Raw genomic sequence first — 144,179 nt, 5'->3', positions numbered from 1 at the left:
TTGGCTCTCCTAGTAAGAATATCATTTATCTAAAAGTGCTAAACTCTTATCCCCTCTTTTCTTTAATTTTGGATATTCAGTGCAATAGTTACCCATTTCTTGGCATTCATAACATGTTGCACTACTTGCATCCCTAGATTTCCTCAACCCATGAGATCCTAGGTAGCCTTGCATTTACTAAGTGTAACTTTTAAATCAATAAATTTTACCTTAAGTTATGCAATGTTATGATCTAATGATGTAGATGATGGTACTAGAGATGTTGAATGTACTTTTACACGAGGTGATGAAGTTGAGTGATCACAAGCCCCTGCATTACGCCCTCTGTGCTCGCCAAAACTACCCTTAGCTCATGAAGCTCTTTGGAATCACTGAGCACCTAAATGAATGCCGCCGCATAGAAGTTAAATGTACTTTTACTCAAGGTGATGATACCAAAGATGTTGAATGTACTTTTACTCAAGGTGATGAAGTTGGCACACTTTAAGAAACTTGAAAAGTGGACTCAATAAGGCAATCTTCATCAAAGTAATGTGAAAGCCTCCTTATAATTCACGTGATCTTTACTAGGAAGCAAGTGAGCCTCCAAGGCCATGATAAACTTGCTAATTTTAAGATGCTCCATTGTCAAACAATTCCTCGCAAAAGATGAAAAAAAACATGTTAAGTAGGATGCTAATAATTAATAAATAAAGTCATGCCATCCAACCATTAATCGAATCTAGATCGCGTCTAGAATAGCTTGGTGTAGCTTAGCCATCTAGCCATCGCTCATGTCCAGAACAGCTTAAAGCAGCCCGGCCACCATAGCCATCACTAGTTTTCAGTGGGACCGTCGTCATCGTACAACCTATGGAGCTAACCCCCTGGTAGGAGAAGGGGACCATCAAGGATATTGAGCATGACACCAAAGACACCAGATGCTTGATGGGTTTTTATACCTTATTGATGAAAAGCTTACTGAAAAGTAAGAAACTAACTCCCCTTCATGTGAGAAAAACTAATCTAGATGTAATAGTAAAGCATTTGGTAACTCTATCGTCCCAAATCTTTCCTTCAGTGTCTTGGTGAACTTCTCCACCTTATACACGCTTCATCCTCTAGGTTGATTACCATGCTTGATTGAACTACTAAAGATAAGTCCTTGAGTCCTTTTCTTTAGATCCATGAAACAGTTGGATGTTAAACAGTGTACTTGACATAACTTGCACCAACAAATAAGTAGAAACAAGAAGGCAACATCAATTTCAAAAACGATCTTCCTTGCTTTAAAATCACAATAGGACTTTGAGGGAAAGACACAATGATCCTAGCTATACTTGCTATCTCCACCTAAAGTTGAGGATGCAAAGTTGGGGGTTTTATTTTGGTCACTTCTTGATTTCAAAACATCATATGATGATAAAAGCACATCTCCTATACCTCTCTCTCTAATATTACACTCCATTGAAGGGAAAATGAAAGGATCTAGAGAAGCTAAGATCTCAACTAGTCTATGGGCTCCAAACAAAATTGGAAGAAAATCTTGTGGCTCAAGTCTATGTAAACCAACACATAAGGTGAGTATTGATAGGGATAATATATGGAACGAAACCTTTTTGAAGAATATTTAGCTCAAAAGACATTCAAGAATAGCCACGCATAGAAATTTGGATATAAACAAAGGATTACAACATTTTACTAAAACCTCATAATGAAAACTGCTATATACAGGTACAGAGAGCTTAAAGAAATATTTTCATACCTATAGTTTTTCTTCTAACATCAATCATGTTTGGCTTGGTCCCTACTAAATATGGTCTATATTTTCCTCAAATCATGTTTTCACCCAATGTCTTATCCAATTCCATAATCTAGTTCGCATTTTGCAATAATCTAGTTCGCATTTTGCATGTCCACCTTCAAATTATAAGTAACAATGTTGCTGCTAAAGAATTGCACCCTTCTTCTGCAAGTAATTCATGTGTCTGAAAGGCCTAGTATTTTTTCCATATTCTTTTGATTTTCCTCTTGAAACTTGTTCACGTCAATTTTTAGTTAACCTTCAATATACACATCAAAACACTTAGTACAAAGAGGCAATCTCATACCTACACTTTCTAGTATTCCCAATCTTTTTTAAACCTTTCTCAAGTTTATAAGCATAGCTCCCACTCTTGGTGAACATGAACTAAGGAGCAAGAGGCTCGTACACCTAGAGTTAATCCTTTGTTAGCCCATAGGCCTAACTCGAGTCGTGCGATCGTACACCTAGAGTTAATCCTTTGTTAGCCCATAGGCCTAACTCGACTCGCGCGGTGATGATAACTAACTCTAATTCTATGACCCTTCTCTCTCTCTTGTAACTTCTAATCCAGTACCTAATCTGAAATCTAACCCTTATTTTATGTAGAAAACATAAAACTCTCTCTTGTAGTTAGGGTCAGGCTACAAGATTATGGCTACATGTTATAGCATTAAGGTTGTGGTGGGTTACAAGCTAAGGTTCAACCCTAACCCTAGCTTTAGTTATAACCCAAGTTTTGACTCTAACCATAACCATAATAACCCAAGGTTATATAAATCGTGGTCCTCGTTTTCAAAGAAAACTCTAATAGAATGTAGGATTAGCGTTAAGGCAAGAGATTAGGATTAGGATTTTAATTTTTTTTCCCCAAAAAAAATGCCCACTTTATAAAGAGATTCTAATTTTAACACTTGCCTTCAAAATCTTTCAAAGATATACACCTGTTCACGCCACTGTTGAAAAACTTATAGCAGCTGGCACAGCAATACCCTCCAGAAAATTTATTTACAATCAATCAAACATTGCAGCTTCAAAACTTGGTTCTGCAACAGCTGCATGTATGATTGAGGCATTACATATCCAAACTAATGTTTTGTCAAATTTGCTGGGATTTAAGAGGCGCTCAGACCATTGCAACACAAAACAAAGCTGAAAAGTATGGTTCACACTGCCTCTCCCAAAAGAGCTTCCAGTTCATCAATTTCTTCATCTTCGATCGGTACATAGATGCTTGTCAAATTTGACCGTATTTGAGAGATGCTGAGAAGCTGGAAAGCATGTATGGTTCACACTGCCTCTCCCAAAAGGGCTTCCATTTCATCAATTTCTTCATCTTGGACTGGTTCTTGGACTATTTCTCCAGGACCATCTCTGTTTAAAAATACCGAGGCCTCTTCTTCAGACACATCACTGAAAAGCACAAGCACAGATAAGAACTTGCTCTCTCTCTCTCTCTCTCTCTCTCTCTCTCTCTCTCTCTCTATATATATATATATATATATGTGTGTGTGTGTGTGTGTGTGTGTGTGTGTGTGTGTGTGTGTATATACCTAGATGAATCCAGGAACATGCCCAAATTCACCTTTTAGGAACGTGCATGTTATATACTCATGGTAGTCAACCCACAAGACTATATAACTATCAACTCCATTATGCATAATATAGACTAGATACTACGACATCCCCACTAACGTCATCAGTGCCCAATAGTGGGTGTAGAACTCTGTATCAAGATATGCTCTCACACACGCACTCCCATAATAGCATATATTCACACAAAGCTACATACATACATACATACAACATAGTACATACATACATACATAGTATATATACATATATATATATATACATACATATGTATGAATTATATATATATATGTATGTATATATATATATATATATATACATACATATGTATGTATTATATATATATATATATACATACATATGTATGTATTATATATATATGTATTATATATATATGTATATATATATATATATGTATGTATGTATGTATGTAGCTTTGTGTGAATATATGCTATTATGGGAGTGCGTATGTGAGAGCATATCTTGATACAAATACATACATATATATATATGTATATACATACATATATGTATTATATATATATACATATATATGTATATACATACATATATGTATTATATATATATACATATATATATGTATTATATATATATACATATATATATATATATATATATATATATATAATACATATATAATACATATATATACATACATATGTATGTATTTTATATATATATATATATATATATATATATATATATATATATATATATATATATATATGTATGTATGTATGTATGTATGTATGTATGTATGTACACACACACACACACACACATATATATATATGTATATACATACATATGTATGTATATACATATATATGTGTGTGTGTGTGTGTGTGTGTGTGTGTGTACATACATACATACATAAATATATAGATATATATATATGTGTATGTATGTATGTATGTAAATCATCAGTGCCCAATAGTGGGTGTAGAACTCTCTATCAAGATATGCTCTCTCTCTCACACACACACACACACACATAGGAGCATATATTCACACACATAAGAGCATATATATACTGAGTTTCTATCAAACCTCCGGAGATGCAGGGCAGACTCAGCCATAATGAAGCCTAGCACTAAGGGAAGTAGCAAATAGAAAGAATTAGTACAGCAAATAAGTAGTTGATAGGGCAAATGCACCGCTAAAGATAGAAAGAATTAGCACAATCCGAAAACCATTCAAACAGGTTTTATATCAGTTTTCTTTCCAAAAAGAGCTTTTCTAGGGTTTTCATCATCAACAAGGATATAGGAGTTGTGGAGATTATTCATGGGATGAGCGAGTGGATTTAGAGCTTGAACATGGAGCTTGGGCATGGAACTTGGACATAGAGCTTGGACATAAACATGAAGCTTGGACATCAACATGGAACCTGGACATATAGCTTGGGCATGAAGCTTGGACATAAACATGGAGCTTGGACATAGAACTGTCAAAATATGCAGCGGAAATGATAACCAAATCTAAGACCACAAGAGCAAGTAGAGTGCAGAAAATCGACAGCACAAGAGAAGGAGAGAGATAGGCATATAACTCTTCTCTATACACAAGATCTCGAGGAAAAACTGAATGAGTACAATGTGGGACAATGGGGCCTATTTATATGGCCCCATCATGCAGTCGGCCAGCACTAGTGGCCCTCACGACTGGGCACATCCAGTCGGCCAGCAAAGAAAAATACCACGACCCCTCCTGATGAAGTCGGCCAGCTCCTGGTACACACGAGTGCAGTCGGCCAGCATTAGAGGCTCTTGCCAGCCTGTGGCAGCCACCCATATCATGGAAAAAATGGAAAAAAATGGGAAAAAAATACGGGGAGTGAGGAAAAATGATAAAACACCTATACAGGGCGGGCACACCCACAACAGAGGCCCTGGTGTCTCTGATAAAGATAGGAGATGACTTCTAACACCCCCTCTTAGCTCCTGGCTGTGAAACCAACCACAGGGAGCTGGGGTGCCGCCTGAGCAAATCGTGAGATAGTCCTCCGTCGAACAGAAAGTTCACGAACAAAGTGCCTCTGGATGACCATGGGTTCCACCAGTGGAAGCCCAATCCTACAATGCAACCTCTGCAACCTCACCACCTCACAAGCAGCATCACAAGCAGCCCGGTACTCTGCCTCTGTCGTCGACAAGGCAAAAGATGATTGCCTCTTACTGCTCCATAAAACTGCTCCTGGGCCTGAAGTAGATCTCCTCGTGTCCGGATCTCCTCCCCAAACTGAGTCACTCCCACCGTGGAGTCGGACTCCATCAATCAATCCCCCTCCTGTGTACAAGAGTCCATGATCCTTCGTATGCCGCAGAAACCACAGCATACGCAATCCTGCCTCCCAAAGAGTCATCTGCAACCACGAGCTCAACAGCCTCATTAGGAAGCTCACGTCCAATCTGGTGTCTATCAACAAGATCAATGAACCATTCTGCTTCTGAGTCAAAGAGGCATCACACTGCTCACAAGGATCAACACCTGTTACGGTGAAAAACCAAGTCCTGGAAACCTGCTGAAGACCATGCAAGGCCTTCTGAAACCTGTCAACCACCCCCTCTGAATCCGGAACCACAAAGCCTGGGATATGCACCTCCTTCTGCAAGTAATCAACTGCCACCTGCCTGGCTTTCCGAAAGGTCCCCATGGAAAGAACATCCTCATCTACAGGAGGTTCTTTGTCCCGAATACTACGGACATCAGAGCATAAGTGACCTGTTCAGTTTCCTCTGACTGACGAACACAAGAACTACCAACTTCAGTACTGGAGAGTTCCTGCCAACTGTTGCCATCTACTGGCAAGCTATCCACCATCTGGTCTCAGAAAGCCTGTACCTGTAGCGTATCCACACTTAAGTGGCCATTACCAGACTGCCACTCATCACAAACTTGAGGACCTGGGAGAGAGAGTGCTGAAAGCTTGTAAACTCCATTCTCCACTCCGCCTTCCCAAACCACCTGGCCTGTTGCTTTGTCCCGGAGAGCAACAAAATGCTCATCAAACTCCACCCGTACGCCAGTCTTGCAAACCTGATGCACTGACAACAGATGAAAACCAAGTGACGGAACATACAACACTTGGAAGGAATGCTTCCCCCCTCTGCCATCGGGAACTATCTCCAACCTGCCCTCACTGTGAACTGGGATAGTGGATGTATCCCCACTAAGAATGTGACCAGAATACCTGGAGAGATCCTGTAAATCTGAACGCGAAGGAGTCATGTGCCTGAAAGCACCACTGTCTAGAATCCACTCCCGAGTATCCGTTGCGGAGAATCCTCCAATCTCCTCCCTGCCTGAAGAAAATGAAACATCGATGTCCATCACCTCCAGGTGCACAAAAGTCGGAGTTTTCATGATTGCTACTGAGGAATCTTCACCCTTCTCGGTCTTCCGCTTGGGACACTGCCTCCAATAGTGGCCTTTCTCGCCACAATCATTACAGGTCCTCTCTGCCTTTAGTTTCTCGCGGTCAGCGTCGGACTTCTTCTCAGAAGACTTCTCCGAGGAAGCCTTTCCTTTGCCCGTGTTACGGCCTTTCGACCATTGGCCAGTTAAGGCCTCCGAACCTCCACCCTGAGGAGGGTTCGTCAATCGTTCCTCCTGGTCCAAGACCATGGGCACAAGCTCCTCCCACGTGATGGTGCTGAGCCTGCCACCACTGGTAATCAAAGACGAGTAAAATGATGAGTACTGAGAGGGCAAGTGCGACAGCAACGTTATGGCCATGTCCTTTAACGATATCTTCTTCCCAGCCTGAAGAACTTCCTGCTGAAGAGCTTGCAACTTGTTAATATGCTCCCGCATCGTCAACGACTTTGCAGGGCTCATAACCCGCATCTGTACTTCCAAGGAAATCCTCTTCATGGGCGATACCCTGTTGTAAAGAGAGGCCAAATGCTGCCATATACCTCTGGCCAGCGTCATATGCTTTACATGATTGATTACCTGCGGTGTGCAGTTGAGAAAGATAAACGAACGGACCCTCGCGTTGACACGATCCCACATCTGTGTCTGAGCCTCCCGGTCCTTTCGGATCGACGGTAACTCCCCTTCCTCTACTTCCGGCCGTGGAACCCCAACAATGACGAAATCAACGAGGTCGTAAGACTCCAGAACAGATTCCATCATAACCTTCCATATGCCGTAGTTGTTCCCGTCCAACTGACGGTCCACTGGGAACGTGGGGAGTGTCGGGATCTTCACATGCTTCTCAGCCATCTCTAACAAATCTGCCATCGCGGGGATGTAACTGAAAAAGGGTGGGTGGGTGGGAAAAAAAACTCTAAACCTGCAAGTGGCTGTCCAGCACTTTAGCCCGCCTTCCTCTTGCAACTTCTCTTCCCGAACAGTCCAAACAGTCCACCAATCAGCAACGTAGCTATCCCCCTCTTGCTCAGAAAACTCCCAAGATCTATCAAGAGCCTAGGGCTCTGATACCATGTCAAAATATGCAACGGAAATGATAACCAAATCTGAGACCACAAGAGCAAGTAGAGTGCAGAAAATAGACAGCACAAGAGAAGGAGAGAGATAGGCGTATAACTCTTCTCTATACACAAGATCCCAAGAAATAACTGAATGAGTACAATGTGGGGCAATGGGGGCTATTTATATGGGCCCATCATGGGGTCGGCCAGCACTAGTGGCCCTCACGACTGGGCACATCCAGTCGGCCAGCAGAGAAAAATACCACGACCCCTCCTGATGAAGTCGGCCAGCACTAGTGGCCCTCACGACTGGGCACATCCAATCGGCCAGCAGAGAAAAATACCATGACCCCTCCTGATGAAGTCGGCCAGCTCCTGGTACACATGAGTGCAGTCGGCCAGCATCAGAGGCTCCTGCCAGCCTGTGGTGGTGGCAGCCACCCACATCATGGAAAAAATGGAAAAAAATGGGGAAAAAATACGGGGAGTGAGGAAAAATGATAAAACACCTATACAGGGCGGGCACACCCACAACAAAGGCCCTGGTGTCTGATAAAGACAAGAGATGACTTCTAATAGGAACATGAAGCTTGGACATGAACATGGAGCTTGGACATGAAGCTTGAACATGGAACATAGAGCTTAGACATGGAGCTTGGATTTTGGACTTGGATCTAGATTTGGATCTGGAACTAGAATTTGGATACGAACTTGGACTTGGATATGAACTTGGATTTGGATTCATTGGATTTGGATATTGGATCTGGTACTAGCCCGGTGAGAGATACTTGTGGGTCATCCCCATGGTGTGCTCAGCATTAGAGATCTTGTGCCTCGACATCGACATCGAGATCGGCATCGACTTGGATATCCTACATCAGCATATCTGTTTGTTTTATATTCATTGATTGTATTGATCCTGGCCAGTGTGCCCGTGGATTGTTCCTGAATAAATTCCTGAAAGGGGGCACGACCTGTTCCCCGCTCAATGTGGTGTACTGTGCAAGATCCCTATTCCCTTCTCTCTCCCCTCTCCCTCTATATCTCTATCTCTTGGACACGTGGTTGAGTCTGTCACGGCACGCCCCACTGGGCTTACAATTTAGCTAAAGCTACGCCCACAAGTGTTTGAAGCTTTGACTATGCCAACCAATATAAGAGTAAGATGGAGGTACCCCACGATAAGAAACAAGGTTTGCTTGCCTTACAGATTCTTGAGTTTCCTTTCCTTTTGGGCAATATGGACTTTGTCACTAACTTACCACCCAGTCAGGAAAGCACAATGCCATGGACATACTATGCAAGTTCTTTATGTTGACTCCTTCCGAAGTAGCTGACAAGATACCCAAGCTGTTTCTTCTATATTAATACCCCATTGCAAAGATGGTACCAGCAAGACCCCATAAAAAGCAGCTTTTGGTACATAAATGATGCCAGAAATCTGTAAGGAAGGGACTGGAGATGCCGTAGGCCTGCCAGTATGAAGCTGCAGCGGGCGTGCTGTCGATCTCCTGTATCTGAATACAGGCGGCCCAATTGATTTGGATACTGAAAGAAGGATCGCCCAGGGTGCTCTAGCTGTGCAGAAGAATTCCTCCACAGCTCGCTTTGGTCCTACTGTAGCTGGAACGGGGGGTGTCCATGGCCATTCTGACCTCAAAACATGTGGATGCAGCTGATAGAGACTCTTACAGGGAGACCAATGCACGTATCACTTAACAGCAGTGAGCACCAAGCAGATCAACATAGCCAAAATGTGAAATAAAAAGTAGGAGTTTGGCTGAACAGATGCTCAAGCATGTCCAATGTGAATATGGAGCGCGAGTACCAGAATATGGAAAGAACAGTAGAAGATATTTGCAGAAAACTTGCCAAACCAGCAGAAGATCAAAGAACAACCTTAGGTTTCAAGGCCTCCAAGGAGGTGTCAAGAACAGCATCAGATTTTGTGAAGTGGTTGTTTCCATTTCCAACAGAAGATTTGGTTCCACTACCACATCCAAGACTTGAGATGTATTAGATCTAGGTTGAGAATCAGAGCTGTCTCTCCTATCCATTCACAGGAGGGGATGCCACACGCATCAGCCCCACATAGAAACAGATTGATGTGGCATGAGTACCAGGGCACACTTAAGATTAAAAATTAGCAAATAAGAGGCAAAGGCCATGAGTGGCATGAGACACAGAACATACAAGGGTCAGACTACTGCCTGTGACGGGATTATCCAAGACTTAACTGCTCTATAAGTGTTACATAGGGAAAAGATTGAGCAGTACTGGTAGCCCAACTGCATCCATGAAATGCGTGAAAAAACGTGTTCTCAGTAACATTCTGGATAAATCAGGCCCCCACAGCACTCAGCTTTGGAGTAGGATATTTGCTGAGCTGATGGGACACATCGGGGCAGGCAAAACAACCTGCATCGAGGATGCCCAGCTCATGGAGTGGCTGGGCAGGTTTGGCCACTCGAACAAGAGCCAAATGGCTCCAAGTGGTCCAGGAATTCAGTATGTGTGTGCATCAACCCCAAGTACAGGAAGAATTAATCACAAGAGCTTGTGAGCAAGCGCAACCCACCTACACAAACCTAGCTAGACACGCAATCACCTTAGCTCAAAAGATCCTACAATCTAGATCTCTCTCTCTCTCTCTCTCTCTCTCTCTCTCTCTCTCTCTCTCATGACCTTACTATCGGGCAGGTATTTTAAGTACCTGTCAGGAGCTTCTCCTTTGTTGATGAGTGTCAATCTTCTGTCTACAATCAGATCCCAGAAATCATTTAGCCTCTTTCCACAACATTTGCTTGCCAGGTCACGAAGAAAATTGTTAAACTCCAAAGGCTCCTGCTTTCATATAGAAGAACAGAAAAGAAGTAAAAAGCCTAGACCAACAGTCAAAACAGCCTTCTGAATTTTACCAAGAGTAAGGGAAAATAGAATCAAAAAAACCGGCTGAGGCACTAACCTCATGTTCAACGCAGCCTTTCCTTAGAGCTACTAGGCATGCCATTGCTTTTTCATAAGTGTTCCCTTTATAAGCTGAGTCTAGGAAGTCACTGATGAGCTTTTTCATCTCACGGATAGCTTTGGGAACCCATTCGTCACTGTCCCTGCGAGCCAGCATGGCCTCAAAATCTTGTACAGGCTGTAAGCTTCCTACTTCGGAGACCTTTCTGGCAGTCAAGCTGTCAAATGAGATCTGTCCATCATCAAGTACAGAGTCTTCTTCCCCTCTGGCATCTTCTTCCCGCTCCTTATCTTTCCAGAATTGGTGAGACCTTTTGTCCTTCTATCACATGGATAAAAAGAAGTCAAAACACTGATAGGCCAAACCTTATACAATATGGGCTTTGTTTACTAAATGAGAGTGCCAGCACAGTCAGAACTCCAGAAATCTGTTCAAAAATGTTCACCTGCTCATTCACTTTAAGTGAGAACTGATTGTTAAAACGCTTGATCACAAACTCATTCTCGGAAAGAAGCTCCTGCTTGGGCTCCACAATGGGCTTAAGTGCATCATCAAGAGGAGGCACTTCTGCATCAGGATTCCAATGCTTTGCATGCAGAAAACTGTACCATCTCTGAAAACAACGCCACAGATTTAAACATGCATGATGAGTATGATTCATGTAGCAGTTTGCAAGTAGACAGCATAATTGATGCATATTCAATTTATGCATTCTTTTGTTACTTCAAAAGCTTTCCACTACCTGCAAGACTGGGTTCAATGTTCTTTCAGGTAGTAGCATCTCCTCTTGATCACCTGGAGCAAGATCGAACATCTTTACAAGATTGTCAGCTGCTTCTTGCTGTGAATTTGAAGGCTGCACGTTTGGAGGCCGACTGTCTAAGGGAGTAAACGGAAACTCCCGGGCATCCTCCATAAAGGGTAGAATGTTGAAGTAAAAGCAGTCAGGCTGAGGAGTAAAATGTCAACCAATCAAAATCCTTCCTAGAGACATACATTACCGTTTAAGTTGTGACTCATTCCACTTCTAAGTAAACTTACAAGATTTTCTTCCTTTGATATGTATGGAGTCAAAACTCCAATCAGAACACCTGCTTGGCCTTGCCTCCATACACACCTCACAATGGCAACTTTGTTCAGCTCCTTCATGGCCCTGGCCAATGCAGACATAGCTAAAATGGATTTCATATTTCCTGGCTCTGGAATGAAAATATTGCTCTCCTTCATATAATAATGCCTGAAACACCACATCCACATCAAGATGGTGACACAAGCAGAGAGTTCGGCAAACAAAAACGATACTGAACTTAGGGGGCTTACAGACTACCCCCCATTCCGCCCATCGAATGCAAAAAAAATTAATGTGCCCTTAAAGTCTGGGCAAGCAATCATCCCAGCCATCTGAAGGGCAAAGGTTTATCTAAAAAGACTTTTGCATGTCAACTCTGCAGTCTGTCTAAACTTGAATTTTAATATATGCTCTCTAAAGTCAAAACAAAAGCATGATAGCTTACCTTAAAACATTCGAAGCATCAGTAAAACCTATCAGCTTGACCCCCTTTTCTGTCTTCAGTTTCAGGGCTTCTTCCACCTCTTTGGAAACGGGAACCAATTGGGGACCATATCGATAGGCTTTAGATCGCTGTTCAGGAGGAACAGTTTTATCTGGGTCCTCGGTGCTTTTATACTCAATGTCCATCTTGACTTCATGAGAAACGTGAGGGGCGCCTCGAGGGGCCTTGTCTGAGTACTTTTTGAGAGTCGGAAGCCGCTCTTCTGCAACTTTCTTGTAGACCCACACCTGCATTGATATAAAATAAGATGGCAACCAGTTCATACATTCGATTATATACCTAGATGAATCCAAGAACATGCCCAAATTCACCTTTTAGGAACGTGCATGTTATATACTCATGGTAGTCAACCCACAAGACTATATAACTATCAACTCCATTATGCATAGTATGGACTAGATACTACGACATCCCCACTAATGTCATCAGTGCCCAATAGTGGGTGTATATCCCCAATCACTACAAATAACCCTTTGTCAACCTCAATCAACCCTTCAATGCAGCACCTCATTTACCATTGAACAATTCTTAAGTACCCAGAAAAAATCACCTGCAATTTGAAGCACCGAAACCCATCCTTACCTTTACTTTCATGCTAGGGGTCAGCTCTAGATCACCTCTATACAATGTGACGGGGGTTACATTTCGAGGCTTGATTGCCCCCAATAATGAAGTTGGGCTATAAACCAGAGCAACCTCTGCTTGAGGACGCCCTGCAAATCTTCTCATAAGTGCTTCATTTTCTACACATGCCTTGGACTTATAAGATCCACAATTGAACTTTATAACCACTGCATCCAGCTTCATTCCGTGTTCAGTTAACTGCAAAGCAAGTTTGTCCACTTGCTCTTCTTTAGTCTCGTCCTCAGCAGACTCCTTCACAAAGGACTCCCCATCTGTGATAAGGAAAATATGCTTGTTGCCTTTCTTTCCAGGTCCAGCCTTCTTAATCAGCATGTCCATGCCTACAACAACAGCATCCAGGTCTGGCAGCGTGATAAGGAAAGATGCCCCAGAGCAATCATCACCATAAGGGACTGGCCAACTCAAAGTGCTTGAAGAAAGATAAGGATACAATCTCCAGGTTCAGAACCCTCTGGTAGGTTTTCCAGAATCTTCAGAAGGTCATCATCTACCACCTGAATGGACCGTAACACAGACACGTTCTCATATCCTCCAAGCTCTTCATAAAGTTCATTGGAAGGCTCTGCAGATGCAGAATGTGTTGTGTATCAGAAACGGATTCCAACCAACCCCCAACCCCCCCCCCCCCCAAAAAAAAAAAAACAAAAAAAAAAAAAAAACTTGAGGTGCCAAGAAAAACATCATCACTCCAAGCGTAGAGATTTATCCAATGAAAAAACACATGAATGGGCGCACACAAGGAATACACAAAGTAAAAAGAAAATGGGCACATGGAGCTTACCACTTACGCCAAAGATAACAAGTCCTACTTCATCAAATTTGCTGAAAATTAGCTGGCCATACCAAAACCAAGCAAGGGTTTCATTAACTTGGTTTATCAAATTTTTATTCTACTGAGCATGAAAGATTTCTGCTCAGAGGTAAAATGGGGTTTACCTTTCTTTGGACAAGTGTAGAAGCAGCTTTTGCAACATGCTTTAGATGTGGATGCATTGATGGACTCACATCAAGCAAGATCACTGCAGTCTCCTGAAAAATTAAAGCTCATATTTTTAATATGACTTATAAACAAAGGTATGAGTTATGAACACACTATCTAAGTCCATGCGTGGCACCATGTGTGACCAAATTTTCACCCCCATCCTCAGCACACAGGATTTTTCATCTTTTTTATGGCTTCTGTGTAGTGTGTTTGTCTTGTTTCGTGAATACCACTGTGCATGATGGCTGATGTGCTTTGATGGTCTACCATTGCCACTTGGATGCTTGCAGTCTTTTGCTATAAATTAACGAATCTCTTTCTCTCTCTCTCTCTCTCTCAAGACAGACATCAAGCCCCCAATTGAGCAAATCCTTGCACTTCAGTGCCAGCATGTGTCCCGCTGGCGCTTCGCTATGATGTTGAAATACTCATGACATTTAATCTCATCCAAACAGATTGTATAAAATGAACAACCCTCGTCTCCTCCAAACAGAATTGCAAAGACGATCAACCCTAAACTCTCTATCCATTCAAACAGGCAGCATACACGATCAGCTCTCCATCATCCATCCAAACAGATTCCACAATCCTGATACTCCTGCCCGTCTCTCTCTCTCTCTCTCATACACACACGCACACATCCAAAAGAGATTGCACAGGAATCAACCCTAATTCTCTCTCTCTCTCTCTCTCTCTCTCTCTCTCTCTCTCTCTCTACACACTTCTTTCTTGATTCAACACTGATTGATCATACCTTGTTGCGAGCCATGATCGCTTGCGACTCCAACCCTTGGCCAGTTTGAGGCCTTTTAATTTTTATTTTTGAAAGCTTATGAGAGAAGTCTTCTCCCTCCAAATAAAGCCCTTCTCCAAACATTGGCCCACTCATTACACGTGTTCCACATAAAGCCCCCCTATAACATTTTTTGATTAATTAATACGAAGGGGCCAAGGAAAAAAAAATTTTGAAAGGTTTATAAGGTTTTAAAAAAATTATAAGGTTTAAGGCTAAATGGGTGTTAGGTAGGATTTAGCATGTGTGAAATTTTTGGGACTCTGTGCATGTAGGGGGTGATTTAGCTTGTGTAAAATTTTTGGGACAGTGTGCATGCATGGGGGTTGGGTGGCAATTAAGGGGGTGCATAGGGCGGCTCAGTCGTGGGTCGCTCCTTTCTTCCTACGTGTTGCATGGTTAGCGGTTAGTGCTGCTCCTTTGTATGCGGCTCACTCCTGCGTGTTGCATGGGACGGCTCGGTCTAGGCGTCTCCTATGCACCTCCTCTGCTGCTTTGCTGAGGTGAGATGCGGCTCGCTTCTTTCTTCCTACGTGTTGCATGGTTAGTGGTTAGTGCTGCTCCTTCGTACGCGGCTCGTTCCTACATGTAGTATGGGGCGGCTCGGTCGTGTGTGTTCCTGTGCACCTCATCTGCTCTGCTGAGGTGAGAAGCGGGTCGTTCCTTTCTTCCTGCGTGTTACTCAGAGCGTCCGCGTCGTGTTTGTGGTGGTCTGTGTTGTGATGGTATGTGGTTGGTTGTTAGAGTCTCTGTGGTGGTCTGTGATGGTCTCTGATTAGTTGTTGCTGGTTCGATTTTATTGTTTAGTTGCTAATCAATGCTTGTTTGGTTTGATTTAATGAGAGCCCTGCTAATCTTGATTAATGCTTGTTTTTTTGTAGATTAATCTTAATTGTTCTTTATGTAATTTCTGTACGTCAGCCTCAAGAGGGTGCATACAGCCTTGGTACGGGATTAAGGTAAATGGGTGTTAGGTAGGATTTAGCATGTGTGAAAATTTTGGGACAGTGTGCATGCGTGGGGGCTGGGTGGTAATTAAGGGGGTGCGTGGGGCAACTCGGTCGTGGGTTACATGGTTAGTGGTTAGTGCTGCTCCGGCTTGCTCCTGCGTGTTGCATGGGGTGGGTCGGTTGTGGGCGTCTCCGCGATGCACCTCCTATGCTGGTTGATGAGGTGAGATGCAGGTCGCTCCTTTCTTCCTACATGTTGCTCGGAGCATCCGCGTGTTTGTGGTGGTTTGTGGTGTGATGGTATGTGTTTGGTGAGATGCGGGTCGCTCCTTTCTTCCTACATGTTGCTCAGAGCATCCGCGTGTTTGTGGTGGTTTGTGCTGTGATGGTATGTGTTTGGTTACTGTGATGGTCTCTAATTAGTTGTTGCTTAGTTACTATCCACGAGATAAAGGGAAAGTCTTTGAGGCTACTGCATCCACGGATGCTCGTGACAAAGGCAAGGGTGTGGCAGATTCATCAAATCCTCGTATTCTCACACCTCTTGAAGGAAATAAAGTGGTTAGAAATCTACATATGATGAAGAGTAGGGCAAGGTCTATAGATTCTGACCCTAGCATTAACAATACCACCAAATGCAAAAAAGGGCCACTCGTTAGGTTGACCAGGTTGCTTGAGGTTTCTGTGATTGTAGGTGTTGGGAGTGGTGACATAGATATTGCATTCTAGGAACCACTGGAAGACTTTGTCCAGTTTGAATGTATTAGTGGTTTGTTTGCTCTTAAGAAGGGTGGAACATTGAATCATATCCACTTCCAAATGTTGCTCAGAGCATCCGCGTGTTTGTGGTGGTTTGTGCTGTGATGGTATGTGTTTGGTTACTGTGATGGTCTCTAATTAGTTGTTGCTTAGTTACTATCCACGAGATAAAGGGAAAGTCTTTGAGGCTACTGCATCCACGGATGCTCGTGACAAAGGCAAGGGTGTGGCAGATTCATCAAATCCTCGTATTCTCACACCTCTTGAAGGAAATAAAGTGGTTAGAAATCTACATATGATGAAGAGTAGGGCAAGGTCTATAGATTCTGACCCTAGCATTAACAATACCACCAAATGCAAAAAAGGGCCACTCGTTAGGTTGACCAGGTTGCTTGAGGTTTCTGTGTTTGTAGGTGTTGGGAGTGGTGACATAGATATTGCATTCTAGGAACCACTGGAAGACTTTGTCCAGTTTGAATGTATTAGTGGTTTGTTTGCTCTTAAGAAGGGTGGAACATTGAATCATATCCACTTCCAAATGGTCATTAAAATAATGGCAGTTTCCTTATCAAAAAATATCTTGCATGGGATGTATCAAAACCAGCTGGGGGTGTTGTCATGTGCAAGGGTTTGAAACAAGTTCGCTTGCACACATTCGAAGGCATGTTGGGTTATTGCATGAAAGATATGTTTAAGCCTCATTTTAAGTTTTTTTGTCACAATGTAATGGCAGAAGAAATTACTAGGGGGTGGGAGCAATATGCATTGTATGGGGCTGGAGATTTAAAGAACAAAGTCTCTCTGTCTCGCCAATGAATGTATTTGACTGTGCATGGGCAAGTACTACCCATCTGCCCAATGGCTAATCCCTAAAACTAGAAACGGGATGGACAAAAAAAGAGTGGTCACAGCATGGAAAGTGATGAAGATACCGCATCTCACTCAACCGATTGATGTTGATCAAATTTTCTTTTTGGATTCTCCTCGTTGTACAGGTATTATCCGGATGTGGATGCTAAAAATGAAGCAAATGAAGAAGATGATGGGAAGCTCGGTTCAAGCAGCAACCCCATCAATCTTGAAAGTGACGAAGATGTGTTCTTTTTGTGCAGAGGGTGGTTCCCTGTTTGAAGAAGGGAATCATGGATATTTTCTAGATGGCTCCAACTATGTGCCTTTGTTCCATGCTTGCAAGATAACCAAACATGTTGTTTTCATGTCTTTCAAGAAAGAAACTGTTTGATGTGAATATCAGTTTTTAGAATGCAATGTAAATAGTATAGTTTAGCCTTGTACATACACGAAGCAATAACCTTGTACATACACAAAGCAATAAAGCCCCCTAAAACATATTTTTGATGAATATATGCAATAACTTTCTGAAAAATGTCTACCTTTTCAAATTTTGTGCAAGAGATAATTTTTTTTGCAAACCATTGAATTCAAAATATTTATTGCAAACCAAGGTCTAAACCTACTGAAAAGAATACTAAGGTAAGAACCTTAGTAAAACAAAGTGAATTTTTTTTTCCAGCCCTTAATTAATTCTTTTTTCTTAGTGAATAAGCAGGTGAAATGTTCCAATTCACATTGAAAGCACATTGAGGCCGAGCGCATCTCTATAGAATGATGCTGCCCAAGGGAGAAAATATGGGGCTCAAAATATTTATTGCAAACCAAGGTCTAAACCTACTGAAAAGAAGACTAAGGTAAGAACCTTAGTAAAACAAAGTGAAATTTTTTTTTCCAGCCCTTAATTAATTCTTTTTTTTTAGTGAATAAGCATGTGAAATGTTCCAATTCACATTGAAAGCACATTGAGGCCGAGCGCATCCCCATAGAATGATGCTGCCCAAAGGAGAAAATATGGGGCCCTTGTGAGGTGCCCCTACATTCACTTCAGGACGCTCTGCCTACGTGTCAAGTGGTATATTCAACCAACATGAGCACATTAAGACATTGGCTATGGGGATGGTACGCCCGATTGAGGAGCCGGTTCCTTGGCCACCCGTTCCCTTGTAGTAGCAAAGTCATTCCAACGGGGACACACTCTAAGGCCTTTACACACAAAAGGCTAGTGGTTAAAGTATATCAAGCTCCAACGGGGACACACTCTAAGGCCTTTACACAGAGAAGGCTAGTGGTTAACTAAGTATATCATGCTAGTAAGTCTAGTGGTTGAGTGGTTGATCATGCTAGTAGGGTTTTGAAGAGGTCTCTTCATTTTCTTTTCGAGAGATCTCTTCATTTTTTTCTGAGAGATTTCTTCATTTTTTTTTGGAGAGGCCTCTTCATCTTCTTCCTCTTTATCATGTTTTTGTGCATGCATGTTGATTTACATTTGGTATCAGAGCTTCCGGTTCTTTCTTTGTAAGGGACGAAGAGCTTTGGCCATACCTTCTAAGATCCTTTGTTTGGGAGTTGCTTGTGATATTCTACCACTTCTAGGTAGGCCATATGTGTGACTCCCTTGTAATTGCATTTTCTTTTTCTTTTTTTTACTACCACCTTGCAAGTAACAGGTTCTTGTGGCTACTCTCCTTTTTAAGAGAACATGTTCTTATGTATGCCGTGTAGTGTCTACACTTACGCTTCCAGAGGGGTGAAAAGAGCATTGTGAGTTTGTTTTTGATGCGCTCATAAGTCTCCGTGTAAACGTGGGAATTGATTCTTGAAGTTTTGGCCCAAATGTCTTCAAGGCAGTAGGTAAAACTTTCAGTTGGTTACCATTGGGGTTGCTTGAACACACAAGCTCTTGTGTAGGTGATGAATGTATGAGAGTGGTTGAGTGACTTACTCGGTGTTGCTTGGGTTGCCATTCTTGTTGAACTTTAGGTGAAGCTGTTGGTGGGGTTGGAGTCAGTGGTGAGGTTTTATTCACGTTGTTCAATTTTGGCAACCATATGATGGTATTACCTTCATAATATCCTTGTTGTTGAAGCATGTGCACAAGCACCCATCTTTGATGAACATTATAAATTGGTGGGGCTGATTATTTTTTTGCTGACGTTTCCTTCTTTGTGCAATCTTAGGGGACTTTGTGATGCGCTTGGAAATCCAAGCGTTGGTATTTCCTTGGTAGTATCCTTGTGCTTGCAGTAATCTTTTGGGTACCCACACTTGCTGAGATGTTGTTGTTGAAGCATGTGCACAGGCACCCATCTTTGATGAACATTATAAATTGGTGGGGCTGATTATTTTGGTGCTGAAGTTTCCTTCTTTGTGCAATCTTAGGGGACTTTGTGATGCGCTTGGAAATCCAAGCGTTGGTATTTCCTTGGTAGTATCCTTGTGCTTGCAATAATCTTTTGGGTACCCACACTTGCTGAGATGTTAGAGTTCGTTGAGGAACTCGAACATGCTTTTGTGGACGGTGTTGTGGAATACTTTTCTTTTTCCTTGGCCTCTAAGCGATGTATTGAGGAAGAGGCTTTGACTATCGAGGTACCCAAATTTGAATGGCACATTTGTAGTAGCCTTGAGCAACAAGTAGCTGCTTCTGCACCCACATTTTGATACCATTAAGATATCTTGATTTTTGTTGTCTTGGTGGATTTTTCTTTTTGGTTGAACTGGAAGCCTCCTTCACATTAGTTGGCACTGAGGCTGCAGGTTTTTTCAATGATTAAGCTACTCCTAATGCTTGCTGATACTAATGCATACAATTCCAACAAAACACACACAAATTAAGCTAAAATTAATTATTCTTGTTCTATGTTTAACTCTAAAGAGAGCTAACATTCACTAAAAATTGCATTCTAATGCATTGTTTGATGCAATGGATGCAAACTAAGCTGTGCAAGCCCTACAAACATTAAAATCGACATTATCAATAACAAAAACAACAAATTAAGCTAGAAATTAAACAAAAAGTATTGTTTATAAACTAAAAAAGAGAGCTATTTCTCACACAATCACACACAAATCTCCATCTCAAAACCATATCTTTTTCATGGGAAACCATTAATCAAGATAAAGGGCAATGGGTAATGCGTAGATTAGAGGAAAAACGATGGAGAAAGCCAAGGGATGGCTCCCCGGCAGCAGCGGCGCCAAAAATGTTATGGCTGACCCTAACTCCCCTTGAAACACATCCAACAAGAGATTACTTGGTGAACCACAATTGTCGTGAGGATCTTTCCAATGGTCGAGCTCGTAACCCTTGAGGTCTCCAAGCTCTACAACTCCTTGAGAAGCAATTCCACTGCACCTTAGCAACGTTGTCACACCGCCGTGTTACACTACGGGTACTCGTCCCTCCTCTCATCTCACATAACTCATGCACGCTCACTAGCATGCATTAGAGAGAGAGATTAGCAAGAGGATTAGCAAGAGCAAGACTCAATTGCACAATGGGAGGGTGTGTTGTATTATGAGAGAAATTCACTTATATACATGACCATAAGCGTTCACACTCACTTAAATTGTGGCCAACAGGGCACTTTAGGCTCATAAGAGGCCTAATAAGACAAATTTAGGAATTCTGGGAATTATTCGAGTCCCATTTCTTATAGGATTGGTTGGAAACTCAGTATTTTTGTGTAGTTTGAGCTAACATCTATTTGTTGGTGCACTATTTGTGCCATTAGTTTATATCTTGACACAACTATTTGGCATATTTGTTTGTAGTTGTATAGATACATACGTCAATGTGAAGAGGTCCGCCACATTGTCCTCTGTCATGAACAAAAGATAAGCAAGATGTCACCAACCAAAATCTTCTCACGAAAATTAGCGTGTTATTTCCATCCAGGTCATGAAAAACTCTCCATGCTACATCCATGTTTTTGTGGTATACAAATCGATATCCAATTAGAAGATCCGTCTTTTGACATGCTGCCTGCCCTACGACCTTAAACTTTTGATGGTGCCAAGGAAAGCACAACGCAAGAATGCGTCGAGTCCTTTTGTAGTCTATTAGTACTCCAGATCCATACCTCAAACCATTGCATACAAAAATCAAGGAAAGTGAATGCATCTTTGCGAATCAAATGCCAAACACTTGTATTCTCTTCCACAAGATGCATATGTTTGGGACATACATCACCATGTTGCATCTCAATGGTCTTAAGTAAAACACCATTGAGTTCAAGTATCAATACTCTTCTTTGTTTCCTTATTGTATTTGGGGGTGGTGGAACTCTTTTGCTTCTAGGTACATGAGTCACCAATGATTGGTACCACCTCAATAGTAAGTTTTCTGTACACTTGAAATCAAAGCTATATGCTTCAACGTATCCTGTTGAAAACAAAATGTATGGGTAATGGACATTCAAAATTTTAAATAAATATATTATGTGCCTCAACAACATAAATTCATCCATGATATGGCATAGACAAATGCTCCAATACCTCAGAAGTTCAACCAAAAAAATAAAAGAGCGAGTATATTGTCAATGCTAAATTTCATCAAATTTATTGAATATGATGTATAAAAGATTTTCACTATTTGAGATAATTGAGTCTATCCAAATTAAATTATAATATTCATAGCCTTACACCTTGACAAGGTAATATCTTCAATAAAAAACAAACACATCTTCATTATTGCAAATATTGACAAAAGAGATAATCAAATGGCAGTAAGTTTGGAGGCATTTGATTGCTTGATACAATAGTGTAAAGATTTGGCTCGTACAATCTAAAAAATTAAACCCATCTAAGCACATTGTTTTGGCCAAAGCCTAAGTCTATCTTATGGGCTTTTAGTACAAAATGGCTCCAAACATTCTGCACCCAACAAGTCTTGATATTTGTGCAGATCCCATACTTCAAACTACACGTTTAGACCTCAAAAATGGTTTCCTTTGACCTGCAGCAACAACTAGTATGGGTTAGGTTGGAATTTGATTATACTGTCACTCAATGTTTAATGAAACCAGACATTATCCTACCCCATAAGCTCAAGTAAGCCTTTTGTAGCCTTGATATGTATGCTTTTGCTCTGCAACTCCACTTATGAGATGACCACGATCATATCCCAAGCGAGTAGCATAAGCAATAGCATGTTGATCACTCAAAATCCTTTTTTAACAAGCTTCACACTTTTAACAAGCTTAGCTAGTCTTTGGACAGTAATGGTACTCTAGCTTTGGATGCCAACATTGCTAGATCCTTGCTTATGGATTCTACTTCTCTCTTGATTGGACATACTTTAGCTTATCACCATACAATGGTAAGTGTGAAGATGCACAAGATGAGTTTTCCACTTCATCTGAATATTCGTTGAGCTCTTCTCGCAAAAAATTGGGAGGTGAATTGAAGCCATTCTTCCAGTACATCTTGAAAATCGATAAATAAATTATGACCATGTGTGATAGGAGATTGACCTAGCCGATTCAGCAAAATAATAGACCTAATGTCATTTGTATTATTTAGATTTAAAAGGTAAGGTAGAAGGTCATTGCACAGTACGTAGTCGTACCCTCCTTGAAAACTTTTAGGGAAGAGACAGTTGTCTTTTGGATTAACACATCCCCTGAAAGGGCTATCATCAATAAGCAATGTATTCTTCTTATTGCAAATATCTTGGCACTGATTCCAAACCTTCAGTAAAGGTTTAAACATAGCCTCAACAATAGGCTTATCTGGCCTATACACTTTTCGAAGATTATGGATATAACATTCTTCTTGTCCCCACACCATAAAGAAATGATATTTCTTATGTGCATACTGTTCAAGAGTGTTTACATAGGCACAAACATTCTTGTGTAGCATGGTGGACTAAATACCAACATGAAAGTACTGGCAAATCTCATCCAAAAATTCAAAACACCCAGGGCGAATAACAACTGTGGTGCGACCAATATCAATTCAAATACAATTTGTTTGTGGATGCCTCTTCTCTTCCTTGTTGAGTAAAACTCCATTAAGATCAAGTATAAGTGCATGTTTCTTTATGGTGGTGATTGCACAAGGAATATTTTCTGCATACGATACAGAAGAATGATAACACTTTAATGTGTTTACATAACAATGTTAAAACAAGTGATCCTATATTATCAATGAGAGCTAATTACAACAAAACATCCACAAGTTTACTTTCGTTTCATGCTCCCATACTCATCTATGACGATGGCTCCTAGACTTGATTGCATTTCCCTATTGATTGGTGAAGATTGAAATACTAATCTATCTCCATCTCTCTCAAAAGAATATAAACTTTCTAGAGTCATACTCTTGTGTATCGGAACATAGCTCCTCAACACGTTGCTCTATTTCTTGTGCACTTAACTTGTGATTGTTTAGAAGCAGCTGTACACCTGCAAAAACAACTCTCGCTGAGAAACATACTTTTTAAAAAACAACTCTCGGTGAGAAACATACTTTTTAACACACAAAATTGCTGAATAAATCATCCTAAATAACATCCTATTGAAAAAGATCTACCTTTAGTTTTCTTGGCACCCTATTCTCTCTTTATTCGTAGCATATGTAGCCTCGTCAATTTCTTCAACACCCTCTGCCAACAAAGTCCTTGATTTCAACTATTTTTCCTTTATTCGTAGCATATGTAGCCTCATCAATTTGTTCGACAATCTCTTCTCGTCTCTCCTTGGTTGCAAAAGTCTCTTAAAGCTCTTCATTAACTTTATCTTTTTTCTCACTAACCTCAATATTAACTTGCAAATCAGGAATGTCCTTAGTCTCTTTAGTCCTATCACTTGAAGGCCTTGAAGATGTTTGCAAAGCTGAATCATCGATGTGATCTACCTCCACCATGTTGTCTTCATTATTTCTAGCATTTGAATCATGAGAGTTGATCTCTCTAGTAGGGCTTTCATGATGATGTTCTAGTTGAGCAATGTTATCTTTGTCTTTCCCTTCTTTGTATATATCTATAAGATTAAAATAAAATGCTATTACTTTTAGGATTTAAATAATACACCAAGGCTAATACAATACTAGTCATTTTTATATCTACACATATACTTTGTATCCAAACTTAGATTACTCACATTGAGTGATGTACCATAATGAATTAGGAACCATATTACATGCCAAGACTTTCACATAAGGGTCAAACTTGAGTTTGAGCCTCACTTACAAGGGCAAAGTAAAGATCGCTCAACTTGAGATTGTGCCTTGTGTTAGAAGACATCCCCAAGGTTGGACATAAGTGGAGGTACGGCTCAAACTTAAGTTTGAGCCTCACCGCTACACTAGGGTATGGAGTAAGTGTAATTTATAGTAAGTGTGCGTCATCATTTGTATTAGGCTCAAACTTAATTTTGAGCCTCACTGCTACACTAGGATATGGAGTAATTTCTTAATAGTAAGTGTGCATCATCATTTGTACCAGACGTTGGCATGAAATAAAGGATAATTAGAATAGAAATATTCACTTTAATAGAAAAATGTTAAAAGTGAATCCAAAAAAGCCAATGTATTAATCAAAAGACTAATAATTATTTCAACAAATCCACACTTTGAACAAGACCTATGTTAATAATAGTTGTTGATAAGCTCCTTTCAATGATCACCATTCGTTGTACATTCATAAGCACTATCAATGCACTTTTCTACCTTTCTTTGATTGAGAGCTTGATAGGCTATGAGCATGGAAAGCCTTGTTGACATCTGTATCCCCAATCTTCTCAACGGCCATAGCAACCCCAACATTTGAAGCTTCCATGGCTTTTGCAGTATCCAATATATCATCACCATTCCCACCTTCATCATCATTTTCATGCCTTCCAATATCTTCAAAATTGTCTTCGGCATCCTCATTGAATAGAGCATCATTCCCTTGGTCCTCTTCATTCCTTTGCCCCTGCATCTTCAATGTCTATAGCATCCCCAACTTTATCATCATCTGTGTCATTTTTGTTGTCAATATCATCACCTTCGTCTTCCTCCTCTGTACTTGGCGGGTCATCAATGTGAAGATTTTGAAGGTTCTCTTTTTCTGCATCATCTAGTGTTTGCTTTTTTGTGCCGCCACTTGCACCACACCACTCTTGCAAGGACGGGTGACCGTCTAAAAGAGCAGAGCACTTTGATTCTAATGCCATCGCTTCCAAATCATCTTTGCATAAAGTAATACATTGTCTCTTCTTTAGCAAGCTCTCCTCTAGCACAACTCCACCACAATATATCTCTACAACATAGCTGTGTTCACGACAAAACCTTGTGATGAGACCGTCAATAAAGCCTTTGTCGATGAATTCTCTATTTTGGCCACTAGAGCCTGAGATCAATACATTTTTTGTGAGAACCTTATTAATGGCCTCAAACTTATCAACCTTGCTGATGAAAAGAATAACAGTTGCAATCTCAACTATTCCAGATGTCCAGGCATCATCTTTTTGTGTGTGGATCACGCCAAATTCATAGTGCACCTTTGTTGAGTGGCTAGAAATCCCTTCGATGAACAATTGAGAGCGTCCCTAACAAAGGACTGGCTATAGCTTCTCAATTGATTATACTCATACTCCCCTAGCTTATATGTCTCACACACATGTTCCCAAGTCATCTTTTCCCTTGTCAGATCAAAATAGAAGGCGGTTATTGCATCTTTGAGCACTCGATCTGTTTTTAGCTTCCAAGCCATCTCCTCCATATCCATTCTTTGATGGGTTTGCTTTCCCTTCTTAAGCAATATTCTCTTGTGCTGTTTGAATGTCCAAAACTTCACTCTTTTGAAGGCCTAAAATGCACCTAAACAACGTTGGGCCTAGCGTGACTGTTCCTGGTGCCTGCTGAATTTGCCCACTCTTCAAAGCTGGAAGTTTGGGATTTTGAGCAAGACCTTTAGTTTGAGTTTTGCCCTTTGTATTTGGTAGCAAGCCTTTTGAATATAGCCTCATGATCTTAACCCAATTCTGCCATACATCATCATCACATAGAAGCAAGTGTATGTAGTGTGTGCTCCATGGTCTCCACAAAGGCCTGCAAAGTTGCAAAGTAAGAAGTTAGCCCCCTTACTATAGATATCACAAAATATTAGGAGGAATCATGCATCTATGGGTTTTCAATCATTTGGAGCTTATGCTCAAACTTGAGTTTGAGCCTCACTTGCCAGTGCTAAACTAGTATATAATGGTGATGCTCGATCTTAGGTTTGAGCGTCACCTCCGTATGCAAATCTAGCCCTTACAAGTGAGGCTCCAACTTGAGTTCGAGCCACAATTAGATATGCAAGTGCTACACCATCACAGAGCGGTGAGACTTAAAGTTCAATTTCAAACCAAACTATTAAGTTTATGCAGTTTGAGAAGAAGCCTCACATGCATCTTTCTTATGCTACTGCTACACTTGAAACTATAGATCCGTAAAAGATATTATGAAAAGTAAAGAAGAAGTAATGTATGTCTATGATTTACCAAGATATAGCAAAGAATCAAAAGAGTACCTTCCAAGACTCGTCCATCTTGGGTTGATTGACACCAGGCAAAGGTTTACTAGGATGACCGTTTTGCATGCCATTGTGCTCGAGCTTGTAGAAGTTGATCGAGGAATGGCTCCTTTTGCATTGACTTTGCAAAAACAGATAAATTTGCATCCTTGGAAATGTCACGAGAAATCTTGGGTGGGCAATTTACAATTATCTTTGATCTCCTGAACCTAAATTGCTGACGCAGTTAAGGGGTCACTTTAGCCATATTTAGAGCCTGCAAGCTTTTTGCAGCACTAATGGAGTGTTGACTAGAGATAATCCAATATTTAACTTGATGAATATCTTCTTTTGCGAGTTTATCAAGGGGTTGTTTCGTAGCACGATTACAGGGCATCAAAATTGCAAGTATCTCCTCTTGCTTTGGGTCCTCAATAAAGTCTTGGGTCAAAATACGAACCCAATCCTTATTTAACCTTCTATACACATAGTTTGAAGGAGCAGGATAACATTTCATCACATCAATGCTGAAGAACTCATTTAGACCAAAGGGATAATATCCCTTCTTTATTTCTAATGAGATCATTGCTTTGCTGCCCTTGTTTGGAGTCTCAACCTCCATTAGCTCATCATCGGACGCATCTATGTAGAGTGCTTTGCCTTTCTTTGAAGAGATTTCTTGAACCTTTGTAGAGTGCTTTGCCTTTCTCTTCTTTGCAAGTGCTTGCTCCTCTTCTTGCACCTGAGAGCCTGCCATGTCTTCAGATGCTATTGTGCTTACATCAAGGACTTTTGTTTTGTCACTCTCCTTTTTATGTTTTGAGGAAGTTGTACCAGCATTTCTAGATGCTTCAAGTGCACTCTTCACTATGGCCCTGCCTTTTTTCTCCACAATTTTCCTAACTTGAGTGGTTGTTGTCTCCTTTTCAGGTATGGACCTTTTTCGTGAATCCAAAGCCTTCTTTGCATGCCTCACCGCTTTCACCAGGTCCTCCACATTATTCACCCCTGAGTCTTCTTGATTGGAAAAGTCAATGATCTTCAATCCTAGCTTTACAATAGAATTGTCCTTTCCTAGTTTATTGCCAGTCATGTCTACTGGGTGAAAAGTGTCCAATGATAAGCAAAACTTATTTGCTTTTGTAATTTCTCCTTCTAGCAATACATTGCATGTGAAGCATGGGTTTGCTCTTGCATCCACATCATCCTTAGCGCCTACTACAATCCCCATATCTCCATATGATGTATCACCTTGAGACAGAAACAAATGGAGGACTCCTTTGAAGTTTGCACTAGCATCGTAGCTATCGACAAACCATTTTACTCCTTCTTTGTTACTCAATTCGAAGGTTTTATCTACCTTAATTCTAGGAGTGATACTTTTAGCTTGAGTTGTTGTTTCGGTAAAGATTGGTGCACCATGTGGTTGCGAGGTAGCGGGCGCTCTGCTAGCCTCCATTCTTGTGAAGCACAAAAAAAGTTTCAAAACCTTAGAAAAAAATGGATTTAAATGCTACATATCAAATCAAAACCTATCAAACTTAAGAAACTTAAAGCAAAGATCTTTTGAAACTACTTCACTATCGACAATAACCTCTTTTCCTTTGAACACCTAGGCAGGTGCAAGAGTACCTCACTCACACACTGACCACATAGGATAGAGGCCTCGTCGTCGTCGATAACCCATGGACCCTCACTGAGTTTCTTGCACATCATGCCATATGAATGCATTATGCATAAGTAAGGCGCTACATTACAAGGTGCACCACATGAATTGTTGTGACCCATGCACAAAAGAAAAAAAGAAAAACAAAAGGTGACTTGTTGATCCATCTCTCAATTTTTGATCACTAATGAAGGCACATTTTTAACTCCTCAATTGCATGATCGTTCTTAACAACTACTAATCACTACTCCTTGTTAGTGACAATATATTATGGGATTCAACTTCCTTAAGAATTATGTAAACAACTTCTACAAGTCACATCATACAATCCCACTTCTTAACTTTGATTGTGTGATGCATGAAACATATTGTAATGTCAAGAAAGGAAGGGAAAGGTATAGCATACATACAAGACAAGAAAGAAGAAGCAAAGGATAAAGCTCTTGAAGATGGAAAACATAGATTGATCAAGCTCAAGAAACACTTCGGTTTGCAACAAAAATAAAAGGCGAGGCTAGAGATCCTCCTTAAAAGTTGACTGCACAAAAATTTTACCAAACAGCAAAGCTCACAAAAGAATCTCAACCTATTGTAGCAAAGAAACCAACAATTGGTGCTCAAGCCAAAAGGATACAAGGTTGATCCATGAAACATATTATAATCTCAAGAAAGGAAGGGAAAGGTATAACATACATACAAGGAAGAAGAAGCAAAGGATAAAGCACTTGAAGGTGGAAAACATAGATTGATCAAGCTCAAGAAACATTGGTTTGCAACAAAAATAGAAGGCGAGGCTAGAGATCCTCCTTAAAAGTTGACTGCACAAAAATTTTACCAAACAACAAAGCTCACAAAAGAAGCTCAACCTATTGCAGCAAAGAAACCAACAATTGGTGCTCAAGCCAAAAGGATACAAGGTTGATCCATGAAACATATTATAATCTCAAGAAAGTAAGGGAAAGGTATAACATACATACAAGACAAGAAAGAAGAAGCAAAGGATAAAGCAAGTGAAGGTGGAAAACATAGATTGATCAAGCTCAAGAAACATTGGTTTGCAACAAAAATAGAAGGCGAGGCCAGAGATCCTCCTTAAAAGTTCACTACACAAAAATTTTACCAAGCAGCAAAGCTCACAAAAGAAGCTCAACCTATTGCAGCAAAGAAGCCAACAATTGGTGCTCAAGCCAAAAGGATATAAGGTACCCTGATAAGCCAGCCTTAGCAAAGTTAACATGAAAAATAATCATTATTAACTCAAAGAAAATGAGGTAAACTCAAGAACAAGATCCAGTAGAACACAAAGCTATGGTCCAACAAAAAGAAAGCATGACACCATGAAAATAATTTGGTGGAACTAATGACTCACAAATACGTCAAAGCCAAAATGTGGCAAAGAGGTTAACAAATTGTGGCAGAGAGGTTAACAAATTATCTTGTTATGTCCCTCATCAAAAAATCCAAAACATGGTAGAGATATTTCATTTATCTTTTTCTCTTGTATTCTTTCATATATACATCATTGTCCCAGTCATGTGTGATGGAGATACACACATGAGTCTAAGTCAAGTCGCTTGTGCCAAATGGGTAAGCATAAGAGTTAAGACATTACTTTTCTGGAGGAGGGTGGAGAATTTCATGTAAAGGTCTCTCAAGAAAACAATTGAGAGTTACCAACAAATAACGTACATACACAATAGGCATCGCCTACCTAAGGTAACGAGGACCACCTATGTATATCAATAATGTTAACCCAAGGTTAATGAGGACCACCTATATATATCAATAATGTTAACCCAAGGTTAATGAGGACCACCTATATATATCAATAATGTTAACCCAAGGCTAATGAGGACCACCTATATATATCAATAATGTTAACCCAAGGCTATATAAGGACCACCTACATACATCGAGCAATAGTTCTATACCATCACAATGGATGTGCGCATTGGCCATGAGTAAAGATGAGTCGTCTGCAATGAGCTAAGAACATGCAAAAACACTTGAGATTCACTAAAGAACATGCATACACGATAGGCATCACCTAAAAAAGCATTATCTGCCTCAAGAATGTGCTATTTGCCAAAGAAGGAATTGATAACTCTTTCCAACCATTGTAATTTCCATGTGATTGTACTTAATGTTTTACTAAAGGGATAATTGAGCCAAGTAAAAGATCTAGCATATCCACCCAATGTAGTTTTGGGTAGCATCAAATGCCATAGGTGACAAGAATGATTAGTTTTGGGTAGCATCAAATTACCAAATGATTAGTTTTGGGTAGCATCAAATGCCATAGGTGACAAGAATGATGGCCAGAAGGGTTTTGACAAGCCAACAAAACAGGATGCACAGTTTTGGTAATTTCAGCTTTCTTGGCAGATGTTACGATGATAGATGCACAAAAGTAATTCAGATGTTATGATGACAAAAATTGCTCGAGCGAGTTTTGCTTTGGTAGATATTTTGTGGGTGGTCTATTGTGATAAATTTTTGGTGGTGTTTTTGGCTAATTTAATGGTTTTGCCTACCACATGGATGGACAAATTGATGATCATCAATATCACAAGGAAGGAGTTAATAACCCCTTGAAAAATGGTTAACTCTATGCCACGTGTCCATCATACATGTTATACTATTTGTTATACTTTTTAACTAGGTTTTAACTTTAGTACAAGGTACCACCACCCCCTTGCCCATCACAATGTCATATTGGAAGATCAGCATTAGAGGCATTAGAGGCATGGATTTCTATGGGATTTCTTGGGTTCACTAAACGTACAGGGCTACAAGTAATCATCAAAGAAGAAGGCACCACGCTCCTCGCCAATGCAGTAGAGCAATCAAGGTGAACATTGGATATTGATTATTTGTGTGACTTGTAGCATTAAGTTCTATGTTTTCTCTGCTTTTGGCATTTTGTATGTTCTTATTGTCTAGGTGCTCAGATAATGATGTTTGCAGATTCATCTTTGGTTCTCACCCTCGCCTTCACCTTCCCTGTTCATTCACCCTGTTACCTACCATGGTGGAATTCGATAACCTCACCAATTTGTCTAACATATGGGTGGATTTCCACACCAGCAGTTGTCTAAGGCATGCCCAGATGGAGAGTTTTGTCTCCTTAACTTGGACTGTATGGGAGGATAATATGGAGTCCTAGCATCAACTTCAATCTCTTCAGAATGAACTCATTGTTGTCAAAGCCTTTTGCATGTGTTCCACCACAACTTTCTCTCACAAAAGCTAGACTTATGAGGATCCAAACCCAAACATAGAAATGGGTAGTTCACTTGGCTTCCCCCAATGTTCCTACGAAACTAGGCCTTACCACATTTGATTCCAAAGCCTTTGAATCATATGTGTATATCCCCTCATTATGCCCCTCCTCTACATCCTCAAGATGATGACCCTCGAGTATATCTTCTTCATCAACAACTCCTAACCCCTTTTTGAGGATCCTCAAAACGATGATCCTCAAGCATATCTTGTTCATCAACAACCCCTAACACCCTTTTTGAGGTAAACAATGTCTCCCCTTGCTTCTACAGATATGATGCCTAACACTGCGGGCTTGATTCTCAGCTCAAATCCCACCTCCTAGAGTCCTTGAAGTTTTAAACCTTCTTTATATCTTCCCTCTACTTATGCCCCCTTTATCTTCCTTCTACTTATCCCCCCTTTGTCTTTCTTCTACTTGTCCCCCCTTTGTCTTCCTTCTTTATCTTCTCTCTACTTATCCCCCTTTTGGCTTCCCTCTACTTATCCCCCCTTTTGTCTCCCTTGTCGTGCAGAAGCCAAGGAGCCTAGGTCAGTCACCTCATCTCTTTGTGCATCCATCACCACTTTCCTTCTTGTTATTATCTTCATCTAGATAAGCTCTTGCAAAGTTGTTAATCCCATTTTCGGTTTACTATATGATGTATTCCATACATGAGAGTGAGGAATAAGTGTCATGAAAAGACACTATAAAAGTTGTAACCTCTACGAGAAAGATGGCCACACCCAAGCTCAAATAGTCTACTTTGCTCTTGTTTGTGTGTATGAGAGAGAGAGAGAGAGAGAGAGAGAGAGAGAGAGAGAGAGAGAGAGAGAGAGAGAATTGAAAAAGTAAAGGTTAGTTTGATTCATAGTGCATGTTCCTATCTACACTTAGTGTGAGAGAGAGTAGATATAGTGAGAGCAAAATGAGTCTTGAACCAACTTCCTTGGTGATAGTAGAAAGGAAGCGAGAGCTTGTAGAAGAGAAGCTGGCAACCATTAGTTAAGCTTTGATGGCCTTAAGAAGAGACTTGAGCTTGGAGGCAACGTAAGTTCCCCATGATGGTGGTTGCTTGTTTTTTTCTCTTTGCATGGGTGAATCCATTTGTGGCTTTACTCTCAGAGAAATTATCTTGCTTCCTCCACTCTTTCTAGAGCCTTTGCTTCCTAATGCAAGAATCTTTTCTCTTAACCGCTATTTTTTAGAACATTGTTGTGTAGGTTAAGAAGAGGATGAGGTTGTTTTCGAGATAAAAAGAAGTAAAGCATGCATGTTTTTTGTTAATTTTGTTTGTTTTGTTGTTTAGGTTTGTTTTCGAGAGAGAAAGAAGTCTATCCATCACTCGATGATTAAAGCTCAGATTTTGGACTGAATTTGCATGTGATTAGGTCTAATTGGCAACTTGAGATTAAGCCAAGTTATGTCAAATTTCAATCTGATGTTTTAATAAAGAACCTCAACAAATGCAATGCTAATCCTAGGAGTTTGGGCAAGAAATGAAATGCTTTAATAGTTGTTTTTTATTGTTTCTTTGTGCTCTTTTGCTACCAAATGCAATGTACAAACAAGAAAAAGAAACACAACTTTCCACACTCAAACTCGTGAGTTTGGAGCTTCTGGCTAGGTTTTTTGAAGTGTCTCTCGCACTCTTATTCACAATAGGCTAAGTAATCCCTTGCCTCAATGCAATGAAATCCAAGCCTTTTGACCCCAAAAATCATGCAAATGATCAAGAAAAACAAGGTTTTCCCTTTCCAAAACCTACAATTTTGAATGTCCTAAAACCTAATGCAAACAAGATTGAAAACAACAAAACAACACATCTGAGGCTCCAATACGATATGCATTTCCAAGTGTGACATCCTGATCGACATCAAGAAATATTGGGTGATCCTAATAGCTTGGAATAGATCAAATTCAAGGCTAAGCCCTAAGAGTAGCCCCTGGTAGTGACGCCATAAGTGACGCCATACATGTTTGTTCAAGTGCTTACCTAAACTTTACCAAAACATGTGTCGTTGGGAACTTTGATAAAGAGCCGCAAATGCAACTTTTCAACGTGGTTTTGCTAGCTTGTTCATCTGGAAGAGCTTGATCCACCTTGATGGAGACCAGAAGAAGAATTCTTACACTTTGGATCTCACTCCATAGTGGGTAATTATGGCCAGTGAATTTGTGTATTTTCCTGCTGTTTTCTCGCTGACTCCCTGTTGTGGCTGCCATTTCTAGTGATCGTTCTTGCCATTTCTAGTGATCGGACCCATGACCTATGTCGGCATAGCTTAATTAATCATGTTGGTTTAGTGCCTTACCTGCTTTGTAATCAAGATTAGCAAAGAATAGGCAGGTTATGCAAAACTCAGACGCTTGTCAATTGGCTTGCAACAACAATAGAGAGTATGCTTCATTATGCTCTTTTGCCTTCAATAAACAATTTGTACCTCATCAAGAAAAGCACTCTAAACACTCTAAACTGAAAGCCAAATTTTCCCAGTAGTTCTTTTTTGGGTACAAAATAGAAGTCTATTTTTTCACTTCTACTTTAAACCCTAGTTACATATTTGGTTAATTGTGCATCACAATAACATTTGATGGCTATGTATATCTACAATTAGTTGATTTTATCTCAAGGGCACCAAATTTGTGTCAACTAAATCTCTTGATAGTAGATTGGTGTAATGTGCTTGATTGGTTGATTTATAACCGCATTTACACTTGCTCAAACCCCTTTTCAAGCTACATAAATGTGTATATTCAACTTGTAGGAAGATAAAATTCATCCCTACAGAATTGTGACTAGCTCAGCCTCACTTCATATCTATAAATCCCAACACACACCCACCTGCAAGTTCATCTATCCCAATTATATATATATTCTAGCTCTGAAAGCTCTTCTTGGTCTCACCTTCTCCAAAGCAACGAAACGATACATTTTTCACAAGGTCCTCTTGGAATATGCAATGCTAGTGGGGCCTAATGAAATAGAAAGAATAGATAAGCAGCAGCATCGATGCAATAAAGACCAAATTCAGCGTATTAAAGTTAACATGTACAAGATGAAGGGGGGAACTTAGTATCAAGCAAAACTCAAAGGCCAGTGGTGCGATGAAGTGTAACATATTTTTCAACCAATCACAAAAAGGACAACTCTTGAAACTATCAGGTTTTTGAATTCCAAAATCTCTACTATACGTCGGTTTCATAACTAAAATAAATGAAAAATCATTCCTTAAAATAAGGGCTACTTAATATCTCAGCAAGTTTTTCTTAATTCTGGCCGGTACAAATACACTAGAATACCGTTTTTTTCGAGCATTGGTGTGATGATGTCCCAAGAGGTAATGCTCGTATCACGTATGATGTCTTCAGTTGAGGACACTAACCCTGCTGAAAGGATAGTGACGCAAGATGCAAAACCCAAGTTTACTCTACAAGGGAAGTATGTAAATACAGGTCAATATTTATGGGTTCAAAAATAGTTTACCACTTGTCAACAAAGTCCATTCATGTGAGCAAAAGCAAAGTTAGTTCACATGTCCAATGCTCAGACGTTTCTGGATGCAAGCCAATAAAATTTCAAAGAAAATCTTGTGAGGGTAATTAGGGCATTGACACTTGCAACAAAACAACATGACACAAGTTTGACTTTAGTTCAACCTGGTTTCATCACTTTTAACTCGTTTTTGCTCCAACATAGTGTTATCGAAGATGATGCCACAGAAAATAATCAGCTCCAAAAAAAGCCGTTTACAGAACCTTCTTACACAGTTACCAATAACAGCTCTGCTTGGCACTTGCAGGCTTTATGATAAGGTCTCATAGACTTGTGTGTGCTACAAATATGCAAATACCTTGGCCTGGTAAAAGCCTGAGCAGCATTTAATTGATGAGACGAACTCACATAGACATATTCTGTTCTTGCACCATACACTGCACACAACGATTCACTGAAAATGCGCTTTCCTTAATGTGCCATTAGATGCATAACAATGCTATTCCACTTCCTGTGTGGAAAAGCTAAGAAATTGTATTTCAAGCTAATCAAAAAGACTGGTCTGGCATCTCCACATCCTTTTATTCTTGAAAGATTGTGAAATGTATACATAGCTATCAACTTATAACATCAACGGAAATTCAGTTGAGCCTCGCTGCCTAGGGGCATTGATCCGAGGTAAAAACTATAGGAACCCCTATTCCTCTAAGCAATCAAGCCCTCTAGACATGCCAAAAGCCTCCATGCTAGTTCAATCAGACCCTAAGTTGGTACTCCCATGCCTTATCCTGTCAAGCTTTCATTCCTCGAACCATGCCGAGAGTCTCCGTGCTTGTTTCCCACTTGATTTACATGGCCATTAAGCATGCATGTTGCAAGACACATTCAAAAGAATGGAGAAATTCCATACCTCTTTGCAACCGCATGCACCATCAGGTCGATGGCACATCCCAGAATGATGTGCTGATGGTGTCTGCTCAGAGTCTTCTGAAGAGATCCACTACTGCACTTTGGAGGTGATGATACTCAGCTATGATTCGCAGGTCCGTTCCTGCTCGAATTACAGGAGGCATGAAAAGCCAGGCTGCAGTAATGTATAAAAACCCCAAGGTAAAGGCAATGGAGACAAGCCGTGGCAATCTCAGATGTGGCAGAAGATTTCTTCTTATAATGACCTCCAGAACTGTGGCAAATCCATGGAGCACAAAGAATGTCGTGACCTCCCATGTGGCATGTGACTGGTTGATGCAGCAGAAAATCACTTCATGGATCAATCCAGAGATAAGGAATGATGCCAACACGGCTAGAGCTCTGGCAGCTAGAGGGGGCATATTGGACTCCGATTGCACTTCATCTATGCTGCTTAGGTTTAGGGTTTCTTGCTGTGTTATTCCATGGGTTAGAGTTGAATTTTCCTGTGTTGCTCCTGGGTCTAGGGTTTTCCTTGGTGATATGGCATGCGTTAGGGTTTTCCCAGATGACAGGGCTAGGTTTTCTCTCGGTGATTGGGCATGGGTTATGGTTTTCCTGGATGTCAGGGTTAAGTTTTTCTTGGGCATTTCTGTTTCGGATGCAAGGCTAAGGGTTTCACATGATGTTTCTAGGGTTTTCCTTAGTGTTTCTGTATGTGCTGTAGGAACTGGGATTTCCTGCCGTTTTGACCTTGACAAAAAACACAAGATGGGATCATACACTGTTGATCGGAGCATGGTGGTGGCTACCAGGTTCCATCTCTTCCCCCAAAACTCAGAGAGGGAAGAAGCCAAGAAAGGGTGGTCAAAATGTGGGTAGGTTTCCACACCCAGCACTACATTCGCAAGCTTGGCAAGACTGCCCAGGAGCACCTCCAATCCAAGGTAGATCTGCATACAGTAGAGGATATAGATGACCCAGATAGAGAGCTTTTCTCTGTAAGTGTACACATTCAACAGAGCAACAAAAGCCAAGAGCTGCAGAACGGGGGTAAAAATGGAACCTTGTTTTCTGTCTCTTGATAAAGGCTTTTTTCCTTTGACTCTGATGGGCAGCATCATGGTGGTGATAAAGTAGAGAAATCCAGAGTGGGGGTAGTCGATGGAAGCATCCCAGCACAGGAGGAGGAGCTTGGAGGGGCATATCCATAGAAAAATGAAGGAGAGTACTGCTCTGAGATGGTGAGGGCGGGTGGTGAATGGCACCAAGGCGAAGATGGGGATCAAGAGCAAGAGAAAGAGCAGGCGAGGAAGCCCCCTTCGTAGCCTTGGCTTGACGATATATGCCAAGACAAGGCATGCAAGGCCCGCCAAGAAGCTCGCCAAGACATGATACCTCTCAAGCTCTTCCATCGCTGTTCAGTGCCCTCTCCAACTCCTGAAAATCTAGAAGAGAGATTGGCCACGGCTACAGAGGGTGACGTAGATGCTAGACTAAGGTTGATACTGATTATGTCCACCAACCCTTTTCACACAGTACAACGGCCAGTATCTGAGTTATCAATCCCAGAGCGCCCAAAACTTCCAAGTCCTTTTTCACACGCATTTGGGTGGTAATGTTTCACTTCTCCCCACTTTCATGCCCCTGAAGTTTTGGCTTTCACTAGCACTCCCTTCTCCCAACTTGCAAGGCTTCCAACATAAAGACCCACCATGCACTCGTAGGTGATGGGCATGTTATGTGTAGATGATCATTTAGCATGCAACCATAAATTAGGGAACTGGTTTTTCTTCCCTGCCCATTGTTTGAGCATGACCAATTTTTTGGTGTGTAAACCACCATAGAGCGTTTCAGCTAGGGCTTTTTTTTTGGGGGGATATATATATATATATATATATATATAACAGAGTACAGCACAAACTCCCAGCAGTTCAACCCCTCAAATATACAAGCTATGATCAGCAGGAAACTCTTTGATGACAGAAAACAAGGCTTTTTTAGGATCAATTATGTAGTATGGAAGGACATCCCTCCAGGATCTTCTCCCTTTCTTTGCTATTAGAAATGTCCCTTGACCTTTAAGATTGGATTCCACCAGCATCCTATACCCATGCCAGGAGTAACTCTTATGTTTGTCTCCTTCTTGTCACAGCTCTTTGAGTTGTACCTCTATATCGAATAGTAATAACGGTTAGACCCTTTAGAAGTATGCACCAACAACCCCAACAACTCAGATCATTATCAAAAGCCCACATTAAGGGTAGATAATTAAACTCAATATGCAAAAGCTGCACGTTGTCTCCCAAAGTTAATGCATGGGGTATCTAATCTTAACCTTGAATCTTGGTTTTGAGGCAAGAAACATTATACACAAACTCTCGTCCATCATATTTTCAATGTTTGTGATGAGTTTCATGGAGAGGATGTCTTCCATTTTTTCCCTACCCATCAAGAATCTATGTGTAAAGTGCCAAGGTTTAAACATCTATCATTACAATAACAACATTGTGTGATGCAGTGTTAATAATATTGCCTTAGTCAAAGGCTTTGCTCAAATGCACAAGTAAGGCATGAGGCTCTACAATATGAAGGCATGCATAAAGATCTATCCTCTCATCTACACTTTAAAAGAAGAGAGTGCACCTTTTTGGCTTTGATATCGACCATTTGTGAAATAGATGGTGAACCTTTTTGCCTTTAATCTCATCCATCCTTTAAAAATTGAATTGAGTATAATCTCATCTATCCTTCGAAAATTGAATTGAGTATAATTTCTTTTGAAAAGTGAATTGAGTATAATTCATCTACACTTTAAAAGGAGAGATACTACATGTGTGAGACATGCGTCGACAAAAAAAGGCATGCATAAAGATCTATAATCCTGTCTAGACCTCAAAAGAGAGAGCATCTTTTTGGCTTTTATGTGGCCCTCTTTGAAAAGCATGGTGCTTTTATCTCACCTATCATTTGAAAAGTGAATATAGTCTGATCTCATGTACACTTAAAAAAGAGTGCACTTTCTAGCAAGTGTGTATACCTCTTATTCACTCCAATTTCGATAAGAATTCATTGATAGGGGCTAATGCCCCATTATAAAAACCTACTCCAACATACACAAGAGTTTTCTACTTCAGTGGCCATATGAATTTAAGTACCTTGTGATATTACTATCGGCAATGGAATGGGAACCGTGATGGTCGGTGTTTGTGAATGGCTTGGGCAGCAACAAGGAAGTTTAGGGAATGTGGTGATTGGAGAGAGCCAAATGATAAGGTCAATAATCTCAACAAGGGTAAGACAGAAACAGATGAGGAAGCGAAGAAGCTACCAAACCTTTTTTTTTTCAAAACAGAGTTGGTGAAAAATGTCAATCTACCAAAAAGGAGCATATCAGATGATTTTACTGGAGACTCTTCGTGTAAGCTTATGAAGGCCAATGTATGAGCACTAGCCTCTAGTACGGTAGTGAAGGTCAAATTTGATCATCACATCCTCAAAAGGCATGTAAAGTTGGGAGTTTGTTGTATTCCATGGGGAAACCCATGTGTCTAAGGTTTCACGAAAGCTTGGGTGATAGGAGCCCTTAGTAAGTGACCATGGAGAGCTTTGTAGCTATGGGGATTGGTTTTACTTGGGCAATAGGAGCCCTTGGTAAGTGCTTGACCATGGAGAGCTTTGTAGCTATGGGGATTGGTTTTACTTGGTTAAATTTGCCTCTAGAGAGAGAGGTTGTTTATGACCTGGTATGCTGTGGAGGTTGCTAGAGGAACACATTTTTCACCTTTGCTATGCCATAGATGCCTCACTTTCATCCTCCTGAGGAGGTCCTCTCATTTTGTCCAGTTTGGGTAACCTTTAAGGTTTTGCTTGTGTATCTTAGGGGGAACTTACATGGCATTACAACCACTATGGGGAGGGTATTGTTTATTCCCAAGCAACAATTTTTATGCAAGGGTATGTACCTGAAGATTTGTGTTCTTTGGGTAATGGACCATCCTTTTCTAGCCTATGTGGATGTTGACATGGATCATGAAGGTTGCTTTTGTTAAAACGAATGGTGTTCTCATCCTTCCCCAATGCTTAAGCGAAGGGGCATTTTATCGTGGCATGTTCTAGCTCTCTCTCTGGAACTCCCTCATGTACTATGAATCAAACTAACCTCTACTCTCAACTCTCTCTCTCTCTCTCTCACACATAGACAAGTGCAAAGAGCAAGTAGAAAGCTTAGATAACTCATTTATCACAGAGGGTGTCCATTCATTATGAGAACACAGTATATACAACTAGCCCTTTTTCACACTTTGGCACCCAAAATTCCTAAGTTAACTATTTAAGCTTGCATCTAGCTATAGCTTTCTCATGAAGGTTATAATCTTTATAGTTCTTTTTCATGACACTTATTCCTCACTCTCATGTATGGTGGAGAGCATCTAGTTAACCAAAAATAGGGTTAATGCCCCCCTTGCCTCATGCTAGTCACTCACAAAAACTTGGGAATTGACTTCAAGCATAAAAAACTATATCACGCCATGAAACACCAAACCCTCATTTTTCATGCCAATTCAAGCTATATGAAAATACATCCATGGATGTTTCCTTATGTAATAGTGAGCTAAAAATCATGAAAAAACTTATACTTATTCACCTTGGAAAACCATCATGCCATAAAAAACTTAATGGTTTTCATGAACAGTCACCCAAAAAGATGAACAGTCTCTATTGATAACCATTATCCAACATCAGAATTGTAAAAAAGATGAAAATATAACAGTTACATCATCGTGAAAGGCCTCTAGTTTTTCATGTGCTATGAAAATAGAGAGCATGTATACAAATAAATAGTCATATAAAGCCCACTTTATGAATCTAGGAAACATGATAATCTTTGTTACTAATAATTATTAAGAGTAATCCTATGTTTCTCAACTCTTAATTATAACAGAACAAGCCTCACCATTGCAAAAAGACAAAGAAATGGAAAGCATGGTTGCCTACTATTTTAAGGTTGATTTGTTCCTTTCCTTTTTTAGCAGGATGGGTCCCAAGGCACACATGGTGGGGAAAAGGATCATCCATTTGAAAATATGCTCAAAGAGAAAAAGTATAACAATAGAGTACAAGAATATTAAAGATCATGTTGCAAGTAGAAAAGGCTTGCCGAGCCTTTCCCATAATAATGTAGGCTAAAACATTAAAAAATATTCAATTGGGTAGACCTTTATAAGCTACAACAAGTACACATGGGTACACGATAATTGGTCTATAAGGAGGAGATGAACACCTACCTCTAAGACCAAAAAGCAAGGTATTAGGCTTACTTGCTCACAAAGTTAATAAGTTATGTTAGTTACATTCCTCTACCTATAGCACCAATAGAAGAGAAACTCTAGCACTTTGAGAGGATCAGGAGGTAGAGGAAGAGACAATGTAAGAGCCCACACTAGCACACACAGTCACCTTGTGCTCCTAGGTACACAGGATGCTTGGGCATACTACACCTACAGGAAGTAATATAAGAGCATGCACTAGCACACACACAATCACCTTGTGCACCTGGGTACACAAGATGCCTGGGCATACTACAAGGGGATGAACATCTACCTCTAGGTCCATCAATGCAAGGTAGTGATGCTCGCAAAGTTAATAAGTCATGTCAATTACATTCCTCTACCTACAAGAACCCAAGTGAGCACACACAGTCACCTTGTGCACCTGGGTACACAGGACACCTGGGCATACTACACCTACAAGAAGGAGATGAACATCTACCTCCTAGACCATCAAAGAAAGGTAGTGATTGTCACAAAGTTAATAAGTCCTGTCAGTTACGTTCCTTTACCTACAACACCGTGGAAGATGGAACTCCAACACCTTGGGATCAAGAGGCAAAGGAAGAAGCAATGTGGCCCAAGACAAGAGATTCTATAAAAAATTTGGCAAAGAGTAGGTACAAAGGAGGAGGGTAAAGAAGATGTCGGTGAAGCCAAAGCTACCAATGCCACAAGGTGGACCAACCCCAAAAGGAGAGGAGGAAGAGTGTATTTTTTATAGAAGCGAACCACTCTCTCCCCCTTCTACTTCAATGTAGGACTATGAAATGGAGGTGACTAGTAAACCAGCTTGGAGAATATTACCTTATCACAAGAGGCACATGACGTGATTAGTGCACAACAATAGGAATGAATAGAGCAAAGATATAGGTCTAGTAAACCAGCTTGGAGAATATTACCTTATCATAGGCACGTGATTAGTGCACAGCAATAAGGATGAATAGAGCAAAGATATAGATCTAGTGCTGCCTAGTGTAGGTTAGCAAATGACGACGATGCTTATAGCCACACAAGTTGGCATGCTTATTCTTGTAAGTGTGCTCACGCCATTTCCTCATGATGTTGTCTTGACTCTTCTTGTAAATCATCCCACTATCAATTGATAGGGGGTGCCTTCCTGATGATGGGGCATCTGGCTTTTTCCTTTTTGATGGGCCGATCAATGGGAAATCCATTAGCCAAGAAGTGGGCAATGTCTTCACACTACATTTTGGTACGTGGTCAATGTGGAATAGTGGAGCATCGAGAATATCATCTTCCACCCCTAGAGGGGGTTCTCCATTCGAAATTCTAGAAAGGTGGTCAGCATAAACATGCACAAACCCCTTTTGCACCATAATGGTGAAATCATACTCCAAAAGAATAACGACCATCTGGTGCAAGGCTTGTTCACCAAATACGTCAATGTTTGATGGGGCCGACAAAGAACATAAATTTGGTAGCCATCGAGGTAATTCCTATACTTCTTCATGACATATACCATTCATAACCCCCCTCTTTCAGTGGTGTAGTTGCACTGAGCTTCATTAAGTTGATGAGACTAGCAAAGGTCATAGTATATTCCATGTGTTGTGCTAGTCATCATTAAGTTTGTGACTAGAAAAGGTCACAATAAAGTCTATGTTGTACTCCCCCAGCTATGCTAGTAATAGCAAAGGCTAAAGCATCTATATACACATGGAAGATTAGATCATAATTGGGAGATCTTAAGATGGGTGCGCTTGTTGCTAATGCCTTCTTCAATTTCTCATATGCTCATTAGAATTTGTCTATCCATTCCAAGACAATCAACAACCTGTATGCCCATTGGCATTGTTTTTTCCATTCGAAGATAGTCAACAACAAGCTTATATAAAGGTATGGATGGCATATAAGAAGATAAATCTTTTGTAATACCCTATGGGAAGCTTCTATAAACCTGTAATTCAAGAGGCTGAATTATTACTCAATGTTTGTAACAAGATGGTTGACTTTGAAAATGCATCTATCGAGGATAGAACCCCAAAAAAGTAAAAGGTCAAACAGAAGCCCATCAAGCAAAAGATCACTTACTTGGGAAATTACATCGACATGGTGCAAGGGAGCATATTGTTGGATAAGGAGAAAGTGTAGAGAACAAAAAGGTGTACTTCCAATACCACTTGCAGCAATGCATGCAGATGCATTGCAGCAATGCTGCAGATGCATTGTTGGATAAGGAGAAAGTGTAGAGAACAAAAAGGTGTACTTCTAATACCACTTGCAGCAATGCATGCAGATGCTTAAGGATGAGGATATCCAAGGAAGGCTACAGTAGGTGGGGCTGAAAGGATATGGCAAAGCGATTAATTTCTAAGCATTAGCTCCCACAAAAACTCAACCTGCCCACCATTAGCATAAAAGCACACACTTGTCACGCCCACCACAACTTTTGACATAATAACAATGCAAGTATCAAATCCCATAAAAACTCTACCTACCACAATAGCACCAGAAGCCTCATTACCACCATTAGCATACTTGGTAGAGTTGAAAATTTTAGAAAGTCTAGTTACCTGAATCGGTGTCAGTTCGAGTGTACACTATTTATGTCATACATGCATCTACCACGTGTGGTAGAGATATATGAACTTAGGGAGCATTACAAAAATGACCCAAATGCCTAGCGCAGTAGCTAAAAGAAACTCACCACCAAGGAGCATTACAGAAATGACCAAAACGCCTAGAGAGAAATAGCTAGAAGAAATTGATATGTTAAGGGAAATGCCTAGCCCTTTGGAAAGGGAGAATGATTTGTTAGTGATGTCTACGGTTTCCAACAACGGAATGTAGTGTGACAATGGAGTTGGATAAGGTAATGCAACATCACGTAGAAGAGCAGTTGACCATCCCCTTGCCCATATCCTACAGTAGGTGGGGCTGAAAGGATATGGCAAAGCGATTAATTTCTAAGCATTAGCTCCCACAAAAACTTAACGTGCCCACCATTGGCATAAAAGCACACATTTATCAAGCCCACCACAACTTTTGACATAATAACAATGCAAGTATCAAATCCCATAAAAACTCTACCTACCACAATAGCATCAGAAGCCTCATTACCACCATTAGCATCCTTGGTAGAGTTGAAAAAATTAGAAAGTCCAGTTACCTGAATCGGTGTTTATTCGAGTGTACAATGTTTCTGTCATACATGTATCTACCACGTGTCGTAGATATATGAGCTTAGGGAGAATTACAAAAATGACCAAAGAGAATTACAAACATGACCCAAATGCCTAGCGCAGTAGCCAAAAGAAATTCGCCACCAAGGAGCATTACAGAAATGACCAAAACGCCTAGCAAGGAATAGCTAGAAGAAATTGATATGTTAAGGGAAATGCCTAGCCCTTTAAGAAGGGAGAATGAATTGTTAGTGATGCAAGTGACTACAAAAATGTCTACGGTTTCCAACAACGGAATGCAATGTGACAATGGAGTCGGATGACGTAATGCAACATCATGTGTAGAAGAGCAGCTGACCATCCCCTTGCCCATGCCACATAGCATAGCCAAAGGAAGAGCAACCACCTCTTGAAAGCATGAGAGGGTGGAGCTGACCATGGGTGAGGGAGATGAACTCTTACCCAAGTGGCCACGCACTTAGAGAACACACCAAAGAGTATACCAAGGAATTGTGATACATGTGAGGAACTAAACAAAGCATTACAAAACAAAAAATGAAGGGCATAAGATTTGATGCAGGAAGAGGAGTCCATGTATTGCCACCAAGTGGTAGTAGTACATTTAAACAGGCTAATCATAAATGCCAAGACCAACATCACAAGGTTGGAAGAAATAGTCAAGGCTCTCTTGAAGGGAGAGAATTAGGTTTTCATGTGGGAGACATACACAGAGAAGAAGGGAGAGAGAGAGAGAGAGACATGTGGGGATAAGTCAACTCATGAAGTATGAGTGTGTGACTCCCCTATCACACATGTATATTTGCTCTAGTACACATAGTGCACTTAGTACATTAAAAGTACTAAGTGTACTATGTACTATAAAACACATGGGCTTGTACACACTATAAGGGTGGGCATAATGCCTTTACCCCAACAACCTCCCACTTAAAGGCAAAGTGCCCTTAAATGAAGGAAAAGAAAAAACAGCATGTACATGATAATATACAAGGCCATATCAAGGCTGAAACTGGCCTCATCCAATGCCCATCAAAAGTGTCTGCAATGAGCAAACCGCTCTGGAGGCAAACTCTTTGTCAACAGATTAGCCGGGTTGTCATCCGTATGAATCTTAACAAGCTGAATTTGCTTGTTCTCTATCACCTCTCTGATGAAGTGATACTTCACATCCACATGCTTTGTCTTTGCATGAAAGACAGGGTTCTTTGCCAACTGGATGGCACTCTGACTGTCACAATGCAACAATGGAATATCCCCTGTATAACCCAAATCAACCACTAACTGAGATAGCCATAATGCCTCCTTGCAAGCCTCTGTGGCTGCAATATACTCGGCCTCTGTAGTAGATAAGGCAGTGCACTTTTGCATCCTGGATATCTATGACACAGCACCTCCTGTGAATGTAAACACATAACCGGTAGTAGATTTCCGGTTATCTGGATGACCGGCATAATCCGAATCCGTGTAACCATGCACTAATGCATCCTGTTTGCCAAAGCATATGCACATATTCTGTGTGCCCTTCAGGTATCTCATGACACCTTTCACTGCTTCCCAATGCTTCTTGCCAGGTTTGGCCATGTATCTAGAAACCACTCCCACTGCAAATGCAATGTCCGGCCTGGTAGCAACCATGGCATACATGAGACTGCCACAAGCTGAAGCATACAGAATCTTGGCCATATCAGCCCTGTCACTATCCGACTGTGGGCTGTCCATAGCACTGAGTTTCACATATGGAGGCAAAGGAGTACTAGTCTTCTTCCCCCCATCCATATTGAACCTCTGCAAAACTTTGCCAATGTATTCCTTCTGAGACAAATACAACACATGCTGATTTCTGTCCCAAAGTATCCGCATACCCAAAATATGATTTGCATCACCCAAATCCTTCATATCAAAGGTCTGATGCAGCCTCTTCTTCAAGGCATCCATCTCCTTACGAGATTTCCCGGCAACCAATCAACATATCATCAACATACAAGATGAGGATCAATAGACTGCCATCCAAAGCTTTCTTGGTGTATAAGCAGTGATCTATGTCACTTCTCCTGAAATCCTGGGATTTCATGAATGTATCAAATTTATGATACCATTCCCTTGGTGCCTGTTTGAGCCCATAAAGACTCTTTTTCAGCTTGCATACAAGCTTCTCCTTTCCATTCACTGCATAACCCTCTGGCTATTGCATATATATCTCCTCATGGAGATCACCGTGAAGAAAAGCAGTCTTCACATCCATCTGAATCAAATCCAGATCATCATGAGCAACCAAAGCTAATACAGCTCTAAGTGTGGTCATTTTGACCACTGGAGAGAAGATCTCATCAAAGTCCACACCATATTCCTGCTTGAAGCCCTTAGCCACTAACCTGGCTTTGTATCTTGGGGGCTTTGCATCAGGTGCAACTTTGAGCCTGTAAACCAACTTGCATGGCAAAACCTTTTTGCCTGTAGGCAAATGCACCAATTTCCATGTTCCATTTTTGTGCAGAGAATCCATCTCTGACTTCATAGCACACTCCCAAAGAGCCTTGTCTGCCCTCTGTAAAGCCTCCTTATAACATGAGGGCTCCCCACAGTCAGTGAGCATCAAGTAGTCAACCCCTGGAACAAACCTGTCAGGGGCTCTGGAGGGTCTTGTGGACCTCCGTACCCAATGACCATCATTTGCAGGTTGCTGTCTAGCCTGCATATCACCTATTGGTGGCTCCTATTCCATGCCATAAGGCTGAAAGATCAGGCCCGATAACTCCTCTAACTGTGGGATATCCATAGGGATATCTTCTGCCATCTCTGGCTGTCCATTTGGACCATTTTCAGCACCATTTAAGGGCTGGTTTTGATACTGTAATGGCTTATTTACAGCCCTTGGTTGTTGTCCATGATGTCCATCATCATCAAAGATGACTCTGCCAGGCTCCTGTTGCCTTGCAGGCTCCTTATACATGCATGTTTTATCAAAAATGACATCATTGCTGCGTATAATCTTTCTATTCACTGGATCCCAAAGTCTATACCCCATTTCACCTCTATCACCATATCTTAGGAATATGCATTGGTGAGACTTAGGATCAAGTTTGGTGCGTGTTTCCTTGTGTATTTCCCTGCGTATGTGCACGTATGCAACGCAACCAAACACTCTCAAGTGCTTGTAGGACGGAGGCTTCCCTGTCCATACTTCCTCTAGCACTTTCCCACCAAGCCTCGTGTTAGGTGACCTGTTTATAAGATGAACGGCTGTCATAACAGCTTCAGCCCAAAAACCATGAGGTAACGCAGCATGTGACAACATAGAACGGACCTTCTCCTGAATGGTCCTGTTCATCCTCTCTGCTGTCCCGTTTTGTGGAGGATCATAAGGAGTAGAGAGCTCCCTTTTGATGCCTTTAGCATCACAAAAGTCCTGAAACTGTTTGGACATATACTCTCCACCATTGTCGGAACGCAAAGCCTTCAGTGTTTTGCCAGTTTGATTCTCAACATGAGCAACAAACTTCTGAAACACTGAGAATGTATCACTCTTCAAACGAAGAGGATAAACCCACACCTTGCGTGTGGCATCGTCAATAAAAGACACAAAATATTTTGCCCCTCCCAAAGAAAGCTGAGGCATCTCACATACATCTGTATGCACAAGCTCTAACTGAGCATCTTTCTGTCCAAGAGCTTTCTTGTGGGGGCACTGGAGTTGCCTGCCATATATGCAATGCTCACAAAACTGAAAACTTGAGAACTTTAGAGAAGGCAAGTAACCAAAACGAGACAATTGCTCCATTCCTTTGACACTCATGTGTCCCAACCGGCTATGCCACATAGAGATTTTCGGCAGCTCGGTTGCATTTACATTAGCATGGTGACAAACACCAGCATGCATGAAGTAAAGAGTGTCCACCTTAGAGCCTCTGGCAACAACCAGTGAGCCCTTACTAATCTTCCACTTTCCACGACCAAATGTGGTAACATAATCAGCATCATCAAGCTGTCCAGTAGAAAGCAGGTTCTTCTTGATCTCAGGCACATGCCTGACATCATGGAGCATAAGCTGTGAGCCATCTGAAAACACAAGCCTCACATCACCTCTGCCAAGAATCTTGCATGCATGGTTGTCACCCAAATAAACTACTCCATTGCCACAGCAGTATACCTGACAAACAAGTCTCTGCAACCTGTGACATGAAAGGAGGCACCTGAATCAATGATCCATGAGTGCATACCATGACCATCTCCTGCAAGAAGTGAATGGGCATCAAGTGAAGACGTGAATAGGACTTCATCCTCACTGTCACCTGCATGTGACACATTGACTTCTTCAATCTTGACTGCACTTTTGCCCTTTGGCTTTGCATCTTTGGCTTCATCTTTGTCTTTGTCTTTTCCTTTGCCCTTTTCCTTTTGATCATTCTTCCATTTGTAGCATTGCTTTTTGATATGTCCCTTCTTGCCACAATAATGGCATTCCAAGTCCTTTTTGGAGCGGGACTTGCTCCTTCCCCATTCTTGGCTTTTACCCCTTTGCTGGGATCTCCCACGTGCATTCATTGCATTGGACTTTCCAACAGAGTTGTTCTTCCTGTTCATCTCCTCTTGAAGAAGAGCACCCTCCACATCTGCATATGACAGCATAGCATTTGAATTGCTAGTGGCTATCCTGAATGTGTCCCAACTCTCTAGCAAAGTGCATAAGAGAAAGGTGGCTTTGAACTCATCGTCCATTGCCAACTTTTGATTGATGACCTAGCTGACAACACCATTAAACTCATTTAGATGGGCTGTCACATAGACGCCCCTTCCTTCATTTGAAGACCTATGAGTTTCTTCAACCAATACACTTTGCTTGAGGCACTTTGTTGGGCATACAAGTCCTGCAATCTTTGCCACATTCCCCAAGCTGTCTTCTCTTCACGTATGCTGAAAAGTAAAGAGTCTGACACAGACAACATGATGGTAGATCTTGCCAGCTCATCCATATCTTCCCATTCTTCAGCAGTATGAGAAGCGGGCATTACACCCCTTTCTTTGATGGGCTTATGCTGCTTCTTCTGGAGCAACACATTATAACACTGGGTTTGCCAAATGTCATAATTATGTGAGCCTTCAAGCTTCTTGATGTGAAGCAATGAAGAGCTCTTACCTGTGGTGGTTGCCATAGCAATATGCAACCTTTGACACAGTCAATGCCTGACTCCCTGCAAGATGTGCAAACACTGCACCAAAGCACACAAAGTGCTCACAGTTGTTCTCCCAAAGTTTATCTCCCACTGCGGAAGCACGAATGCAACTCTCCTCCCACTGAATGTGATAAAATCACCAAAATCTAGTTGCTGCAGATTTATGACAGCACCTTAAATGTACTCTGTTCCCCTTCCAAAGTACTGTACAACAGTACTAAGTGCTCACCAATGATGTACCAAACCTGTACCGGCAAGTACAGCAACTGAAAATGAGTCTTTTCCTAACTCAAATCAATGTACAGCCATGCCAAAAGTTATACCAAATTTGTACCAGCAAGTACAGTAGCAATAAATGCTCTCCTGACTGTCCAAATGAGTGAAAATCAGACCTTGACAGTCCCCACCACTGCATACAACAGTTCCGGACAAAAATTGAGCGAAAGCCCCTCGACTGCAAGCGGATTTCTGAGGGTTCAAGGCATAAAAGTCTTCCATGCTGCTTTGCCAAGCTCAACAAGCATAAAATCTTGAAAAGCCCCTTGATTCAAGATCAATTTCTGATCATACATGGTACATTAATGCACATGAAGGCATCCAGAGTCTTCACAATGCTTCCCCCTGGCCACATATACATCCAATACATAAAAGCCCCTTGATTTACTGGCACATTGAGTGCTTGACATGCATCAAGACATTGCCCAAAGCATCAAATGCCAATGCCTGCATGCAAATCAACACAATTGGCACAAAAGCCCTTTGATTTGCACTCCAATTTCCTGTAATTTTGGCCCGAATGTGAGATTGCTCACATCATACAGCATGTATGAATGCCCAATGGCACAATTACATCAAAAGCCCTAAATTTTGACATCCAATTTCCTGCAAATTGATGCGGAATGTGACCAATGTCACCTAATTGTTACCAATTTTGCTCAAAATCTGAGCAATTTGGACCTATACCTGTTCAATTGATGATTGTACCTGCTTAATTGCAAATCCCAAAAAAGAATTGAAGCAAATACCTCGTACAAATTTTTTATTTCTGATGCAGGAAAGGGGGGGTCATGCTGATGCTGCTTTCATAAAGATTATGCAGATGAAGGGCTCCTCAGGCGGCGTGAGTATCCTCAAGCATGTTGCAGAAGACTGAGCCAATGGAGGGCTCCTTAGGCGGAAGTATGGTTGAAGGGCAGCGACTGCAGAAGAGGCTGCGAATGGGTACGCCGCTGCCAGCAATACGCTAACCAGCACCAGAAACGCCACGCTTCTTCGAGTAGCACGCTAGCTACTTTTGAGATGTTCGGCCAGCACGGTGTCCACGTCTAACACCTTGACTACGCTTCCACTGCCTGGCTTTGACGGCTCGCTCGTAGGCGTGTTCGCCTGAGTATGGATGCCCGCCTGCCTGCATCATGCGCGTATCCGCCCAACGCCTACGTGCGCTTATTGACCACCTGCCTGCGCGACTGGTTCAACAACTCTGTGCACAGGCGACCAGCGACCAATGAAGGAAGGGGAAGAACGCTGCGGCCCTGCCCGTGGCTCTTCAATGCTGCGCACTGCCCTGCACTACTGGAGGATATGGTGTGTGAAGCGAAAGCTACTACCTCCACAGTCAGCTGAAACCGGTGGCCTTTGCAGTTGGCGTCAAAAATGCATGTGGCCTTTGCAGTTGGCACCCCTGCTTCTTCAAGCAAATGCTGCAGTTGCAATCGCCATGGCTCTAATACCAGTTGAAGGGAGAGAATTAGGGTTTCATGTGGGAGACATACACAGAGAAGAAGGGAGAGAGAGAGAGAGAGAGAGAGAGAGAGAGAGAGAGAGAGAGAGAGAGAGAGACATGTGGGGATAAGTCAACTCATGAAGTATGTGTGACTCCCCTATCACACGTATATTTGCTCTAGTACACATAGTGCACTTAGTATATTAAAAGTACTAAGTGTACTATGTACTATAAAACACATGGGCTTGTACACACTATAAGGGTGGGCATAATGTCTTTACCCCAACAGCTCTCAGCAAGGAAAAGGATGAGTTGGCAAACACAAACTGGCAACTAAGAGACTCTAGAAAAAGAGAGAGTAACTTACCCAATCTTTGGAAGAAAAGGAAGCTTAGTTAAAAAAACCTCCCCAAATCCTTTCAGAAATAACTCAACCATGACTCCCATAGAGACCCAGTGACCTATCCAATAAGTTGAGGGAAAGGGCGACACCATTGGATAATCTTCCAATAACTCCTCACGTTTTTACTTCACTAACCCTCTCCCTATATCAATTTAACCTTAATGTTAGTCTTAATGTCAGTGAAGAACTAACCTAAGGGGATTTTTAGCATCAATCAAACAAAATACTACAAGATACATTGACCCTATCATAATAATGGGAGTATTCCAAGGGGATATAGAATTAAAAAAGATCCAGAGGCTATCTATCACCACTCCCTCCATCCAATAGTGCTAAATTTTAGATCATGGTGCAGAGTCTTATTGCATTGTACTAACTTTCAAGAGCTTTTGAACTTAATTAAAACCTTCATAGAAACCTCCAGAGCTCCTCTCCCAAAAACAAAACGGAGTTTAGAATGGATGCAAAAACATGGATGGTTTGAAGCATGGGATACCCACCACCATCTTTTACTACACAATAGCACTATGTATCATCTATATGGTATTCTTAAGTTATATGATATTTTTACTGCACATCTAACCTCCTTAACATCTACTCTAGATTATGACTTTGATCAAGAACATATAGAATACTTGTGCGCTTTTACCGCACGTGTCGGAGCTAGGGACTTGCCAAGCACCGTGTGCGAGCCACGAATGGCTGCAAGCACACAACCAGGAAACTAGCAAGCTCAAAAACAGGGAGCAATGGTGTGTCACTCACCGCTCAGACCGTCGTCGTGAAGGATTCTCGCACTGCGATGAAGAAGGAGTCGCCGCCGCCACTCTATCGCCTCGCCATCGCCGTGCCGCCACGCAATGCTCGATCGTTACACACACACACTCTCTCTCTCTCTCTCTCTCTCTCACACACACACACACGCGCGCGCTGGAGAAGGAGATGTCTTGAATTATCGTTGGGGTGACAACATTTGGTTTACAAGATTTTACAGGCGATGCAGAGGAATTCAGCTTATGTTTAGGGACCCAAATCTGGTCATTCCCTTCGTAGTACCCTTGGGCTGCTAATAATATTTTAGGAATCCAACGTGATGTTACCTTGCCTTTTCTAGGTCAAGTAGCTGCTTTCCTACTATGAGGCTTCTTGTCTGAATCCAACGTGATGTTACCTTGCCTTTTCTAGGACAAGTAGCTGCTTTCCTACTATGAGCTTCTTGTCTGGATGAGATTGAGCAGTAGAGGTAGCCGTTAACAAAGCTTTTGGGATCCATTTGTATGTACTCTTCAGTAAAGTAAGCGGAGCCTTGGGGACCACACTACCTGTCTCCACTCTTGGTGTTGAAGCATTAGAGGGGTGGCAAACAATCAAAGATAGTGTAGCCACTTGACTTTGTGATTTTTCCTTATCTAGCATTTTGTTCAGAGTTGATGGCTTAGATGCGAGACCCTGAGTGGTCAGGCGGAGAGCTGGTTCTTGCGTTGTAACTCGCCTGGTTGTCCAATCAATATTGCACTTGGTGGCTAACATCCATTTGTGCCTTAAGTTTACAGTTCCCTCCATGGTACCAATAGGCATAACCAAAAAGCTTTGAACCACAGTCCCCTTGTCATAGGCAACAGGAGTGTGCAAAATTCTCGAGACAATTGTTTTCTTCTTATTGATACCCTTAACTTGGATGGTACTCTTGGATAAGGGTGGTTTTCCAAGTTGACACCACACTCCATATGACAGCAAATTGTGTTGAGCTCCCCTATCCAATAAAGCATTATATAGCACCTCCCCTTAAGGACTCTGTAGCTCAATTGGGTATCGTAGAGGCGGGTCAGATTCTAGTGAATCCTCCTCTGCCTCCTCAAAAAATGCTTGTGTAATCCCCAAGTTGGCCTCTCGTTGGTGCCTAGCAGGCTGCTGACATTCCTTAGTTTCAACTCTCGCTTGTATCTTCTTAAGCTCAGCCTATTCTTTAGCTGCCTTTTTCTGATGGATTGCATGTAATTCCTCTTGGCTTAGGGGGTCATAGTATCTTTTGAATTTACTCCCATTGAGGAATCCAACGGTTTCAACTTCGTCGAGAGTCTCCACTCGGATGGTACTTTGCAGGGTAATTTCACATACTCTGTACGGTCCCTTACCAGCATATTTTAGCTTCTTCTTTTCGTTACGCATTCCATACATCAGGACTTTATCCCCAACTTTGATGTCCTTGTCTTTCAGGTGGCAATCAAACCATTTCTTCCTTCTATCCTTCTCTACAAGGGCATTGTACACTGCCAATTGTCTTTCTTCGTCTAACCGCTCAAGGATATACAAATGCTCTACTAAAAGGGATTACCATCCCAGCCCTCTTGAGTAGCAACACGAAGACTAGGAATGACAAATTCCCATGGCATGACTGCTTCTTGGCCATATACCATCTTGAATGGTGTGCCATTAATAGCCACTTTGTACGCAGCACGATAGGCCCATAAAGCTGACGTAAGCTTTAGATCCCAATCCATGCGATGAGCCTCAACTGTCTTTGTCAGAATAGAGATCAAGGTCTTGTTGGTACTCTCGGCTTGGCCATTCGCTTGTGGATAATAATAAGGAGTAGATTTATAATGGGATATCATGAAATTTGTTGTGAGCTCCTTAATCACTTCATTTATAAAATGCATACCATTGTCGCTCATAAGTTCAAAAGGACAACCGAAGCATGTGATTATATTTTCAAAGAGGAACTTGGCTGTTGTCCTCGCATCTGCCTTAAACGTGTCGCTTTTGCTTCAGCCCATTTGGTCACATAGTCAGTGGCCACAATAATATAGCAAGATTGTGTGTTACGGGCCGCTGGGCTAATTTGACCTACAAAGTCTAAACCCCACTTTTCAAACGGTTGGTTTACTTTAATTGGATGTAGGGGCATCTGATCTTTCCGCTGGGGTTTCTTGTAGCATTGGCATTCATCCACAATCCTTCACAAAAAGTGATGCATCTTGGAACATAGTGGGCCACCAATACCCTGATTGCAATATCTTTCGCGCAGTTAAGTCTCCTAAAAAGTGACCACCGGCTACGCCCATATGTGCCTCTTACAAAATATATAGATACTCATCCTCTCGGGCACAACGCCTAAGAACGTCATCCTTTCCTCTTTTATAAAGAGTCTCGGCCATTAGGCAATAGGGTTCACATTCCTTGATCAGCTTTCGAGCTAGATCTTTACGAAGCTCTTTGGGTGGAAAACCATTAACCAAGAAGTTAACAATCTTCTCACTCCATTTAGGCATTGTCTCCACCATGAACAAGGAAGTATCACAGGTAAGTCATCATCAACTCCCGTAGGAGCTTCACCATTAGGTATGCAAGACAAATGATCAGCCATGACATGTTTTTTGCCAGGTCTCACAACAACAGAGAAATCAAACTCAAGAAGAATTAACAACCATCGTGTGATTCTTCCTGTGGAGCATGGTTTGTTCACCAGATGCAACAATGCTTGATGATCCACATAGAAAACAAACTTGGTGGCAAGAAGGTAATAACGAAATTTCTTTACTGCATATATCATTGCCAACCCTTCTCGCTCCGTAGTGGTGTAGTACATTTCAGCATCGTTCAACTGGCGACTGGCAAAGCTAATGGGGTAGTTCATTTCAGCATCGTTCAACTGGCGACTGGCAAAGCTAATGGGGTAGTCTAGTTTATGTTCTTCAGGTTGAGTTAGTACACACCCAATAGCAAAGTTTGATGCATCAATATGCACATGGAAGATTAGGCATTCGCAAGATTGGAGCACTCCCCAGGGCCTTCTTTAATAACTCATATGCACGGTCACAATCTTTGGTCCAAATAAACTCGATGAGAAGCTTGTACAATGGTCGAGCTATCTCAGCGAAGAATAAAATAAACCTTTGATAATAACCAACATGGCCCATAAAGCGCTGGACTCACTTATAGTTGGTGGGTGGGGGCAATTCTAGAATGACCTTGATTTTACTTTCATCAATAAAAATCCCATTTTTGGACACTATATGTCCTAGAATAACTCCGTGTTTAACCCACAATTGGCATTTGAAAGGATTCAACCCGAATGATACTAGGTATAGCTAACAGTTTATGGCTCCTGTGAGGCTAAACTTGTGTAGAAAACACTATGTCTGGGATCTTGATTTTTCTAGGTTATGGCTCCAGTTCTCTTTGTATTTCTTTCCACCAAACCCCTTAAGTGTTGCACTCATTCAATCTCCTCTACTGGGTTTGGGTAAGTCCCAATCTTTTTCTTGAGGGTTTTTGGCCCGTCTTTGAGAGTCTCAGTCAGTCTGTGTAGCTGAGAGGGCATTAGCTAACTTGGTTGTGGGACATAAGGAGTTTCCTTTTGTTTCCCCCGATTTATGTCTTTGCTTGATTCTCCTTCGTTGCGCTCCCGAGTGGGTTCCTCCCTTAAAGTAGTGGCTTTGGTCCCCATGGTTTCTATTGAATCAGAATCATCTTCAAGATCATTCATATACACAGGGTCGTCTCCTGTCCCTATATTAGTCTTTGAACTAGGTTTGGAGCTTGTGGCATTAAACGATCTCTTCCATCACGTTTTCTTTTTCTTTGCTTGAGCAATTGATGCAGTATCCCTCTCTTCAAACTATGTGACTCACAACCCATTTGGTTTATAGGGGTAACCCTCGGCGGATGCGGAGGTTGTGGTCCTAGCATGGCAGTGGTAACGGCACAGACTGGACTAAATTTGGGTTCCTTGGAACTATGTGTTGTGACGGTTGCTCGACAGGTGGTGCAAGCATTAGTGCGGGTACTTGAGGTGTGTTTGACCAGGCTAGTGGTGCCTGATTTGCTAACATACGCTTAAGTACTAGGCAATCCTTAGATTGATGGCCATACTTACCACATGTATTGCAAGTCCCATTGAATTTAACTCTGAATGTGGGACATTCACTCGTGCTATGTGGTCCTAAGCAAACCAAACACCATTGTTGCGCAGCTCTTCTGCCCTCTGACTACACGCACGCACGCAACTGAAATGTACAAAAAATAAAGATAACAGAACCGAAAAATGACTAAAGAACAGCCAGCAAACACACATAATTCTTCAGCAAACACACAAACACACCTCTCTTTGCCTTTCCTGCAGGATAAAATAGACTTCAAACAGCAGCCCGAGCTGCATCTGGAGGTTGATTCAGGGTAATTCCTCGGCAGCGACGCCAAAAATGTGCACTTTTGCCGCACGTGTCGGAGCTAGGGACTTGCCAAGCACCGTGTGCGAGCCACGAATGGCTGCAAGCACACAACCAGGAAACCAGCAAGCTCAAAAATAGGGAGCAATGGTGTGTCACTCACCGCTCAGACCGTCATTTCGTGAAGGATTCTCGTGTCGCGATGAAGAAGGAGTCGTCGTCGTTGCTCTACCGCCTCGCCGTCGTCGTGTCGCCACGCAATGCTTGATCACTACACTCTCTCTCTCTCTCTCTCTCTCTCTCTCTCTCTCTCTCTCTCTCTCTCTCTCTCTCTCACACACACACACACACACACACACACGCTGGAGAAGGAGATGGAGAAGATGAAGCAAGAGCACTCCTTGTATTCAACACTCAGAGAATGAGAGGTTTTAGGTTACATTTGACTTTTATATGTGACGTGGCTGTTCACACATGGGCGCCCACACATGGTCGATCGATCCTAACCCTTATCCTGATGAAATTCGAGGTGTGCCTCTCATCGGCGATCACCCAATCCCCTTACCCTTTACATGTGGTGCCGACAAGCCCGGCCCATGACTCAGAATACGTAAAATAATTATATGACGTAAAAAGTAATACGTCTCAATGTCTGCCCATAGGTTAACAATACTCTAACCTCCTTAACATCTACACTAGATTATGACTTTGATCAAGAACATATAGAATACCCTACCATTTTAGGAGGAAGATGTACATGTTATACATGACTCATTTCTCTCTCATAAACCATAACCGCCAAACTCGGATAAAGAAGTAGGGGATAGATCAAAAGATGAACACACTCACCCCATTTTAAAAAGGTCCCTAATTTCTCTTACTCTAGAAAATAAAGAAAATAAAATTAAGAAGAATACTCATAACCTAAAAGATACTAACCCTACTTCTTGTTATTTCCTAATTTTTGAATTTTCCACTAACACTCTTGAACCCAAGGAGCCGTCAAAAGGTATGCCAACAAATGCAATCGATCCTCCATCTGACCTTAGGCACTTAACCTACCGGTGATCTTGTAGAAGCGATCGATGCCAGACGTTTCGTTTGTACGAATTGTGAACCCGGCAAAAAACATGGGACCTTTCAACTCTTATCTTATTATGCTATTTACTTTTTAGCCAACATTCTGAAATTCTGAAAGTGAGTAAACACTTAACTTTCCTCTCTCATGAAATATACCCACACCTTCCTCGTGTGGACACATCAATGAAGGATACATAGTAACAACATCTTCCCATTGATGCCATCTTTGTTGGTCCCCATACATTTGAGTGCACCACATTAAGTTCTCTTACATACATTCATGTCATGTGGAAATGCATTCTTTGTTGCTTTCTAAACTGACATGCTTCACATACTTTATGCATTCCATCCACCTTAAACTTTGGCAAATCTGTAAAAGAATTTTTGAATTGTGCATAGACTTCAATTGCTGCTCATCAATGACCAATATGTTTGTGCCAGATATTTATATTGGCCACCATAACACTTGCTCATTCACATGACCAACATGTTTGTGCCAAATATTTATATTGGCCATAACGCCTGCACCTTATGCAAACATAGCAGCTTTCACCTCATGTATGCTTACATCCAAAGTAAACATTATGCCCACTCTTTGTAGCCAAACAATGTTTATTATTGAGTCCTCAACATAGTAGTTGTCAGGGTTAAATCGTATTTGCAAACCCTACTCAACCATCTGTCTAATAAAAACCAAATTCTTTATTATGTTAGGCACATGAAGTACATTAGTTGAGTACCTCATCTTGCCATTCTACATAGCCAATGGCCAATGTGAGCAATAGAATGAGCCCCCGTCTCTCCAAAGTTTTAACATCTATAAACTACTCCACCAGGATAAGTCATGATGGTTACAGGCTCTCCAATCCACATACCATACATCATTACTGTTTGCGGATACATCTACAGTCTCATTGAATTCAACATGTGTTGTATAACAAACAATTTCTCATATCTATCTTCAGCGTGCTTGCTTGAAGATGTATAATTATTTTGCTGCAACCTGTCACTCTACTTCTTTGCGACATTTTAATGCAAAGTAATTTGGTTTGTTGTAACCAGCCACTTTTTATGTCGCTTTGCTTCTTGGTTGCAACATTCTACTGTAAAGTGACCTGGTTTGCCATAATAAAAGCAATTCTTTGAACCCAATCCAGATTATTGTCTTTGCAAATTTACTCGACCTCTCTAGCTCCCTCTGCCTTGAGACTAGGCTCTTCTACCTATGTGTGTTTGTTGGTGTTGTGAATCATTGGACTGCCACTGTCCATAATTTTGATTTTAAAAATGGCCACCTTGGCCTTGATTGTGACCTTACCTCTACCTCTACTTGAATTTGAATAGAATACCTATTTTAAAGTGTTCTTGCTTTGGGAGGAAGAGTCTTCACCCAAAGACTTCTCTTCTATTATTAACATAGACACTAAATCCCAAAAGTTGGGAACATTCTCTCTTACAACAATAGAGGTCTTGAATGGCTTATATTTTTTGCCAAGCCCATTTAAACAGATGCTCACTAAGTCATTGTCTTCCACTGAGACATCAATACATCTAAGAGATTCATCAACAATACTCTTGATCTTCAACGCATACGCATTGATAGACATGTTCTTCTTCTCCATTGTATGCAGCTCCTATTTTAGCACAACTTCCTTACCTTTGTGTTTGTCTCTCTGAAACATCTTCACCAAGTTTTACCATGCAATGTTGGAGTGTTGGCATCCTGTATATGCCCTATCATAGTGTTTGTCACACTGACTGAAAGCCAATACATGACTTTACTTGTACCTTGGTTCTAGTCTTTGAATGCCTTTATCTCTACTAGAGTAGCATTCTCTTTGGGAAATTCTAGAGGCTCCTCATTGTCTCCTTCAACATAGTTCTAAAATTCTTTTCCCATCATCAAGAAATTTATCATTCTAGACTTCCATGCATAGAAGTTGTTCTTGTCTGACAATTTGGTTGATGTTGCCAGACATCTTTAATTTCCAACAAACAAACAATTTATGTGTGCAATCTACAACACAACAATATCTATTGTAACTCCTGCGCAATCTATATATCATAGCATGTGACCAGAGTACATGTACATATACCCACAATTAGCAATATGTGTGCAATCGTTGTCTCAACACCCAAATGCACTGTTGCACTGCAATAACTAGTGTTTGGACAAAAATAATTCAAAATCAGAACTTCCCAGAAGTGCCCGAAAACACCTTTGCAGTGGTCAAATGGAGGCCAAAACATGCCTAAAACACAAATCTAGCTACAAAATTGTAGTACAAAATATTGTACACCATAGAAGTACCTCCATGCTTATGAAGATAGTTTCTTAATCGGATGTGTAGCTCCTGTTTGGTGACATGATGGATCTTTGCCAGTGATTCTATAGCTAGACTACACCTACATAGTCCAATTGAGTTACGATATACTTATCTTGCCAGCTCACCTACTTAGTGTGTTCACATTATGGACTGCTTGTACATAGTACTCTAGTACTTACATTCGTTTTCACTTATCTTCTATAGACCTCTTTTGAGAGCAAGAAGAAGAAGAAGAAGAAGATTACAACGTTTCATCTCTGGGAGTGTCTTACGCATTGTTGTGTGAGTGTGTGGGCATGCTTGTAGGAGCTCAAACTCTCTCTCCTCCCACCCCAATCTTTTCATGGTATCAAAGCTTGGCTCAGGTTAAGGAGCTGAGCGGCAAAAGCAAAGGAAGCAGTACACATCGGTAAGAGCATCATCATCATCTCTTTCCCTTCTTGTTTTGGTGTATGACACCCCTTGATGGGTAGCCAGTGGTGGTGTAAATGTGAAATGGTTACCTAGTCACGAGTGTCAACTCGTGTTAAGCTCGACCTCTCAACAATAAGGTGGGTGGCATATTCTTCAAATATATGCAAAATTTGCTTTCCTCCAATAGGGTATATGTGGAACAATCCACCATTTGTGTTCATGGTTCAAAGTTTGGAGGTTACGAAAGGCACTCTACGAGTTAAAAATAAACCACTTGTATCATCACCATGATACAAGAGGATTGATGCTTACTACTTTGTTACTATTGGTCTCTTATATAGTGCTTTAGATGCAAATTTATATGTCTTTTCTGAGCAGGGAAAGTATATGGTCATTGTGATGACCTCATCTTAAGAAGAGATCACTAGAAAAAGATATCACAAATAGAGCAGATGCTTAGTTTGAGATAATAGGTCTTGGGCCCAACATTTTTGTTTAGGGATTGAGATCTAGTAGAAGCTAGAAAACAAACCCAAAAAACATTTTCATTTCTCAATAGAAATATGTAAGTGAGACAAGGTGAGATACTCACAGCATTTAGCATGACCAAACACAAGGTAGTAAGTGCCCCAATGGAGGTTGATCTGAAGCTGTCTATTAAAGACACCTCAAACCTTGTGGATAAGACCTTATACACGAACTGGTGGTAGTCTTATCTTCTTGCATAATACTCGACCGGACATCACTTTTGTTGTTGGTGTATTGAGCAGGTTCTCTAATAAGCCCCCAGAGAATCATTGGAAAGCATGTATGCATAGGTGTTGCGATACTTTTAAGGTACTCAAGAGTATGACATCACCTATGCTATGGGTAAGACCCTTCACGGCTTTTGTGACTCAGATTGGGCAGGTGGTGCTTAGTAACAAGGTATTTTTTTTCTCTTGGTTTGGGATGAATTTCTTGGATTAGTAAGAAATAGCTCAAAATTACACTCTCGTCAATAGAGGTTGAGTACAAAGCTGCCATGCTTTGCATCTTGTGTGAGACATTATGGTTAAGGAGGATTCTATAGGATATGGGAATGATGCAGAAGTAGCCTATAACAATGCTATAATGTGACAACCAGAGTTGCATGGGCTCCTGCGTTTCTCATTCCTGCACATTGGGATTCATTATTAACTTGAGTATGAGCTCATCATGTTTAGGGAGGCCAAGACAATCTACCGCTTGACAACAGAGAATTATTACATCTTCACAAAGGCTCTTAGGAGATATCAGATGGAGTGGCATCTTGGTCGACTCGAACCCCATAGAGGCAGTTTAACTTTTGGTGGACATTGAGGGGAGGTGTTGGATATCAATGCAGCACCATCATATTATGTATTATCCATGCATCAGCTAGTTCATGTTTATACGTCCCCCATTATGAGAAGTAGCCATCATGGTTGAGGAGCCTAGGTATCTGACTTCTCGTATTTACATGGAAAGGTGGCCTAAGAGAGTAGAAGGTTCTGCAATGGCTTGGATTAGATTTGACACACTGCTAAATAGGCTACATGCTACACTAGACCATTATCTCATTCCACATATGGATTAGGTAGACTTTACTCTTGGACACCTTGTTTGACTACACCACAAACGGTGGCACCAACTCGGACCACAATATTCTTCTCTATTGTGCAATTTGTGTTTTAAAGTTTTGTGCTATGAAATATCCTATTTCTTGCGATTGTTCTCTTATATACACCGCATGTTGTATCCTCTTAGAAAAGGATAGCCTTGTCTTACATACCTTTGAAGAGTGAAGACCACCAACCCATTTAGCAACATCTTTGACTCTGCCCCAAAGCATAGGACATAGATGACATTAGAAATGAAGAACCCAAACCCCACCATTGACATCACTCTATTGACAAAGGACCATTAAACTCTATCATAAACTTTCTCAAGGTCTACCTAGAGCATTATCCATTTCATTAGACAAGAATAGATATTATCAAGTATGGACCTTCCTGTAATGAACCCATATTGTCTATAAGACAATAAGGGAGTTTTATCCTAATAGCAATAGCTTTAGCTAGGATCTTATATAACATAGTCAAGATAGTGATAGGAGGCCTCAAATGAAGACCCCACATGTAATTTGTTTAGTAATAATCTTTATCAAACCTTCCTTATTTTTGTCCTCTGAAAACTTGGTGTTGAAAAGGCCTTGTTGACCAGGAGAGACACACATTTGAATGACCAAGTCAAAATAACTTATCATTTTACTTCTTTTTGGTGTTAAGAAAATGTCTTTGGTTGGTAAGGCCTTCCAATCTCTTGCTTTTTCATCTTTAACCATGTTGATGGTGATTTATGCATTTGTATAAATCACCATCAACATCTCTTGCTTTTTCATATTTAGCCATGTTGATGGTGATTTATGCATTCTTATCTTTCTCAAGCACCATCAATTAGTTGACACCCATGTTCTTAAATTTGTTTGCCATAGCTCTAGATCTCAAGCCCAACTTACCTATTGGTTATTCTTACATCAGTGGTGCCGCTATTACCAACCACTTACGAATTAGTAAGTGATCAATTTCACATAGAATAGAATTATTTGAAGCAAAACTAAACCTTTGTTGCTCATTTGATTCTTACCATGGCTACTACTAGCCAACCACAAACTATTATTTTTGGGCAATTTATGTTTGGATCTAATAGAGATTATTGATGCAACCCATTGACCCTTGTTGGCCTTTGACTATTGTCGACTTGGTTAAACATATAGTACTAAGCACAATAACACGGGGACTCTATAGCCAAGAGTTAGACATAGTTATCAAAGATGATCTATGGTACATATGCATTCATATGACATGGAAACATCTAGAAACCCGACCCCATGGATGAGCATACCACCGAGATCAAGTCCTTATGCTCAGATCAAATGAATTTCCATATCCCATGATGCTCATGTATCTTATGCAATCTCGATAGGTTGAATGAGAGTGTCATCACATATACTCTACATTAAAGATGGGGAGAGAATGTAGAGTAGTTTATGTAGACTCTACATTGAAGATGGGGAGAGAATGTAGGTAGTCTATGTAGACTCTACATTGAAGATGGAGAGAGAACTTGCTCACATATGAGATGTACTATGCTAGATTTGTGTTGGGTCATGAGGTTGAGACTAAGGAGAACACCATCCTTTTATGTCCATCACACTATTAAATAAAAAATCACATCCACTGCCTTTCAGAGAAGAATGTAGGCATCTCTAACGTGTCATAGAATATGAGCGCCAAATCTATGTGACATTGTTTTTCCCTAAGATACCTTGGCATGGAGATACACTCATGCTAAGCCAAAGAAGACAAGAAATTTAAAGCCTACATTTCTCCTCCAAAATGTTGGCCAACCGTGAGTTAGAGAGCCATGTGTTGGGAAGGAAACACATGAGCACTCAACAAGAGGACAACTTGAGAGACCCCTATCGTGTGGAACCTCATCGTGAACTTTAGACAAATAGCTACTTGACAACAAGCACTCCTTAACCAAATCCCACAAACTAAAAATCTATGGAACCACATCCCACCAATAAGGAGATCACAAGGGGGAAAAGAGAAATCAAAGACATGCTCTTTAGGTGCACCCCTAGACTAACATAAACCCTCTTGTAAGATAAGATTCTCAGGCTCCGTAGGTGCACTCCTAGACTAGCATACAGCCCTTTGTAAGATAAAATTCTTAGGCACCTTTGTAATACGATGGTCTTAGCCTCATGATCCTCTAAGAGGAAAACATGCCAAAAAAAAGGACCAAGGTATGGCATCCACCATTTCCATTCCATTTCAAGGGATGCATCCGCAATTTTTATTCCATTTTATCTACTTTCAAGAGGGATGCTTGGGCATCTTGTATTTTTTATAACATGTATACATTTGTACCACTTTGCACTTGGCCTTCCATAGAAGGTAATAAATCTCTCTCTCTCTCTCTCTCTCTCTCTCTCTCTCTCTCTCTCTCTCTCTCTCTCTCTCTTCAAGAAAAAGGGATTGGTTTCAAAAAGTTTCAAGCTTTCATTTTACACTCTATCGTGCTATATTGCAAGATTATTTGAGAAAATCACAGGTCCCAAAGTTTTCATCAACCTTGTTATTATCAACAATTGCGTCAGCATCACTCATAACCTCTTCGTGAAATTTATGAATAAATTGATTTTATGTTCCATGCATTAAATCTTTATTCATCAACATTGGTATCAACGTCATGGCTCCTTAAATTTTCATCAAATTTAGTATCAACAATTACATTATCATCAATCATAACCTCTTCATCAGACTTATGAGTAAAATGATTTTATCTTCTATGCATTAAAAAAACATAAGCCCTTGAGCTAATGCAACTTATCAACATCTTTTTATGCATGTATTTTTTGTCACACATTTGTGATAATTAGAGGCTCTCTTATTAAGGTCACATTGATGGTAGTGAGGCATGGTCCAATTTATGTTCCTTCACTAATCCCTTTTTAAAATAAAAAAATCAGTTGAATATGCTAATAAGGATTTATGAAGGACCTTTTTTGGGTTTTGTAATGGCACTCTTTCAAAAAAGTTATTTCTACACATGCATTCAAGATATTTAATGTTGACACTTTGATTTTACGTTTTCTTGGAAAAAGTATTTGATATGATATTAAAAAAAAGAGAGATTAATTTACTCCCTTGTGCTATACTATTTCTCTAAAATAATGTTTTAGATTAGTGACATATTAACAAAAAGATTCAAGGGTTGTGCTAAATAAGAAAAATGTTAGAGATGTTTTGGCAAATGACTTTCCTAATGTTTAAATAATTAACTAAGTAATACTTCAATGCACTATCTTCTTATAGTTTTGAAGGAGTCTCAAGTTTTGGATCCTATATACAACTTTCATCATCTTCGTGGTTGTAGAGGGTGAAAATTTCTCTTCCTTTTGTTTTGTTTGGACTTTTATAATATGATCAACCTGTTTTGGTGAATAATGGTGCTCTCCACAAGATACTCATTGGTTAGAATCCTTTCCATGATAATTTAGTCAAAAGTAAAGTGGTGGAGGGTTAGGCTTCCTCCACGACCCTCGTTATTCGATGTATAGTCTGAAAAGCACCCTAGCAAAGGAAGATCTTATGTTGGTATGTAAGTTTAAGGTAGCTTTTTTGTTAAGTTCATCTAAAAAGCAAGGTAAGGTGTTCTTGGGTTTTGTGAATTTAATTCATTTAAAGAAATGTGAAAAGGAGGGTGCTTGCTTGTGATTCGAATTTTTAGCGTTAAAGCAACATGTAAGACAGACTTTCAAAACACTGGCATTGATTGAAGTTAAAAAAGTATACTTTATAGGGTGCTTTTAGAAAGGATAATCTATGTTGGGTGGCTAAAGTTCCATTATATACCTCTTACTCTAGTGGTAAAACTTTCACGATTCAAGGGTGAGGGTTTTGACAAATTATCACACTTTCATGGTTCAAGGGTAAGGGTTTTGACAAATTTTCACATTAATAACCAATGTTCATATCTAAGGGTCTCGTGGCTGCACCTTAGCTAAAAGCTAATAGTGAACATTTATATCTTTAGAAGTAAGGTTCACTTGAATTTCAAGCTAACAACTAGCTTGCATATTTGAAGGACTAGGGTTCTCTCTAAAGTACCAACATTTGTGTGAGGGAGATCGATATATATATTCGAACACACACATACCCACGTCGCGTAGCCCCCTGATGGCATCGAACCCGGGTCCTCTCGCTGCTGGAACCCAACCGTTCTACCAACTCAACTCACGCTCGTGGGCTGAAATACCAACATTTACACAAAGGCTATTATAATTAATGTTTTTTAAATTAAGAACTAGGCTTTGCTAAACATCTTTGCTATGTAAAGGACCATGGTTCAATTGAAATTGCAAAATAGTGGTAGGGTTGATTTTAAACTGCATGTTAGATATTAACATTCACACCAAGGCTATGGTAACTACTTTTTTTTAACTTGAGAGCTAGGGTTTGCTAAAATTTGCATGGTTCTACTTTTGTTTCACTTAAGATTTTATCCAAATTTTAAGTAAGACATGAAGGGGAAAGCTTACTAAAGTTATTAAAGCAGCTTTAATGTAGAGGCACCTTTTGTCACAAAAGAAACAATTCAATAACCTCTCTCGCAACAATAAATTAAATAAATAATAATATTTTTAAAAATCTATTGTACTGCTTTTTTGAGATGATTTAATCTACTTTAGTAATAAATATTTTTTAATTTATTGGTTTTAATTTCTTCCTTTTTTCAATTAATCTATTGATTGCTTAATTTTTATTTATCAATTGATTGAAGGGCATTTTGGTTGCTTATGGAAGCCAAATGGTGCCACATAAGCATCGCTTTTAGAAAACGCATGTACAAAAACATTCGTTCTTCCTTTCAGATCTCTCTCTGGGCCTTTGAGGATCGCATCAACATCATTTGATCTCTCCACTCCTACCTCGATTCGCTTACAGGTCTCTGCTTTTTCTTGTTGGTTTTCTGTTTTTTTTTCTTGATTCAGTTAATCTGCTAGGTTGATCCGTTCTTTTCTGGGGGATAAGCCTGTAATGGGCGCTTCATCTTGCGAGGTTGAAGCTAGGCACTTGATCAGCTTGACCATAAGCAATGATTAAGGGTTGATTAGGTGGAGAACAAAAGCATTAACATAAATGGCGGATTAGCATACCGTGCAGAGTGAGCAAATTTATGATTTAAACACAAGGATCAATGTGGGCCTTCCTTCTTTGAGTTGAATACACATATACCAAAGCTGTCTATGGGCCTTCCAGTATCTTATTTTTTTTAGGTAAACAACGCATTGTGCACACTCGCCTAAGACTCTAAGACCTTACCAAAATCTCATTTTAAAAGAATAGGATGTTCACTGAGGCTGTGACGTCTTGGCCTTGCAGTGAAGATAATGCCCATTTATTTGTTTCATTCAAACACATAAGATGTGTTTCCCCCTATTTCCCACCATAAACTAGTGGTTAAGGAAGAGATTTGCATAGCCCAAATGCCTTGTATTTGAGGGACTTCGTGTTTGTTTTACATAAATAAATGCATTTTTGTTACACGAATGATTGCGTTTTGTGGGGTATTTTTCTGTCCAAGTGTGTACCCATCCCATGCTTAGGGATAATGTGCAAAGGCCCTTACTAGAAACACTCCAATTACACCCAAGCAGTGAATGTCTCTTCTCTTATGATGGCTTATCTGGATTGGATTCAAATGGAATAAGGTACAAGTGCTATGTATCTCTAGGATTTGGTTGGGTGAGATGCACATAGAAGAAAGCACTGGGTATCATTAAGAGAAAGGATTTTTGCTGGGGGGCTGAGCAGCTATGATGCTGTAGTGCGAAGAACACGAGACAGCACACAAAATGCATCACGAAAGGCTAAGGGGATTTTTCCTCTTTTCATTTGAGACTTAGGGGCTTTACACATCAGTGTGGGATGGGCGGACAAGACCTTGAGATTGACGGCGGGCACTATTGCTCGTCCACGTTCAACCATCCCCTTCCTGTTTTTAGATTCTCCAAGAGGCATGACGGGTATGAGAGATGTGTAGACCCCCTAGTCCACTGGCCGTTTGCTGTCATCATGTTGAATAAATGGCAAAAAAAAAAAAGGGGATTTCAAGCACGCACACAGAATGGCCGCTTTAGTATTGTTTGCTGGCAGACTGTGTAAAGTGAAGATGGCATGTATAGTGTATTTTGCTTTTCTAGAGTACATTTTAACGGCAGGGTTTTGAAGATTTTTGTTTTGTATGTTGATTAAAAAAAAAGGTTGTTTTACCTGGTTTAAATGGATTTATATAGATTATCTGCAGGTTAAATTGCAGTCATGGGTGGAGAACGGCCACCTTCAATTCAGTTAATTGACGGACAGGGCAATTTCAATGAATCTGGCCTCGATTCTTTTGTGAAAACTGTCAAACTATCAGAATGTGGACTTTCTTATGCTGTAGTATCCATAATGGGTCCTCAGAGTAGTGGTAAGTAAATACTTCGTTCAGAAAAGAATGCAACTTTAGAGATGCTTAGCTTTGATTCGTGTGTGTGTGTGCGTGCATGCGTGCATGTTTGTTCTCTTTAGTGCTAACTTTCATCATGGTTGAGCCCGTCCTTTACCTCTAAAAAACTCAGTTCAATGGTTTATCTATGAAGATTTGTCTTTTAAGGTGGCATCTCTGCACCTACTCGTGTGTGTTAATGACTTGAGAGTGGGGATGCCATAACAGGTAGTCTATGCTATGCATGATGCAGTTGATGTTTTGCTGCTCTGTGAGTAGACTCTTATGGAGTCAAGATCCACTTTGATTTTTGTGGAGTTTGGGAAATTTACTTGAACTATCTGTTGGTATATGTGTTTTATATGTATATGTATACACACATATAATCATATATATATGTATACACACATATAATCATACATGTATCAATACATATATGCACACACATATGAATGTGTGTGTCAATACACCTGTTAATGGCTTTTCTTTCTATTGTTTGACAGGTAAGAGTACATTATTAAATCATTTGTTTGGCACAAACTTCAGGGAGATGGATGCATTCAAAGGAAGGTTTGTTTCTGAAAGTTGTGCTCATTTATGATTTTGTTTAAATTTCCATTTTTTAGTTGGCCCATTTTATTTTAAGAGAGGTACTGGTTTCTAATGTGCGTATGCAACAGGAGCCAAACCACACAAGGAATATGGCTTGCAAGAGCAAAAGAAATTCAACCACAAACATTGATAATGGACCTTGAAGGCACGGATGGGCGAGAAAGAGGAGAGGTGATACTTAACCCTTCATGTTGTAAAAGTTTAAGTTTTTCAAGTTTGAGAATCTCATTGTATTTTAAGTAAAGTCAAGAAAATTGGTGAAACATATGCCTTGAGTTTGCCTTACATCTTTTGAACCAAGCTAGTTAGTGTCATCAAATTGTGTTTACTAGCATGAACTTGTCTACACTTGCTTAGATGACCTTCCCCCCCCCCCCCTCCCGTTAGAGATCTTGCATCAGTCAAATTTCCCTTGCCTGTAGGCACGCACAGAAGCCCCAGCCTGTAGATGGTCTAGAAATCTGTCCGTAGACAGTGGTGCTGCCACGTCCCAAGCCTAATCGAGGTTAAGACCTTCAGGTTAGGTTAACCATAGCCTAGGGGTTAGGCATCTTAAGTGGGGGTTATTAGCTTTTATAAGACATGTGCTTCTAGTTTATAGGAGGCCTATATAAGTAACTTTATGAGTCAGTTTGAGGGATAGCTTGTCACGTGCATCACGCACTTGGATGCCACGTAGACATATCTGTACAGATGGTGCAGTACGTGGGGTGGAAAATTGGTCCCATGTGAGCCCCAGTCCGGGATGAGTCAGCCAGGGTTCCACTCTAGTCGTCCGAGGTCAAGTGTGCATTGTCTTGCACATGCGTCCAAGGTCAGGTGTGCATTGTCCTGTACATGAATCAGTGCTAGCCCGTGTTGAGAGTCTCCCTCTAGAATGATGTCAGTGGGTCTGTGTATCTGGTATGACACCGGATGCCAAACCGCTGTGTAGGCAGGTAGGATTTGCAGGTAGAAGGGGGCATCCATTAGTGCTACCCCAGAAAGGGCATTATGCCCCATGGTTGGGCAGGGGGCCTTAGGCCACCCCAAGGGGGCCCATGGCCCTTGCCCACCAGCCCAGGAGAGGCTGGGCAGGCTGTCGGCCAGCCCAAGGGGCTTGGCCAGGCAGCCAACTTGCCTTGGGCCAGCCCAAAGTGTTGGCTAGCCCATTGGGCAGCCTGGACTGCAGGCGGCCAGAGCCTAGCAGGCTGTCTAGCAGCCTGCGCAAGTGGCCAGACAGCCCCAGTGTGAACACACATATAAAAGCAGCATTTAATGCTAGATAAACAGGTCGTGGAGGGAAAGTTAACCAGCCGACCAGCATACTGAAGGGGTATAAATAACCAAGGTATATTTCAGTTCCAATTATCTCATATTTCACCAAGTGCTGAAGCTACTCAAGGGGCCAGGACAGCCAAGGAGGAGTTAACGCAAGGGTTTCTTCTCATTGACATAGAGCTCGTTGCTTTCCAACAACTTTAAGACTTTCTCCACATCAATGTCATGCTACTTAACCGTAGCTGAAAATACTAGTATGTCATCCAAAAAAAGCAGGAAAATGCACCTCCTTTTCGGAGCGCAATCTAACCATCCACTATGTGTGCGGGAGACTTCCGGAGGCTTCCTAAGGCTGAAAACCAACCGTCCTTCAAGGGACAGGAGTCACTCCGAAAGGGGTGGTCCACCGGAGTCTGAAAACCAACCACACGAGTGAGAAAATTTCTAGCTTCTTGCTGAATCTTTACACTTGAAGTAGGCTCTGATACCACTGTAACATGCGGAAGCGTCGGGGAGATCGGTAACTTCAATGGTCAGAAATCAACACACTTGTCGCGACGAAATTAACGCACAAAACTGAATGTAGATGTGCAGAAAAATAGAGAGAGAGAGAGAGGGAGCAGAGGACACAGTATTGGGTCCCAAATATCCTCGTAGGGTCCCCACCACGAATGGTGTATTTGCTTTTATTAGAATGATGCAAAACTGAAAATAAAATACTGAACCTTAACCTTGTTAGCTGATTTATTTGTTCGAGGTTCATTACCTTGGATATATAATTAGTGCAGAAGGCATTTGACTTGATCCGGCCAAGGTGGTCGAGATTGTCAATTGGGAAGTACCACAGATTGCTTATGACATCAGATCTTTTGTGGGTATATGCCAGGCATACTCCACCCACATAGACAAGTTTTCTGACCTCTCGGCGGATCTCACCGATCTGCGAAAGGGTGTCAAGACAAGAAGGCAATGGATTCGAATGACTCCACGAGCGTTGGAGGCATTCAAGAACCTCAAGGTAGCTTTGTTAGAGGCACCTTGTCTAGCACTTGCCTCGTGGGATGAGCCATTTCAAGTGATCACCGATGCAAGTAACATCGCAATTGGAGGTGTATTACAACAGAATGGTCATCCAGTAGCTTATATGTCTCATAAGTTACAGCCCGCATAAAAGAATTACTCAGTCTACGATCGAGAACTCCTCGCAATTATACACGTCTTGAAACATTGGAAACATTTTCTTTATGGCCCTTTGAGGTTCGCATTGACCATCAGGCATTACTCTGGATTTAGACAATGCCAAGTGCACAGTGGGGTGACCGACAGCACCGCTGGAGCCAGATATTCCAGCAATTTGGTGGTATGATTGAGTACCTTCCAAGAAAGGCCAATCCAGTGGCTGATGCTTTGAGCAGGAAGGGAGAGGTAACTTTGATTCAGACCACTAGACTCGACTTTGTTGGTACGGGACTAGACGACATGAAGCACGTGTACGCGGATTCCGAGGAATTCGGTACATAGTGGGAACAGGCATTGGATGCCATTGGACTATGCCACTTTTGGATACGCGAGGGTTGGCTTTTTTACAAAGGCCGACTGTGTGTCATGAAGTCATTCAGGGCAGCTCTTCTCCATGACGCCCATGACGCCATTACTGGTGGTCATAGGGGCATGAATTGGACTTTGGAGAAGTTGGAACGGCAATATTATTGGCCAAAGATGAGGCGAGATGTGTTTTCATATGTACATCACTGTGATATTTGTCAAAAGGTGAAAGCCCCTTGTGGGAAGAAGATAGAGTTGTTACAACCCTTGCCAATTCGTGAGGGACCTTTCCAAGATATTTCGATGGATTTTGTCACAAATTTGCCTTCCAGTTTGGGTAAGTGTATGTTGAACTTGCTTCGTCAGTCACTGAACTGGACTGAGGAGCTCTGAGTTAGCCAACCCTGGTAATAGCTCCCTGGCTATACTAGTCCAGAGACCAGACAGACTCTTACCCAGACCAACCAGATAACTTATATAAAGATATCAGTGCCTAATTCAGCAAGTAATTACAGTGGCGCACCATGGCCACCACACTCACACACCCCCACTACACACATGGGATTACACTTGCTTTCTTGCGCAACAGGGCTTCCGCCCTTCATTCTTCGATTCTCTTTCCTTTTATATCCAGCTCCTCGGCTCACCATCCCCATCTTGCCCGACTGTAACTGATTCTTGATCTTGATTAGTTATTCTGCTGGCCGTTGGGCGACCTATACTTTTTCACCCTTAACACTCTTCTCCCTTTTCTTGAACTGAGCTGACTGTCAATTTCTTCTCCCCCGGTTGGCTCTGGACTGAGATATGATTTTCATTAAGTTCTGCTCATGGTCTGGGTGGAGCCCCTGAATCTCCTGCTGATCATACGGCTCTCCCCTCTCCCTTTCTTCGTCCTCAGCTTGCTCCACTGCACTGTCACTGGGCTTCTGAATTTTGCAGATCTCTGGTGCCCTCATTTTCTCGAACAGGTGCAGTCGTTGGCGTCGGCGTTTCCCATCCTTGGTGTCCTCCACCACATAAGGATTGCTTCTGACTCTGACCCTAGCCAGTTGAGTGCACCAGTAAGCAGTGGCTAGCCAGGAGCCATAAGCAGGTCGATTCACTTCTATTATTTCCTTCAGAAGTTTTTCTGCTAGCCATTGAACATCCATATCCAGACTGGCTTTTTCATGCTTCACCTGAAGAGCCATTGTGTTTATGGCTATCATTGTTGCCCTCAGGTTGGCCTCCAGTTGATACTGAGGTCTTGCCTCGTCCCGGATAGATAGTACTGGCATAGTTGGGAATGGCAAGCCTACCGATGGTTCTAAGGCCTTCATCCTTATGGTGGCTAATGGCAGTTCCAAACTTCTTTGTTGTTCTTCCCAAACCTTCTCCAACATCAGTGTGCCAGTCTGAGCAGATGTTGTTGGTAGGGTGCTTTGGCTAGCTGGTTGCTGGTTTTCTGATGGGCCCTGAGGCTCAGGAAGAACACTTGAGCTAGCATGTGCCTGAAGTGTTGGAATCGGGCTGATTATTTGCCTGGGGGTTGAGGCAGGCTTCACCAGTGTGCCCAGTAGACCTTTAAGTTTATCTTCAGCTGACCCCTGAGACTGGCTGGCTGCCGCCTTCCTAACGCTGTGCATTAGTGCCAGGGCCCCCTTCTTTGGTGTCTGGGAGGAACTGGGCTCTTCCTGGCTGGTCTCCTGCCCTGATGGTTGGCCTTCTATCCTGGCTTTTTTTGAATCCCTGACACTCAACGTTTCACTGGGCCTTTTCTTCCCCTTAGAGCCCTTCGCCATTTGCTCGTACAGCTCTTGCCAGATGGGTGCACAGGTATATAGTTTTTGCCCTTTCTCTTTCACTGCCACCATCTAAGTGGTCATGGCCTTTTCCAGCATCCTGGCCGAGTCGCACTGGCCTCCCTCAAAAACCCTTGCTGCCTCCATGAATACCTGCTCTGAGAGATACTTGTCATCCTTTTTGAGGCAGACTGCTTGAGCTACAAACTTCATCAGCCTCTGGTGTTCGTTCAGGCTCTGGGTGGGCACTCCCTGGGCTCCCTTTTTCCTTTTTGCTACCTCTTCTTCAGTTTCGCCTGGATACTGGACAACCATTTCTGGTGTCCAGCTCTTCCCTGCTAACTTGTCTCGTACCCCTAAGTGTTGCTTCAGACTTTCCTTTGATACTGGAATTGTGACCCCTTTGATGCAGGTCTGATGCATGTCCTTGTCATAGTTTCTAACTGCTTCTGCAGCTATCTCCTCATCCACCTGTTTTTGCATGACTCTGTACAGAGTGTAGAGTTCCGCTGCTTCAAACTCAGCTTTGTCTGCATCATCGAGCTCTGGGACTTTTTTTGCCTGGTAATCCTTGGAGACCCAGGAGCCAGGTGTGGCCTGATCCTCTTTTGTTCATTCTGCTCAGTTTCCAGTTCAGCTGTCATCTGGCCTGATCCTTTTGTTCTGGGGTGATCAGTTTGTGCTTCCTGATGAGTTTCAGGGATCTCCTGATCTTGATGTCTTACTTGATATTTCCTGATTTTTCCTATGTTGACCCGCTCAGGAAATTCCAACCCCTTCAGGTCTCTCAGTTGGACTGAACCATTTTCATACATTCTCAGTATTTCATAGGGTCCAGTCCAGCCTGTAGTTAGATTGTTTCTTTTCCCATCTAGCTTGCCAGGGTACCACAGTACCAAATCGCCCTCTTTGAAGTCTCTTTTCTTCAGGCCGCGATCATGGTACGCTTTCATCCTCTTCTGAGCAATCTCCTGCTCCCATAGCGCTCTTTACCTTTGCTCATCCAGTTTTTCTAATTCCAGTAATCTTTCCTTCAGATTGGTATTAGGATCTATTTGATATTGAACTGAAGTTCTCAGGGCAGGGATGGTAAATTCAAACGGGACGATTGCTTCCTGCCCAAATGCCAATCTGAAGGGGGTTTGCTTTGTAGTCACCTTGAAGGCTGTCCTGTAAGCCCAGAGCGCTGAATGTAGATGCATGTCCCAGGACCCCTTGCTCGTTTGCGCCATCTTAGTTAGTATCCTTTTCAGTGTTTTATTCGTGCTTTCTGCCTGACCGTTGCATCTGGGATAATAAGTCGTTGCCTTGCGATGCTTGGTCTGGAACACTTCAGTCAAAGCAGCTACCGTTTCATTCAGGAAGTGGGTCCCTTGATCACTGACCAATTCCAGAGGACAGCCATATCTGGTGATGATATATTCGTATAAGAAATCAGCTGTCTTCCTGGCTGTGTTGTCCGTTAATGCTTTTGCCTCAACCCACTTCGTCACATAATCATTTGCAGCTATTATGTACTTATGTTTCCCAGAGTTTTTGAATGGCCCCATGAAATCAATTCCCCATTTCATGAAAGGAGCCAAGGGTTGTATACTGTGTAATGGTCCCATATCGTTCAGTAATGGCTTCCCCATTCTCTGGCACACATCACACCTTTTGACCCACTCCTGGGAATCCTTGAACATTGAGTCCCACCAGTAGCCTGCCTGAAGCAACTTCCTGGCCGTGACTTCCCCTGACATATGGCCCCCAGCCTCATCCTCATGGGCTCCTTCCAGTAGCACTCCTCTCTCACTGGATGAGACACACCGTCTCAGTATCCCATCCTTCCCCAGCTTGTACAACGCACCAGCTGCCCAGGTGTAGTTCCTGGCCCTTATAATCAGTGCCCTTTTTCTTCTCATGGGCCATTCAGCTGGTAGCTCACCAGTGCGTAAATATTCCGCGATCTCCGAGCCATCTGTATCCAGCTCCAGTATGAACAGGGCAGCATCAGGAAGGTCGTCCTGAATGCTGATCGCTTCCTCAGCAGGTGTCGCCCTGGACAGAAAGTCAGCTCCAAAATGATTTTTGCCCGGCTTGTGGATGATTTTGAAGTCATATTCTTGAAGCAGCAGCATCCACCTGGACAATCTTCCTTGAATAACCACCTTATTAATTAAATACAACAGAGCTTGATGGTCGACATAAAAGACAAAGAAATTCCCCAGTAAGTAATGGCGGAATTTCTGTACTGAAAAGACCATGCCCAGAGCCTCTCGCTCAGTTGTGGTGTACCGTGTATGCTTGCTCTGCCTGGGAGAACCTTCTACTTGCATATTAAACTGGAAAAATCTGTCTCCCCTTCCAGAGCCATGCCTGAGGCAATTGCATGAACATGAAATATCTGGTCCCATTTAGGTTGCCTTAAAATTGGTTTCTCAAAGACTATTCGTTTAATGGCTTCAAACCCTTCCTGGCACTCTTGATCCCAGCAAAACGTCGCCTCCTTCTTAGTCAGCGCATACATGGGAGCTACCAGTTCAGCCAGTTTGTTCACAAATCTTCTGTAGAAGTTTACATATCCCAGGAAACTGGCTACCTCACTTGGATTTGTTGGTGGTACTGCTTCCAGGATTGCTTTTACCTTATCTTCTGACATCTCAATCCCTTTCCTGGACACCACATGCCCCAGCACTGTTCCTCTGTATGCCCCAAACAAGCATTTGAACGGATTCAAGCAAACTCTCTTCTCCCTGCACCTATTGAGCATTAGTCGCAAACATTCCAGATGTTGATCTGTATTGGAGTAGACAATAAAATCATCAACAAATATGGCCATGAATTTTTGCAGATATTCAGAGAAAATAGCCATCATTGCTCTCTGGAATGTTGCTGGAGCATTGCACAGTCCGAAGGGCATCACCAAAAACATGAACGCTCCCCACTCAGTGATAAAGGATGTCTTTTCCCTGTCCCCAGGTGCCAAACTAATCTGATTATACCCACTGTAACCATCAACGAAGCTGTACATTTCAAACCCAGCAATCTGGTCTAACATGGTGTTAGTAAATGGCAACGGGAAAGGATCCTTGATAGTTTGCTCATTAAGCTTTCTGAAATCCACACAAATTCTCAACTTTCCGTTTTTCTTTGGGACCACCACTATGGGGAATAGCCAGTCACTACTCTCAACTTCAACAATGAACCCAGCCTTCAGCAAGGCATCCAATTCCTCTTTGACCCTCTTAGCATAATTTGGGTTCATTCTGTACCTTTGCATTCTTATTGGTCTGGCATCCGCTTTCAGTACTATCTTGTGCTGGCACACCCTGGGATCTATCCCTTTTAGTTCAGTATGATCCCAGGCAAATACGTCCTCAAACTCCTGGAACAGTTCAGAGAGTGCTTTTTTAAATACCTCTGGAAGTAGCCGGTTCACTCTCACTGTCCTTTTCTCATCTCCTCTTATCAGTATTTCTTCCACCTCGTCCCCAATCACCTCCTGGCTAGCTTGTATAGTCACTTGGCGGAGGCCCTCTCCCTGAGTTTGAAAGTGAGCTGGGAACATTTTCTGCTGAGCTGCCAGCTTCAGTTCAGCAGCAGCTACCAGTTTAAATCCAGGGTTGCTACTGGGACAATGTTGCTGGCAGTTAATTTTTCCCAGAGCTCATCAGGTTCTGAGACAAAAATGTCTCCTGGTCTACTAGCTTTAGGCACCCTGGTTGTCGAAGTTGATATGGTCACTTCCTTGGTGCCCAGTTTCATGGTTAACTCATCCTTGCCCCAGTCATGTACTGCCCTTGCTGCTCTTAGCCAAGGTCTTCCCAGCAGCATGTCATATGAGTCGCCAACTTCCAAGATCAAAAATGATGCTTCAAATTTAACCCCTGCTATCCTGATAGGCACATTTTCCACCATTCCCAGAGGTTCAGATATGGTCTGGTTGGCCATTCTCAACTTGAAAGGTGCAGGTTTGCTTTGCATCCCGAGGTGCTTCCTGACCTTTTCAGACATTATATTGACACCAGCTCCCCCATCGAGAGTTGCTTTCTCCACTAGCTTCCAGTGTTTTCTGATCTTCCTGTTCCAATAGTTCTTCCACTGCTGGTACTACTTGAACCAACTTGGACAGTTCCAGCGAGAGTTTGATCACTCGATCAGCCACTGTTTCCCAAGCTGACTTGAGTTGGCTTTTCCAGATTCAGAATTTCCGTCCTCCTACTGATCCTCCGAGTGCTCATCTTTTGACTCTTTTGATTCCACTATGTCTTTTCCCTTCGTCAGGGCCGGCTTCCTTACCCACACCAGATTTTTGCGTTTTGGTTCCCTTTTTTCTGAAATTTCCTGGACCTGAGCCTCATGGGGCTCCATTAGTAGTGGTCTTTTCTTCTTCAAGTCCTTGGTGATTTGAGCTGCTTCCTGCTTCAGTTTTTGCCACCTCTCTACTGGGTTGATCTGAGTGCGCTGAGGTGACTTGGGCAATCCCCTAAGTTGTGCTCGTGTAACTGCTGCCACCTCTGGCTGCACTAGGTTAACATTTGAATTTGGCTGATGAGCCAGTACCTCTGGACAGTCTCTGGCAAAATGGCCCTCCTTATGGCACCTCCAGCAGATCAGCTTCCTTGGTGGAGCTCTTGGGTAATTGTTTGTGTACTAAGGCCTGTAATACCTATGCGGTTGACTTGAGGTCTGTCCCACAGGTGGTTCAGCAGACGCCTGACTCACTGGTGCCGCAATTCTAACAGCTGGAGCCGACAGTCTGCTAGGGCACTCTTTCCAGACATGCCCTCTTCGTTCACAGTAGTCGCATTTGATGCATTCACTAGTGGAATGATCACTTTCCCTGCAGTGAATGCACCATTTTTCCCCTTTTTTCGGCATCATTGCTCTGACACCTGATAACTCCCCGATTTTCTTCTTGATCATCTTCAACTCATGTTGCCAGTCTTTGGTTTTCTCTACTAGCTCCTCCTCTGAGCTACTATCTGACGAAGAACTTGAAGAACTGGAACTTTCTACCCTCTGACATTTGGGTCCCTTTCGTTCCATCTTCACTGCTCTCTCTACTTGTTCTTCAAAGGTCTTGGTGGGGTTCGTAATTTTATTTTTGGCCACTCCTTTTAGTGATGTGCCATTAATAAACCAGGCCCTCAGACACTTGTTTCCTGGTGGTGATGACAATTGTCTGGCCGGATCTTTAATCTCTTCCACAAACTGTCGCACACTGGCCTTCTTCTGCTTGATTTTTCCTAGCTGACTGAGCAGCTCCTCGTCTGATTTCTCATCTTTAAACCTTCGTATCAAGGCTGTCGACATTTGCTTGTAAGTTGGTAGCTTTGCTGGAGGGTAATTGAAGTACCATTTTTGTGCTGCTCCCCGCAACGTCCGAGGAAAACAGACCTTCCAGTCGGCTCTGGGCAATTCCCTGACCACTGCCCAGCTTTCAAAAGCCTGGACATGGACCTGAGGATCTCTACCTTTTTTACCTTTGAATTCTGGCATCCTTAACTTCTGGTCCTTCGTTACCTTTCTTCCTTGGTCCTGGAGTCTCTGATCCTGTCCGTCCCGTTGATTCAGCTGGTCTGCCTACTCATTTCCAGAATCTGAATCCATTAGGTCTGCAGGCTCCTGGGAATGTCCTGCTTGAAGTCTAACCACCTCCTCAGTCTCTTCCAGCGTCCTCTTCCTGGTTCCTCTTGTTAGTCTCCTAATTCCTGTCCTTGGCCCTGCATGGTTGTCTGGCTGGTCTTCCATAGTTGGGACTCCTGTTGAGCCTTTTCCCAGCAGGATCGCCAATGTTGAACTTGCTTCGTCAGTCACTGAACTGGACTGAGGAGCTCTGAGTTAGCCAACCCTGGTAATAGCTCCCTGGCTATACCAGTCCAGAGACCATACAGACACTTACCTAGACCAACCAGATAACTTATATAAAGATATCAGTGCCTAATTCAGCAAGTAATTACAGTGGCGCACCATGGCCACCACACTCACATACCCCCACTACACACATGGGATTACACTTGCTTTCTTGCGCAACAGGGCTTCCGCCCTTCATTCTTCGATTCTCTTTCCTTTCATATCCAGCTCCTCGGCTCACCATCCCCATCTTGCCCGACTGTAACTGATTCTTGATCTTGATTAGTTATTCTGCTGGCCGTTGGGCGACTTATACTTTTTCACCCTTAACAGTGTAATACCCAGTGCTTAACTATAGTTGATAGATTTAGCAAATTTTTCATGCTTATTCCATGCAGGGCCAATGTGATCGCTAAAGATATTACCCATTTGTTCATTCGGCATTGGTACCCGATTGGCGGGATTCCTAGGACCATAGTGTCAGACCGAGATGCCAAGTTTACTAGTCATTTTTGGAGGGCATTGTTTTATAACTTTGGTACTAAATTGAATTTTTCTAGTGCATTTCACCCACAGACTGACAGCCAGACAGAAATCTACAACAAATTGGCCTTTGATGTGCTGAAGTGTTATGTCCACGATTAGCAAGGTAAGTGGGAATCATATTTGCCTTTAGTTCAAGCTGTTTTGAATGATTCTTTTTCTTTAGCTATTGGCAAGACTCCATATGAGGCAGCGTTTGGACACCATTCCAGTTGCTATTGACTAGGACCTCGTCTTTAGTACCTGAAGCGAATAGATTGACGTAGTCTTACCAGGAGATTTTGGAGTCAGTAAAAGATAGGTTGGCTAAAGCGCAGGAGGCCTACACTCGACAGGCCAACAAAGATCGAAGTGACGTGAAGTTTTCGGAAGATGATTGGGTGTATCTTTGGATTATGAAGCAAAGGTTGAAACAGGTGGGCAAGCGATGTCCAAAGTTGTCATTCAAGAGCTTCGGACCTTTTCCCATCCAAAGAAAGATTAATGAGGTTTCAATGAAGTTGAAGCTACCTCCGAGTTGGACTATGCACGACGTGTTCCATGTCAGTTGGTTAAAACCATATGTAGGTCCGATCCCTTTAGAAGTGAAAGACCAAGCGGAACCAGATATCATTGATGAAGGTGAAGTTATGGTTCCAGAATAATCCTTTTGCACCGCTTCTAGCATGGCTCAGGTCGACGACAAAGACAGTTCCTCACAAAGTTTTAGGACCGAGGGACCCACGAAACGGTATGGCTTGACAAAGAGTTTTTCGACGACTATCTAGTGTTATTGACGGATTATTTGGAGGCTATGCAGCTTCCATCAATTTAAGCAAAAGGGGATGCCACGTGCATCCCGCACTTGGATGCCACGTAGACATATCTGTACAGAAGGTGCAAGACTTGGGGTGGAAAACTGGTCCCATGTGATCCCAGTCCGAGACAAGCTAGCCAGGGTTCCACTCCAATCGTCCGAGGTCAGGTGTGCATTGTCGTGCACATGCGTCCAAGGTCAGGTGTGCATTGTCCTGCACATGAATCAGTGCGAGTCCGCATTGAGAGTCTCTCTCTAGAATGATGTCAGCGGTTCTATGTATCTGGTATGACACTGGATGCCAAACCGCTATGTAGACAGGTAGGATTTGCAGGTAGAAGGGGGCATCCATTAGTGCTACCCCAGAAAGGGCATTATGCCCCATGGTTGGGCAGTTGGTAGGCCTTAGGCCACCCCAAGGGGGCCCATGGCCCTTGCCCACCAGCCCAGGAGGGGCTGGCAGGCTGTCGGCCAGCCCAAAGTGTTGGCTAGCCCATTGGGCAGCCTGGACTGCAGGCGGCCACAGGTTGTCCAGCAGCCTGTGCAAGTGGCCAGACAGCCCCAGTGTGAACACACAAAAAAACAGCATTTAATGCTAGATAAATAGGTTGTGGAGAGAAAGTTAACCAGCCGACCAGCATACTGAAGGGGTATAAATAACCAAGGTATATTTCAGTTCCAATTATCTCATATTTCACCAAGTGCTGAAGCTACTCAAGGGGCCAAGACAGCCAAGGAGGAGTTAATGCAAGGGTGGATTCTGAAGGTCAAGAGCAGAGGATTATCCTCAGCTAAGAAGGTTCAGGTGCAGTCTTTTATTTTCAATTTTGCATCATTCTAATAAAAGCAAATACGCCATTCGTGGTGGGGGCCCTACAGAGGGTATTCGGGACCCAATACTGTGTCCTCTGCCCCCCCCCTCTCTGTCTCTCTCTCGACACTAGCGGAGACTACAACAGAGGAGCAGGACCATACTAGCATGGCATGGGAGATGTCCAGTTAGAGTACGCACCATGGAGGACATTGAGGATATCCGCCATCGACCAATGAGAGACATCTTTGGATAGTGATGTATATGATGCTTACCTTTGTTGGTGGAGTTTTCCTTCCCAGATGTTATCCATTAGGAGCTCCTAGTACCTTACTTTTCCTCATAGTTGTTGTTTCAGTTTTAGTTAGTTGTTTAGTTGTTTTAGCTTTTCTTACAGAGACATTGTATCAGATCCACCAATTGTTGTAACCTTTTTGGTCTCATAGGTCATTTTGGCCTTTTGAAGACGTTAATATATCATTTCATTTCATTTCTCTCTCTCTCTCTCTCTCTCTCTCTCTCTCTCTCTCTATTTTTATGCACATCTACATTCAGTTTTGTGTGTTAATTTCGTCGCGACAAGTGTGTTGATTTTTGAGCATTGAAGTTACCGATCTCCCCCGAAGCTTCTGCATGTTATAGAGCTCCTCAAACCTGCACTTAAGGCAATGAGACTACTCGGTGCTTACATCTGATGGGTGTGTACTAGCAGTATGGGACGCTAGGGACTTCGCACGTGGAGCCATGTCTTGGATGTTACTATCCCCTTGTGCTTGGGGGTGAGCATGAATGGCTTTGTGAATGGGCTGTGAGCTAGATGCCAATGTATGTGTGTTTCCTTTTTATTTAATGCCTAAGAGCTAGACTTGTTGGAACTAAGCTCAGATACTACGAGAGGAGAGGAGAAAATCCACTGCCGGGATATTCTGGGTTCTAATTTGTGGGCTTCCTTTCCAAGGTCTAGTAGTATGGGACAGTTAGGGTGGAAGACGGAGTCAAGTCAAAGGTGAACTATGGTTAGGTATGCTCATATGGTTTTCACAATTGTGCGTATCTATGGAAAAAGCACGAGTTTTTTGTCATATCTATGTGTTTGCTTGTTCTTTGACAAATCTGATGTGTGTGTATGAGGGTAACACCCTCCACCCACTCTTAATGTCCATCTTTAACTTTCTACACTCTTTAATTTCTTGCACGGTTGCTGAGATCTTTGCATCCCCTACTTCATGGTCAAACAACAAACAACTTTAGGGGTACATGTGGATGCTTTTGGTGGCCAGCCTGTTACGACCTTGTGGATCTCCTAAACATAAAACATGAGTGAGTAGTACAAACCCCCTAAGAGGGGTGCAGGTTGGCTCACTTGTGGTGGCTGTGCAGTAGGTAGAGGAGGTTGCACATAGCCCGCATGTTGAGAATAGTGGAGCAACAAACTGAGCTTGAAGAAAATTGGCACATAGCCCGCATGTTGAGAATAATGGAGCAACAAATTGAGATTGAAGAAAATTGGGATCGACACCTTTCTGTATTGCCAGTAAAGGCTGTCCCACATGTTAAGGGAATAGCTGTGGTATATTGGGTTGAACAATGTCACCACCTTGTACAGGAGAAGTAGGTATGGTTAAGTCTCTGCGGGGGAGGTCGGCGAGGTTCCATGTACCTCCACAGAAGAAATTGAGGTGTCCATAATACATATACTTGGCCGTAAATCAGTTAAGAAAAAAGAGCACTTGTAGAGAGTGTATGGGCAATAGATAGTGGGATGAATACTTATGACAGGTGAGAGTTGATGAGGGAAGGGGTGCACAAGAAGGAAGCACAGAAGCATGCAGTTCGGGGTGTCAAAAAGCATTATCTCTGGTCGACTTCAGAGATTCCTATGCATAGAGAAATCACATGCTCCCAAAAAGGCATACTTGGTCCCAAAAAGGCATGCCCAGCCTTCGAGGAGGAGAACTCTGCACATGGGTGGCCTATTGGGCAGCCTGAATCGGAAGATAAATGACCGGACCCTGGCGTTGACACGATCCCACATCTGTGTTTGTGCCTCACGGTCCTTCTTCGTTGACAGTAACTCCCCTTCCTCTGCTTTCGGTCGTGGAACCCCGATAACGATGAAATCAGCAAGGTCATATGACTCCATTAACCTTCCAGATGCCGTAATTATTCCCGTCCAACTGACGGTCTACTGGGAACGTGGGGAGAGTTGGGATCTTCACATGCTTCTCAGCCAGCTCCAACAAATCTGCCATCGCAGGGATGTAACTGAAAAGGGTGGGTGGGTGGGGAAAAAAAACTTTTAACCTACAAGTGGCTGTCCAGCAACTTAGCCTGCCTTCCTCTTGCTACTTCTCTTCCCGAACAGTCCCTAATAGCTATTGTATGGCTCTCCACTTGTCATTATAGCCTTCTCTTGCCATTTTAGCTCATGGGAGGCCAAAATCTGTACATTGGAGCCCTCTCTCTTCATTTGGAAGCGGTTCTAATGCTGCAAACTAGACTCTACCATGTTGGCAACTCCTCTCTATTCTTGGTGGATCTCTACTCCAAGGTTATGGCTCTCTACCACCATTACAGCCTACAGGCTGCCCTAATGCTGGCTGCCCTATTTCTCTCTCTTGAAGGCTGCAAATGAAGTATACCTGCTGTTGGGGATTGTTTTGAAGGCTTCCATCACGAAGAAATACTGAAGGCAAGGGTATTTATGTTAGCAGTCATCTCTTGAAGGCTGCAAATGAAGTATACTAGCTGTTGGGGATTGTTTTGAAGGCTTCCATCGCGAAGAAATACTGAAGGCAAGGGTATTTATGTTAGCAGTCATCTCCCGTCTGTACACATTACTCAATGAGGGCCTTTGTTGTGGGTGTGCCCGCCCAGGAGTTCTCCCCATTTTTTCATGTCTTTTTTCCCTGTTTTTGGGTTGCAGGGGCTGTCTTGTTGTGGCCGACTCCCTCTGTTGCTGGCCAACTCATTTTGTGCTGGCCGACTATGATTTTTGTCCTGGCTGACTGTACTTGTGCTGGCCAACTGGCTCTCACCCAGTCGCGGACATTCATTCAGCCTATCGGCTGTTTTTGGGCTGGCTGACCAGCACTGTAGGGTGGTACCACCCTTGCTCCCCCACTTCCTTTTGTATCGGATCTTCGTGTATATAGCAGAGTTTATACAGCTTCTCTCTGTCTACACTTCTGCGTTTTGTTTATCTCAGCAGTTCTCATTTTCCACTGTGCATTCCAACAATTTAATCATTGCATTATGATTTCCAGCCATTGTACTTGCCGTACCAACACTTGTACTTGCTATACCAAGCACTATACTTGTTGTACCAGCCATTGTAGCATTGTACCAATCGGTGTACCTATTGTACGGCCATTGTACCTATTGTACCAGCTCTATTGCTGAGTTTTTCTATGGCATACGGCACCCTGAAGACCCATGGGGATGGGAAAGATTAGTGCCCTCACAGGAAGAAGTGGGGGAAGCCTTAGGGTGGTTCTAATCGTATGCGGAAGCGTCGGGAAGTCTTCCTGAGGCTCTAGTGACGTGGTCCTTGTTTTGCGAAACCCCCGAGCCCTCCAGAAGTTACATTGGTATCAGAGCATTGGCTCTTTCACACTCTTGTGTGAAGACGATCATGTTGGGGTATAAACACTCACTATTCGTGTAGTTAAGTACGGTCAACCTATCCACTCATGGGAGCAATCATGCATCAAGAGCATGAGCATAAGTCAACATGGTCTATGGATTCGTGGATTCGTGGAATCTATCTTGGAAGCATTGAATTGGTATTATGCTTGATAGGTATTCACTTCTATATTGATATCATGGATCATTTCATCAAGCTCAAGACAACCTGTATGGAGATACGTATATCTATTGGGCTTTATGACGGACTGGCCAAGAAAAGCCAAGTATTCCTTTCTTTTTCTTGCAAGATTGTTACATGGGATTTTTGAATGCCTTACCCTTGTATCTTTGCAAGGAGAAAATGGTATGTTTTCTTGAGTGTGTTTGAGGAAAGTATTGATGTGCTTGATCTATATGGTTGCTATTGTTGGAAGGTTGGCGATTTTGAGCGTGTGATCTATGGCTAGAAGGTGCCTTGTATTATCCCACAAGTGGAAGCATGGAAAGTTGAAGAGCCACATATAGGCTGGAGTGGCACTTGTCATAATCATCTCCTCCGGCCAGTGTTTTGGGTGGCAGCTCACCAAGAGATGGGAGCCCAGTGGAGGGATGCTGCAGGGCCCGTTGGGGGTGTTCGTGGAGCTCGATGGTGATGCGTCTCCTACGTGCGTTAGTCTTCCGCTGCGCATTCTGACATGGTATCAGAGCCCTAGGCTCTTTGAAGATCTTGGGAGTTTTCTGAGCAAGAGGGGGATTGTTGCGTTGCTGATTGGTGGACAAGTGTGAGGCCACTTGTCTCACTTTTATCCACTTTCTTGCCACATGTCCCAATCTAAGAGATGGGTCCACCCATAAACTCTCTCCATAAACTCTCTCTATTAATATCCCAATTGGTAGCCCATTTGTCATAGGTACTTTGGCAACTCTTGGTATTTGCTCAATTACAAATGTAATGATGTGAACAGAATTTCCATCGGAGTCGGGCCAAAAATAGCAACTCCTAAATTTAGGATTGTGATCCTTTGTATTCCAGGATAATCCCCTATTCCCAAAGCTTGTACTTTCCAAATATTTAGACGTCCTAGAGTCCACCATACTGGGAAATGTCCAGGCTGGTGACAAAGGGTAACCAACTGCCATAAGTGCTTGGTGCCCAAATTAAAGGTGTTCACACACATAATAAGTGTGTGTGAACACTCTTGCTTATAAATCCTTCAAAATTGTCGCTAGCAGGTGGGCATCCCCGGCCTGTCAGGGTTAGCCACGACAACGTAGGCATTCACAAAAATACAAATCATTCAACTATGAAATCTCTAAGTCAAGCTTGCACACATGCATGATACACTTTTAATGCATGTGTATGCATAATACACTTTTAATGCAATGGAAATCTCCCATTATCTTAGCTTGTTCAATGTCTTGTGGACATCCAATTTCATTGGCATAGAGCCCAAGGGTCAGGACCAAATCGTGACATTGGGTTGGGTATTTTGCTACAATGTTTGCTAGTGGTAGTATGAATTTGTCTTGGGATTGTAACAGTGGCATCAGAGCAATGAATTTGGTACATAGGTTTCCCTGTTTAGAGAGGTGGATATCTATCGTAAGAAGACAATATATATTAGTTTCAATGATTGGCACTGGCTGAATTGATTGCCACAGTTTAATGAACACAAATCGTTGGCTAGTGCTTGTGTGCAATTGATTCCTCATTCAGTTGTTATAGGGCCTTTGTATCGTAGTTAGTGGTTTTTTTTGGTATCATATTAGTAGTTTCTATCATGGCAGAACTTTAAGTGCCTGTTTTGCAGTGGCTGTTTGTGGCATTGAACATGTATATGTGAGAGAATTCTTTAATAGAAAGTAACTCTGACATGCAAATAATCTTTGTGCAGGACGAGACCGCTTTCGAAAAGCAGAGTGCACTTTTCGCCCTGGCTGTTTCAGACATTGTCTTGATAAACATGTAAACTCAGTATGCATGTTGTTCATTGCTTATTTTTTCTTTTAATCCCCTGTTGGACAAAGAAGGCCAATAGATCTGTCTTGATGATGCCTCAGGTGGTGCCATGACATCGGTCGTGAACAAGCAGCTAACAAACCACTCTTGAAAACTGTTTTCCAGGTGTCAATACACTCTTCCATCATACTGCTTTTGAGTTTGTAAAAGCTAGCTTGTGTTTTCAGAAATACTCTCTTTTGTGTTTCCTCCTCTCCCTTTTATCTTTCTAGTGATGAAAACTTGTACATTTTCACTTGCTAGGTCTACGGTTGCATTTCTGAATGCTTTTGGGTTTCATGGATAGGTGATGATGCGGCTGTTCACCCCTCGCAAGTCAACTTTGTTATTTGTCATCCGTGACAAGACCAAAGTATGTATCAAGACATTCTGTTTGGTCACACTTCTGGAACTTGAAATTTCTCAGCTTGATAAAGATTTGTACATTCTATTGACTTTTGCATGGACCAGACTCCATTAGAGGTATTGGAACACATCCTACGAGAGGATGTTCAGAAAGTGAGCCCCTTTTTCTTGCTTTGAAGAGCTTGTTTTAAGGTGTCTTTTGATTGACACTAACTGATGCTTGCTTGCTCATTCAGATTTGGGATTCTGTTCCCAAGCCCACCAAGCACAAAACTACTCCGATAAGCGAGTTTTTTAATGTAAGCTTATATATGCGTACATCATTAAAGAGTAAATATTTTGGTGTTTTTGGTTCTAATTGAAGATAATGAAATGTTCATCTGTGTCAGGTTGAAGTCACTGCCTTGTCTAGCTATGAGGAAAAGGAAGAGCAGTTTATACAGCAGGTAAGATTTCAGGTTAAATAGTCCCTTATGTCAAATCTCTGTCCTGTCTGATCACTGAGTAGACGTCTTTGTTTTTTCTTTGATACAGGTTTCGGATCTGCGACAATGCTTCATGAATTCAATCGCACCTGGTGGCCTTGCTGGAGACAGAAGGGCTGTCGTGCCTGGGTCAGGTTTCCCTTTCAGCACACAAGAGATCTGGAAAGTAATCAAGGAGAACAAAGATCTTGATTTGCCCGCTCATAAGGTTCTACATCTGCTGGGTTCTTTTGCTTCGCATAAGCTCATTTAACCTCTGTTTTTCTGTTAATCTGTAAGATTCTTTCTTTTTCCATGTGTTTACAGGTGATGGTTGCCACGGTTCGCTGTGAAGAGATTGCAAATGAGAAGTTGATGGAGTTGGCTGCAAATGAGGTATTCTCTTCCAAGTTATCTTTCGATCCTGGATTTGTGAGCATGGATTTCACTATGTTGCAAATCAGGTCTAGAGTTGAGTGTTTTTGAGGGTACTCCTAACATGGGCGCTCAATCTTTGCACTGAATAGCATGTTTTGTAATATTAAGTTGTGGTTCTTTGTCCTTGGCGTCAAGCCGGTAATATTTGGACTCAGATGGTTTCTCTGATTGAAGGAATGGAAAACTCTTGAGGATGACAGCAGAGCTGGTGTAGTTCCGGGATTTGGGAAGAAATTAAACAATGTACTCAATCAGCATCTCTCTAGGTGCGTTTTGGCCCAAGGGTCACTAGGACTCTTAGTTTTGGTTAAAATTCTTCCTCTCTTTGCATGACTTTTTACTGTTTTAATATGAGATGATTAAGAGTCCTTGTAGAAACATGGCACGATGTGTTGTGGATTGGAAAATTATCTAGAAAGAAGAGTTTGGGCGACTAAAAAAAAGAGGAGTTAAAAAGCAAAGAAGTATTCCTAATGGTTTCAGACAATAAGGATTAGAGATTAATGTCTCCTTATAGAAACATGGCACGTTGTGTTTTGGATTGGAAAAGCAGAGTTTGGACGACTAAACAAAAGAGAAGGGTTAAAAAGCAAACAAGTATTTCTAATCGGTTCAGATAACAAGGACTTCAGATTAATGTCTCAATTTGTATAGCCATCCATGTGTGCATGTTTGTTCATGTGCATGTGTGTATGCAAAGTCATTCAACTTATACATGTGTGTACGCTGATAACGTGACTTATAATGAATTGGAGAGTTTACATAGGTTAATACTATTTACTTAGATGCAATGCCCTTCTTAAGAACTACTTGAGGATTTACCACCTTGTTGTGAAACATATCTTTATACATTATGAGTTTGTATACTCTATGAGGATCTCTCAAGGGATCACACATCCCTCGGGTTTTGGAGGGGGGAAGGTTTTCTTTCCTGGAAAGAAAGAAAGAAAGAAACATATTATCCTTCTTGAGATGCTATGGAAAAGAAATAATTCAACATGATACTTTTTAAAACATACCTCGAAACATCATTTGTTTTTTTTTTCCCCAAAAGCATTGGCAACGTAAAAGGGGAGTTTCTCCAGAATTGAAAACCACTTTTTAGAAGGTCTCATACTTTGTCTTAAGCTTAATTTTAGAGTCTACTGAAATCCCATCGTGTTGCAAGGAGCCTTTCTGGTGATAAATGAGTGCAATCATCTTCATCCTTGGGAGGAGGCACCGTCTTTTGAAGGTCATATGTACAGCATTGACATAGCTCTTGCCTCTTCATTGACAAGCATGCAATAAATATATGCTTGCTGTTATTATGCACATTCAAAAATAGCTAAACGTTGATGCGTTGGGGGAGTCTGCCTCTATAGCTCGTCTGAACACACTACGGTAGGGGGAACACTTGCAACTAGCACCACAACACCAGCAAAACACAAATCCAGAGTACCAATCTATTTAGCTGACTCCTCCAGCTGTCCTCCCATGTTAGATCTAGATCTGACCTTCCACAACTCTGATCTTCACTCGTAACACCTCAGCTGACCAAAAAAAGCTCTTAGCTGACACTTAGCTAGCTGGTCAGTTGTTGACTGTAATCTAAATCAGATTCCTGCTGCTGAACCCAGTCAGTTATTTGTCCTCCAGCCTCCTAAAATGTCCTCCAGCCTCAGATATCTTCAAAATCCTTGCCTAAGAACCTCAAAGAACTTGACAGCACCCCCAACTGACTTCCTGTTGGCTAAAATCTGATTTATCTACCTCAACTGACTCAGTTTTGAATCAGATCTCTCCACTCCAGTGTCCTCTGACACTTCCACCCCCTCAAATATCTAAGATCCCACCAACATTCAACTCCACAAACTCAAAACTGATAGCAGCTGACTGTCTGCTGACCTTGGAGTAGCTTCCCCTTCTACTCTGCCAAACTAACTGCTACTGACTGACCTCTGATAGTTAGACCAAACCCTAAACCACTTCCCTTCAACCCAAGAAGATCATATCTACCCTTCTACACCCTCAGTTGACTGCTTCTGATACTTAGCTGACCCTCTCTGACACTTGAAGATTTCAGCTGATGCTACCTGACTGAGACTTGACTCAACGGACTTCAGATCTTCACTCGCACATGTTTTCTCTCAACAATCTCAAACAAAACAACACATACTAGAGCCTAAAAACTCATCAATCCAAACTCATAGGAAGCCTTTTGCATATAGTTGAAATCGAGCCAGTCTCAACAACCCTGAGACATGGGGTTCAAACAAAAAAGAGAAAGCACCAAGAAACATAGGGATCCTCCACAAGAATATCCCAGCAACAGCTCTTCAAGTCTGTATCTTCATCTCCACAGGTATCAATATCAATGGAATCTGCAGCCACACTCTGCAGGTCTCCACCTTCACACACAGCAAGGAATAATTGAGCAACACATTGGATTTATCCAAGTTCTAATAGAGTTGCACTCCCAGAGATCCTAGGGCATCTCAACTTCCTACAAGATCCTTTGTTTCCTTTGCACCCTCTGCTTTGGACAGACCCAAGCTTCCTCACTCTATTCCCGCGTCTTCTTCACAAACAAAAACTGTATTCACAAGCTTCCACAGAGCATCTTCACAACCCCCCGCTCTCTCTCTCTTGACTTCTCTGGCTCCTATGCTCCTGTGCTTCTCCCTCTGCTGTCCTTGTCGACTACTCCCGATTCCCCTACGCATACAAAAGCTCCTCTTTCACTTAACTGGAACTGACAACAGCTAGTTCTATTTTAGAAGGTGGCCATGCAAAAGCCTTTTATTCCTAAGGTTCTAAACATACCGGACGGGCTTATTCTCATTTCTGTGGTTTGGGCGGGCACGTATCTTGGGCACTAGGGTCTAGACATTAAAAACCCATCAACGTATGATGTTTTGAGAATTAGCAAATCAAGTACACTAAAGGTTAGACCTATCGTACTCTTCTTTTCTGAACTTGGAGAGATTTTGCCATGGATTCTGACATTGGTTCTCCCAATTTGGAAGGAATCTATAAGGTTTTAGCAAGCTTATTTCCTTTCTTGTAAAAAGACAACCAAAGGACCCAAGGGTTTTCATTTTTTAATTGAATATGTTAGATACTCATTGGCTTCCTTAATAAAAATCGTGGACTAACCCAATCCATTGTCTTTAATAGGGATAGTGTTTTACCACCAACTTTTTGAAAAAGCGTTGCTTGAAAACTCAGGGCACAAGGCTGAATTTTACTTCAGCTTTTCTTCCTGAATGTACTGGCCTTTCTTAAGTTGTGAAATATTGAATCCTTACTCTTTGCAAGGCTTATGTGCATGACCAACAGAAGACCATTTTAATAACGGGAACTACAGGTGAAGCTTCTTGCTTGTATAAATTGAGACAAGAATACTTGTTTGTATGGTTGAATTATTAGCCTTTGATTGTGGATTGTTTTTCTACAAATACTCTTATGACAGGTAATACAAGTAGGGGCCTTGACCATGAATAATTTACAGAACTCCATTTTTCAAACGTTTTCTGATGTTCATAACATGCATGTAAGTTTTGATAAGTAAATCAAGGCTCGTAACTCTGAAAAGACCAGTAGTTTGAGAATGAAAAGCTGAAGTAAAATACAGATTTGTGTTTACATCTACGAGCAAGGAATGCCAAAAGTTGCTGGTGAAAACACTGTTCCTGTCAGAATATATAATTTGGGATAGCCTATTTAAACATCTTCAATCACAGAATGGAGCAGCCTCTGGTCCATTGATGGAGTGAAATCTGATCAATTCCCACTTTGGAAAACTTGAGGCAACCCATGGCAACATCTCTCCAATGCCCTTGTTGATGTGCAGAGATGAAACTGCGAGGGGTCTTGCCTCTTGCTTGCGGGGCTTGTCGATACATAAGCATGGCAAACCTGTATATGTTGTTCATATTCTTTAGTGTAATATGCCTCATGGTGGTGCATCCCGGTCCTTGACATGTGAAACCCTAGTGTGATTCCTGCTCACAAATCACTCATTGCCGTCATTCACCCTTTATATGGCTTCTGTAAAGGGGGCATGACTTCTCGTTAAGTAGCATCACATGGGGGAGTGGATGCTTCTGACAGGAAGTGGAACGCACTGTATGAAACATCCATGTGTTTTGAAGGATTGGAGTATTGCTGAGATAACTGCTTTCACTAGTCTAGATTTAGGTCAACAAGAACTCACAGATGGTCACGTCTTCTCGTTACTTTTTAGAGCCTACATTTAGGTCAACAAGTCTTTATAATGATCATGTCTCTATGGAACTATTGGAAACATTAAATTAGTGAGGTGAAATCCAGAATTTTGTCAAGTGATTTTTATGCTAGTACTTCTCATTGTTTCGTGTTTGATCAATCAGGTACGATGCTGAAGCAGCCTTTTTTGATGAAGGGGTGAGAACAACAAAGCGGCAACTGTTGCTGAAGAAAGCATTAGAAGTAAGCTGTTTGAATCCTGTGTGGTGATTTGTCTACTCCCAAATTCTTCTTGTGCTGCCATGTTTGTCTCCCTATTCATTGCTCTACCAGATCTACTATGTGTTTCTCAAGACTCAATGAGCAGTCACATATCATTAGAAAAAGTAGTCGAAGGAAGGAAACTATGACTGATCGCTGGTCGGAGAACCACAAAAACTTGGACTAGGTGTCAACACCTAGGTGCCTCATTTCCATTTGGGTCATGTACCCAAGGGCTGTCCTTAGACTTAAGGTGTGAACGAGAGGATAGTTTGTGCTATGAGGCACACTCCTGCTCTTGCGACAAAAGTTGCCGATTTCTGTCAGAGGAGCCCTGTCTAGGCAACTGTCCTGTTGTCATGAGTCATGGGAGCATCCTGCAAGAGAAGTATCACCTATCTGCAGACAATTTGTGATGAAAGCAGCTATGAATTATCCTCTTCCCTGAGCCTTGGGTCGTTGTTGTGAAGAAGCACGGGGTTGAGTCATTCTTCCTACTTCTTCAAGCTTGGTGTTCCAACTTGCTGTTTACAACATGTTGTGAGGGTCGGGTGTTATGCACCACCTCATATTGTGGGCACTTGTGGCACCTCACAGCAGCACACAGGTGGCAGGAACAGCAACAGATAGGTGACAGGCAGCAGGTGACTGGTTGGGCAGACGCCATGTGGCAGTTGGGGCCTGGTCAAGATGACACTTTTAAGACAACATGGCCTTTGTTGACATTGTGACCAATGTGCATGCATTAAAAACAATCTTGCTACATGAGCAGCTGGCCAGGTGTGGACAGCTGTCGTGGATCCCCTTCAGCAGGTTGACAGCCCTTATGCTGGCCGACCGGGACAGACGGGGCCTATAGAAGCATGAGCTGGATATTCAGTTCCATATCTCATACCTTCTGAGTGATTGAAGCCTCTGGAGCATCTTCTCTACATTGGGGATGATCTGGGGGTGATCTATAACAGTGTCTAGGCTGAGATCAGGGATCTACATTTTTAGTATCGTTATGTACTTGGAACGTACTGTTGTATCTCATTTTCTTGTACATAAATATGCAGTAGTTTAGGTAGTCATGCTTTTCTATTCCCGTGCTGTTTATTCACTTGCACATTAAGCACAAGTCTACCACAAAGAGAATAGGAAACTGAATTCTAACTCAGGTGAGAATGGCAGACACTGGAAGTTCAACATTTTGGTACTTGTCTTGCTTTTGACGTTGTGAGGTATGAAATTATGATTGAACTTTTGAGTGGGATTTCTGTTCTAAAGCATCTCTAAAACGCTGTAGGTATGAAACCCAAGATCTTGAAAGCTTTGTGATGTATCCCTATGTTCGGGGTGAAGTTGTGTGAGGAAATTGGATGAGTTTGTACTCATTGAACCTGGATATATGGGATGATGGTATATTGGAAACACAACTGTTGGCCACAACTGCAACTTACGTGTACGCTGAGCCCTACTTTGACTCGGCCCTATAGTGCATCGAATACTTTCTTAACTACAACTGATTTATGACCTTCCAGTGAGCCTTTGTTCCCAATTGTGTCTGCCATTCTTTTGCAATCCCCTAGATTTTCCTATCCAGTCAGAAATCCACCCAAATATTTAGCAAGGATAGTTCGTTCACAGCAAATAGGATGGTTTGGAGAAGGTCAATTATTGTTAAAGTGGCAAGAACCCATGGTAAATTTAAAAGAAGATGATGTGCTGGTTTCTTGTCAGTCTCTTTATTTTGTTCTTTCATCATTACCTGGAAGAACCTCTTTCTGGTTGCAAAAACATGCCGCTGGAAGAAATGGGTTTTCTTATAAGGTATGTTTAGAGAGAGTGGATGGTCTCTGCCAGAGGGGTTATTGTACCCTCAATGACCTTTGTGCATTGCACCTGCTAGATACGCCAGGCTGCAATGCTGTCGATGAGCTCCCACTGTCACAAATTCCTAATTTCCTGGGCTTAAGATTAAACCCTGTGCACATACATGGCCATGGATGGGTCACCATTTGACATGTGTGGGTGGCATGCCAGGTGTTTTGTTGACATGTACTATGGATGGATCCCGAGGAGCCCATTGACATGGCAGAACGTATTTCCAGGCATCATTAATAGATGGGGCTTCTTTCCTTGATGAGCTCAAATTGAAAGCATAAGTGTTTGTGAATTTGATTTTGATTTGAATGTTTGGTTTTGAATGCCTAGTTAAAAAGCTTATGATGTTGAGACGATGGGGACGCCCTATTGGACAAGTGTCTTGCATCACTTGTTTGCCCAATGGGACATTTGATGGGTTTTAAAGGTGGTAAGTATTTAGTTTGAAACCTTAATTCATATTGAATGGTTGCCAGTTCGCGCAACACTACATTTCTGGGCGGACAAAGTTTTGTCTGGGCGGACACCAAATGTTCACCCTCCCAAGCGGACACCAAGATTTGGCCTTATGGCTTAGGGGGCAAACTTAGGGGACACACGGCATTGCTTTCCACATGAGAACACCCCATGCTGCCACCACTTCATATTCTCTTTGACTAAGAAAACTGATTTTGAGAGTTTTTGCTCATATCTATGAAGGAAAAACCCTATTTGGAGTGCTGAAAATCCTTGGAGCTATAGGTTGATCTTCTCTACAGGCTACTACAATCAATTATCTTTATCCTACTCTTGATGGAGAGCAGTTTTTATATCTCCATAGCTGCTGGAAAAACTATTTTACAGCCCATTACTCCATTACTGGCTGTTTTCAGCTGCTGTTCGACATCTTTTTGACTGTGTGTATTGCCTTCTTATTGAGGAACACTATCATGTGCTGTTGTCTAAGAATTAGGGTTTGCAAACCCTGATTTCAGACTTGCAATTTCTGCAACAGCTCTTAAATCTTGAGGATTTACTACTGAAATATTGGTATTTCACTTTGCCATTCAGTTTCATGTGTTTCAAGTACACGATGAAGACAAAACAACGATTCTACTTTTAGCTATGAGAGTTCTTTGGGAAAATGAAATGTATGTTGATATGCGTAAGTCCATTGACATGAATTTTCACAGGTGTGAAGCTTCACTTGAACCCTTAGGGGCAAGGCGGTGAATGAATTTAAAACTGGTTGAGTGTCATAGTTTGACAGATTCACGGGTGCCAGTCATTTGGGAGGTATTGTTTACTATTGTCTTCACTTGCATTGTGGAAAGAAGTGGTATTTTGACAAGGCTGGGCCTTGGCTGCCAATTGATGATGCTTGATGTATTTCACTCCTTGAGATTGTTTGTCCAAGAAGAAGGACAAGACCAAGGGCAAGTCTTCATCTCAGAAGAAGGGTAAAGACACGACATACGACAATGATACAGATACTTCTAGTAACACATCTAGGCTCCCAGGGCGCTTCCGGCTCGAGAGGACCAAGATAGTGTACTTCTCTGTATACATGCAGTTTTCCCCATGTGCTTCCAGCCAGAGGAGGCTTGTGGGCGGGAGAGGGGGCTAGTAGTAGCTCCATTTGCTGGTGCATGGGAACCGTGAGTTGGAGTTCTAAGCATTAAAAAGACATGGTTGATAGCAAATGCCAAGAGAGTGCAGCCACACAATAGTGAGGAGAAGAGGGAGAGATGATAATGAACAAGAGAATCAGCACAAGATTATGTGGATTTGTGGGAGTACAAGATGTAGTGGAAAGCATAAATTCATTATACAAGCAGGACCTTTTTATAGGAGAGACCTCATTACATATTCTGAGCATATGCTAGGTGTGATGCCACCACATATGCTAAATAAGATTCCACCACATATTCTAAGTATGATATGCTTTTTGAGAGGCTTCTCCTACACGAGACTTATACAAACTAGCGGTTGTTCACACACATTGGAACCGCTTTATTTAAGGCTTACATTTAGTTCTAGTTTACTCAATCACCTAGCACTTGTTTATTCCCACATTAATCACTATTAATATTTAACAATGGTCATCTTTGGTGTAGTAGAGATTATGGACTGGATCTGTTCCGAGTTCATTGTTCGAGGCTTTTGGGATGTGACGTGTTCATAGTCCACTATTGGGTTTTATGGGCGCGGTGTGTCCAGCAACTCATCATTTTATTCTTGGAGTTCATTGCACACTTGTGTACACTCGTGTGGGAATTCGGAGCCAAGCAAAGTTCCTTGCTGTTCGTGGTGGCATTTTTGTTTCGAGGAAACAAGTTGGTGTCAGAATACACAGCGGAGATGATGACCAGATCTGGGAACACGAGCAAAACGCAATGCAAAAAATAACAGCACAAGAGAGAGAGAGATAGAGGCGTGTAACTCTGCACTATATACACAAGAAGAATCCCGGAATGATACAATACTGGCAAGGGGCTGTGGGGCAATTTTATATGGCCCCAAGCATGCAGTTGGCCTGCTCATGGGCAGCCGACACGACTTGTAGAACTCCACGACCAGTAGCAGTACCAGTTGGCCAGCTGAGCACTATCGGCCAGCGGCAGCAGCTGTGAGGTCCACGACGTGTCATACACAGTCGGCCACCTCCAGCAAGTAGACTAATGTATACAGCTATAGTCGGCTACAGACAAGGACATCCTGCCACCTCAGGGCTGCCTCCCAAGCCACAGAAAAAATGGCAAAAATGTGGGGAAAAATACGGAGAGTGGGGAAAAATGTGAAAACAACTAAAAAGGGTGGGCACACCCACAACAGAGGCCCTGGTGTATATGTATAGATAGGAGATGACTTCTAACAGTTGGCGGGCGCTCTCTTTGAGGTGATTCCGATATCTGCAGTACTAGAGGGCCCATGGTTGCATCTTCATCAACTTATCTTCTTCAGACTCTTGCACACTATGAGCTGCAGAGGGGGTGTTAGAATTGTGCATCTCAGTGTATTTATGGGGTTTGCCTATTTTATGAGCTTTTATCATTTTTCTCCTATTTTTGATAAGTCGTGGACAGTCGGCCTGTTTCTAGAGGCAGTCGGCCAGTTCACATATGCACTATAAAAGGGGTCTTCTTATATTCACTTGATGTAGTTCATTCCAAGCACAATTCAACACTACTTGCTGGCTATTGCCATTGTAAAGCTTCAAGCTATTATAAAAGGTGATCTTGTCCACAAGCTCTCTCTCCTCTGCTCCCTCTTCTCTCTCTTATTTTGTCTACGCTTCCGCCTGTGCATACTCAAACACTTTGAAAGGTAATCCTTTGTTGGATTTGGTAACCTCCATAGTTTTTTTTCCGCCTGTGCATACTCCAACACTTTGAAAGGTAATCCTTTGTTGGATTTGGTAACCTCCATGGTTTTTTTTCCTTGGGAAATTGAGAAAGCAAGCAGTCCAAATGGCTACGTACAAACTCGTCCTCAAATGGGAAACGAGAGTCAAAAAAAGGGGAGGATGCTCTTCTCCTTCGACTGGTTGCTCTAGGAGGAGAAGGCTATCTCATACAATGGGGGAGGGGGAAACAACCACACAGGTGGGCTCGCCACTGTTGTCAGCGAGAAAGGGACCATGCCGCCAGATCCTCAAGAAGGCCTCTCGGCACTTCCGCATGCGGTATGAGTCACCGTGAAAGCTGCCTCCACTGACCACGGAGGTTATGAATGATATTGAGCCAGATGCTTTGGATGGACTCCGCTGGCAGGGTGAGGGTGCCTTCGATGGCTTCGCTGCATCAAGCTCTCCATGTGTGCCACGCAGCTATACTGCTGCAAATCTCCCATCCTTGGCAAGAACTTGGTGACCAGCGACCTGCGGATGGAGTTGGGACTAGCACTATAGAAATGCGAAGGTGAGAGACCTAAAGGGCTAGTCCCCCACCTTCCTCCTCATATGGCGTGACAACCACAGCCTTAGTGGCCCAAGTAAGTGTGCCCCACGTAACAATATGGGCACGATCCATATTGAAAATGCGTAGGATCCTCTGCCAAACCTGCTGAGCCTTAGGGCAATCCCAAAGACAATGACGCTTAGACTCCTGTGGATGGCCAAATCTTGGACATAATGTTGTTCTACCCCCAATGGCCAACCACGTGTCGACTGCCAAGCTTGTATGTGCCAGCTGCCACATGAAAAGGGTAATCTTCTGCGGCCGAAAACTACCCACAACCGCTTCCAAAAATTTGAGAGAGTATGCGGCGAGAGGTCTTGAGACCGCCAATGTCCTGTTGTTGGAGTGCCCTCTATCTCTAACATTTGAATTGTGCAATCTAGCCATGCAGCGTAATAAAAAAAGGGGTGCCAAGCGTCTCCTCACTATCCTCTGGATCTTGCCATGTCCACTATCCCGGCTCCCATTGGAGACTCGTGAGAGGCCGGCCTCCCAAATCCATAATCACCAGAGTTTCTCTCTGACTACCTTGGCCGGTGGAGGGTCGATGTGCCACTCATGTGCATGAAAACCAATCACCCTCACCTTTTGCAAGGTGCATCCTCTGAAGTCCTCTAAGAGAGTCTTTGCTCTCTTTAGTCTGCCATGAAGCCTGATAGAAAAGGTGAGTAAGTTGGAGCTGTCATCCGCGCCATGAACTGCGAGGAGTATATCGTGCCTGGTGAACACTCCCAACCACTACGGGGGGGGGGGGGGGGGGGGGGGGGGGGGTTCCGGTATCAGGGCCAATTTGGGGGATGGCAGAGTTGATGTCGAGGCTAAGTCTATTCTTGCCCCCAGATCCCAGTAAGGCTCCTCTCCTGGGCCTTAGGGGGGGACAACTGTTTGAATGTGAGCCAATCTCTAAGTGACGTAGTGGGGTCCATGCTCAAAGCTCCCCATGATACGTGTGGGTGAGCCTTGAGCATGTGACTGCTAGATAGGCGGACCATGGGGTTCCAGATCAGATGCTGGCGGAGCCGCTCCTCACAGGCTACTAGATTGACTGCTGAAGGGCCAGCCTGAGGTAATCCCATGCATGCAAAAGATTGGCTATGAATCTATCCTCAAATGTTGGACTAAAGTCGTGTGCCCGCATCTCTGTGAAAATCCATCTCGTGCTCTGAGGCAAGGGCCTCCCAGCCTCCAGGGTCGAGGTGCGGGTGGAGATCCTAGCCAGGAGGAAGTCCTTCCAAGGCTCACCACCCGGAAGAAGACCTCTAACAATCAACTTGCCTAATAAGGCTGAGCTCTGAATGGAGGGGTTGATGATGCCCAGGTCCCCTCTACGTGGTGGCTGGATGATCACTAACCAAGCCACTTGGCTTGGCCAGTCTCCCATCATTGCCAACCCACAGAAAGTTCTGGATCAAACGCTGAACCTGACCAATACATGCGCGGGAGAAAGACCAGCATGGGGTAATGTACCACATGGTGGCAAGAAGAACCTGGTTTGCCACCACTACCCGACGAGCTAGGGAAAGCTTGGCTGAACTCTAGTATAACAGCTTCTTCCAAATGCTTAGAAGAAGGGCGCGAGCTATTGCTAAGGGGAGATGTCAATGCCAACCTAGCATCCAAGATAAAGTCGGGGCAGGCGATGAGCCAACCCGAATTCCACACGACTTGTGATAGTTGATCTGTACTCTGGATGTACGACAAAAAATCTCAATTGCCTCGGCAAATCTCTGGTGGTTCCCCTAGGCTCTCGACAGGTATGTTACTGTGTCATCGGTGAACACGGAATCAAGAAGCTCCTTCTGCACTCGGATGGGGAGACGCAAGTCCTTGGAGTTCGGTCTCTTGGACGGAGAGAAAACTGCTCATGGCCTTAGCGATGAACATGAAGAGATAAGGTGCTTGAGGGCACCCTTGCCGGACTGAGTGTGAAAGCGAAAATCTATCACTTCTAGCACCTTGAATAAGAACCTGGCTATGAGAAGCCGAGTAGAGTCCCGATACACCTCGGATCCACTCCTCCGGGAAACCCACCATCCTGCACATTGTCCCTTCCAGAAAGCCCAAGTCTAGTGTCTTTGCTTCTGCAAGAGGACCAATCCCGAACGAATAGGTCGGGAATGAGGATTGGTAGTCAGGCTTTTGCTGCTCAAGGCAAGGCAAGGCATCCAGTGCCAGTGGCTACAAAGCTAAAGGTGGGACAATTGCATCTTCTAGCAAGGATGTAGACAAGGGTGACAGTGAGAAGCCCAAGAAGAAGGGTAAATGTAATTACTGTCGGAAGCCAGAGCACGACATAAAAGAATGTAGGAAGAGGCTTGCAAAAGAGAGGGACTCTGGCATGTCTGTGGTGGCCAATGCATCAATACCAAGTGTTGACAAAAAGGATTCAGCTAGCTATGCTCAAGATGAATGGGCATTCCAAGTTCAATGTAGCTATAATCCCTCTTTACATGATGTATGCATTGCAGCTCCAGATGCTGATGTATGGTACTTTGATCGTATCACAATGTCATCTCTTCTCTTCCTTGGAGGGTGCTCTGAAGGGGGGAACAATTATATGTGCAAACAACTCCAGTTATGTTGTCAAAGGAGTTGGAAAGATTGTGCTCACCGCTTCAAATGGGACAATTACTCTCTCTTATGTATTGTATGTACTAGGTATCAAGAAGAACCTCCTATCTGTTTTGGCCATTGCTGGGTCCGGCCTAGTGGTTCGTTTTATGGATGATAGATGCATTGTACATGATTACAGTGATGGGGATATTATTATTGCATCTGGTACTTTATGTCATGGTCTCCTCAAACTTGATGCACATGAGAGAGTTGCGTATGATGCACATGCAGTGTCTAGTATATCCAGTGTGATAGATGCAGAGCTTTGGCATGCTCGGTTTGGTCACTTGAACTCTGCTAGTTTGCTACGCATGATATGGTCTCTGCATTGCCAGCACTTGATGCACCTGTCAAACATGTTTGTGAGGGTTGCATTTTAGGCAAAATGCATCGGGCACCATTTCCCTAGGATGGTTCAGTGAGGGTTGCTCAAAAATTGCAGCTCATACATAGTGATGTATGTGGTCCGATGAGGACACCATCCATTGGAGGTCATCTCTATTTTGTTACATTCATTGATGACCTTTCTAGATTCGAGTCTATGTTATGAAGCAGAAGCAAGAGGTATTTATGTGCTTTGAGCACTTTCAGCTCATGGCTGAAAATGTCTTTGGATGTAAGATTGAGACATTACGTACAGATAGAGGGGGGAATACATGTCAGAAAGAAGCATTCAGCATTAGTGTACCGTGTCCTATACACCTTAGCAAAATGGTGTATCTGAGAGAAAAAATAGGTCTCTCATGGAAATGGCACGATGTATGGTCAAGGGCCAAAGCTTGCCTCACAAGTTTTGGAAGGAAGCTGTCATGTGTGCAGCCTATGTTCTTAACAAATGTCCGACCAAGGATAGGAAGCCATCCGTGGTTGACATGCGTGTATTTGGATGCTTGGCTTATGCTCTTGTGCCTGAGCAGCATCGCACTAAGCTTGATGCATTTTTGTGGCCCTATGGGCTGCACTTCAGAGAGCAAAGGGTACCGTCTCTACCATCCTGCCTCACAACGGATTATGGTTAGCGAAGATGTGGTTTTTGTGGAGTGGCCGTTTCGGGGTTTCGGAACGCGTTTCTATGTGACTATGATGTAGAGTCAGTAGAAACCTTAGGTTTTACATTAGAAAGCACATATTGCATATCATTCATCCATTGCATATAGACCATTGCAGAAGCCTTGAAATCGCATCCAGTATTTTTGGGATATTTATTAGCATTTATTTGGCATTTTTTCCATATTTTTCAGAATTTAATACCATCTTTAGCCATTATTATTCATAAGACTCAGTCGTGTGTAGAAGTAGGGATCCAATCGGCTAGCCCTACAGCCAACCGACCAGCCCTTAGCACCCATATAAATAGGCTTGCTTTTGCACCATTCAAGGAATCATATCATAATTCAGCCAAGCGTTGCAGTCCTCAGCCCCTGGAGCATCATAGCTTGCATAATCAGCCACACAACAGCAAAACGCAGCATATACAGTAGCCGGCCAGCATCAGGTCATCATCATCCTTGCGTTTTTCAGCCCATCCAGCAGCCGGCCAGCATTAGAGCATTCTCAGCCTTGCGTTTTGAGCCCTGAAGCAGTTTTCAGCATTGCATTGCATCAGCCTTTGCTACAGCCCCTTTGGTGAAGGTAACACGTATGCATACATTCATTTTCAGCATTTATTCATAGCTAGAACAGTCCCAAACAGTCCATACCCCAACCTCAGATTTGCAGCTTTCCCTCATTCCATTGGGAAGAGTGCATAGGCTCGAGATCGGTCATTATTGGTGCTTCTACAGCCGTGTATAGTTCAGCTTGACTCTTGGTCCTCAGAGATCTTGCGTTTGGCTTATCGTCAGTCCCAAGTCATTTTCAAAGTAATAAAGCAAATACTATTCCGGTAACGGGATAGGGGGCCCTTCAGTGGGTAATTCGGGACCCCATATGGTGTACAGTTTCTCTCTCTCTCTCTCTCTCTTCCTCTCTCCAAATCTCTTAAAGTTTGAAGTCATAAAAGTGGATTGCTAAACTCGCAAAACTCAGGATACAGAAGGCGGTGTGAGACTTGTGTGACAGGATCCCTAATTACGAATACTTCCGCTGCATGTTACAACTATGGTCATATGCGGCTGGCTGCAAGCGTTGCAGGGGACTTTCGGGTGTGTAGTTGCAAGGAGGTGGGTGCTTCAGGATGGGCAGTGCTTTTTGCCCATAGCCTAGTGGCGCAACAATACCTGGACAGCTTGTCATGGTAAGTGCAACCAGGGCTGGGGTCTGTGTGCGAATTGGGAAGTAGGTAGGCCAGCGGGTTGCACACACAGGCAGTCCCACAAGTTGATCATGCAGCCAGGCCGGTGTCCTGTGCGTTGACTGGACAACTGGCTGGCGTTGGTAGCTGACTGGGCAGGAGGCGGCAGCAGGAGGGACATAAAAAAGGAGGAAACGGGAAAATTTGCCGCATAGGAAAACACAGGGAGCTAGGCGCATAAGAAAAAAGCTTGGGGAGGCATGCTTAGTGGTGTGGAGCTGGGTTTATTATAAAAAGAAGCATGTGGGATATTTCTTGTGCTAAAAGTGGGGGGCTTTTATTTTAAGCCTTAACTCTTAACGAAAACAAGCTTTTATAAAACACTCCAGTCACTATAAATTTTTTTTTTTTCCAGAAAGGAGACTTCTATTAAGTATAATTTTTTTTTACAAAATGGAGATTTCATACCAAGCAAGGTGGAGATCTCAACCAATCAGGAGCCCTGTGCTGCCAATAGGGTTCCGAATGAGAGGATGTGAAAAAGATACCAATGTTCCACTCTCTCATAAACTGGCCGCGCTTCCTCTTCGCAGCCCTCGAAGATCCTTGGATTCTGGTCCAGGTAGCCATAATGGTGTGAATAATATCACTCCAAATCCTGCAAAGACACTGAGAAACAAAAACGGGAGTACCCTCAATGGCCTCATTGCATCTAGCCTTCCAGATATTCCAGGCTGAGATGCTAGCAATAATCTCCCAAGAGCTGTCTAACCTCTGTGCCGGAGGGACAAAGTGTGAAAGTGGCAAATCCTGAAGACAACACTGCCGAGCAACTCCTTGCCTAACCATAATGGCCAAGCTCTTGTTGGTCCCCTCGAATCTCAGCTGACGCCCAGACTGTGTCAACCAAATGATAGAACCAAAAGAAATGATAGCATCCCTCTTAATCCTACCAAAGAGGTGTGCAATCGCAGACCAAACCCTCTGTGCTTCCCTACATTTCCATAAACAATGGTAAACTGACTCCGAAACTCCTGCACATCTAGGGCATGCTGGGCAAGCACCAGTAACAGACCTCCACTGATTGGTGGCCAGACCACCATGAAGGGAAACCCATATAAAGGAGGAAATATATGGCTTCCTATAAGAATGCCACAATCTCTGCCAAAATACCCTCTGAATGTCAGTCGAAATGCCGTAAGATTCCCAATGGGGTCTAAGAGTAGGGACACTCTGATTGTGTCCCAAGATAAGATGTCTAGCATTCCGCACCGTATAACTGAAAAAAGGCATGCTTTTCAAAGGGTTACAAGCATCCTTCCACTCCCACTCACCGGGGTCCCAAAGCAAATGTCTGATAGGGCAGCTACCATACAACCAAAGGCTAACACTCTCTGTGATCATCCTGGGGGGGGGGGGGGGGGGGGGGGGTGTGTTCAACAAAGACGTGCTTCCCTAACCTGCTAACAACTCTGACTGGACGAATCTGGGGGCCCTCAATAAGGTCTTGCACGTCACACCTCTCCAGTTGCCATCCATCCTGTACAGAAAAAAAGACCGGTACATGATCCTCCCTAGGCAAGGGGAGACCCATAACCTGAAGAGGAACACCTGCCCCAAAAAAAACCCCAAACCAAGAATGATGACGGCCATCCAAGAAAGATCCAGTAATCCAGTGGTTGGGAATGGCTGCATCAATCTTTGCAATCCTCCGGCTAGAGTCTCTCAAATGCTGCGTGAAATCCAATCTCTGTACCTCGGTGAGGCTGTGAAGCCTCTTCCAAGCCAGCACTGTGGGGCATAGGGTCTCCCAGCTAGCCCAAAGAATATGCATAGCTGCCCCAAAAGGCCTACCATGCACATCTAAGATCAAATCATTCCACAGAATGGGCTGTTCGGTTCGCTTCCTCCACTGAACGCGGGGGGGATGTGTACCAAAAAACTCCTCAGGCAATCCCAGGCCTGTAGGAGGGACCTAACCGGGGGAAATGAAGGGGAACAGTGAACTGCATCCGAAAAAATAAAGCGTAAGCTGAGAGTCCAGTCACCTCCGCGAACAGGGACACACTTCGTGATCTGCTACATGAGAAAGTCCTTCCACGGTTCAGTGCGTGGAAGAAAGCCCCTAACAACAAGCTTACAAAGCAAAGCCTTACATTGCACCTCAGGGTCAATGATATTCAATCCCCCTTCCTGCTTAGGCTTGATAATGGTTTCCCAAGCAACTCTGGCCCTGGTGTGTGCATTTCCATCAAGCCCTGACCAAAGAAAGTTCTGAATAAGGCGACGAAGCTGGCCAATGCAGCCCTTATGAAAAATCCAGCACGAAGCGATAAACCAAGCCGTGGCTAGCAAAACTTGGTTAACCACCAAAGCTCTAGAGGCCAAGTCGAGCTTCCTCCTACTCCAATGATGAAGTTTGCTTTTAATGCTTAAGAGCACTGGAGCAAACTGTTGTGCAGGGGAGATGTCAACGCCCACCTGACAACCAAGGTATCTGGCCGAGCATCCTCTCTCAATCCAAGTAAAACCAACATCTGTACCCCAATCTGCAAGAGGAGAATCACTGATCCAAAAACCAACTGACTTATGCCAATTGATAGTAGCTCCTGCTTGCTGCCAAACAAAAGGCCTCCAAGGTTGTCCGGAAAGCACATAAACAAGCATGTGAAGCCTCAAGGAACAACGCCGTATCATCTGCTAACTTAGAGTCCAAAAACTCTTCCTCCGTGCATAAAGGCAGCGTGAGACCCACAACACCAGGGGCAGCCGGAAGAAACCTGCTCATAGCCTCAGCTACAATGAGGTATAGTAAAGGGGCGAGGGGACAGCCCTACCTCACTGAACGGGAAATCTGAAAACGCTCGCCGCGCCCCCCACAAGCTAAAACAGTGCTATGAGCCTCCCTGTATAGGCAAGACACCGCTCTGATCCAGTTTTGGGAAAATCCCATGTGTGCCATAGTGCCCTCCAAAAAATCCCAATCCACTCTGTCATAAGCTTTTTCAAAATCAAGCAAAAGAATGGCAAGAGGCTGCTGACTAGACTTTGCCCACTCGACAACCTTCCAGAAAGAAAAGATGTTATCAAATATACTCCTTCCTTGGAGGAACCCATTCTGTGTATCATGGATAGTCCTTTGGAGAATCGGCTGCAACCTTATACTCAAGGCTTTAGCTAAGATTTTATATGCAGATCCAAGGAGGGTGATGGGCCTCCATTGCTTGATGTCAGTCTTGTCCCCACTCTTGGGGATAAGGTGAATCAGCCCCTCCGTGAGATATGGCGGCATCATACCCGACAAGAACATTTCCTGAAGGGCAACAGTGATAGCATCTCCAATATGATCCCAAAAAAGAATGAAGAAGGCGGGAGAAAGACCAACATCCCCTGGGCATGAACCACTGGAAAGAGCATGCAGTGCGTGAAGGAATTCATCCTTCGAGAAAGGGGCATCCAGGGAAGAACACATAGCATCTGTAATGAGCCTGGGCATGCACTCCCAAACTTTCTGCCGTGCCACATCTCTCTGAGGAGAGGGCACCTCTGCAGTCAACAAAAACCGATAAAAATCTAAAGCAATACCCCTCACCTTATTAGGCTCAATCTGAACCTCACCCCGTGAATCCTGCAAGTACCTCACAGAATCCCTGCTATGGGAAGGCCTGTATGCTGAGAAAAACTCTTTGTTGCATTTGCCACCCATCTGAGTCCAAAAAGCCTTGTTCGCATGAAACACGAACTCAGCCCTCCTGTCCATGGCCAACTGTAGCTCTGCTCTAACTGTGGTCAAGAGGTCTGTAATCCAAGATGCATGTGGATGCTTTTCATGTTTCCTTTGAAGAGCAGCAATCCTACGCCTAATAGCTCTCTCCTTGTCTAGAACCTCCTCCTTCTTGGACAAGGCAGTGCTATGATAATGATGGCTGGTCCTCTCAAGAGCTAGCGCAATATTATGACGAGGATCAGGACCGTCACAAGATCTCCATATCTCTCTGATCTCAAGGGAGATGTCAGCATCTAGATAAAGAGAGTCAGGGATACGAACATGGGGAGAGGCCGAGCGAGCCCCAGGTTCCTTGAGACACAAAACGACGGGCAATGATCGGATTTGGTGGTGCCAGGCATAATAGCAATGGTGTCTCCTCTGTCCAAGGACCAATCATCCACATAAAACCTGTCCAGACGTGCAAAGATGCTCTCATCCCCGCTCTTGTGGTTATGCTAAGAGAAAGATAAGGAGTCTGGCCTTCTCTGGAAGTCATCCTCAGTCCAGCAATCCCCGCCAAAAAAGGAAAGCGTGAACCTCTCCCATGAGGTTCACTCCAAAGGGTGTAAACCCCCTTCGCGTCGTCCACCCTTCTTGTTAGAAGGTTGCTCAACCATATTAAAATCTCCTCCCACTATCCAATGATCAACCTGGGGAATGACATTTGTAATGGTGTCCCAAAAGGCCACCCTTTCACCTCTCACGTTAGGTGCATAGATATTCAAGATTCCCAATTTTTGACCCTCATGCATAATCAAGATCCACTGCGCTCTAGCAGGGATGATAACACTGTGCCCAATAACATGAGGCATAATAGATGCTGCCACTGAAATGCAAACACCCCCTCTAGTCCCAACTACCGAGGACCAGAAGGTGTGGCCAGAAAGCATTTTACCAGTTTTGCCACACTGAGATCTATCCAATTTGTATTCCTGCAACAAAAGTACATCCATAGCCCCTCCTGTAACAGCAGGGTGAAGCTGGTCCTTCAGAAGGCGCTTCCTACCACGGGTGGGAAGCCCTCCAAGGCCCTGAACATTCCATGAGATGATTCTCATGGAAGAGAAGAGGGTTTGACCCCCGATCTAAGAAGACGATGGGCAGCTTGAGGACGCCTCTCATAATGCTGGAGGACAGGATAATCCACGGGGCAAAGTCCACTGACATGCCCTTGTCCAAGGCCCTGCACAGTACCTGCATATGTACAAGAAACCCGTTCGCCCTGCGGGGCATCAAAAGCAATGGCATCATGCTGAAAATCCTGCAATACAAGATCCCCACTGCGCTGAACATCATGCATATCGCCCCCTCCAAGTAGAGAGGACTCAACACAATCATCTTGATTTGAGATATCATCTCTCTGCAAAGATGCATCAGCGGACACATCCCTCTGACCAGAAACATCATCTATCTGTACATGATCCGAGGAGGCCTTCCCATCAATCGCACCAAGGGGGCTCACCACACTTGGCGGACTGAAGGACGGGAAGGAACCAAGGGAGGTGGCGCCTGAGAAGCATGCTTGCGAGGCCTCCTGCGATCCCGAGCTCGAGGGCAATCTTGAGCAAAGTGATCCTGTCTGTTGGTGACAAACCCGGCACTGATCGGGTTTACCTGCAATCTCCATACGTTGCTTCAAAGGGCCACAAGGGCCCGGAAGAAAAACATAGTCCTCAAAGAGCTCAATGTCACGGGCAAGAACCATGACCGTGGGGACAACATCCGCCGAGGCAGCAGAAGATGTCGGCAAGGCGTGGAGAGGGGGCACTTGAAGAACCAGCCCAAAGGCGGACCCAATGGCCTCTATCATAGGCCAATATGCACGTGGAAAACCTGGGAATCTGTGTTGGGTTTTATGCTGTGTATGCACCCAGAGGAGTGCTAGTGATCATCAGTAGGTTACTGGGGCACTTTTTACTTCAGTTAGTGGAGGTTTTTTCCCCCAGTTTAGTTCAGTTTCACTTATATGCAGTTTATAAGTGTTTTGGTCCACCCGGCACATTTATGGCCGGACACGTGAACACTTATCCTTTAGGGGTCACTATCATGTGGCTTGTACTTGATTTTTCTATCATTGAGATATACAGCAGTCGTGTTCATCTCCTGCTCCTTGGTTTTCCACGCTTGATTGCTCTCTGTAAACCCTAACCCTAACCCTGTTTGTCTTCAATTGGTATCAGAGCCATTGAAGCTCTGCTCAGCACTACCCGTACACTTGTTGCTGCATCTGCCCGTACATCATACGTACAAAGCCTGCGCCGACTTCTGCAGAGCATTGAAGCTCTGTGTTGCTGCTGCCCGTACAACAGTACCAGCCCGTACAGTCAAGCGAAGCCACCACCTGTGCGCCGTCAGATAACCTCTACGCCTGCTGCCCGTAATCGGTCGCCTTCAGTCGGGTACTATAGTACGCCGCCTACAACTACTACACGTGTCCTTCAGTCGGGTACAGCGCGCCGCCTTCAGCCCGTGTACCTGTGCGCCACCTACAAGACGCCGCCTGCAGCCCCAGTCAGCGCTATTCAGCGTACGTGTACCTGCTTATCATGCATTCACTCTTACTCCAGCTATGGTTGATGCGGAGTTATGGCATGCTCGCATGGGGCATGTAAATTTTGGTAGTCTTATGCTTATGCAGCGACATAATATGTTTACAGATCTACCTCTCATGGAGAAGCCTCCAGATCACATTTGTGAAGGATGTATTTTGGGAAAAATGCACAGGTTTTCCTTCCGACGTGATCAGGCTCTAAGAGCAACTGCAAAGTTGCAACTTATACACAGTGATCTTTGTGGTCCCATGCAAACGAAGTCATTAGGTGGTTGCTTTTATTTTGCAACATTTATTGATGACTTCTCTCGTATATGCTGGGTCTATCCTTTGACACAGAAATCACAAGTATATGATGCATTTTTGGCCTTTGTAGCACTTGCTGAGACAGAGTCAGGATGCAAGGTGAAGACTCTCCGTTCTGACCGAGGGGGGGAATATATGTCACATGTGCTGAATTCCTTTCTTGGGAGTAGAGGTATAAAACATCAGTATACTACTCCTTACACTCCACAGCAGAATGGGGTTGCAGAAAGGAAAAATCGGTCACTCATGGAGATGGCCAGATGTATGCTAAAGGCAAAAAGACTACCACATATCTTTTGGGTGGAAGCAGTAATGTGTGCTTGTCATATTTTGAATCGATGTCCCACAAAGGCATTGGTTTCTATTACTCCTTTTGAGGCTTGGCATGGCCGCAAGCCTTCTGTATCGCATTTTCGTATCTTTGGGTGCCTTGCATATGCACACATACCCAAAGAGTTGAGGAGGAAGCTTGATGATAAAGCCACAAAATGCATTTTTGTTGGGTATAGCCGTGAGAGCAAGGGCTACAGGTTATATGACCCACTATCCAGGAAGATATTCATCAGTCGGGATGTGATTTTTGATGAAAAATCAGAATTATCCATGGCTGGTTATGAGGCAAATCAGGCTGAAAATGATGTGTTTGAAGGTCTACTACCCATGGAGTTTCATTCCACAGTTGGTGATCCAACTCATGAGGGTACTGGACAGCCAGCAAATGATGTAGGTGGTGCAGAAATTCAGCAGCCAAATGAGCCAGAAGCTGAACCAAATATGGGACAGCAGGCACCACAGGTCAGACATATACCTAGATGGTATTTGAGGACATTACAGGACAGCCATTTAGAGGGTCCTCTTGCTGGTCGTACTCGTAGGGAGACAAGGACCAATGAGCATGCACACATCATGGATTTGAATCTGGTTATGGCAGCCAGTTTACAGGATGATGATGAGCCTGATTCATTTGTGGATGCACGAGATAATGTGCATTGGAACAAAGCCATGCAGGATGAGATTGATTCTATTAAAAAGAATCAAACATGGGATTTGGTTGATCTGCCCAAAGGCAAGAAAGCCATTGGTACTAAATGGGTCTATAAGTTGAAAAGACATGCAGATGGATCCATTGACAGGTACAAAGCCCGTTTAGTTGCAAAGGGCTATGCACAGAAGAAGGGCATTGATTATGAGGAGACATTTGCTCCTACATCCCGTATGTCGACACTTAGGTGTGTCATTGCATTGGCTACACATCGTGGTTGGGTTGTTCACCAGTTGGACATAAAGACTGCATTCCTACATGGGGACCTCGAGGAGGAAGTATATGTATTTCAGCCCATGGGATTTGCAGAACATGGTCATGAGGGGAAAGTATGCAGGCTGAAAAAGGCCTTGTATGGTTTGAAACAAGCTCCACGAGCTTGGTATGCAAAAATAGATGCTTTTCTACTCACTCAGGGATTTGTGAACAGTCCATCAGAAACCACTTTATATGTGAAGAAAGAAGAGACATATCTGTTGGTCATCAGTCTTTATGTGGATGATCTCTTGCTCATGGGATCAAATGATGACAAAATTGCAGCTTTTAAGGAGATACTGCAACAGACATTTGACATGTCTGACTTGGGCCTTGTACATTACTATTTGGGCATACAGTTTGTGCAGGATAACAGAGGCATTGGGTTGTTGCAATCACGTTATGTTGCTAAACTTCTAGAGAAGTTTAAATTTCAGGATTGCAAGCCTATTAGTACTCCTATGGAGCCTGGGATGAAACTGTCACTACAAGATGACAGTGTTTCCTTTGATGCCACTGCATATGCTCAGGCTGTTGGGTGCCTCATTTACTTGTGTAATACAAGGCCAGATATTCAGTATGCAGTCTCTCAGTTGAGCAGATTCATGCACAGTCCACGGTTGTCACATTGGCAAGCTGTGAAGCGTGTATTCCGTTATTTGCAGGGTACCTCGTCTCTTGGTTTGCTTTATCCTGAGGGGGGTGACATGCAGTTACACGCTTACAGTGATTCAGATTGGGCTGGTGATTTTGATACCAGACATTCCACTAGTGGGAATTGTTTCTTCCTTGGCGCTTCATGCATTTCTTAGCTAAGCAAGAAACAGACCACAGTGGCCACTTCGTCTTGTGAGGCAGAGTACAGAGCAGCCTACACTACTACTGTTGAGTGTGTTTGGCTGCGTCGTCTTATGACTGATATGGATATTTCAGTGGAGGAGCCTACACCTATCTATACTGATAGTCAGAGTGCCATTGCTGTGGGTACGAATCCTGTGTTTCATGCTCGCACGAAACACATTGAGATTCACTATCATTTTGTTCGGGAGAGACTCCAGGCAGGAGATATCAGTCTGATCTACTGTCCTACAGATCAGAATGTGGCAGACATCTTCACCAAGGCATTACCACGTCCGAAATTTGAAGCATTCCGCAATGCTTTGAATTTGTTTCCTTTTGGTGGATGATGTACAGTGATCACATATCACTCCAGGGGGGTTTGTTGGGTTTTATGCTGTGTATGCACCCAGAGGAGTGCTAGTGATCATCAGTAGGTTACTGGGGCACTTTTTACTTCAGTTAGTGGAGGTTTTTTCCCCCAGTTTAGTTCAGTTTCACTTATATGCAGTTTATAAGTGTTTTGGTCCACCCGGCACATTTATGGCCGGACATGTGAACACTTATCCTTTAGGGGTCACTATCATGTGGCTTGTACTTGATTTTTCTATCATTGAGATATACAGCAGTCGTGTTCATCTCCTGCTCCTTGGTTTTCCACGCTTGATTGCTCTCTGTAAACCCTAACCCTAACCCTGTTTGTCTTCAATCTGAGAGTAATCGGGAAACGGTTTCGGTCTTCCGCAACAGGGTCAAAATAGTTGGAGTAGGGAAGAAAGAATATCTTCCTCGGGCCCAATGGCAAAGGCCTGTCCTTCAAAACCTCTGAGGCTGCGTCCTCAGAATCAAAATCCAAGCAACCTGACATCTCGAAAGTGTGAGGCGAGGTCGGAGGGCAAAGCCGCCAGGACCCAATCCCGAGCCTGGAGATGGGAAGGGCGAGATCCAAAGATTCTGGCAATGAGGGTTGTTTTGGAGTCTTTCTCGATTTTGGCGTAGAGGACCGTGGGCTTGGCTTCGGAAAAAACAATGGTTCGCTCGGCCGAGGGAGATTGATTAGCCATGATGCTAATCGAAGAAAAAGGCCGACTTGAACCTGGATGAGGAGCAATCCGAACCAAGGGGAAGACTTGAACCTGGATGAGGAGCAATCCGAACCAAGGGGAAGAGACAGGCAAGGAAGCCACTATAAATTCAAACCAGCCCATCCTATTTGCTCATACTCACAAGCTTTGCATGCTTGACGTGCACGCCATCGCTATGCCCCAATCTCCAAGGACTGAATACATCGCTGCATCCCTCTCATCCACCCTTAAATCCTCTCTTTAACCTTTCACTTCCTTACCATAGAGGACCAAACACCACTACCACTACCACTACCACTACCACTACCACTACCACTACCACTACCAGAAGCCCACAAGCTGACGCTCAAGGTAATGATCCCATGCAGGTTCCTTTCATGTTTGGATGGAGCAAAGTCTTAATACTTTGCAAGCGACCATCACTACCATGACAAGTTGTCTCACCACACTTGAAATGATGTCAGAGACTTTGAATAGGCTCGTTGGCCCTTAGAACCAATTACAATTTCAGCCCATGCCTTTTTTGGGACATAAAAAAATGTGCAAGGAAGCTATAGCCGGGAACTGTGGACGACATACTTTGACTCGATTGGTATTGCCGATGGTAGAAGGGTTACTGGCCCTTTGTGAGCCCTTGTCCAAGACGAGTTAGCTAGGAGTCTACTAGATAGTCATGGTCAGGTATACAAGTCACGGTTAGGCGTGCAAGTCCCGCACATGGAGCACTGCCAGTCCGTAATGTGAGTCACCCTGTGCAATGTTGTAGGGGTGTACCTACAAAGTTGACAGTAAAGAGCCATGAATTGGCTCCTCTCTTTGTGGAGAAGTTGTATAAGCTATATGGATTGTGTGAAGAGATTGTCAGTGATTGGGATTCCAAATTCACGACACAATTTTGGAAACTAGTGCTCTCCAAGTTGGAAACATGCTTGAGCATGGCATCTTCGGATCATCCCGAGTCAGATGGTCAGATGGAGAGGACTAACTAGACTATGGAGGATATGCCGAGGGCGTATGTCTCCAAGAGACAGTATGAGTGGGAGTGATATCTCCCACAGGTTGAGTTTGCTTATAACAGTAGTAAGCATGCGGCTACTGGTTTCAACCCATTCATGCTTATGTATGGTTATCAGCCGAAGTCACCCATTCTCATAGGGCTAAGGGGGGTCAAGTTGCAATCGACAGTGGATTTCTTGCAAGATATGCAAGGGAGAGGGTAAAGAGTGCTACAGTAGCCAACGACGAATCTCGAGAGTCTTACGGGAGGGTATATGGGTGTATAGACTCTAAGATGACGAGAACTGGTAAGGTTTACAAGTTCTCTTCATGATGTTGTGGTCCTTATCAGATCACAAAGAAGTAAATGAAGTGGCTTATCGGTTAGCACTACCTTGTGGAATCAAGATTTACCCTGTATTTCATGTCAGTCGTGTGAAAAAATGTCTGGGTGAAGGTGATGGGATTGTGCCAACGGAGGACATTCCTAACCTCGAGGACATGACTAGGTATGTTCCCATGGAACCCGGGTTGGTTCTAGATCAACGTACTAGATGGTCTTAGTATATTGTTTACTTAGAGTACTTGATCAAGTGGAAAGGATACTCTAAGGCCGAGGTTATGTGGGAGCTGGTCTGTAACCTAAAGAGTGACTTCCCTGTATTCATTGATGAGGACATCAGGTTTGTGGTATTATGTGGCACGGGCTATTTATGGCTCATGGTTTATAGGAGGCCTATATAAGTGGCTTTTGGAGTCAGTTTGAGAGAGAGCTCTTCATACCTAAACTTGAGGCCCCTGAGACTACTTACTCCATGCGTACACCGTAGGGGTGTGTCCTAGTGGTATGGGATGCCAGGGCTTTACACGTGGAGACATGTCCGATGCTGCTAACCTTCATGCCTGAGGGTGAGCTTGAATGGTTTTATGGTTGGGAAGTGAGCTAGATGCCAATGTTTGGATGCCTCTGTGTGTTTTGCTTAATCGTAGATGTTTGCTAGACTGGGGTCTTACAGTATGGGGATGCTGTGTGCTTGGCATAGGGCATAGTCGTGGTGTTGGTGTAGTTTCATAGCTTGGTAGTGCTCCACTGGAGCAGTGGAGCTATAGCTTGGAGGTGAGTTGTCGGCTCCATCATCTGTGTGTTCTTTGTTATGTGTTTGTCGGCAACGCTTGGGAGATCAAGAGGCTGTTTCAGTAGGACATGGGAAAGGTCAAAGCAGAGGTGTGGGACTGGTGGGGTGGGGTGTTGTCAGGAGGGAGGTTGTAACATGCATACTTATGCAGAAGTGTGATAATTGATGATTAAAGCTGGCAACAAAGATTAACGCTAATCACATGCACGATGATGACACAGAGTAGTAGAGAGGGGGAGACGAGAGACTCTTTACCTAATCTACTCCTACTTCATATTGGCCTCTCGGCCATCTCAAACAGATCTGCCATTGCGGGATGTACTCTGAAAAGGGTGGGTGGGTGGGAACAAAGAAGAACTAATACCTGCAAGTGGCTGTCCAGCAAATCAGCCCGCCTTCCTCTTGCTTCTCCTCTTCCCAAACAGTCCCAAACAGTCCACCAATCAGCCACAAAACAGTCCCCCTCTTGCTCACACAAATCCCAAGAACTATCTAGAGCCTAGGGCTCTGATACCATGTTAGAATACGCAGCGGAGATGATGACCAAATTTGGGAACACGAGCAAAAACGCATGCAGAAAAATGAATGAGTAATTACAATGAATCGTGAATGCTATGCATGAACATCATGCTTATTGTCTCATTGTCTTCCACAGGAGGTGTACTTGGCTCCAAATGTTGTGATTGCATGCCCTTGGTCTTGGCTATGCAATCTCCGTCTTTGAATGCTTGGAATGACCCTTGACTTGCCTTTTTATATGGATTTTGATAGCAAGTTGTATTCAGGTCAGCCAGCTCTTTTTAGGCCACAAAAAGTCATGAAAAATTATCATAAAATGCGTTCATATTGTGTCCATAATATGTCCCAACCATTGGTATACGTCTTGGGCACCTCCGGGCACCTATAGGACTGTCAAAATTGCTCCGAATTGCCCATATACTGTGTCTAACTTGCCCATGTATGGCATCTAACTTTGCCTCTAATGTGGTTGCAAGGAATAATTATGTTTACATGGCATCAGATTAAGGTGTGCATGTGACATGATACATCTCCTCTTGCTAAACTTGTAGCACTGGGAAACCATGCACCTTTGCTCCTTTCTTGACTAGGTCCTTCCATAGGCTCGTCTCCCAACTCTTTGGCTTCTCTTCCACTGCTTTCTCCACTGGAACCACTGGCACTTCTTCTGGCTCCTTCGCCAATGGATGCTCTACCAGAACTGAGGACATGAGAAACTCCTCTATCACGGGAACCTTTGTAGCACTTGGATCATCCTCCTCCCTACTGGATTCAGTGAGACATACTTGAACTGTTGGTGTTGCCACCACTTCGGAAAGTTGCTGGATCTTGGCCACCACTGGTTTTGGAACTGTTGTGGGTCTAGCAGACTTGGATAATTGCACCTCTTGGCCAACCTTGACATGTGGATCCGACACTGTCCTTTGTGGGTCTCTGGTATCCCTTTGTCCTTGATCTTCAACTGCCTCACTCTCATCAACTTTAACTGCCACCACTGCTTCCTTGATTGTACTTGGCCTCATGAATACCATTATGTTCTCAAGCTGCTTCAAACATCTTACTAGCCATGTCCTAGGCACCTCTAGGCACTGTAGAACTGTCCAGACTGCTCCAAACTGCCCATATGCAGCTTCTAAGGTTGCCTCTAAAGCGGCTTCAAGGAATAATTATGTGTATGTGGCAGGGGATTAAGGTGTGCATGTGACAAAGGTTATCCGTATAGGGTAACAGGCTAGGAAGGCTGGCGCACAGAAGCAAGCAAGGGGGGGGCTGCTTGCAGGGTTGCTGGAAAGGCTTCTTTGGAAGGATGCAGGGTTGGAATGAGTTTAGAATGGGGGTGGTGTGTTCAAGGATCAATGCCATGTGGAAATTACGTGGCATCGATCGTCAGGGAATGTTCCTAGGTAACAGTTGGGATGCTTTTGCAAACGCCATGAGCTGGGAGCCAACAGTCTTCCAAGTGATTGGCAAAGCTGCATCTTAAGTATCTCTGTCCATCAAAATCTCTCAGGCTATGAAGCAGAAAAGTAAGTGTAATTTTTCCTTCTATGTTTGAATTTGCCTAAGCTGATCATATGTGTGTTAACATTTAGAATCACAAAGTGTCTGAAATATAAGTCTTTCAGGGTGTAATTACTGATGATGCTTCTGTGTAGATGTTGTACCCTGCATATCAAGCTATGCTGGCACACCAGAGATCTAAGGCATTCGACAAGTTCAAGAAGGATCTGGAGCTTTCTCCTTCCAGTAGTGAAGGTTTTGCTGCCAGAGTTCTGCGGTGTAGTGAAGCGTGCATGTCAGAATTCGAACAAGGGTGTTCAGGTATGGAACATCTGTTACCCAGTCTGTTGCAATAAAGGCAGTTGGATAAACACAGATCTGAACGTGTGTTCCATGTGGTTATGGTCCTGCATAAACCGAATTGCTCCAAATATTTTGGGTGGCATAGATGCTTTCGTCCAAATTGCTGGCTGGGATTCTAGTAAAGTTCGAGACAAGCTCTGGCGAGATATTGATACATACGCAAACACATTACGAGCTGAAAAGCTGGCAGAAATTGCTACCCAATATGAGGTTAGCCTTCTTGATTTTTCATGTTGAGGAGCTCTGAATCGATTTGCATTTGGTTCTCTGAGTCGTGTTCATGTGCAGAAACGCCTTGAGAGGGCTATTGCTGAACCAGTCGCAGCTCTATTGGATGCTGCCACACCTGACACTTGGCCTTCCATCAAGAAGCTACTGATGCAAGAAACTCAGACTGCAACAGCCGACCTTTCTGCAGCTCTTTCTGGTTTTGAACTAGACAAGGAGGAAGAACAAAGAATGACCTTAAACCTGCAAGAAGCTGGAAGACGTATAATTGACAAGAAAGCAAGAGAAGAAGCAAGCCAGGCTTTGGTCCGTATGAAGGAAAGGTAACAATAAAATATTAAGTTTCCAGAAAAATAGATCTCGGAAAAAGCATGCCTCTTTGAGCTGATGTTGGTGGTTACATGTGTTGAACAGATTCACAACAGTTTTCAGTCATGGACCTGACTCCATGCCAAGGGTTTGGACTGGCAAGGAGGATATGAAAGCCATCATTCGTGACGCACGCATGTCGGTAATGTCCAGGCAATTATTTTGTTGCATCGATATTTGTCTTTCCAGCTCCTTAATTATATAATTTTTAATTGTTTTCACAATATTGAACTTGTAGGCTATAAAGCTCCTCTCAACTCTCTCAGCCTTGCGACTGGAGGATAAGAGGACAGACCATATTGAAACTGCGTTGACTTCATTGCTATCTGATGCAACTGAGTCGGGGCCTCAAGGCGGCACTATTATGGAGCGAAATCTTACTGCCATGTCAGGATCTAATGTGCTTGCATCGAGCACGTGGGAAGGGGTAAGCCCAGGATTTCTTGTGGAGGGTATTATCTTGGTCTTTTATGAAAAAGGAAATCAAGAGACATGATCTGTGCTTTTGTTCAGGTAGCTACATCTGAAACATTAATCACACCTGTGCAATGCCGAGGCCTGTGGAGGCAATTTAACAGGGAGATAGAATACACAATCACTCAAGCAATTACAGCTCAGGTTTGTTTTTGAAGTTTTTTGTGCATACAGCTGCAATCACCCACCTCTTTGAAGCCTAATGCAGAGTTTTCTTCTTTTATAGGAAGCTAGCAAGCGTGGGGCTTCCTGGTTGCCACCACCATGGGCTATGGTTGCCATGATGTTTCTGGGATTCAATGAGTTTATGATGCTTTTGAGGTGATCTTTTACATTTTACTGTAGATACACACCTGGAATAGACATCTGTGTCATGTTCATGATTCTGTGCTGTCTGTCATGCAAAATCTATTAGAAGCATTCAAAATACTGAGCTTGTCTTTATCTCTTTTCAGGAATCCACTGTATCTTGTCATTTTATTTGTGCTATTTTTACTCGGGAGGGCTGTATGGGTGCAGCTTGATATTGAAAGAGAGTTCCAACATGGATTTGTAAGTGTTGTGCTTCAAAAAGCCTTTGTTTATGTTGTCAGTTCCTGGCCGGAGTTGCTATTGCACCATGATCCCTGACATTTAAAATATATAATATATCACTTTCAAAGAAAAAAAGAAAAGACTTCACTTCTCTATGTAGAAGGGTGTATGTAAAATCAAATTTTTAATTATAATGGCTGTTTTCAGTTGACGGGAATCATATCAGTGTCGGCAAAGCTGTTGCCAACCTTCATGAATTTTCTCAAGAGGCTCGCCGAGGAAGGGCAGCAGATGGCCAATAATGCGAGCTTCAGTGACAGCAGCACGGTCACGGGCAATGACAGGAGGACACCCTACAAGCATGTGCCCATGCAGGAAATGGCTTCTTTTGCAGATTCGAGTGATGATTCATCCATTAATGGGGACGAACGGTTGGGCTCATTGAGGTATAGACAGTCCACCAAGTTTGCATCTTGATAGGATGAAGAAGAAAACTCTGCATTAGGCTTTGAAGAGGTGGGTGATTGCGAAGTATGTTTGGCCCTGGATTTGCAGGGCTGATGTAACCCTTCTGGGAAAACTGTGATTTTTTAGCCTGAATCTGTAAGGAAAGAGGTCCACAGAGGGGTTTTAAGTGGCCTTTGTTATGTATGTGAGATGTGGGGGGAGTTTTGGTGCTGCGATCAATCATGTTTCCATCATATAACAAGAACTGGTTTTGGGAATGGCTTTTTGTTTTAGTTTTGTGGAATGTTGAGAATGGCGTAGGAGTGAAGGCGTGATATGGTCCATTTTATGTCTTTGATTCTTAATATGCATTCATTCATGCATATCCGACGCTTGGGTTCAGATTTTTTTTATTATGCGAAGCACCCATAACAACGCTTGCAGGACTTCATGTTCCAGAACGCTTGGAGGACTAAATGTTAAACGTGTTTACTCATCTTCCCCCCAATGCGTACGGGCTGCTTTAGTCTGAGGCATCTGGAGTTGAACATAATATAGTTAGACTTGGTCATTTGTCCATGTTTTTAATAATTTTGACATGCGGATCGTTCTCAGACAAAGCCAGCCAACACTCACTCCATACCGTCATGATTCTTACTGTCATCATTTCTTCATCTTCTGTATATTATTATACCAAAATGAAAAGCTTCCTTGGTGTTTGATCCACCGAATGGGTGTCGCATGATGAGTGCAAAATCCTTGTGCGTGTAATATGGAACAAATGGACGGCACCCTTGATAGTGCATTTCAAGAAGCTAGCAGGCAAGAATTGCTGAAAATACTTAGGCAAAATGAAATTTCTCCCCATTGGGATTGAGCTTCATCTTGTACAACAAACTATTAATACTTTTACATAGAAAGGAAATGGCACAACACAAACAAAGTAGCAATGCTTCCCATAGGCATTAGGCCTAGAAAGGGCCAATCCCCCTTCTAATATGTGTATTACCATGGTATTTTTGAGATACAAGCTTAAGAGGCATTGAATGTTTGGAAGTCCAAAGCTTCATGTGTGCAATTTCTCACTCCCAGATCCTCAATATAACTTGTCACATGTAACTATGCTCCATTGGCATCCATGCGCAGTAGTGTGTGCCGTGTCAAGATATAGAAGACTAAAATGACCAAGTACGCAGATGTAGAGCAGAAATAAGTAGTTCTTTCTCGTAAATGCGAATAGATTCGTAGGTTTGATTGTAGAACAAGTACAAGTGGGCGGCCTCCATGTGCACAGAAGCATACGAAATAGGTGTTGTAGGTAGACACGAATGAGTAGGTATGATTGTACGATTGCAATAAGGTTGTATGAGCAGTTTGCACAAGAGTACAACATTATCACCAGGTCGTATATGCATATGGTTGTACGAGCAGCATACCTAATAAGTTCGAGCCATCATGGAAAATGTGCATGTCATTGTGCAGAAGCAGTAGCTTTATTGAAGTTCTTTAAAATGATGTGTACACTTTGGAGAGAGAAAGTTGTGAAGATGGTGGCCATTGGGCCACCTCATCTATGGCCACATCCATAGAGGTGTCCACATCTCTTGAATAAAATAGGGCGCTTGGTGTAAGTGTTTGGTCGATTGGGAGTTATGAAATACCCAAACTCACTTACAATTTGTCCACCCACACTTTTATGAAGTGTGAACTTGCAAAACATAAAATAAGGAATAACGTGTAAGATGTTTTAAGTCAAGAGCTTACCTTAGCCTTGTTGAAGCATGTTTCGTTAGGTCTTGCCTTTAAGCCGCAAATGTAACTTCCATTGTGGGTGCGCTAGCTTATCCGTCGCATCCTCAATGCATTGTCACACTGGAATGCTCCTTGCTAAAGGGTTTGGGAGATCAATGCCTAGATGGAGGCAAGAAGAGATGGTTCTTTACGATGATTCTCTCACACAAAAGGTGGGAAAAGAAGAAGCTAATGGGAGAGGGAAACCTACGATCAAACCTATTCAAACAAGCATATGTAAAAATCCAATAGCATGTAAGCAAAGCAAGAAGAGAGAAGGAAATTATTGTGTATTGCTTATTGTAAAAAATTACTTATATACAAATGATTGGTTTTCACACTAAGTCGACCAAACTTAAAAATGGTGCGGCCTCTATTACTAGTCTTAAGCAACTATGTACACTAAGTCCGTAGACTTTTCCTATTTAACATTAAGCAGCACAAGGTAAGGTCGCTGTAGGTATTGAGGGTCTTCATGCTAGGCCTTCGTTGGTTGTGGAAGTAGTGTGGGTCCTTTATATTGAGGTGGTTGGTAGAAGTGGGCTGCACCTTGTGTTTTGCCAGAACGAGCACTAGGACCATCATGTAATGATTGGCATGGATAGATAGCATTTTGGAACTTCTTGGTGCGGTAGGGTATTATGGACAGATCTCATAGTGTGATGCTTGGAGATTGGGCTTCTTCGTGGGTGAATGCATTAGCCAGGGCGAGGTTTTGTTGGTGTTGAATTGGAGTTGAAGTAGAGATTGAATGTATTGAAGTTCATCGGAGGTACTTATAAGGTCGAGTGTTCTCCAGGTGATGGTCGTACCACAGGCTAGGCTTGCACTGCCATGGTCACTCCATCCAGAGATATACGGGTTGGCATTGGCAAGGTTAGTTTGCAAGTGTAGGTGTAGTAGGTGTATGTGCGTGCCATGAGATGTGAAGTAAAAAAAATTTGTGATGCTTGTAGTGAATTATGTATGACGTGCATGGGCAATGGGCAAAAAGTATGCCCGTATGTACACTTCTCCAACATGAAAATTTCTCCAACTCAACTATTTTCTTTGACTCTGCTGCTTTCTTCGACATTTACTTGACATCTCTTTTCTTGGGGATTTAAGATTATTACATTGTTTGAGGCATAGTAACAGACATGGTCGTGCAGATAGCTGACTCCTCAACCAATTTTTGCCTCAAATCCTTGGTTATGCATATTCATGTATCCATCATCAAATATCCCTCGTTGGGTGGACTCTGTAGCTTGAGAGATTTGGTGTTGTCGAGCACTTTAGATAGAGGCACTGTGGATCAAATAGAGTGGTGTGGTCGAATACGAGGCCACAAAAGGTTCGCTGATTTAAGGAAGGTGAGGGGATGGGTTGCGCTTATCATGGTGCCCCCATCCAGAAATGTACCTAGATAGCTACCCTTGATGAGGCTCATTGTAGGTTTGTGAAAGAATAATGGTTATGTGTCTACATCATGTAGAGTCGGTGTAGATATTGCAGGTGGCGTGCATGGGCAATGGGCAAAAGGTGGACCCGTGTAGAATGCTTTCTTCGACAGTCATTTGTTAGCTTTCTTCGACTCTTACACAATTTCAGATAGGGAATTGGTGGTTGATGTGTAACAAGGCAAGCTGATAAGGTGGGTGTGAATGAGGTTGGGTCGTCCATGAGAAGGGAAGAATTAAGGATGCCCAATCTAGCATGTAAATTGGTAAATCGTGAACTATGGGATGACTTACCAAACATGGCCGAATGGATCCAAGTGCAACTTGAGCCGCTTTTTGAAACTTGGTGGCTATTTGGGCCGCTTACTTGAAGTATTGTGATGTTGGTGGTGGAAAGGATATCGTGTGGCTTGGAGATGAAATTTTGATTACCGGGACAATGCCAACCTTGGGCATTTCGTGTTGCTTTGACCTTTTGGGCACCACTACCTTGCTTGATTAGCATGGATGTAGGCAAGGTTTGTGCCTTGGAGGGAGACATAGAGGACGGCTCTATAGACCACGATTGGAATGCCCATTTGATTAGGTAAGATGGAGGAAACTCTGGTTGGCATCATCACAAAGTTGAGGCATACCGTGCACAGATGGAAGGTTAGTAGCCTGTGTGAGTTACAAACACTGGAATTGTGAGACAAGGAATGGACTGCGTAAGAATGAGAGCTCAATGAAGAAGATGAGAAGGCAACATGATTGAAGACAAGCATGCAAAGTTTTGGCATGGGACATGGATGCTGCATGCAAGAATGTAATCCAGTGTCGGAGAGCCTTGATAAGACTATTGGGTACGAGCTATGAAAGGTATGTGTGCGTGGATGGGTGTTGGATGGACCACGAGGTAGGAAGGACGATCCGGTTCTATGTTCTTAAGTGCTAACAGTGAAAGGATGTGAAGTTGTCTACCATGATGTGTACACAAAGGTTCTTTGTGTATAATATTTTGGGTAAGTGCATTGTCATTATATTATATGGGCAGTGCCATGTTAGTACCAGACGTATGTGTGCCGTGTTAGTGCCAGACGTATGTGTGCCGTGTTAGTGCCAAATGTATGTGTGTAATGGCATGGGAAGTGCATGTTATGGGAATATATTTTAAGCCCTCTTAAAATTATATTCTACCCTCTTAGATAATTCACACGTGGCAAATATGTGTGTGGTTATAGTTTTTATACTTATGAAATTTTTTTCTATCAATTTATTTTTGGTTATTTTATATAGGTGAAGAGGATTCCGAAGATTGAGGAGAATTCACACATAATTATTACTTGGCACACATTTTTGTAAACAAGCTTTGTATATACATGGAAAGCCTTAATTTATCAAGCAGACTTGAAATTTAATATTTTGTAAAGCGTGATATGCTTTAAACCCTACCCTCAATTTATGGACACTCTATTTTGAGCATAAAAGAGTGTCGTGCAAGAAAAGCACCTTTTTGTATTTTTGGAGGCTATGGCCTAATTTGGAATAAAGTAATGCGTAAATACTCATATGGGGAGAGGCCCCACACATGAGGGGTGATGATTGCACCTAATATTGGAGTCGTGCTTTCTGAGCTAAGTATTATTTGATTTTTCACTCAAATATTGAATATGTTGAACAATGATTTTCCTTCGTCTATCTCCTTCTGGGTGAAGCGCAAAGACAAAATTTTTCTCTCTTCCCGTTGGAGCGCAGTCGAAGGCTTTTTCCCCCCCCCTCCGTGTTGGAGAGCGTTGGTGGGTTTTTATAGGCTACGAAGTAGCTTTGTTTGTTTAAAAGCTTATAATCTTAGTAAAGCTTAATATTAAAAGCTTTAAAGCTTTAAGGCCCAAGATAAAGCTTTATAACATAGCTTATAAAAACTTATATAAGCTTCAAAAAGACTATCTTTAAGAGGTTTCAAAAAGGGGGTCAAAGAAAAGAGAAAAAGTTCATATTTTCAAGTTGAAGAAAATCTATAAAAAAATTTCAGAAAAAGATTTCACCCCTTCTTCCGAAAAATTGGAAGCCCCTTGCAATAAGATTTTTGGCATCAAATGACATCAAAGAAATATCAGTAACTCTTGGAGAACGGTGTCAAGAACAAGCATTTGACAATGAATTCAACGATTCAAAAGCTAAGTTTTTCATCTTTATTTATATATTTGCATTATTAATTGTAATGGCCACTCTGTCTGCACAACCCACTATGCAAGAGCAAATCTTAGCACTACAAGAGCAAATTGCTATAGTGAGCATGAACTCTGATGCAAATTAGAGCATCAAGTGAAGTGTTCCAAGCGCAAGGGTGACTCTTCCGACTCTAAACGAGGAGGACAATGATCATGTTAGGCACACTATCAACACTATCTTGCGTGCTCAGAGTTCCCAGAAAGATTCAAGAATTAGCCGAAAGGCATTTACTTTCTAGAATTATGATGGGGCAAGAAGGATGTATGAGTTCTTATTGCATGGCTTAGCCAATTAGATGCCTATTTTTCTGGTGAAAAGTGCTCGAAAAATGATAAAATTAAAATGTGCTTTTAATCACTTGATCAAAAGTGTTGCTTTATGGTGGAATGTTATCAAGCAGGGTAAACATCGACCTTCAACATGGAAAGAGTTCCATAAACTCTTAAAGAAGCACTTTCTACCTCAGTACAAAGCTAAAGCATGTCAACGATGGGACACTGTACGCTAGATCGAGAAAGAGAATGTCCAAGCCTATATTGACAAATTTTTGGACATTCTTTTACAGGTTTAAGTAATTAAAAAAGTCAAGGAAAAAGAGCAATGTTCATTACTGGGCTCAAGTCTACCATTAGGGCTGACATGAATGTTTCATCTGCATGATCTTAGTTTTGCTATGGATCTTGCTTTAAATTCTAAATGTAAGACATCTACTTCTAGAGATTTCAAGATGCAGGATAAGTCTTTTACAAAGTTTACTAAACCTTCTTTCCCTTTTAGTACTTCTGATAAATCCAGGATGTATAAGGGTAAATATGTGATTAAAAGAGATGCTCAGAAGGATAACAACAACAAACCCTAAAATGGTCAACCAAAGAATCGAGTCTTCAAATGTTACAAATGTCACAAGGAGGGACACCTCGCACAAGACTATCTTGAGAAGAAGAAGAATTCTATGTCTGTGGCTCGACTCAACATTATTGAAGAAGATGACAATGATTCTTTCAAGCAAGAGGATAATTCCAACCCCCTAATTATTCGAATGAAGGTAAGTTTTCAATTCATGCTTTATTGAATAATCAAGGCAAAATAAAAGGAAACCCAATTTCTATACTACATGATGATGATAGCTCACATGATTTCATTTCTAAAAAGGCATTGAAAGCACTTAACCTAGATGCATCGTACTCTAGGTACAAAGTAAAAGTTGCATTTTAAGGTACGAAGTACAACTGCACAAAAGAGGTTAAGGATTTAGAATTAGAAATGGGTTCACTAAAAGAATACAGAACATTCCTAGTGGCTCTTTACAAGGAGTGCCATGGAGACATGAGCATAATCCCCAGATTGACTATGAAACTCTTACCATGTGGTATGGCAGGCAAAATCATTGTGCCCTTGCATGACGAGACGAGGATGTTATAAACATTCCTCTTTCTGACATCTGACCATCCATGTCATAGAAGAGTGCATCCATATTTTTTCCATGTTTCCTTGAGAGGCTCTACCTCCATCTCCACATGTTGTCTCTCCCTTCTGAGCTCCCATGTGCGCAAGCCACATAAGAGGGCCCCTCCCAATCACATCCTATGCGGCTGATTGCCCTCATGGCCTTTTTCCATCGTGAGGTGAACACAATATTGAAAGACAAAGCACATTGTATGAAGAGCTTTTTCAGCTCTTCATATATGGGGTGTCCTCTTACTTTGCCTGCATCTGTAGATTGGATTTGACACTCCCTCTTTGCAAGGCCTTGGCAATGGGGATGGGAGTCCTTTGTGCACGTGGTGCAAAGCTACCTTTTGTTTCTTGGATACACTTGTACTACCTGTAAAACTGAGACATCCACATCTTCCTCCTCTTTTTCATTCCTCTCCTTTTCTACCGCTGCTAACTTCATTTGGCCTAATAATTTGGCTCTCTTCCACTCTTGTAATCATGTCGTGATAGCATCCGGCACAAGTGGGCTAACCCCCTTCCTTGCTAAACCTGTGAAATGGGCCTTCACTCGGTCTACGCTACCACTGGACTGCAACCCATAGTACTTGCACTTCCATTTGCAAGCACCTCCACCCTTGTAGGAGGTCGATTTGATCACATGGGTCCACATATCATCTCTTGTGCGAGGCATTTTGTTGAAGGAGTGTGTGCATGTAGAGAAACCCCCAATTTTCAAACCACTTCAATTGACAAAAATCAACCATGTACTGGATTACGTACTTGCTTAAGACCCTTGGGCAGAGTTTGAGCAAATGTTGGAGGCTTAATGGGGTCTCTATGAAGAAAACCCCCAATTTTCAGCATCTCCATCTTGCCCCGAATTGGCCAAAATTAGCAAAGCTAGTTTGATAAAAAACACACTTGGTTGTAGGCATGCGACCCGAGGGAGGAGTGGCGATTTTGTGAAGAAACATGTAAGCTTGGACGGCACTGAATTCGATGTGAATGATGAGGGAAAGTGGCACATGGAAACTAGAGAAACATTTATCAAAAGAGTCACAAGATGTTGACATGAGATTTGGGAGGACAAAATGGTTGTAAAATTTGTTTGAAAAAAACGTGTTTCCTTAAGGAAACGTTTCCATGTTTCCTTCCATGTAGGAAACATGTTTCCTAACTACTATGGCGAAGCAGTGGGACAAGCAATGTTGAAGGTAAACACCAGATTGGTTGGACGATCAACATATGCTTAAATTTTTATTATTTCCACAAGAGCACCTTACTCGTACCATGTTGTCTTGCAGACCTTCCAAGACCTTTAGCATTTCCAACGCCAACATGCATCTAGCAGCATCCTCATGTATCTTCATCGGCATATTCTGAGGATAGAATCTACATCAAGAAGGGAGATATGTTAACCCTTGCTGGAGACGTCTATGGGATCGATGTCAGCCACCACATCATTTTCACCACCTTTCGACCCACATGCGCTGGAATGTGCAAAATTTACTTGAAAACCATGTTTTGTATATTTTATGTGTGTGCTCACTGCTCGTATATTAAAGGCACACCATGGGATTTTAGGTGGAGAGTGCTAGCTTTAGAATAGGTGTTTACACTAGCTAGACTGGCCAAATGAGCTCGAGGACTAGACTTTCATTTTCCCCTTTTGCCTTTCTACTTTTCTTTTGTTCTTTTACTTTGTTTTTAACTTGCGTCAACTTTAGTTCTAATTACTTTTTTATTTTTTCTTTTATCCTCTCTTCTAGTTATAGAAAACAAATGATCAAATTAAAAAAACAACCAAAAAGTAAAAAACTTCTCTCTCTCTCCACACACAAAAAAAACAAAAACAAAAACAACCTTTCTGCCTTGTTCACCATGCTTCCATTCACACATCCCACTCACACGCCCAAGCTATTTACACGACACCTGTCAAGTCAACAAACGAGTCCAACACACACACTCGAGCTCTCCTTACCACCTTTAGCACTAATGTTTTGGTCACTACTCTTTTCTATATATAAGGAGGGCCATTTCTTTATGTTGTATCATCTAATCCTCGCTTAGTAAAGTTCCTGTGCCAATGGTGTTCATCCTTAGCCATTTTTTTAGCCATGTTTCTAATAATGAGAGGAGAGAGAATTGTATATTTTCAATGATTAAGTAATAATAACTAGTGTTTTGGGTGCAATTATTATCTCTTAAAATCCCAATCCTTAGTTTATACTACAGAGTTAATATAATATCTTCAAAAGTGCTATGGTTATAATTGGTTTTGTTTATGATTGGAGAGAGCTTATTTAATTGAAATGTGTTGAGAGTCTTGGTGTTAGTTCCTATTAATCTCTAGAGGAATTTTCGATCCACACCTCGACTTGAAAAGGTCTACCTAATATCTTTTTAGAAAAGTGTTATCTAGGTTGAGATAATCAGCCTAAATCGTGAGTGAATAGACATAGAAAAAAATAAGGTCAATAAAAAAAGAGAGACTTTAGATACCCTCTCAAGGTCAATACATAAAAATAGACACGTTAGATACTCTCTCAAGGTCAATACAGAAAAAAAGAGACTTTAGATTCTCTCTCAAAGCCAATACAATCTTGGGCAAACATCTACTTATGCAAGATCTTCAAGGTTAATGATAACTTAGAAGGGAGATAGCCTAAAATAGTCCACCAGCCTCAAGCCAACAACCCTCTTTATAAATGAGAAGAATGAAGATGAAGGGAAATCACCACAAGTTTCTAAGGGTTAATGAGAAACGAGATGTTCTAGCAGACTATGCACAAGATGCTAAAGGAGATCTCATACTTGTGTTGAAAGACTTTTACTGGTAACTACTTGTCAGAAATCCTCTGGGACTATAGGAGAGAAAATCAGTAGATCAAATCCCCTAATGTTGCAAATTCTCAAGAGAGTTCCAAATACTACACTACTTGTGTTGAAAGACTTTTGATGGTACGTACTTGACAGAAATCATTTCTGGCTATAGGAGAGAGAAATAGTAGATCAAATCCTTGAATGTTACAAATTTGCAAGAGAGTCAAACACTACATTGTATGCCTCTTTTAGGGTTTGATTTTGTGCATCACACAAAGTAGAACAAGTTACATTCTCTCTCTCAAAAAAAATTGGAGGGATTTACACACTAAAGTCTTCTTAACACTTACATCAATCTAGCACTACTCATCTTCTATCTCAATGGTCAAGTTACTTCATGGAATTGTTATAAATCATTTTGGCCTTATAAAGCCTTTAAATCTTTTGTAGGCAATTAATATAAATTTGTTTCTTTTTTGCAGCATAAAGAAGTACAATCCTAAAACATGTAACGACTTGAACTATATAAAGAAGATTTTATTTTAATACATGTCTTTATCATGATGTGCATGTGCCTTAGAAGCTAATGCATCTCAAACATCAACTTGTGGCTCTATCCAACAACCCCCCACTCTCTCTAGTTGTGTAAGCACATACTTCTTGGCTTGGTCATCTTATTTATGGCAGTTGAAAAAATATATAAATATTACTTCAAATATATTTAATAAAAACTTAATAATATTGCAAGAATAAAGTATCTTTCATACACCATGCCAACACAGTACCTTTAATATGAATAGTTGAATGTATAAGAATCAACAAGATAATGCATACAGCATAAAAAAATTTCTCATTCATGATAACACCACCACTCTCGATCTAGATCTCGATGTCCAAAGATCCCCTCAAATGTAGCTGACAATGGCAAGCTATTCAAATGTGCTCTTAATGCAGCACTTGCATGGATGGCAAGAAGTGAGGAGTACTACCAAGTGGAGCATTGGGAGGATGAGCACTAGCATGCATGGAAATAGTGGTGAGAATGGTAGGAGTCTCTCCTAAATTTTTTTTTTCGTACACACCCGAGGCCCACTCAAGTGGGTGGAGTCGATTTTCCCTTCCAACAATTAGCCAATTATCATGGTCGGGCAAAGACCACGTACCATCGGGGAAGAGCCACAAATTAGACATCCCCCATGACCACCGCGATGAGTCGAGCGCTGGAACAACGGAGGGGTCTCGTACCTATCTCGGGTGATCCACCACCTGAGGAGGAGGAGTCACTCGAGTGTTCAAGGGGCAAGAGCTCGAGCAACCAAACACATCAAGTGAGCATAGGTGTCCCTTTTATAACAGGAAAGAGCCTAGTGGGACTTGAACTCATAACCTAGAGGTTACAAGTCACAAGCTTGACCACTACACTATCTCAATTGGGACGAGTCTCTCCTAAAAATTGGCCAAGCTTTTGGCCTCTACACACCAACATAAAGATTATTTTTACCATGTAAAGAAAAATAAATTTAGGCCATAAATTTTGATTTTTTTCAATAGCAATCTTATGCTTCACGAGCCTTTATCTATCATCACATTTTTTTTCACAAGCGAATGTAACAACACAATGTGCTACCAACAACAAGTAAAGCAATTTTCAATAGTAAGGAGTAGGCATTTTTTCTTGAAGCTCTTAACACTCTTTGCCTTTGTCCGTATAGTTCTCAAGCTCATCTCGCATGGAAGGGTCCTAACTCGATCAATGTATCCACCTCCTCAAGTGGGCATGCATCTGTTGAGCGGAACAACCCCTCTTGGTGATGATGATGAAGATCAACTCTACTTCTTTAAGACAAAGAAAATGTACATGTTTTTCAGCTCATGAGGGATGAAAAACAAAATGAAGATACACGTAGATGATGAAAAAAAGATCTGAGGTACAAAATCTTAGAAATACAAGTGAAGCGCTACCACTTAGAGCATCATGTGGCAATACATATGTTGGCTAGAAGCTCTATTTATCTTGGATGTCACTTGCATAGCGCTGCACCTCATGTTTTATGTAGTACTTAAAGCAAATAAGTCATAATAGTTTTATGAGAGCACATAGCTACACACTCCAGTACGATCTAACAAGACTCTAAAAGGTTCGCGAAAGGGTATATAGAGTATAACGTTGGTTGTTTAAGGTTTATATTTAGAACTTAACCACTTATGAGAGTTGGATTTTCTCCTGTCATAGCAATTAAAATAGCAAGTTCATAGAGTATGAAGACCGCAACACCAAGAAAATTGCTACTAAAATTAACTAAGCAATGAAGCAAGCTAACAAGTGGGTCTTGAAGAACATTAGAATACAAGATTTAAAACAAGATTAGGATGGGAATAAAAGTGCAAACACCTAACAAGGCCTAGAGGACATACAAGTTGTTTTTTGTTGCATAGATATACACACAGGAAATCGAGGTGGTGTGCCAAAATGCACCCACAAGGTGAACCAAGAACACCAATGAGTGCATGAAAAACTTGAGTAACCACTAGTAAGTAATCAAGCATGTAACACTTGTTTTGGTGAGCATATATATATATATGATGTTTATTTCTAAATGATAGTATGGTGTTGATGATGGCCGCTCTAATCTAGTGCCCACCTTGTGTTGCCAAAGCTGGGTTGATTTCCATTCTCCCAATGAAATGATTCGGAAATATTCCTACAGAAAGATTTGTTCCTTAGACTTCGAGCTACCAGATACAACCCTATCCTCTCTCCTCCCCTCTCTCTTAAACATTCAGGCGATTTCACACGTACGCAACTATACCCAATGCCCATGCTTTAAGCATGAGTGGGCAGGATCCACATTCACACGAACTAGCAGCGGCCTTTTCTATTATTGCAGTAAGAGTGTTCACAGAATTCGAAGCTTCGGATTATAAGCTGCCCAAAGAGAGAGAGAGAGAGAGAGAGAAACCCCATAATGCACTTGAAAGCACACCTAATAATTGATACAAGGGTTGAGCATGCAAACATATACTCTTCCACTACACACACTCTCAACACATCCCATGGACTGCCATTGCAGGCCATGAAGAGCACGAGCCTAGCCTAGGACACATCACTAATCAGCCCAAGCCTCAGGACACATGTTCACATACGTTTTCATATATCCATGCTTCAAACTTAAAGCATCTTATCTTACCACACATTATGTAGATTCATTTCAACCAAGGTCTTGTCTTGCAGCATTTTACAATAAAATATGTAATCACAACACTTTTAACTTCCACATCCCAACACCAATGCCAGCCATCTATCAACCCTGCAAGGCCGCAAAGCTTTTGTTATATGTTAAGTCAGTAGATGCATTACTCCACAAACAGGCCAAAAAACTCTCGTCATAACATATATATACCTTCATAAGGTCAGAATAATCTGAACATTCGAATTGAGAGATTTGAGAAAGAAATAATAGTGAAGGACTGAGACATACCCTTGGAGTAAACTTGAGGGCAATGCTCACTTCCCCCTGTGGCTGTCCTTTAGACCCGAGCACCTTGTACCTCATCGGAGGCACATGGCCGGCTGAGAAGACCTTGTGCAAAGGAACCCTGGTCAGGTAGTAAGGCCATTTAAAGAGTTGGCATTAACCAGGAGAAACAAGGAGTGTTTCAAATAGGGATTACTGAATTCAAAACAAACATGTGGGCCGGTCTGTGTGTGTGTGTGTGTGTGTGTGTGAAGGTTCACACCCAATGGTAAGCAAGAAACCACTTACACAACATTTCCCAGTGGGTCATCGGCCTGCAGATCATCTTTGTCAAAAAGCTTAATCAAAACCTCAGTCACCTCATTATCCACATTGAAGGTAAACTGCTGATTCCACACTGGGTCACTGGTCCCTGCAGTTGAAAGAAAACCCACAATGTCAAAAGGCCTGGAACTTCAACACCATGTAAGGCAGAGCCCAGGTGTACACTGTATAAGCTTCTACAATGTAAGAAAGCATACCGTTAATAACACGGCTTTTCTGGAATTCCTTGTGGCAATAAATGACTGCATAGGGATCGGACTTCCCTGAAATGAGCACAAACCAGCAAAAAGAAGGAAATCAGGGATTACAGTGCATATATTAATGCAAGTCAATGATGATCTTAGATGTACAAGTCCGTGTCGAACATACAAGTTATTCTCACCAAATGTGTCAGTGTCCAGCAAGCCATGCGCCTCTAAAAGATGAAGCTCCAAAGCTCCATGGTGGACCTGCTCGCAGGCATCCAGGATCCCAGAGCAGCATTGCAAGGTGTCAAAAGTGCACAGAAATCTAACCACAACTATGATGCAAACAGACGACTATACACAAATAACAAGATGTATGAAGAGAAAGGACTACATGTTGAGTTAGCGATTTGTCATTGCAAGATTAAACAACAAAATGTATGAAGAGAAAAGGAAGCCCAACCTTAGGGAAAAACTTAAGACCCAGCTCAAGCTCGCCCTCGAATTTCCCATCAGGACGTTGGACCTTGTACTTGGAAGCTGGGATATGCCTCTCAGCAAAGAGCTTCGGAAGATGGATGCTACAAAGCACAGTACGTGCATGAGGTGAACAGATGGCCTTGAGAGTGTTTCTCCTTAAAGGGGGAAGGCCAAACCCGATGAAGCTCCAATTGACAGGATCCATACCTCACGGTCCCCATTGCTTCATCCATGCCACGCCTCTCCTGATCATACACGGCGATGTCCAATTCATGTGGCCCATCTGGGATCTCAAAAAGGAAACTCTGGTTCCAGACAGGGTTCTTTCCTCCATCTAATCATCACAGCAGTGAAAGAGGGATTAGGGAGTAAATCCTTCCCTGATTACTTTGTCCAAATTGCAACAGCATAGACATGGACATTGGCATGGGCATAGACATACACATCGGTGGAGTGACATGGACATGGACAAAGGCATACACATGGACATCGGCCAGCGTAGCAATGACGTAGGCATGGACATGGACATGGCCATGGTCAAGCTTACCATGGACGGTGCGGCTTCTCTGCTTTTGACCTCCGATGGCGACATTGGCATAAGGGTCGGATTTGCCTGCAAGAGCAGAGAATGGCAATGCACTCAGTTCAACTACAATAGGTGAGGGGTAAAAATGAGAAGCCACTGAAACAGAAAGAAGGCAATGCACGGCATCAAAGCACCGAATGTCTCGACGTCCTTGAGGTCATGGCCTTGGATGAGCTCCACTTCAACGGTACCCTCTGGCATGGTTGCTCTCCGTCGTCAAACGACACAAGCTCTGTGTGAGAGGAGGTTATGTGGCAATGTACGTACCTACACACACACACAGTGCCCGCGAGCTCAATGAAGATGATGGTGGTGCAGCATTTATTGGCCTACCAATCAGATTTCTCCACGCATACGCCTCACATCTCGCTACAGCTGTACGGATGGGATGGGATGGGATGATGGTGTTGCTGTCATTATCTGTAACCTGTTGGCAGTTTCTCGTTTTGAGTATATGCCCAAAGTAGCAAACTGTACGAGTACCCGAAATTCCAATGCCCGCGGCCATAGGGGGCGTGTCACATGGACCGTCATTTTCTAGCCGAAAAGCCTCCTCAGCTGCTGTAGCTAAGCGGTAGTGCCCCTGCCTCTCATCTAGTGGTAGTCCTCTCATCTGTTGTAGATCATTACCCTCTCTCTCAATAAGAAGTCACTACGAAGAATCACCAATAACATGCCTTTTTTTCATAAATGGAAGTAGTCTTTCTATAGCATTATGTGGATGATTCCATGGTCCACCTCCACTCCAACAATTAGTATCAAAGCAAGTTCTTGTGGCCCTCACCCCCTTGTTATCTCCGTCTCAAGCTACTCTTTTGATTATTTAAGATTGAGCTATCCTCTTAGGTGAAGAAGGTATCCCTAAAGTGTAATGTTAACTATATTAACTACATTTCAGATGCGTTTTAGGACTCGTTCACATGATGTAAGGTTTTTTTCCATAAACATCCCGAGGGAGTGTCAATTCAAACTATCTTTATTCGATTTTGGGTTTTTTGCATTATAGCAACATCTGGTGTGCAGATAGGACTATCGTCGTCATCGACATCATGTCTTCGAGCTCATCATCATCAGTGTCGATAATATCATCATCATTGTCATTGATTTATGCATTTTTGCTAGTAGCATTTCTACACTCTGCCCTTTTTCATACACTGTTGATTTTCCTTGTCACATCAGTGACTTACTAGTAGCCATCTCAATTGCATTTAGTGGGCGGCGTTGACATTTAGGTATTTTCATTTAGTGTCAGAAATTCATTATTTGCAGGTTAAAATGGTAGGCACTGAACATAATGGGGATGCTTTCTGTTAAAGATAAGCTTGATGGGACCAACTACGCATTGTGGTACTATATGATACATCATGTATTGGTAGCCAAAGGGCTTTGGAATGTTGTTATTGGCATTGAGGCATGCCCTATCTCACTAGCATATGATAATATAAGTACTTCAAATGGTGATACTAGTCTAGATATAATTGTGGCATCCGTCTCGCCTCCGCACCTCTCCCACACACAGAGCAGTAGAACAAGCCAACAGGGATGGTAGAGATTCGTATGCACATACGCTAGTGACATTTTCCATGAAAAGGAACATTATTTCTCATATTCTCTACTGTAAAACTGCCAAGTATGCTCGAGATGCACACTTGTTATGCTTTCCCAGGTGCATAATAAAGCACGAGTGGCTTACTTACACAAGCAATTAGAGTTTGAATATATGGATAAGGAAGATTTAATGCATGAGTTAAAGATCTCAGGGAGCATCTTGCATGTATTGATGAGGCCTATTTGAATAGTTCATTGGTGTCTATTGTTCTCACACGTTTACCAGATTCATACTAGGGATTTGCATCACACTTTGGCTCACAAGATGAAGGGTAACCGTAATGCACTTATGTTTTTGATGAGTTGGCCGTAGTTCTTGTTATAAGAAGAGAAATCTCGAAAAAAATCAAACTAGTATGCATGTGGGAGATTAGGGCATTCTTTGCTAATCAAAAAAGATAAGACAAAGCCTTTTCTTAGGGCGGCCTATAAGCCAAAGGCAGAATCAGCCCAGTCTTTTGGCAAGGATGTCGAGAAGGGGAGTGATAAGCTCTCGGGGGGTTCACCTAAAAATATGTAAGTATACCACGTGAGTTCAAATGAAGGGGTTTTTTAATTCAAAATTTAAGGTAAATTTACAGAAATACATTTGCAAAAGGGGTTATTTTAATTGATTTTGAAAAAAAAACATAAGTTCATAAATAAAAAGGGGTCATTTTATTCATGAAAAAATCATAGGTAAGGGGTTTTTTAAATACCCCTTAAACCTACATGATACATAGGGTTTAGTGCACCCCCGAGTATAAGCTTCAAAAAAGGGCAAATGCAACTATTGTGAAAAGCCAGGCCAGTATATTAATAAATGTAGAAAAAGATAGGAGAAGGAGAAGAAGAAAGAGTCACGCATAGCTATGGGTGATACATCAGCACAAAAAAGTAATAAAAAGGAGTCAACGAAGTATGCACAACATGATTGGGTATTCATTGTGCACTATAGTTATGACCCTTATGTCCTTAATGAATGCATGTAAGTGACAGATCAACATGTTTGGTATTTTGATAACGGTGTTAGCAAGCATATTAGTTCTTAGCATGTTTTGTTTTCCTCCCTTGAGTTTGGTCCTCAAGGAGGCATAGTCACATGTGCAAATAACTCCTCATAGCTAATGAAAGAAGTTAGTAAGGTTGTTTTCACTATTGCAAACTGTCCTTGAGTTTGGTCATCTCAAGGAGACATAGTCACATGTGCAAATAACTCCTCACATCCAATGAAAGAAGCTAGTAAGGTTGTTTACACTATTTCAAATGGTGGGACAATCACCTTCTTAGAATTCTTATTTGTGCCAAGCATTAAAAATAACTTGATGTTAGTCTCTGCCATTACTAGGGCTGGCCTAATGGTCAGATCTGTTAATGATAAGTGTACACTTCATCACCGGAGTGATGGAGACATCATTATAGTATCTGATTCTCTAAGCCATAGGTTGTATAGGTTGGACAGGTATGAAAGATTGGCACATAATGCTTATTTAGTGATTACCACACGTGCTATGAATGACACAAAGCTATGGTATGCCCACTTTGGTCACTTGAATTCTAGTAGCAAGAGGTGGTGTGGTTAAAGTTACCAAAGCTTGAGGCCCTTGTCAAACATGTATATGAAGGGTGCATTTTGGGTAAGATACAACACGCATCATTCCCAAAAGATGGGTTAGTAAGGGATGTCCCAGCTTATTCAGGAAATCAAGGTCTTACATGTGCATGTGAACCACCTCTTAAAGGGGTCACTTATGTGTTTGTGTATGTGTGTGTGAACCACCTCTGTGAGGGGTCACAATAATATCTAGACATTTGTGTGTGAGATGTGACATAAGCATTGATGTCAGGAGAAGAGCCTTTGGGCCTATAAAGGTCTTGTACTTTCATTGAAATAAACATATAACTATCCCATCATTGACTCCTACAAGTTTCTCTCTCTAGACTCTCTCTCTTTAAGCTTTCATTGTCTATGCTTTAGCTTTAGCCATGTTTGTTTATCAATCTCTTTTCAAGAGGCCATAAAAAACCCAATTCTGGAGCCTCTACCTCTCGAACCGATTCTACTAGATTCTGCATTGCTAGATGCAATGAAAGAGGACTCACTAGGAGGTGAAAGTTGGCCTTCCATGGCTTTTTATAATAACCATAATATTTTCCTCGATGTCATAGTAGGTGACGACTTCATTTCAACCCCATCCAAGGCACCACCTCCTAGGAAAAGATCATTTTTCACAATCCCTACACATTGGTGGTAGGTCCTAACCCACCTCCGAGTGAGTACGAGATAAGTATATCACTGATCTCATAGAAGGATTTGATGAAGGGCTTATGGGAAAGCCAACGACCAGACTGCCGCATGCTATCCAACCCGGTATGTAGCATGTCTTTAAAAGTGACTTTGAAAGTGGCCACATTGTGACCGTGGAAGTATTTAACCATGCCATAAAGATCTATCTGATGGCATGAAAGTTGGAACCTTTAACGAGGTTGAAAACCAATTGGTTCTTTTGCACCTCCCAAAGGATGAGTTGGAAGAACGGACATGTGACCACTTCAGCAAGGTTAGGGATCTTGGTGTAATAGAGGTCATTAAAGTTCTTCATTTGCATCTCCATGGGATAGAAGAGTAGTGAGAGAAGATATAATCGGCCTTAGTTTTGTTAGTAGGAGATACATTAGGAAAGGGATTTAGTAGCTTACTGGAGATGGAAGAGAACACGAAGTAGGTAACATATGTGGAGGATCATAGTGTTTCTTCTTGCCCTTATCCTAAATTGGGTGGTGGTTGGGTGGGCTTGTTCGTTTTCATAAAATCTTGGAGGTTTAGAATTTCTTCTGTGGTTATATTGGGATATTCAATATGTATCAAAATTATATACCACAGTGGTGAGCATTGCCTCCAGGTGTTTATGGATGTTTTTATATAGTTTTATAATACCATATGGATGATATAAAGTGGATTCAGAGAGATTTAGATGATGATGAGTATTATAAACTTCAATTCACCCGTGGTGGTTGATTACCCATTGGTAGCTATGTGCAACAACTTCGTAGTTGGTTGGTGTTAATGGTATGTCATATGGTAGAAACAGGTTGAGTTTATCGACGTTGTCATCCAGGATGGCCAATTGCTACAGCACTCCACACCAACTACGAAGATTGAGCACTGTTGGTGGGTGAAATGGAAAAAACAAAATATTGGCTGGGTTAGAAAGTACTAGATCCCCTCTAAGGATTCACATTTTTAAGGTGGGCTCTGCATCTCTTCCCGTATTTTGATGGGATAAGTGTTAGGTCTCCTAAACTGAGGTTGTCGGTTAGGTTAATTTTCTATTGAAGAAGAGACAGGGTTAGCATAGATAAAAACAAGGTGAGAGTCTGAGGAGGGGCCCGAGGAGTCATTGGCAAAACGAACCTACCTCTGAAGCTCGCTCGATGAGTTGTCGTAGTTCATTGGGTTGATCACCCCTTTGAGGTCGTTGTTGCCAGTGAAAGCCTTTGCTCCAGCTCTTGGATCCTGAAGTCATTGTCATGAAGGAGTGCTGAGATGGTTACCTCCCGTACCTCCTGAGCAGCCGCTAGCTCCGTGTAGCGTCTTTTGGCTTTATCTTTGGCTATGCTATGGGCTACGGTTTGAGCTTGAGCCTCGTTGACCTGCTACTATAGGTGCTCTTGTGCCAAGACTTAGGTGTTGTGTAGTTGTTGGTTCACATGTTCAAGCACTTATTGGTGGCTTACCAACATTTGATCCATCTCTTGGGTCTTGGTGCTGATAACCTCATTGAGGTCTCTGTGCTTTTTTGTATGTGCCTTGTTCAGTTGCTCTCTTTTTGCTTGTAGGCTAGCTACCTTTTGTTCAAGGCAATAAGCACATCCTTGAGCTCTTGGATCAGCTGAGCGTACCCTTCCTCTTTAGCTTGGAACGTGGCATGGGCTTCCCTTACTACATAAGTGTGTTGTACCTCTTTTTCCTTGGAGTGTGCCACTTCCTTTTAGAGTTGTTCCTTCACTTGATCAACCTGCGCTTTAAGCTCATTATTTTCTTTGGTTGTTCTGACTATGGTCTGGCTTAGTAGCCAATTGTTCCCTTCCAATGTTTGAAACCTTTCTTCCTATTCTTTGGTTGCCTTTAAACCCTTAATGATTACCTCCCTATGTGTGGCGTCAGCAACGGCAGCTAATTGATCTTGAAGAGATTGCACCTGTTCTGTTTTGTCTCTAAGTTGCTACCACAATTCTTTGTGTCTGCCATGCAGTAGATGAGTTGTGAGAAGGTGACATCGCCACACTCTTTGTTCCTATGAAAAAATCAAGGAGCTCGAAGAGGCCATGCCATCTACTTCATGAAATTGGAGTTGGAGAAAACTATCAAGACCTTGGCAGGGTTTCTTCGAGAAAGGTATCTGCATCCTTTGTTGGTATACATAAACGATCTAGGAAGGATCATGTGCCTGGAGTGCCTTCGAAGTCAAATCTCCTTCACTTGCTTGGGCTAGGCCTATCCTCTATCCTCTTGCATTTTTTTTGCATCTTGTTCCTCTTGAGAAGCCTGTGGGTGTGTGTGGATGTGGTCTCTTCATTTGTGTTGCCCACCTCTGTTTGTGGCATTGGTTGTACCTCCGGAGCTTTTATGGCACCTGTATCATCTGAAATGGGAAGATCCTATAGTGGTGAGAGGTTTTTGAACAAGGATGCAAAAAGCTATGAATCCAACCTTCCCACTGAAGAGGAATTTCAGGCTATTCAGCAAAGACTTAATATTTCGGAAGAGTATGTTGTATTATGAGAGAAATTCACTTATATACATGGCCATAAGTATTCACACTCACTTAAACTGTGGCCAGTCGGGTACTTTAGGCTCATAAGAGGCCTAATGCTATTTCAGTTAACTGATTGGGGTTCACATTTCATCAATGAGGTGATTGAACAGTTACTCAGAGGATTCCTTGTAGTCCATCGAAAATCATCACCTTATTACCCACAGGAAAATGGCCACGCAGAGAGCACGAACAAGATTTTATGTGCTATCTTGACTAAGACTTTAGAAGTAAGTCACATGGATTGGGAACACAAGCTTACTCCTGCAGCACTATAGACCTATTGTACATCGTATAAGGTGGCGACGGGATACACTCCCTTTCTTCTAGCTTACGGTATTGATGCGCTAATGCCTACGAAATTCTTAGTTCCAAGAATGTGTATTGCAGTACAAGAAAGCTCACAGAAAATGCATTAGCTAAGAGGTTGGTTGACTTAGAAAAACTCGATGAAACCCGACTAATTGCATCGCATGGGCTTATGGTTGAAAAACTACAGAAAAAACACAGGTTTGACCATAACTTGAAACACAAAGACCTGGAAACATGGGACCTAGACCTCATGTACACTATAGGAAGCACCAAGAAAAAGAAACTGAATTATAGAGGGTTAGGGCCTTTAAGAGTGTCCGAAATCACTCCTCAAGGGTCAGTCCAAATTGAAACCATCGATCGACTAGAAATAGAGGGATATATCAATGGAAGTATACTCAAGAAATATTTTGGACCCCTGACCCAGGAAATGCTCACACAAGAGCATCTTCGAAAACAAAAGAAAGAGCTATTCAAGGAAAAACTCAAACAAGCTCAAGAGGAAGCTAAAGCAAGATAGAGACTCCAAGGGAGAACACTACATGTGAACATGACTCACCTTACTTGTTTTGAGGGAGGATGACCTAGATATTGAGCCTACACGCCTCAGTGCCAAAGTCTCTACAAAGGGTAGTAATACGAGGCACATTGTGTTGATTAATACGGGATCAAGTCATAACTTGATCTCCTATGAAACATGGGTAGCTCTAAAAACCCCACCTAGGGGGCAACAAGCAGTGGCATGCGACATGGAGCCGCCAATGCCAAGAAAGGCTGAGGACAACAAGACAAGTGTCCACGTCAAAACATCATCCCCATTCAATGGAATCACAGAAAATGCAGTAAAGGTATCCAATCAGACAATAGTGGGTTCCCAAATCCCTGCTTCAAGCCCAGGGATACCATTATATGGATAAAACCTTGTGGGTATCAAGGTAGGAAAGCCATGTTACAGGTAAGAGACAAGGGTGACCTATTCTACACCACAAAAATGGCCTAATCTTGCCAAGCTCTGGATACCATGTTAGAATTTCGTGGTGCTCATGCTAGATCAAAGATGTGGAGGAGAGAGAGACCCAAAATACAAGAAAAGATCTTGCTTATTAAGTTGCTCAAAATACAACTAAGCTTCATGCTCCATAAAATGCCTTCTAGCTCCACCTTTAAATAGGTGAGCTAGTGGACCATAAGTCCCTTCACACACACCCTTCTCCTCCCCTTTTACATAACCTTAGTCTTTTAATAGGTTTGGCTCTAGGAACTTCTTCTGGAATAACTGGTGATTGCAAGGTTTTGGCATCGAATTTCGTAGGTGAGGATGGGGTTGAAGGAGTAGATGCTTTATCGGAGTCGGTCGTTGATGCAGATAGTAGGTCATTGTGTAGAGGGGCTTTTGTGGAAGAGGTTTGTATCCTTTTGCATTCAGCATCATAGATATCCATTAAAGTTGGATCCTCTTCCTTACAGTATGGTATTGTGAACTTTTTGTCATTGACCATCATGATGACTCTATCACTCGCAAAGCACAATGGTGCTTGGGCAAGCAATAGTCCATTTATGCCCCAAGATTAAATCTGCTTCCAACACATAACCATAAAAAACTTTCAAGTGAGGGGGTTAGTTTCAATATACATTGTATGTTCAAAGTACCCCAAACATGGCATGTTCAAGTCTTGTGTAAAGTATATTCTTTCAGGATGTGCCGTGAGTGTTGGTTGACCTAACAAATCCCATAGCTCAAGGGTCACGAGATTGTGTTCTCGTGTTGGATAAAGCTGTGCTTGAGCTGTGGTGATTTTATTTGCAATTTCCAATCCAACCAAAATCTTAAGGATCTTTTCAGTAAGATATGTTGGAAGTTCCAGCTCTTGCAATGTCTCTTCCTCTCATAATAGCAATTTTACATTGCCTACAAGAGTGTTCAACGTGATTGTTTGCATGGATTCATCTAATGAAAACAACAATTCACCTACCCAAGTTGCGCCCAAGGATGACATCATACTCAAGGAAATCTAGGATAACATGGAATGTAAATTTCATATTGCCATCGATTAAGAGTAACCTGGAACTT

The 144,179-nt window shown here is 42.5% G+C and overlaps 4 protein-coding genes across 8 annotated transcripts; 1 reads left to right on the top strand and 3 right to left on the bottom strand.

Annotated features, from left to right (window-relative positions):
- Window positions 1-2,670: 2,670 nt before the first annotated feature.
- On the bottom strand, window positions 2,671-14,886 carry KU80 (Ku80 family protein). Its single transcript, XM_086814355.1, has 12 exons — window positions 14,760-14,886; window positions 13,960-14,052; window positions 13,805-13,856; window positions 13,454-13,585; window positions 12,961-13,364; window positions 12,319-12,605; window positions 11,846-12,041; window positions 11,547-11,753; window positions 11,250-11,417; window positions 10,802-11,125; window positions 10,550-10,680; window positions 2,671-3,196 (listed from the first exon to the last, which is right to left on the bottom strand). Exons 1-12 carry the CDS (start codon window positions 14,880-14,882, stop codon window positions 3,073-3,075), a joined length of 2,241 nt encoding a protein of 746 aa, XP_086670481.1. The 5' UTR covers window positions 14,883-14,886; the 3' UTR covers window positions 2,671-3,072.
- A 20,163-nt stretch (window positions 14,887-35,049) lies between these two features.
- Window positions 35,050-37,638, bottom strand: LOC147627456 (long-chain-alcohol O-fatty-acyltransferase-like). 2 transcript variants are annotated; one of them, XR_015268239.1, is made up of 2 exons: window positions 36,178-37,636; window positions 35,050-35,704 (listed from the first exon to the last, which is right to left on the bottom strand). XR_015268239.1 is itself a non-coding variant. In XM_086814354.1 (1 exon), exon 1 carries the CDS (start codon window positions 37,589-37,591, stop codon window positions 36,245-36,247), a length of 1,347 nt encoding a protein of 448 aa, XP_086670480.1. In that variant the 5' UTR covers window positions 37,592-37,638; the 3' UTR covers window positions 35,831-36,244. The 2 variants fall into 2 exon arrangements, 1 of the variants encoding a protein (XP_086670480.1); XM_086814354.1 differs by lacking the exon at window positions 35,050-35,704 and having other exon boundaries at window positions 35,831-37,638.
- Window positions 37,639-67,164: 29,526 nt separating this feature from the next.
- On the top strand, window positions 67,165-120,918 carry LOC147627455 (protein ROOT HAIR DEFECTIVE 3-like). Of its 2 annotated transcripts, none has more exons than XM_086814353.1 (23): window positions 67,165-67,480; window positions 68,844-69,008; window positions 69,530-69,596; window positions 69,707-69,809; window positions 87,738-87,808; window positions 87,904-87,967; window positions 88,149-88,214; window positions 88,313-88,360; window positions 88,444-88,506; window positions 88,597-88,653; window positions 88,742-88,900; window positions 88,999-89,067; window positions 89,284-89,375; window positions 93,483-93,561; window positions 118,381-118,546; window positions 118,674-118,798; window positions 118,877-119,139; window positions 119,231-119,327; window positions 119,424-119,612; window positions 119,699-119,803; window positions 119,886-119,980; window positions 120,115-120,211; window positions 120,401-120,918. In XM_086814353.1, the coding sequence occupies exons 2-23, from the start codon at window positions 68,858-68,860 to the stop codon at window positions 120,668-120,670; spliced, it is 2,496 nt and encodes an 831-aa protein (XP_086670479.1). In that variant the 5' UTR covers window positions 67,165-67,480; window positions 68,844-68,857; the 3' UTR covers window positions 120,671-120,918. The 2 variants fall into 2 exon arrangements, with proteins under 2 accessions (XP_086670479.1, XP_086670478.1); XM_086814352.1 differs by having other exon boundaries at window positions 67,342-67,480; window positions 68,833-69,008.
- An 11,991-nt stretch (window positions 120,919-132,909) lies between these two features.
- On the bottom strand, window positions 132,910-136,047 carry LOC147627454 (uncharacterized). Of its 3 annotated transcripts, XR_015268237.1 has the most exons (10): window positions 135,660-136,047; window positions 135,354-135,419; window positions 135,014-135,140; window positions 134,790-134,907; window positions 134,524-134,590; window positions 134,339-134,404; window positions 134,106-134,229; window positions 133,821-133,938; window positions 133,530-133,649; window positions 132,910-133,043 (listed from the first exon to the last, which is right to left on the bottom strand). XR_015268237.1 is itself a non-coding variant. In XM_086814345.1 (9 exons), exons 1-9 carry the CDS (start codon window positions 136,003-136,005, stop codon window positions 133,644-133,646), a joined length of 1,038 nt encoding a protein of 345 aa, XP_086670471.1. In that variant the 5' UTR covers window positions 136,006-136,047; the 3' UTR covers window positions 133,309-133,643. The 3 variants fall into 3 exon arrangements, 2 of the variants coding, with proteins under 2 accessions (XP_086670471.1, XP_086670472.1); XM_086814345.1 differs by lacking the exon at window positions 132,910-133,043 and having other exon boundaries at window positions 133,309-133,649; XM_086814346.1 differs by lacking the exon at window positions 132,910-133,043 and having other exon boundaries at window positions 133,309-133,649; window positions 135,527-135,801.
- Between the last annotated feature and the right edge of the window lie 8,132 nt (window positions 136,048-144,179).

Source organism: Cibotium barometz, chromosome 20, assembly GCF_041138505.1.
Source record: "Cibotium barometz isolate CiBa-2024 chromosome 20, ASM4113850v1, whole genome shotgun sequence".
In the NCBI taxonomy this organism is placed as follows: Eukaryota; Viridiplantae; Streptophyta; class Polypodiopsida; order Cyatheales; family Cibotiaceae; genus Cibotium; species Cibotium barometz.
Note: the sequence above shows the minus strand (reverse complement) of the source record. Positions and strands in the feature narration are given on the sequence as shown.

What these genes read in the sequence shown, in the direction of transcription:
- LOC147627456 (XM_086814354.1), bottom strand. Translation starts at nt 37,591, where the DNA reads ATGGAAGAGCTTGAGAGGTATCATGTCTTGGCGAGCTTCTTGGCGGGC.
- LOC147627454 (XM_086814345.1), bottom strand. Translation starts at nt 136,005, where the DNA reads ATGAGAGGACTACCACTAGATGAGAGGCAGGGGCACTACCGCTTAGCT. An exon ending in GGCACTGTGTGTGTGTGTAG is followed by an intron (nt 135,420 to 135,659) that starts GTACGTACATTG and finishes CTGCTCTTGCAG; the next exon opens with GCAAATCCGACCCTTATGCC. An exon ending in GTCTTAAGTTTTTCCCTAAG is followed by an intron (nt 134,591 to 134,789) that starts GTTGGGCTTCCT and finishes GCCTGCGAGCAG; the next exon opens with GTCCACCATGGAGCTTTGGA.
- LOC147627455 (XM_086814353.1), top strand. Translation starts at nt 68,858, where the DNA reads ATGGGTGGAGAACGGCCACCTTCAATTCAGTTAATTGACGGACAGGGC. An exon ending in ATGGGCGAGAAAGAGGAGAG is followed by an intron (nt 69,810 to 87,737) that starts GTGATACTTAAC and finishes ATCTTTGTGCAG; the next exon opens with GACGAGACCGCTTTCGAAAA. An exon ending in TGCTGAAGAAAGCATTAGAA is followed by an intron (nt 93,562 to 118,380) that starts GTAAGCTGTTTG and finishes GCTTCTGTGTAG; the next exon opens with ATGTTGTACCCTGCATATCA.
- KU80 (XM_086814355.1), bottom strand. Translation starts at nt 14,882, where the DNA reads ATGTTTGGAGAAGGGCTTTATTTGGAGGGAGAAGACTTCTCTCATAAG. An exon ending in CGATCATGGCTCGCAACAAG is followed by an intron (nt 14,053 to 14,759) that starts GTATGATCAATC and finishes TTAATTTTTCAG; the next exon opens with GAGACTGCAGTGATCTTGCT. An exon ending in CTACACTTGTCCAAAGAAAG is followed by an intron (nt 13,857 to 13,959) that starts GTAAACCCCATT and finishes TGGTATGGCCAG; the next exon opens with CTAATTTTCAGCAAATTTGA.